This window comes from Prionailurus viverrinus, chromosome E2 (assembly GCF_022837055.1).
Source record: "Prionailurus viverrinus isolate Anna chromosome E2, UM_Priviv_1.0, whole genome shotgun sequence".
Classification (NCBI taxonomy): Eukaryota; Metazoa; Chordata; class Mammalia; order Carnivora; family Felidae; genus Prionailurus; species Prionailurus viverrinus.
Genome location: NC_062575.1, coordinates 12718622 through 12840517, shown reverse-complemented (window position 1 = coordinate 12840517; position 121896 = coordinate 12718622). Strand labels below are relative to the sequence as shown.

Sequence of the window (121896 nt, the reverse complement as noted above, 5' to 3'; positions counted from 1 at the left end):
ACAGTCTACAAAGAAGCTAGCCTGATCACTTCAAAAGGAAAGCCATAACATGTCACACCTCTGCTAAAAAAAAACCTCCACTGACTTTTTTTTTAAGTTAAAAAAATTTTTGTTTTTCATGTTCATTTGAGACAGAGACAGAGAGAGAGAGAGAGCATGAGCGGTGGAGGGGCAGAGAGAGAGACACAGAATCCAAAGCAGGCGCCAGGCTCTGAGCTGTCAGCACAGAGCCCAACGCAGGGCTCAAACTCACAAACTGTGAGATAATGACAAGAGCCGAAGTCAGACCCTTAACCGACTCAGTCACCCAGGCGCCCCCCCTCCATTGGCTTCTCATTTCGTTCTAAATAAGATCCAAAATTCTTCACGAGGAATTCAAAGCTCAACACAGTGTTGTTATAGATCTCTTTGATCTCATTTTCTAACACACTCCCCCTTGTTTAGTCAGCTCCAGCCACAAGGGCTTCCTTCCTGTTGCTAGAATATGCCAACCACTTCACCTATTTAGCATTCTATTCTACCATCACTCTTGTCAGCAACCCTGCTTTATTTTCTAAACAGCACCTACCATTACCTGACACATTTATTTTTTGTCTTGTCCCATGAGAATGCAAACTCCATGGGAGCAAGAAGTGTTGTCTGTTCTGTTCACTGCTTTTCCCTAACACCTAGAACAGTGCTCCTGATTGCAACAGTAATAATTTCTAGGTATGAAATTCAAAGGATTTTTCACTTCATTAGAAGAAAACAAGCAAACAAAAATCTGTTTTGGTTGCTCAGACATTCAATCTTAAAATAACCAAAATACTTCTAGAATGAAGCCAGATTCCACAGCACCCATCAGGAATTACAACTGCAGGAAATGCTGAATGACAATGTTCAAACATACAAGCCTTTCAGATGCATCAGAATCACAAGCACATGGCAAGGATCATGAGCTCAATTAAATGAATATTCTTATTAATATTCATCAGCTCATAAACAGATGTTGACCCTGAGCAGACTGTCCTGATGACTCTGCTAGCAAGAAAGGAATGACATCACTGGAGAACCTCCAGGCATATGCTCAGGCAGGTGACACACACACACACATACACACAGCCTAGGCTGTGATTGCTGAACTGCCATAGAAACCTGTCTTATGACCAACCCTCAGGGGAATTCTCCCAGCCTGACAATCACCTCTAACTCCTCTGCAGTTAACGTTCAGGGGTCTGTTTGTGATCAGTGCGATGTTACCTTCAAATGCATAATTGTGATACCTTTTCTTACATGTTTACTCATTTATTCATGAATAAAGGAAGGAAATGGAATTTCTTTAAATTCCATTTCTTGGTCCATGACAACCTAGTATGGCGGTCTCTAATATTGAACCCGCAGCTTGTCATCAGTACCTCTCCTCACCCAATCCCCTCAAACTAGTCACACTCCCTGTATGGAGCCCCCAACCTGTTACCAAACAATACTCTCAGACTGTCAATGCCCTAAACAGACTCCCCTCGCCGTCACCAACCACCAGAGACTCTTCTTCTGGCATTCACACCGCCAAAATCCCTCCCCTTGTCATCAATGAGACTTCCCTCATGAAAAGTCCTCTATAAGAGCCCTGTTCTATCGGCCAGACCCCCAAACTCCTCTTCCCGTTACGAACGGCCACCGAGACCCCACTCCTGTTACCAGCTACCGACATCAATTCCTTCCCAGTCACCAAAACCCCTCAAACACTGTCCTGTAGCCACCGTCGTCATCCCACTTCCCCCGGTAGCCCCTCGCGGAGCCATCTCCTGCCCCGCCTCCTTGAGTGTGGCCCAGCTCGCAGGCTGCCTTCCTGGCTAGGAGCGCCGGAAGCCCCGCCCCCAGCCGGTTGCTAGGCTCCGGCAGCCGGAAGTCCCGCCTGCCGTGTAGTCGCCGCTGCTGCTGCCGCTGCCGTCGTTGTTGTTGTGGTTGGTGCGCTGAGTTCCGCGGCTCCGAGAGCCGGCTGCATCCCTTCCCCGCCGCCGCCATGAAGTGGATGTTCAAGGAGGACCACTCGCTGGGTAAGGGCTCCGTCAGAGGCCGGGGGTGGGGGTCGGGGCGGCGGGTGGGCCCCCTCCCCCACTCGGGTCGCCTTGGGTTGGGCTTGGCCGGGCGGGGCGGAGGCCGCGCTCGGACTCGGGTCGCTGAGGCTCCGGTGCCCCCGGCGGCTGCCCACGGACCTTGTGCCGCCTTTTGCCCTTTTTCCGGGTGGCTCGGTACGGAGGACCGAGGCCGCCGGGACGCCGGAACAAGGGCCCCGGGCGTACGCAGGTCGCTGGGGAAGGAGGGCCGGGGGCCCGGGAACCGGCCCACGGGCGGGCGCGACCGTCAGTCCGGTGTGTGTCTCCCACAGAACACAGATGTGTGGAATCTGCGAAGATCCGAGCGAAATATCCCGACCGGGTTCCGGTGAGTGCACTCCCCGCCCCCTCACCTCGCTGTCACCCCGTCGTCTAGGACTAGTGACAGGGCCCCGGGCCATTCAACAGTTGACAAGTTGAGGTTCCAGTCCCAGTTATAGTTGCAAACAGGCCAGACTGGGTTAGGGGCCTTCCGGGGCCCAGACGTGAGGGTCTTGAATTGGTGCTGTTCAGGGCGACTCAGTGCTGAATCTCCCGATCTAGGCCAGCGAGCTGCCTGCAGCCTCTGGGCTCCCTCGCCAATTATGTAAGGAACGATGTTCTAGGACAGGGCAACAGGTCACTGCCACTTTTGGGAACAGTGATGGGGGAAGACTGTCACTTTGGTCTCCGAAGCGGTACTTTATTCGCAGGACACTCATCTTTAACTTTGAGCCTCCGTCTTTACCTGCCTTCTAGCTGCCTTTCTTCACTTTGACCCGGTCATCCTTTCCTGACCAAAAAATCTTAAAAGCGTCCGAGAACCCCTTCTTCCCTGGTTTCTCCTTAATCAGTAATAAATACGTTCCTATATATCTTCTGTGGTAGGAGATAAAGTTTCTGTAATCCTTACTGAGTTTTAAAGGACATGCATGTCTGTTACTGTAGCACTTTGAATAGCTACTTTGAGGGAGGGGTTAGGAGGGACACATTTGAAACCTAGTTCAGGGAGAGTAGGAACAGGCCAAATGAGGAGCTTGGTTCTTGGCCGGCTGGGATTGCCACTCACTCCCATTAGTCTATCCGTTCCTGTTTCCTGTGTTCCTTGGGATCATACTTCCCCTGTAGTGTGAAGGCAGACCCATTCTGAGGTCCTGCAGTAACTGGCTATAGATGAAACTCTCAGCAGATATTCTCAGGTCTACTCAGACAAAATGTGGAAAAGCTTTCAAGTAAGGGCTGTGTTTCTCTCATGCATGCTGAGATCCAGGATGATAAATATAATTGACCACAGAAAAGCACTTACTGTTTGCCTGTCACACATTTATATCAGTTCTTAACCTCCAGAGTTAAGAGTTTGTGGTTTATTAAATCAAGGGCATGTTTTCCAGTGTTCTACAGTTTCCCACCCACTCTTTCCCACATACTATTCATCAGCTCCCTGACAGGGCAAGGCTAGAGCAGTGCAGGGCCAGAGCCTCACTTTAGAAACCCAATCCTGACCTCTCTTTGTTTTCCCAGGTGATTGTGGAAAAAGTCTCAGGCTCTCAGATTGTTGACATTGACAAACGGAAGTATCTGGTTCCATCTGACATCACTGTGGCTCAGTTCATGTGGATCATCAGGAAAAGGATCCAGCTTCCTTCTGAAAAGGCAATCTTCCTGTTTGTGGATAAGACAGTCCCACAGTCCAGGTAAGAAGTGTTTACTGGCATTGGCTATCTGCTTAGCTGCTTACAGAACTCAAAACTTTGAAGGTCAGAAAACTTGTAAATGTCCTGACTGGAAATCTGGATTTTGTGCCCCGTGACATGAGGAGTTCAAGGAAAATAAGAAAGAGCTGCAGTACATGGAATGTCCTTTGGGTTAAGAAAACGGAACAAGGTTGGACTTAAAAAAATAATAATAATAAAGAAATGCAGCCTCAGACCCTCACGAATCCTTTAACACAGTTGAGGACTTACTTAGGCTTAAGCCATCAGTAGAACTGAAGCCTAAAATGAGATTTTCTTCAAATGATCCATGAAGTAAGTCCTGGCATTCTCCACTGGGAGCTTGTGGGCCCTCCTGAGGCTCAGCTTCAGTTAATCACCCTGCTGCTTGCTCTCCAGACTTATTTCAGTGCCACTGTCAGAGTCAGAGTGTGTAGTTGCCTGATCCTCAGGTATGCTAAAATGGCTGCTGTCCAGCAAAAGGCTCCGTGGTCTCTTTACAGACTTCTACCTCCCTCGTCACACCTGCTTTCACTGACAGAGTAACCGCCCCCTCGCTCCAGCTCTTGGGCTGCCTGGAAGCGTTCTTTGGGATAACTTGGGACCTGAATCAAGGCAGGGGCATTACGATTCCCTTCTTCTGTGTAGTTGACTGCCTAGCTTTAGTTGTCTATGGAAAGAAGAAAATGGACTCATTCTAAATTCCTGGTCAGTCCTTTCCCATTATTGGCTGAGTACTTCTAGACCCTGAGCCAGATGCTAGTCCCTCTCCCGAGTGTGGGTTCCCTGGCTACATGTCATCTTGGCGACCCAAACTAAGTCTCATTTGTTACCCCCCGAAAGTAGCACTTCTAAAAGCTAAGGCTTTCAGAAGCCCTGGGAACTAGCCCAGTGTGGCCAAAGTATGTTTCCTTTGAAAATCCTTGGAAGGTCCAGAAAAGGCCGAAGCCAAACTCCATTCCTCTTCCTATGAAAAGTAGAGAGGTCTGGCTACTTGTTGATCTGATTTTTGCTTTCCCAACCTCCACTGCCTCCGTTTCCTGTGTTTGGCAGAGAAGCAGGATAGGGGAGAAATGAAAGGTTCTTCAGTAAGGCCGGTGTCCTGGCTGAGAAGGTAGGCCGAGCCCTGCCTGCTGGGTGCTGCGGGTCTCCCGCAGCTATAGTTCGGGAAGCTGTGGTGTTGGCAGAGGCGGTCTTGCCACCTGGTGGGGCTCTTCCAGCCTCTCTTCCCAGGCCTCTAGGCACTGCGGTGCTGGGTGTACTTTTCATCAGGGGCGGAAGCCCTCGGCCTCTGTGGTCATACTCAGCTTCCCTTAAGGCTGTGGGGGAGGTAAATCTTTACTCACACCACCTGCAGCTTCTGTAGAGCTTTAGTGACCCTGTGTTTCCTCCTTCCTGGAGGTGGCTTCTTAGGTGGAGGAAGTAGGCGACTAAGACCTGTGGCATTGAATTTATTTTACTCGATTCTGATCCTCTGATATTTCTTGAAGGAAATGAAGTAGGCTTCTGGAGACACTGTTACTCTGAGGGCTCCATGTTAATCTAGCAATTAAAATGGCTACAGATTAGCAACTGCCCCCTCCCTCCATTATCCCTGAGATATAAATAGAATTGGAAATGAAGAGTGATTCTCAGGGCAGCAGAGGCTGCTTCATTTTCTCTCCAAGTCCCATTTGCCTTTCCAACCTGATAAGAATCTGCCCTAAAGCAGATGATGCAGCAGTGACCCAAGTCCAGATTTTAGAGAGTCACTAACCAGGCTTCCTCTGTCTAGGCCTGTAGCCCCAGTTAAAGGCTTTCTGCTTCAGGCTTAATGCAGCAGTTATTTGCTGGGGGGTTTTATTAAGAAAAATTGTTCTTCGGGGCGCCTGGGTGGCTCAGTCGGTTGAGCCTCCGGCTCTTGATTTCAGCTCTGGGTATCATCTCATGGTTCATAAGTTCAAGCCCCGCTTTGGGCTCTGCGCTGACAGGGCAGAGCCTACTTGTGATTCTCTCTCTCTCCCTCAGTCTCTGCCCCTCCCTCACTTGCACTCTCTCTCTCAAAATAAATAAATAAACTCAAAAAAAAAAATTGTTTCTAAACAAAAGAGGTATGTGACATCATTGGGCTTTATGCTGACGGTAATCACCTGATGGTAGCACACACAAAACTGTCACAGGGTCTCCCCCTGAAGCCCATGTGTGACTCAGCTTTGCCATCTCCTCCTTGAGGCACCTGAGCAGCAGCTTCTTCCTCAGCTCCTTCCAGCCTCCTTAGGAAGTGTGGGGCCTCCCTTAACCTTCTGCCGGAGCTTGCATGCTTCCAAGAGTGGCTAGAGGAATAGTCGGGAAGGGAGGAGTCCAGGCCTGCAGGAGCCCCGATCTGCGTGAGGGTCACTGGTGGAGCGAGCGAGAGGTGGAGCAGAAGCAACTTCAGTTATTCTTGCCTTCGAGTGGAACTTTGGGAGAGCGTTCTATAACACGGCTAAAAATTGTGGTTGTAAAAATGTGGTCATTGTTTAGAGTAGTTAGTATTAAATATTGATTCTAGAAATAGAGACCAAGGCAAGTCCCTGAGAGTTTTACTTGCTAAATTCTTTGAGTTCTCCATTTTTTTAAAAAGCAGGGCAGAGGGGGTAGGATCGCCACTCCTTTTTCCCATTTAGCATTGGAAAGTTAAATTCTCTGCCTATGTGCCTGCATTCAGAATCAGGCCAGAAATGGAAGGAGAATTGTGCCTTGATGCAGACAGAACTCAAAGGGTATCCGTACACGCTTCCCAGTCATGGCCTTACAGGGAAGCCCAGACCTGGCAGTGGCACCTACCTTTTGGTCTTTGTTTAGAACACAGAGTCTTCTTAATCCCTGTTTAAAATAGAAACAGTAGTATATTATTAAATAAAATATCTCTAAGATGTTATAATTTAGGAATGTTACCTTTGGAAACCTGTGTTTAAGATTGTGGTGCTTAGTTGCTTTTTGATCTTAAAGAGATACTAAGCAAAGGGAAGTTGTGAGATCCTACAATGCATTCATCCTTTATTTAGAAATGTACTTAAATTAAGCACTTTTGATCATTTCTAGGTAAATACTTACTCAAGAACAGGATTCATTCCAGAAGTAATGGGATTTATATCAGAGAAAAATCTGATAAAAGGAATAGCCAGTAGTTAATTTTTATGTTGTAGAATGTCAGGGAACCTTCATGGCTAAATTAACTTTCACTTTGAGGTGGTTGCCTTTCCAGGGTCCATAGCAGTGGCCACTGTCCTCCCACCTCACCCCATCTGCCCTCCCCTGCTGGGAAAGAGAGAAATCCAGGTCCGGTGGAAGCACGTGGGCTCCAAAGCAGATGGGTGACCAGGTGTGTGCCCATCAGTCCAGCCGGTTCATGACTCAAGCTGGATCCCACAGCCTTCATGAGCTGCCTTTGGTTGGCCCTTGCCCCTTGGGGGAGGTTCTGCAGGGATCAGGCACCCACACAGTTCTAGGTCAGCCTCCTCCAGCGCAGAGGCTCTTGAGTAGCTTAAATCTAATGTTTGCCCTCAGCAGCTCGGCTATTTCTGGATGTGGATCCTTCTGAAAGGTGCCGTTATGAAAGGCTCATTTGTCTGGATCTGTGTGACTCTGAATGGAGGGGTGGGTGACAGTACTTGAGGGTATCACCATACCTTACTTAGATTGGCTTCGTGACTTACAATCTGCCACTGGCTTTTTCCATTTCTTTCCTGGTCAGACTCAAGAGTTTGGAAGGTGGCAGTGCTTCTGGTACTCAGCGGTACCCTTCTGGGTTGGGTGCATGTATGTAATAGTTGATGCCACAGCGGTGTGCTTTAGTGTCAGGGACTGGAGGTCATCTGTGGGTGTCTTCGCCAGCCAGTGACTTAGGCAGGAGGCCTTGGAGTTACAGTGTTGCTCGTAAGTGATCAGGCCATTCAGCAGGTCTGTGCAGCTTGGCCTCACGGGCGCATGCGTGTGAGGATCCTCCGGGCATTCTGGCGGCAGCCTGCCCAGCGCTGTGTGGCTTGGGCTCTGTGACCTCTGAGAGGGAAGCGCATCTTCTCAGAGGCTTGTGGAACTTGTCCTAAACTGATGTGCCAGCCTCCTGCTGTTTTATCTCGCTGACTTCCATTTAACTCTTTTTTTTAATGGACTTAAAATTTAAACTGTTTGTGGCCTGGCTCTCTGGGGCTCCAGGCCAAATTATTCTGACTTTGTATGTGTGTCACCCGATTCCATAAGTGCTATTTTGAAATCATACCGTACAGATGTGTCAGTCTTCTTTCTTGGCGCTCAGCGATACCTCGAAACCGGGCATTCGCTCACAGGCTGCTGAATGGAGTGTTCAGCTCCCAGGTTGAGTTTCCAAGTTTCTGCCCAAGGGGTGTCCTGAGTATAAGGACCCAATGCTGCTGCCAACTAAATAAAGTTTCCACACGAGGCTGCGTGACAGAGAAAGTTTCCACGCGGGGCAGGGAGAGGAATCTTGCAGTCACCAGGCACAACAGTTGTCACGTTACAGGATCTGAAGGAGGGAGCTCTGTGTGACGCAGAGGCTGGCAGTGGCGGCCTTACCTGGGAAGCTGTTACAAACGTAGAATCTCAGGCCCCACTCCGACCTACTGAATCCAGATGGGCACTTGAACTAGAGTGCCAGTGATTTTGTATGCACGTTTGTGTGTGTGAGAGGCGCTTTTCTCAGGGAGACCTCTGCGGGAGCTACGGGATGCTGCCGTTCGGCCAGTAGAACGGATCTGTGTATGCACTTGGAGGCAGCCCAGCTCAGTGGTAAGAGTGTGTCCTAGCTGTGTGATCTGGGGTGAGTCACTTAACTTCTCTGTGGCTCACTTTTATTATTTCTAAACTTAGGCCGCCTCATAAGATTGTTGTGAGGATAAAAAGAGTTAATATAGGGGCACCTGGGTGGCTCAGTCAGCTAAGCATCTGACTTCAGCTCAGGTCACGATCTCGCAGTTCGTGGGTTTGAGCCCTGCATCAGGCTCTGTGCTGACAGCTCGGAGCCTGGAGCCTGTTTCAGATTCTGTGTCTCCCTCTCTCTCTGACCCACCCCGTTCATGCTCTATCTCTCTCTGTCTCAAAAATAAATAAAGGTTAAAAAAAAAATTAAAAAAAAAAAGAGTTAATATAAACACACTTAGAACAGTGCTTGGCACGTAACTGCTATTATAATTAGGAGTTTTATGATCACCCTCCATAGCTGCCGGGGCACTGGTTAGAGAGATTTATAAATGCAGGTTTTACTTAGATGATGATGGAATCTAAAAGCAGGAAGGAATGAGAGCCGCATGATGATGGGCCTCCGCGTTCAGTCTCAGAGCCTGCCTTAGACAGCGTGGCTCCGGTGGTCATTGTTCTTATTAGGCAGAGTCAGGGGTTGGCTGCTGGTATTTATGAGCTCCTCGAGTGTTTCTTACTCAGAAGTGGGATTTAGAGCCATCGCACTAGGGCTGCTAACTTGCTAGGAAAAGAGCACACTTAGTCTTCAGATGGAGCCAGACTTGACATTGGCATCAAGGGGTGGCCGCCTTTGAACTGCACACAGTGTCTTTGACCTCTGCCTCTAAATCCCTCTGGTACTGGTGGTGGGGAGAGGGGAGGACAGGTGCTCGTCATGGTCATCCTGGATACTAGGATGACGTGGGGCTAAGAGAGCTGTGGCAATAACTGTAGCTGTTTTCCCTGTGGCCTCATTCTAAGGAGTCTCAGAGAAAAGCAGGGTTCCTCAGGGCATTCCCAACCACCAGGGTAAGAATCTTCCTGAGAGACTGAGCTCCATGTCAAGCCTTTTGCTAGCCGCTGGCTCCTTACTCCAGTCCCAGATCACATGGCTCTTAAAGATGAGCATCTCAAACAGGCAAAGACTAGCATGTGTCTTCCTCTGGCAGAGAGATCGGTTCTCAACCTAGCTGCACCTGGAATCATGGGCATTTTAAAACATACTGATGCCTGGCTCCAACCTCCAGAGATTCTGATTTAATTGGTCTGGGGTGGGGCTTGGGCAGGGAGAGGTTTTAAAGCTCCCCGGAGATTCTGTTGGGTAGCTGAGGTTGAGACCCAACACTCTAGGGGTCCCCAGGATGGGGTTCCTGTCTCTACCCACTGTCCCTCAAGTCCTCACATGTTCCAGGTCAGTGCTGTCTAGAAATGGCATGTGCAAATTAAATTACAAACGTAATTTAAAATGTTCCAGTACATTTAAAGAGAAACAGGTGAAATTAATTTTAACAATATACTTTATTTAGTATATCTAAAATGTCATTTCAGCAAGTAATAAAAATTGAGATTTGTACATCCTTTTTTTCATATCAGGTCTTGAAATCGTGTGTTTGTTTTACACTTACAGCACATCCCAATTCAGGGAGCTTTATTTCAAGTGCTGACTGTAGCCAGCGGCTACTGTATGGGACGGCAAAAATACAGGACATTTCTATCATGGCAGAAATAGCACTAGTGGATAGGGCCATTCCAGGAAGTCTTTCTGTGGAGTCCAGGTTAGGAGGTCCTCACAGGGAGCGCTGTTTACCAGATGCTGGTGACAGGTCCTTTGTATTCATACCTATCCACCCCCGCTTGTTACTTAAGAATTCTCATCTGCCCACACAGCCAACCAGGCTAACCTTGCAATTGGGCAGGAAGAAGAGAAAAGGAAAAATTCCCCTTTATAAAAATGTGGCCTGTATCCCTGTTTATATGGAGGTCCCATGAGGCCTGCTAGGAACATAGCAGCAGGGTGGGGCTGTGATGTTTCACCAGCTTGAGGCCTTGGACCCCTCCATCTCCCGCCCCCCCTGCCTCAGTTTTACTGAATCCTGCATGTGAGCACCTATTGTGACCTGTCCAGCTAGTGACCTCTGATGTCTTCAGCTGGCTCTCAGACTGGTATCTTACTGCTGGTTCTGGTTGACCCCACGCGTGTGGTCACACTGATGTTTAGCACATGTCTGTGCCTCCTCCTCGGCTCTCATAGAACAGTCACGTGGCCAGAGCTCGCCTGGGGTTCCCTGTGTTACTAGTCTTACCCTGGAGCCGGTACAGCTCAGTTTCATGGCAGAGAACTAGATTAGGTCTCCTGTACTGCAGTCTGTTTTATGGCTTAGGGAAAACCAGTTTTCCCACCCATACATGTTTAAACAATACCTATTTCTGGAGGGTTCTTTGGAAGGTTGGGCAGAGTTTCTCTGGATTCCAGATATATTCTGAGAACTTTCTGCATTACGTGTGAGGAAAATAACTTCTCTTTGATGGCACTGATGCCGATCTCTGGGGCACAGGGTTTTTGGTGGGGGAGCGTCTACAAGAATGAACCCACTTGTACTTACGTTAGGTACAAACGATACATCTTCAAATAAGCCTGAAGGAGAAGCACGCTCCTTGTACACTTCTTCCCTTGGCCCTCCACCCACACAGGGATGGGCTGCTTAGGCTCTTTATTTTGCTTAGTTTTTTTGTCTTGCCCTCGGCATCCAGAAAGCATTCAAGTACTAACCAGAGCTGGCCTCTGAAGGAATAACTTGGTGTGAGGGTGGGTTAAATGGCCTCGCTTCAGGGCAGGAGAATGGACATTTGATTCTAGTCTTGTCTACTGATTGCCAGAGGCCTAATTTATCCTGGCTCCATTTCCCTTCTGTAAAGCTGGATTGTCGGCACACGGCAGTGCTAAGATTTCAATTACTTTTCTTGTCTACCACCAAAAGTACGGTAGAACAGCTAGTTTTTATTTTTTTTTTTTAATTTTAAATGTGTATTTATTTTTGAGAGACACGGAGAGAGACAGCGCGAGTGGGGGAGGGGAGAGAGAGAGAGAGCCTGCGCGCACGTGAGCGTGAGCGGGGGAGGGGAGAGAGAGAGGGAGACACAGAATGCGAAACAGGCTCCAGGCTCTGAGCTGTCAGCACAGACGCTTAACCTACGGAGCCACCCAGACGCCCCAGGCAGCTTGTTTTAGTAGTCACGTCCCTTATCTTCAAACCGTCCCTTATCTTCAAACCGACTTGCTCCCGGCACCTTGTGGGTAGACTCAGTGACCAAACCCAATTTTCAATGTTGTTTTCTGTTTTTCTCTCTCAAGCCTAACTATGGGACAGCTTTACGAGAAGGAGAAAGATGAAGACGGATTCTTGTATGTGGCCTACAGTGGAGAGAACACTTTTGGCTTCTGAGGGCCATTGCTGGGCTGGGTGCGCCGCTCCTGCTTGTGTATCTTGTAAATAGCCGGCCATTTTCAGTTACCAGACCTCTTCACGTAGACCTGTTAGTGCATTTGTAACTGGATTTATTTCTTAATATATTGGAAGGTTTTGTTTCCTTAGACTAGTAAATTATCATACAGAGTTTTATTTTGAGTTTTCCTTTTTGTGCACTGTCCTCATGGCTATACTCCAGGGAACTTGTTCCTCTGGGGATCCTATTTAATGAAGATATTTCCATATTAAAGTGAGGTAGGTGGGGTATTAAAGTGAAAGGGAGGGAGATGATGCATTTCTTCTGGATTATGTTTGAAGTGTTAAAGATGGTTAAGTATTAAAAGCACCCAAATTAAATCCTTAGCAATCAGAACACTTGCTTCACTAGATTTTGCCAACTGCCAATCATGTTGGATTGAGCTTATCTGTTCCTCTTTCTGAAAATATTAAGGTAAATAATTAACAATAAAACTTCCTCTTCTAAAGGCATTGCGGTGTGACCATGTCGTTTATTTACTTCTTACAGATGGGTGAGAGCCGTAGCCCTGTGTCTGCTGGGCCAGCAGGAGGCATTGTGGGGCCCATAGGAGCACAGCCTAGGACAGGAAGCAGGGGTCTGTGTCATAAGAGGGTTTTTTGTTTTTTTAATGGTTAATATATCCACATGGATATATTCAGCTTTAAAAACTATAGAAAGATAGACATTCCAATCTCAGCACTGCTGTATGCCAGACATTGAGAAGTGCTGCTCCCACTACTCTTTCTTTTCTTCTACAAAAGAAACCATATATATTTACGTATGTTGCTTTTTTTTTTCATTTAACAGTATATCCTGGTGATCTTTCCATATCAGTTGATAGGGAGCCTTTTCGTTCATTTTTATAGACAAATAGTATTGCACTGTGTGAATATACCATTATTATGTGCCTAGTCCCATTAATGGTGTTTGGGTTGTTAACAGGCTTTCACTATTTTATACAGTGTTAGGACAATAACTGTAGACCGTAATGTACTCTTTCTTTCTTTTTTTTATATTTTTATTTATTTTTGAGAGACAGAGAGCACAGGTTGGGGAGGGGCAGAGAGAGAATGAGACCCAGAATGCAAAGCAGGCTCCAGGTTGTCAGCATAGAGCCCGATGCGGGGCTCGAATTCACAAACTGTGAGATCATGACCTGAGCCGAAGTCGGACGCTTAACCGACTGACCCACCCAGGCGCCCCCGTAATGTACTCTTAAATGTACCCGCACTCTTTCTAGTGCTGCTCTCCAGGCTCTTCTTCCTAAAAGTCACGATTAGATTTCCCATGTCCATGAAATGCATGATTTCTCACAAATTAGTATAAATGTGGAGGCACAACACACATAGATCTAAGAGGAACACTTAGTTACTTTCCCAAATCTTCCTTAGATTGATTGTGTTGGAGGCTACAGCCCTACATAGATAATCAGAATAAAGCAACTAGGTATCAGCCCACGATCTGGGAACATGTAGTTAAAATAACTGCCTTAAACTTTCTACAGAGGAAATATAACTTTACCAAGTTATATAAGCAACCCGTCAAAGCTCTCTACTGATCTCAGCTCCCCAGGTGGGATCAGAAGAAACTCTTGTCATTAAGCATCATGTTGGTCTTTCTGAAACCTGACCCAATAAAATCTGCAGCCTCTTTGCTGGTAGTTTTAAACTAGAAACAGGGAGAAACTGACCTCTGAGTGGGCAAGGTAAAAAGAAGGAACAAGTTCTGTGTTAAAAGGAATCTTGTTTGCAGTGACATACACCCAACTCAAACTGGCTTAAGCTCTAAAAAGGCAATTTATTATTTCACTTATTGTACAGGGATAGTTCATTGGCTTCAGACAGAGCTCGAACCAGAGATCAAACGATAACATCAAAACTCTTTCCTCTTGGTTTTGTTTCCCTCTGTGTTGACTTCATTCTCAGGCAGATTCCTCTCATGTCATGGCAAAGTGGCCCCGTCAGCTTTGCAAGTCCACTGGGAGAGCATTTCTTCTGAGGACAATGTTAAAAGTCCCCAGGAGGATTCTGGCCTCATTTGGATTACCAAATAGCTTCTCGCCCATCCCTGCCTGAGGCAGGGACTGGTAGGAAGGAGTGGTAAAAAACCCTCTTTTTAATCATGTGAACAGGATAGGACTATGGAGCAGTGGAGGAGGGATAGCTTTTCAAAGGCATTTTGACCTGTTTCTGTTTCACAACCACAAACCCACAAATGAACAGTAGTAGAGAGAAGAAGAAAATCAAAAAGCAAGTGTCTCTAAGTCAGCTGTGTTTTGCTTTCCTTCAAAATTAAAAGTAATTTGGGGCACCTAGGTGGCTCAGTCGGTTAAGTGTCCGACTTCGGCTCAGGTCAGGATCTGGCAGTTCATGGGTTCAAGCCCCGTGTCGGGCTCTGTGCTGACAGCTCAGAGCCTGGAGCCTGCTTCGGATTCTGTGTCTCCCTCTCTCTGCCACTTCCCTGCTTGTGCTCTGTCTCTCAAAAATAAACATTAAAAAAAAGTTAAATTAAGTTACAGGGGTGCCTGGCTGGCTCCGTTGGTAGAGCACACGACTGATCTCAGGTCGTGAGTTCGAGCCTCACATTGGGCATAGAGATTACTTAAAAAAATTTTTTTTAATTAAAAAAAAGTAATTTATAACTTTTTTTTTTTTTTATTTTTTTTTTTTAAAAATTTTTTTTTTCAACGTTTATTTATTTTTGGGACAGAGAGAGACAGAGCATGAACGGGGGAGGGGCAGAGAGAGAGGGAGACACAGAATCGGAAACAGGCTCCAAGCTCTGAGCCATCAGCCCAGAGCCTGACGCGGGGCTCGAACTCACGGACCGCGAGATCGTGACCTGGCTGAAGTCAGATGCTCAACCGACTGCGCCACCCAGGCGCCCCAGTAATTTATAACTTTTATTGAACATGCGCTGGATACCAGATGATTTACATATATTATCGTGGTTAGTCTTCAAAAAGCACTTAGACAGGTAGTGTAATTCTCACAGCTACACTGCTATCAAGTGACAGAGTTAAGGAGATTTAAAACTCGAGATTTAAGAGGAAAGACAGAGTTGGCATTGTGAAATCATTTCATAATGCTTGTTTTTTTTTTTCTATTTACAGTATGCCTCAAACTGCTGGATACTGAGGCACAAACAGGAATAAAAATGTTACCCCATCTTTCAGAAACTTACAGTATGGGGATAAACCTATACATAAATCAATAATTACGAGCAATATTAGAAAGTATTCTTGGAACAGAGGAAGGAGTAGCTATTATCTATGAAACAAAGTATTGAAGAAAGCAGTCTTATATGTAATAAAAAAAATGGATTTGTCAATCTTGCCTTTAAAATGTAGCATCTGAATAAAGGTTTGAAAAGTTTTTAAAAAGTAGCATCTAGTTTCACCCAACTCTAGTCCTTAAAATACACTAGCAAGATTTTACAGATGAATTTTATCAAACTATGTAAAGAATCCTTAACCCTTTCTTAAGCTTGCAGAGATTAGAAAAAGGGGATAATCACAAATTCATTTTGAGAATTAAAATCTTAATGCCCAAAACTTTGTAAGAGAGAAAAATTAGATCTCATTTATCAACAGAAAAATCCTAAATAAATTACTAGTATATAAAATTTAGTAGTGTACTAAAAAATCATGACCAGGTAGAGCTTAGCTCAAGAATGGGTTATATAGTCCATCATTCTGTCTATGAATAAAATATTCCAAACTGGGGTGCCTGGATGGCTCAGTCAGCTAAGCATCCAACTCTTGATTTTGGCTCAAGATCATGGTCTCACGATTGGTGGGATCCAGCCCCATGTCCTCGGGCTCTTTGCTGTCAGTGCAGAGCCTGCTTGGGATTCTCTCTCTCTCTCGCCCTCTCTCTCAGCCTCACCCTCACTCGCATGCATGCTCAACTCGCTCTTTTTTTTTTAAGTTTTTAAAATGTTTATTAAAATTTTTTTTAATTTTTTTTTTTTTAATTTTTAAAGTTTATTTATTTTGAGAGAGAGAGAGAGAGACAGCAAACAGGGGAGGGGGAGAGAGAGGGAGAGACAGAATCCCAAGCAGACTCTGTGCTGCACAGAGCCTGATTCAGGGCTTGAACTCATGAAACCAGGAGATCATGACCTGAGCTGAAACCAAGAGTCAGATGCTTAACTGACTGAGCCACTCAGGTGCCCCTGTTTATTTATTTTTGAGAGAGATAAAGAGAGAGAGACAAAGCATGAGTGGGGGAGGGTCAGGGAGAGAGGGAGACACAGAATCCGAAGCAGGCTCCAGGCTCTGAGCTGTCAGCACAGTGCCAGATGTGGGGCTCGAACTCATAAACCGTGAGATCATGACCTGAGCTGAAGTCGGACGTTTAACCGACTGAGCCACCCAGGCGCCCCTCTCTCTCTTAAAATAAGAAATAAACTAGGGGTGCCTGGGTGGCGCAGTCGGTTAAGCGTCCGACTTCAGCCAGGTCACGATCTCGCGGTCCGTGAGTTCGAGCCCCGCGTCAGGCTCTGGGCTGATGGCTCAGAGCCTGGAGCCTGTTTCCGATTCTGTGTCTCCCTCTCTCTCTGCCCCTCCCCCGTTCATGCTCTGTCTCTCTCTGTCCCAAAAATAAATAAACGTTGAAAAAAAAATTAAAAAAAAAAAAAAAAAGAAATAAACTTAAAAAAAATACACCAAATTAATAACTGAAGGAGAAAAACTATATGATCATCTCATAGATGAAGAAAAAAACACCAGAAATAACTCAAAATCCATGCATAACTTTTAAAAAACCTCTTAGCAAATAGAAGGGTACTTCTTTAACTTGATAAAGGGAACCCATAAAAAATCTACAACAAATATGACTATTATTATTTTTTAAATGTTTGTTTAGTTAGAGAGTGCATGCACACACATGTTCTGGTAGGGCAGAGAGAGAGAGAAAAAGAGAGAGGGAGCAAGAGAGAATCCCAAGCAGGCTCTGCGCTGTCAGTGCAGGGCTCAAACTCATAAATGGTGAGATCATAACCGAGCTGAAATCAAGAGCCAGATGCTTAACCAACTGATCCACCTGGGTGCCCGAACAGCAAATATTTAAAGCTATGGTAAATAAAGTAATATGATAGCTACTGATACTGGGATAGACAAGTACTCTAATGGAACAGAACCCAGAAATAGATCTGTATAGAAAACATACATCAGAGGTGGTGTGACAAATCAGGAGAGAAATGAAGAACCAGTCAACAAATACAAATTGTACTGTGAAGTCGGAGGGATGAACTTTATGGCATGTGAACTTTATCTCAATATTCTCAATTAAAGCTATTAAAAAAGACTGCTGTGACTGCTCTGCTTCTCCTCAACACTGTCCTGGCATAAAAGCAATACAGTAAGAGAGGAAAAGTAAATGAGAGGCATAAAAATCAGAAAGGAAGACTAAACTGTTCTTAAATGTAGACAGTGATAATCTACACAGAAAAATCCAAGAGAATCTGTAAAACTTAGAACAAGTCAGAAAGTTCAGCATGGTTGCTGGATATCAGGTGAGTTACAAATATGGATATTGTTTCTACATACCAGCTATAAACACTTAGGGAGTATAATAGGGAAAAAGATCTCATTCTCAATAGGAGCAAAAATCTACAAGTGCAGAGGAATAAATTTAATGTCATGTGCAAGACCTTCATGGAGAAAATGACAAAACATTATTGAAGGACACGAAAGATCTAAACAAAAGGAGAGATACACTAATATACCATATTCGAGGATGAGAACACCCAATATTGTAAAGATGCATATTGCTCCAGATTAACCTATAATACAATTCCAATAAAAATCCCAACCAGTTTTTGTTTGTTTGTTTGTTTTTTGTGGAATCTGACAACTGATGCAAAATCCAACTAGAAGAGCAAAAGGCCAAGAATAACCAAGAGGTGATGAGAAAAACAAGCTGGGGAGACTTATCTTAGCAGTAGTTAAGTAATTAACACTGCACCATATGGCAATAGAGATAGACAAATAAACCAGGAAACACAACAGAAACCCAGAAACAGACCTGTGTTTAAAACATAACAGTGACGGGGGCGCCTGGGTGGCCCAGTCAGTTAAGCATCCGTCTCTGGCTCAGGCCATGATCTCATGGTTCAGGGGTTCCAGCCCAATGTCCAGCTCAGTGCTGACGGTGTGGAGCCTGCTTGGGATTCTCACTTGCTCCTCTCTGCTCCTTCCCCACTCACACTTTCTCCCTCTCTCCTAATAAAAGAAATAAACTTAAAAAAAATGTTTTATATATATATATATGTATATATATATATATATATATATATATATATATATATATGGCATGAAAATCAAAGGGAAAATGATGGATTAATTACATTCTGTAATTGGCTATATATGGAAAAAAAAAAATGGATCCTGGGGCACCTGGCTGGCTCAGTTGGAAGAGTATGCGACTCTTGATCTTGGGTTCATGAGTTTGAGCCTCATGTTGGGTGTAGATAGAGATTAAATAAGGAAATACTAAAAACAAAACAAAACAAAACAAAACAAAACAAAAAACCCATATTACACCACGCAAAAATAACAAGAGGAATTAAATATCTAAATGTGGAAAACTAAAACCCACAAGAAGTTTAGAATATCTATGGCCTTGGACTAGGGAGGGAGTTCTTAGTCAAGATAGAAAAGTACAAATGATAAAAGGAAAAGCTGATAACTTTAAGTACATTAAAATTTTTAATTAAAAAATGACTTTTGTACAAGAAAAAAAGTACTATAACAGAATAGGAGCCACAGAGTGATCACATTTGCAACAGGTATAAATTAAAAAAAAAATTTACATCCAGAATAAATAAAAAACTCTTCCAATGAATAAGATATAACAGCCCAATTAGAACAACAGGCAAAGGAGAACAACAGAAAATCCTTAACTTTACTCAAGGCCACTGTGTCTGTGGCACATTGCACCAACTCTAGAGAGTGCTTTTCACAAAGATTACAGTGTGAACAGTGCCCCCTAGAGTTGTTCAGTGCATAAGCTCTATACTAAGAGATGCAATCTTACACTGGTTGTATCTGTGGCACTGTGGAAATGCAATGGAAAGCAAACTATGGGATATCAATGCACACTCCTCAACTTGGCCAAATTATGTTGCAGCATATAAAAATGGTGGGAGGATGTGAAACATCTGGAATTCTCATAAACTGCTTCTGTGAGTGGAAGTTGGTACCATCACACTAGAAAGCAATTTCACAATATCCAGTGAAATTAAAAATGCAGATAACCCATGACTTAGCAAAGTCCACATCTAGGTATATAGCCTAGAAATATCCCCACCCATGTATAATATTCATCAACAGGACAATAGAGGGGATGATATGTGGTATATTCATATAAAGGAAACTACAACAGCAGTAAAGTGAATGCGCTACAGCTACATGTGTCAACAGAAACAGACCCCCAAAATGGTGCTGATGAAGGAAAAAAGCGAGATGCAGAAACAGTCAGCATGATATCATCTCTATCAAATTTAAAAACATGCGGAATAATCGTACGTATTACTTACAGATGCAGACGTACGTAATGGAAGCAGAAACCACACAACTGAGGGTGGCTACCTAACAGAGGGAGGGGAACAGCCTCAGGGAGGCAGGAGATAAATGTGGGGGCTCAAAAACAACTAGTCCTATTTTATTTCTCCACAAAATAAAAACACAAAGCAAATGTAGCAAGATGGTTACCACTGATTGTGTGGTGGGTGTTATTCTTTTTATGGTTATGTTTGAAGTATTTCATAGCTTTTTGTTTCTAAGTTATACCGGCAAGAACAGAGACCGGGTCCTTCTCGAGGAAGAGCACAAGGGGGACTCGATCCCTCACTTCCGCTTCCCTCCTCGGCCCAGGAGAGGCTGGCTCCTACTTCCCTGACCCTGCACTTGCTGAGGATGCCAAAAATAACCTTGTCCCCCAGGGGGGGAGGAGATTATTTCCCCCCCACCCACCCCCACCCCACCTTGAAGCTACTAACTGGATGGTCACACTCTTCTCTGTGCTTCTCCGCTTTCTCCTGAGCTCTCCATGGCCTCCAGGGCTCAGGCCAGGGTCCATGTTTCTTCTCTTTCTATCCACATTCTCTCTGGATGATTTTACCTTAACTCACATCTTCAAGGACTTCCTAGAAATAGATGGCCCCCCCATCTCTGTCTGCAGTCCATCTGTCTCTCCTGAGCCCCGAACCACTCCCTTCAAAGTGCCCACCCCTGGTCCTTATCCCGAGGTAGTACTCGGAAACTGAGCTCATCATCCTCGGCTTGCGGCTCCTCTTCCCGGGTCCCCTACCCTAATACGTGGCACCACATTCCGTCCGTCCTGTCACCCAGCAGTAACCTGGGAGCATCCTCCTTCCTTCCTCCCTCCTGCTCATCCCCTACCTGCAACCAGCCAATCAGCCCCACTGGCTGCTGTGTATTTCTCTGCTTGGTCCTCTCCGTATGGCTCCTAACACCATTACTGTCTGGGCTTCAGCATTCCTCTTTTAATGACTCCAGTAACCCCCCATCTGTGGTCTCCCCGCCACCATCCCTGCCCCTGCCATTCTAGCCTCCCTGCCGCAGAGGAGAGCGATCTTTCTAAAATGCCGCTTCCATCCCAACACCCTTTTCTCACCATCCCTGAAGTGCTGAGTCTTCAGGAGAAAACCCCAAGTCCTCTCTGACTTGCCCCAGGTGGCCCTCGAGCTCCTCATACTCCGCCAGCCCAGTCGTGCCCTGCTCTCCTCACTGGCCTTTGTATGTGGTGATTGGACCTCAGATCTTCTCGCAAACTGTCCCGCAGGCGCCACCATTTCTCTTTGCCCGCTAACCCATGATCCTACCGTCTGTCTTGCGCCCCTCCCCCAGTTGGGTGTTAGGTCTCTATCACGGCCACCCTCACACTGCGCTGTTCCACCGTCCGGGCACCTGCCCGTCTTCCCCGGCGGTCAAGGAGGAACAAGAGGACCGTCCCTATCCCTGCACCTCTGGCGCACAGCGTCATGCCTGCCATGCTGATGGTGTTCAGAAGGCACAGGGGGCTGGTCGACCTGGGGCCGAGAGCCTATGTAACGAGCACTGACGTGTCTTAATTTTGCAGCAGTGGCTGAAACACACGGTGGCCACAGGGAGGGCACGGGGAAGCTTTGGGCATCCAGGCACCAGTCCCAAAGGTGGCCTAAGGATCTCCAAGGAGAATTTGGAAGGAGGCAATATCAATTTTCTTATTCTCAGAAGGCTTCCTTGCTCTTCATTAGACCAAACAAATGTCGGAACGCTTTACAAAGTGCAATTGGCTCCCCTTTTCATCTTGATTTCCTTAGGGAGGAAAACCCCAATCCTGGTGGTTGACATCAGGGAGGCAAAGCCACAGTTAGTGGGAGGATCTACAGATACCTCTGTGATCAACAGCTTCGCTTCCTCGCCCCGTTGGCAGCTGGAGAGAGGCCGCTGCTTCCAGATGTGGAGCGGAGACGCTCTGTGCTGGCAAACATGCGTGCCTGGTGTGCAGCGAGAGGCTCCACAAACACGTGTCCAGTAGGCTCCTCCTAAGGACAGTCTCTTAGGTTCATTAGCAAAAGCTCTGGAAATCAGGACTTGCCAACTGAAGAGTCACTTGTGAGCTAAAATACCAAGGATGGCGTTTCCTGTGTGCCGGCTAGGCGGCCCTCCTCATGGCTGTGTTCTACGTGATCTGATCTTATCCCTGAGACCCTGTTGCTGGGGGCAGCGTTGCCCTCGCTTCAAAGAGTTCGACGCTGACACTCTGAGAATGTTCTGACTGATCTGAGATCACACAACCAGTACATCCAGGAGCTGCAGTTCCAAGTCTTGTCTATGGCCACAACCCATCCTTGCCCTGCTAGGTCAGAGGATACGCATCGAAGGCCTGTGTCTCTCTGTGGCTCCTAGACATAAAAGTAAACATCCAGATTCTGAACATCTGACAACAATCAGCTGGAACAAAATAATGGCGCCTCATTGGACAAGGAATACACTTCTCAGCTCACTGCACCTACTTTCTTTACAAAGTTTCCTACTCCTGGAAATATTTGGGTTTGCAACCATTGCACCATAGTTTATGCACCTTCCTTCCTTCCTCCCTTCCTCCCTTCCTTCCTTCCCAGAGTGAGCGAGCAAACAGTAGAGCGGGAGAGAGAGGGAGAGGGAGAGAGAATCCCAGGCAGGCTTCACACTGTCAGCGGAGAGCCCGACACGGGGCTCAAACTGATGTACTGTGAGATCATGACCTGAGCAAAAACCAAGAGTCTGATGCTTAACCAACTGGACCACTCAGGTGCCCCACCATCCATTTTAGAACAGAATTCCTCCAAACCGTATGGAAGCAAAAGACTGACCCATGTTGGCCCTCCTCTTTCGTGAAGGAGGCAAAGAGATGGGCTGCACGGCCTGGTCTGCCCACGTCCGCACAGGCGAGTGAACGCTGTGGTCTGGATCTGGCCACTCTATCACCCCGAAGCCTTGTTTCTCTCACTGCCAGCTGGTTTCTCAGCCTGGCAGTTATGATGGGCCAAGAACAGAGGGGGGTTCACAGTGGTACTGGATAAACCAAGAACAAAAAGTACAGCATGGAAACATCGGCTGAGGGGCGCCTGGCTGCCTCAGTTGGAGCAGGCGACGCTTGATCTCGGGGTTATGAGTTCGAGCTCCATGTTGGTCTTAAAGATTGCTTAAGGAAATAAAAAAAAATTACACACACACACACACACAAACCCCAGCCAAAAAGGGACTCAGTGGAGGTCAAAACGGTCCATAAGGAGTAGCAATAAAAAAGGAATCTGGTGAAATCTTGGCAGGGATGAGGGAATGTACATCGAGAAGAGCTCTTTTCTCTCAGATAACAGAATCGAATTCAACCAAGCCACGGGTGAACTGGATTGCGTGAGCACCATTGCCGAGCCAAGCTTGGGTTGCCCATGGTATAATTTCTCAGAGATCTCCTGAGGTTGCACAGAAAGGTCTTGTTGTTGAACTGAAGGGGGATGCTGGGAATGGGCCCTGTTCTCCTGCTCTGTTGTCAGGTTGGTTTCACCACCCAGGGGCCCACCGTACCTCTCCCCATGGAGACACTGCTGGGTTTCAATGCGCTTTTCATTCTCTTGGCTGCCTGAGCAAACAGCCATCACTGTTTCCATTGTGAGCTCTTCTCCTTTTGGAGCCAAGCCCAAGTTCAGGGAACATGTGCTTGAGACCAACATTTGGCAGCCTGGGTCCCCACTTGGAGTGACTCTGTCTTTGCCTTTTTCCTATTAAGACACTTTGCTGAATTTGGAGACTGGAAAGCAATGCTGAACGCACTTAGTTCTAAAAGCTGTTTCCTACCCCTGCTGGCTCGTTAGTAGACGAGACAAAAAACCCACACCCAAATTCAGAACCCGAGTTACTAGGTGAAGACACAGAGTTATTTCCATCCCTCTCTAGTTACTAACATGCCTGAGGCCATTTGTATCTGAAAGTGCCAATGGGCTCAGTTTCCTGGAGAAAATTTCTCTTTGCGTTATTTACCACGTTAAGAATTTCTATGAGAAGTCCTACCTCACACTTGAAAAAACTAAGCATCCTAATTGCTGGGACCCCATTTGGTACAACCGGTGACAGGTTAGAAGTCAGAGATTAAATATTTTCCCCACACCCACATAGAAGTAATGGTAGAGTTGGTACTAGAACATGATTACTTGGTAAAGTGACTCTTGATTTCAGCTCTGGTCATGATCGCACGGTTGGTGAGTACGAGCCCCACGTCAGGCTCTGCGCGGACAGTGCAGAACCTGCTTGAGATTCTCTCTCTCCCTTTTACTCTGCCCCTGCCCCTCCCCATCTCGTGTGCGCGTGCGCGCTCTCAAAATAAACTTCTAAAAAAAGATGATGAAAAAAAAAAGAACATAATTAAATATCCAGATCAAAGTTTATTCTACCATAGCAAATAACAGGACTAGGTTTTTGGTTTGGGTTTTTTTTTTTTTTACATTTTTAAGTTGACGTATAATTACACACAATAAAATGCGCAGAGGGTTTAAGTGGAGAGTTTAATACATCCTGACAAATATTGACACCCATGTAATCAACACTTCAATCCAAACAGATTATTCCCCAAATCCCAGAAAGGCCCCTTAGGCCTTTTTTCCCTCAACTCCCATCCCCCATCTCCCCCCACCAGGCAACAACCACTCTTTGATTTCTATCCCCCTTGATTACTTTTAGTGTGTTGGACACACATTTTAGTGTGTCTGCACATTTGGACCACAGGTGCTACTTGAGATTTGTTTTGGATCCATGCCTTCCAGGAAGTCAGTCTTAACCCCAGTACAGACACATTTAGGTTTGAAGGGATTCACGTTTGCGAGATGTGAAGGCCAACTATGATTCCTCAGTATGCGGTCCAAAAAGAACTTTTGGAAAATAAAGTTTTCTTCACACTCTCTGCTTTCCTGGCTCTTTCTGTATCCCGCTTCTCCTTCAGGACAGCTGTCTTTGGGAAGACCTGCTTGAGCCCTTGAAAGGGGGCACACAGGCACATCTTCCTACTTAGAAGCCACTTCCTGGTTTTGGTGACCTTCCTGCCTCACTGGGCCTCCTCTCACCAGCTCATCTGGCTTCCCCACGGGCATCACAAGAGGACGGTGGTAGTTGAAAACGTTAGCGTTGTCCTAAACCACTTAACTAGCTAGCAAGGGAACCGGGTTTTAGAAACTGGAAAACTCTGGCTAAGGCTTGCTCAGAACACTGTCTTAAAGCCAACAAGTATTGCCAAGGTCCAGGTGGAGGCGGCTTTCCACCAGCCACAGACACGGCCAGATCAGACAGGCCTGCTTCTCTTCCAGGCCGAGCTGGCAGCCAGCGTGGGTCATTTTCTCCGTAGCGGCTTCATTTCCCCAGACAGTGAGCTAATGCTTGGCATTAGCAAACTCCATAAAACAAGGCATTTCACCCCGTGCTTTAAGGCAGAAATGACTACATGGAATATACACACACACTTATTTAAATCAAGCCACATTTTTAAAAAAAAATTTTTTTTTTCAATGTATATTTATTTTTGGGACAGAGAGAGACAGAGCATGAACGGGGGAGGGGCAGAGAGAGAGGGAGACACAGAATCGGAAACAGGCTCCAGGCTCTGAGCCATCAGCCCAGAGCCCGACGCGGGGCTCGAACTCACGGACCGCGAGATAGTGACCTGGCTGAAGTCGGACGCTTAACCGACTGCGCCACCCAGGCGCCCCAAATCAAGCCACATTTTTAAAAGTCTGAAGAAAAAATAGTTAAAAATTATGCAAACATAGACACATTAGAATCCACTTGTGAACAAGAACAAAGGAATGATGCTGGAGTGTAAACTTCCCTCAAGAGCCAAATTTCAGAAGACGTTTTGTTAGACTACCCTCTGGAATTACAAGCGCAGCTGCCTAAAATCTGATGGGGGAGTCCCTCTTCCTGTACAATGCCACTTCTGAGGACTTTCTGCTGTTTCGATAGTTTAAAATACAGAAACGGTTTTCTGTTTTTACAAATGTTTATTTTTGAGAGAGAGAGAGAGAGAGAGAGCGAGTGAGCAGGGGAGGGGCAGGGAGAGGGGGACAGAGGATCTGAATTGGGCTCCGTGCTGACCATGAGATCGCGACCTGAGCCGAAGTCAGACGCTTAACCCACTGAGCCACCCAGGTGCCCCTTACATAGTTTTTTAAAAAGCCACCTCCCCACCCCTGTCCCCTGCCGCCAAAAAAAAAAAAAAAAAAAAAAAAAAAAAAGAAAGAAAGAAAGAAAGAAAGAAAGAAAGAAAAGTGAAACAAAGTTAACTGTGTACAGATTTGGAGCAGTAACCACAAAAGGAGGTGTTTCATGAAACCTGAAAACACAATCTCTAGATCAGGGTTTCTCAGCCTCAGCACTACTGATACTGTGGGCCAAATACTCCTTTGTTACGGGGTTTGTCCTGTGCACTGCAGCATGTTAGCAGCACCCAAGGCTGGCAACGCTTGGCCCATACTGTCACACATCATTTCTGGGGGAATTCAGTGCTGTGTGTGCAACTCCACGGGAGACAGTTTTTAAATGCAGGAGGAGAGGACATGCCAGGCCACAAGGAGTCACACGGAGAAGCACCAGGGTGGGTCAGGAGGCAGAAGGAGCGAGGACATGCGTGCAACAGCCGTTATTGTAAAGGGGAGGAAGGGCCGGGGCAGGGTAAGCGGACTTGGGACTGGCTAGTTGGACTCATTTCAGTGGTCTCTGAGGCACAAGGGCTGTCCCTGGTTTTCTGGAACCTGGACCTGGGGCGATCAGGGCAGGTGGAGTGTGGCCCAGAGTGGGAGAGCCCCATAAAGCACGTGGCTGGGTATGAACTCTGGAGGGCTTACTTTCTTTTCTTTTTTTAATGTTTATTTATATTTGAGACAGAGAGAGAGGCAGTGTGCAAGCAGGGGAGGGGCAGAGAGAAAGATGGAGACAGAATCCGAAGCAGGCTCCAGGCTCTGAGCTGTCAGCACAGAGCCTGACGTAGGGCTTGAACAGACAAGTTGTGAGATCATGACCTGAGCTGAAGCTGAAGCCAAACGCTTAACCAACTGTGCCACCTAGGTGCCCCGGGAGGGCTCAGTTTCAATCTTTTACTATCTCTGGGAGTTGGCTAGCCTCCGTGGGCAGTCTCTCCAGGGTGAGCAAGGCCCTGGATGTCAAAGCATCAGAAGTATATGGTTGATACAGGGAGGATAGAGTTTGCACCTGGACTGTGCCCGTGTGCCTTTTCTCTCTGCCGACGTTAATCTGTGTCCTTTCAGGGGCACCTGGGTGGCTCAGCTCATGATCTTGCAGTTTGTGAGTTTGAGCCCACAGTTTGAGGCTGTCGGGACAGAGCCTGTTCCGGATTCTCAGTCTCCTTCTCTCTCTGCCCCTCCCCCGCTTGCGTGCGCCACGTGCTCTGCTCTGTCTCAAAAACGTTCAGGGCACTTGGGTGGCTCAGTCCGTTGAGAATCTGACTTCGGCTAAGGCCATGATCTCGTGGTTCATGAGTTCAAGCCCCACATGGGCTTGGTGCTGTCAGCCTGTCAACACGGAGCCTCCTTCAGATCCTCTGTCCCCTTCTGTCTGCCCCTCCCCCACTTGCCCTCTCCTCCCCAAAAAATATTTAAAAAAAAAAGATTAAAAAAATCTGTATCCTTTCGCTGAAATAAATAATAACTACAATAGCTTTGCTGCATTCCATGAGTGTCCAGTGAACCATCAAACCTGAGGGTGGTCTCGGGGATCCCTTGCACCGCTGCTAAAACCATGAGGTGAAAGGGTGACTGGGAACTTCCTACCGGGACAGATAAGCTGAGCCCACTGAGCCCACTGCGAACTCGCTGAAAGTAAGACAACCAGATGTCCTGTTCCTCTTGATATGGTGCAACAGAAGTACGCAGAATCACCCGAGAAGCCCTAGGACTGGGGTGAGGGTGGGGCTGACTGAAAATGGGGAGTGTCCGGCTAATGGGAACCATACTGGGTCGATGAGGGTCCCCCACCTCTAACAGAGAACAAAAATGTTCTACAATTATGGGGATGGTTGTACAACTCTGTGGATATACTAAAAGCCACTAAATTGTATACTTTCAATGGGTAAATTTTATGGAATGTAAATTATACCCCAATAAAGCTGTTATTAAAAAACATTTAAATATTGAGGAGGGCACCTTTTGGGATGAGCACTGGGTGTTGTATGGAAACCAATTTGTCAATAAATTTCATAAAAAAAAAAACAACAAAAAAAAACCAAAAAAAAAACCAAAAAAAAAAAACATTTAAAGCATACAAGAATGACAGGGTGCCTGGCTGGCTCAGTCGGTGGAGTGTGTGACTCTTGATCTTGGGGTCATGAGTTCAAGCCCCATACTGGGTGTAGAGACTACTTATGAATAAAATCTTAAAAGAAAAAAAGCTATACCAAGATACTAAAGGACTTTGAGAAGAGCTTTGGATAATCCTGACACGGAGAACTTCCCTTTCCATCAATAATTTAAGGAGCAGAGAGGTTGAGAGTTAAATATTAGATGGTGGTTAAAAGAGGATGGGTAGCTAGGTCTGCTGCTGATTTGCTATACGGACTTTTGGCCTGTTAGACAGAACTCTTTCATTTGAAAGCCACAGACAACCTACTCGGATAGGCTTAACCCAAACAGCCGTATGAATTTATCTCACATACTTGAAGTCCAGGCTGGGCACTGGCTTCAGGCATCCAAACAAGGTCACGGGAGCCGATGCTTTTGTCTGTTTCCTGTTTTCTTGCCTTCATTCTCAAGCTGGCTGCCTCTGTGTGGAGGCAAAGGCAGCCACAGACAGTCCCACGAGTCTGTGGTCCTTGGAGCTTCTGATCCAAGAGGAGACAGCATCTTTCCTGCTCGCCCTGGCAGTAGTTCCAGGATTGTATGGCGCTGCCTCACAATCCGAGAGCTGGGGAGTGAGGTTTGCTTCAGCCAAGTCCCACGGATAGAGCAGGAAAGGATGACCCTCTGAGGGAAGAAACGGCACATGTCCACTATGCCAAGGGAAGCTCTAAAACTTGCAGAGGTCCGGACACCATCTCAGCCCAAGAAATACTTGCCAGATCAATGTGGGAACACACAGAGCGGAGCTGCTGCAGAGTACCTTTCAAGCGTCACATTCCAAGTTCTTACTCCATGTTTTAGAGAAGCAATAACACACGTTAGGACAGATGCCAAGGGCATCAGCGAGGTGATGTTTTAGCAGAGAGAGATACGTCAGTCAAGTATGGATAGTTCCGTGTTTCAGGATTCTGTCCATATTACCCAGAAGAGATATGTCACTCTGGTAGATGGCAGACTTATTTTTTCCTGACTCAGCCACAAGAAAAGCTAAGGCTTGTCCAGCACAAAGGAAGAAGCCGTCCAGTGTGAGCAGCTGAAAAACACTCTGCTACTAATAAGCTCTTTGCAGTTTGCCCTTCTTATTTAAACTGGTGATAATCCGGTGGGTTTCTGATCCAGGATCCAAAGGCCTGCTTTCGGAGCGCACTCCAGGCTTCCTGGTAAGTAGACGCAGCCTCCTTGTACTCGTGGTACGTCTCTAGCTTCTGCGCCCTAATGCACACACACCACCAAGCACACAGGTTCTCACTGATCAGCTCAACGTGGTGGCCAACTGAGCAATCAGCTGGACAGATGTCTAAGCAGAGACTAGGAACAGATCTAGGAACGGGAGGATTTTGGTACGCTTTCCACCAGCTACTCTCTCTCCAATGTAGGAAATTCACTAGAAAGCAACATGGATTGAAACAGGGGAGAAAAGGGGGCACCTGGGTGGCTTAGTCAGTTAAGCGTCCGACTCTTTTGCCTCAGGTCCTGATCCCATGGTTTGTGAGATCGAGCCCCATGTTGGGCTCTATACGCTGACCGCACTGACCACGTGAACGCTACTTGGGATTCTCTCTCTCTGCCCTCCCTCCCCTGCCACGCTTGCGTGTGAACTCTCTTAAAATAAATAAATAATCATTAAAAAAAACCCAGGTGAGAATAAACAATGCTAGTCTTGTCTGGTCCTCCTGGTATCAGATAACACAAGAATAACTATCTACTTTTTGGTTTAAAGAGTTCTGGGAAATGGCTTACTGCACAGTCCCGTTCCCCGTAAGACCCAGATAGGACTCATGGACGCCCCCCCTTGGCTTACCTATGACGGATCCTCAAACTCCCCTTCTCTGTCTCATAATGACTAGCTGAACTGTTTCCATCCACATACCAATCTCGACAAAATTCTTGCTTCCTTGACCAACATTAGTTATGCTTCTGTCCTTCTCCCGACCCTGAACTATGACCCACCCTCAGCCGGAGCCAGCATCACAATATGCAGGGACCTATTCTTAACGGCTCCTCCTGACAAGTGACTGATCTCAAGAAAAGATGTTTCCTGTCTACTCGCCCCATCACACCAAATGCGCATTCCATGCCCCCTGCCCTGTTCTTTCCGGCCTTGTTCACTGCTCCCCACAAAGGGCTACTCCTTCCCGCCTGCCCTGGAGGCTTACAGACCTTAGGACTGGAGTGTCTTTGCTATGGCATCAGTCCCACTGCTGCTGTTAACAGCCCCTCTCTTACTGCAATGATCCTTTTGAGTAAAGTCTCTCCTGACCTCAGTCCAGATTTGTTTTCACCGACACATAAAATGTATGGAAACCTCCTGGTCAGTTTGATTCATTTTTCCAGACAAAAAAACAAGCAGAGTGACTCCTGACCAAACTGACTGGAGGGCATCACTACCAACAGCAGTACGCATGACGGTGATAACAAGTGGTCAGCCTCTTCAAATAGCCTTTTCTAGCAACACCTTGGCTTCCCCTCTGCTGTACAATAAAGAATTTGGCCGGTCTTGTTGCCGGTTCCTGGGAGGGAACCTTCAAACCCCCAGGATTTCCCTGGGGTAGAAATGTCTTTGTTGGGGCACGTGGATGGCTCAGTTGGTTGAGCGACCGACTTCGGCTAAGGTCATGATCTCACGGTTTGTGAGTTTGAGCCCTGCGTCGGGGTCTGTGCTGACAACTCAGAGCCTGGAGCCTGCTTCGGATTCTGTGTCTCCTTCTCTCTCTGCCCCTCCCCCACTCATGCTCTGTCTCTCTTTGTCTCAGAAATAAACATTAAAAAAAAAAAGAAATGTCTTTGTTATTCATGGTGGACCCCTCTGATCACACCTGAGTTTATACTTAACGAGGTGACTCCTGGTGGGCCCTAGAGAGATCTGGATGGGGCTGGCCCTGCCAGAGAGACTAACCACAGAGTGGAGTTGGTCTGACCTCCTGATGGGAGGGGAAGATGGAGAATGAGTTCAGTCACATCATGTGGCCAATGAGTCATTCAGGTGTATGTAACACAAGCACAGGGAAGACACTGGACGCTGAAACTTGGGTCCCCTTCTGGTTGGTGACACACAGTGATGTGCTGGAAGGGTGACACATCCTGAGGACACAGACAAATTGTGTTTGGTACCCTTTCAGACTGTGCCCTGTGTGTCCCTTCTTTTAGCTGGTCCTGATCTATATTCTTTAGAATAAAAAGTAATTGTAGGTATAGTGCACTCCTGAATTTGAGTTGTTCCAGTGAATTAGTGAACTTAAGGAGGTAGCAGGAGCCCCCGAGTTTGCAGTCAGTGGTCCCAAGCGTGAGGGGCTTGGGGGCCCTGGAGCTTGCATCTGGAGTATGAAGTGAGGGCACTGACCTTGAGTAGCTAAGTGTCTGGACTACCCACCCACTGGCCCCTGGAGCGGTTTTATAGTTCTCTACATTCCTGTTTGGGAGCAATTTCAATTGTAAGCCTGCAGCAGAGGAAGAGCAGAGTGATGTTCCTAATAGACTCTATTGCCCTCTAAGCAATAGGGCCAGCCCTATATGTCTGCCCTGCCTTCCACCTGGAGGGGGGCAAAGGGGGGGCCTGGAGCAGACCAAGCCCCAATTCCCCCCCCCCAGTCTTCTGTAACCCTGCACCACTAAACCACCCCTCCTGTACACCTCAGATCTGTACCTGCAATCGGAGCCCGGGGGACAGAGGCACATGTGGGTGATAACTAAGTGCCCACTGGCCCATTGAACCACCACTCCTGCCAAAGCTTCCTGCCATTTGTAAACCAGAATTAAACCACAAGTCGTCCTAAATATGAAAAAAAAAAAAAAAAAAATGGGTCAACAGAGTCACCTGAGGGAGTCTGGCCACTTGTCCTCTGAAATACTGCTTAGCAGTTTCTGAAATGATCTAAAGAGTTCCACTTTGCTGATTTGGGATCTGTTTGGAAAGACAAGACAAAGAAGATTTTTAATGAGTGTTTGATATACACCAGGCCCCTGTCAGGGACACTGGGCTTCCCCCGGTATCTTTCTTAAATTTGAACGTGCAGGAACGCCCCTCCCCCCCGCCTCCACCTGTTCTTCACATGAAGAAAATGTAGACCTGATTGGGGCGAGGTTAAAAAAGTTAATCTCCTCTTAAGAAATGTCATCAGCCGTGAAATCATGAAGGTGACAGTCTCAAATGGGGTGACAACAGAGGTGGGATTACTAAATTCCCTCCAGGACCCCTGCCAGCCATGCTGGGCTACTTCTTCCTAAGGGCACCGGCCCTGTGGGTGATACCGCTCACGACAGTGAAGCTGGGTTTCAGGCTTGAGTGGTGCTCCCCACGTGAACCTCGGTTACAAAGTCCACTCGGACAAGCACCGGAGGCAGAGCCTCCAGACTCCCCCGTGGGCACTGTGGGCCTTCCTTTGCTTCTAACCTGAAGCTTTGTGCAGGCCACAGCTCGGGACAGTGAAGGAAGTGAGTGCGGATTCCTCACCAGCCCAACTGGGCTCTCCTGGCTCTGCCCATCCAGGCTGCCGGGATCTGGACCGTGTGCGCCTCCTTCTTTCCTCACTATACGCAGTTCACGAGCTGATGCAGAGGAGGCAGATGTGTATGCCAAGAAGCTGCTGTCTCATCTTTACACACCATACCCTTCCCCGTCCTCAAAGACTGTCCATGTGAGCTGTCCATCAGCTCGGACCCTGTGGCCATAGTAGGTATATGTGAAGTAGGGAAGTGTACATTCTGCCAGAGAGTTCCCTCACCTGGCGGGCACAGAGGCTACACTGCAGCAATCATCGCTTAGCGGGGGTCCTGAGCCCTCACACTCTCCCTGGGCTTGAACTGGGCCCGAGTGGCTGCTGGCGCTTAGGAATGTAAGGTTCCTTTAATGGTAAAAAGAAAACCCAAAGCCAAGAAACTAATGAAACTTATCTCATTAACAGATTAAAAGAGAAATGTAATGTCATTATGAGGAAAAAATGTGCAGAGAAGCACTTGTGAGAATTTAACAGCCACAGAATTATTTAAAATCTTTTAGCAAATGAGGACTAGGAAAGACAGCATTTACATTCATAAAGGGTATCATTAAAAACCTATAGCAAATTCATGTCCTTAAAATCAAGAATAAGACAAGGGCATCAAAGTGCCTGAGTGGCTCAGTCGGTTAGGCAGCCGACTCCGGCTCAGGTCATGATCTCGCGGTCCGTGAGTTTGAGCCCCGCATCGGGCTCTGTGCTGACGGCTCAGAGCCTGGAGCCTGCTTCGGATTCTGTGTTTTCCTCTCTCTCTGTCCCTCCCCCATTCGCGTTCTGTCTCTCTCTGCCTTTCAAAAATGAATAAATGTTAAAAAAAAAAAAAAAAAGACAAGGGCATTGCTTTCACAGCTTCTTGAGACCAGCTCTGAAAATGTTTCCAGCATTCTTCCCTCTGGAGGAACAAACAGCACTTTCTCTTATGAATGTTTCTGGCCTAAGTGAATGGCCTTGTGAGTGATGTTAAGGTATTATATCTATACAGACGGGGGATGCTGGGAACCACTCCTCTGCTGAACAAGAACTCCCTCCAGAGAAGAAAGGCCTTTCTCAAGACCTAATCAACAGCAGAACAGAGTGGCCATACTCGTAATTCCTCTGTCAATGAGACCTACTCAGTAATAACCACTCATGTCATTTGTGGAACATAACAATCCTCCTGGCTGCTAGCTACTTCTCTCCAAGGAGCCCTGGTTCCTTTCAGCAGCAACAATTATGTCCTTAGATATTAGGCTCTCCCTGGTAAGTCGGTTGACATTGCTGGTTGGGGCATCAGAGAGCTAGGAACATTACATATACATAAACAATTTCTTAAAGATGACACAGGTTTACGTAGGTGTTCTTAATCTAGCCCTATCTTTTAACATATTTAGGCACACTTAGGGTTGTTGTTGTTGTTTTTAATCCCTCATGCTTTTCTTTTATAATCCAATGAGCCACGTAAATGATCTCTCCAGGATGCTCTGGGGTGGAATGAGGATTTGCCACTTTAGGGAAAAGAGCAAAATGAAGCTTCTTGAAAATGAGGGTCTTTTACGTGGTGTCTGTTATCGTCACGTTGTTTGGAAAAGAACACAAAGACTTAAGTATTTTCTTCTCGTATTGTGTTAGCATATTAAATGTCTCTAACATCCGTCTGCTTTCCTATGCCCCGCGGTGGTAAAGAAGGTGGTCCTAGGATGCCAGGGCTTGGGAATGAGCAGTGAGAGAACCTGCTCTCTCCCCAGCAGCTGTAACTCTTTAGAATAAAAGAAATGCTGACTCTTCTGCACATAACATGAAGCTTCACTGGGCAACTGAAGGGGAAACCAACCTTAACAAGGTGTTTGCTGCGAGCCTGCACCACATTCGCTTTCACTTCTCACCACGTTCCTGGGTGACACATACTCTTAGTTACCCTTGCTTTGCTGTTGGGGAAACGGAGGCTCAGAGAAGTAAAGTAATTTGCCCAAGGTGTCACACACTGGAGAGAAAGGGAACTAGGAATTAAACATCAGTCCCTTGGACTGCAAAGCTCCTGCTCTTTCTCCCATACACTTCTTCCCTGCAAGGAGTCTGCCTCCTAAATGGAGAGACACCTACAACGCGTCAGGGACCTCAGATCATCTACTCCAACATCCTCATCTTACAGATATGGACACATGGAAGCCCGGAATGCAACTGGACTCGTTCAAAGTCATGTGGGTAACTGGAGCCAGAGTGAGCTTGGGAACATGAGGTACTCCTCATCAACAGAAAGCACTGACATATCGGGATAAGCCAGAGAATATAGCACTACAGGAGTTTGAAGAGAGGTTCCAGGAGGCAGCGAACCTGGACCTTCTGGACCTACAGCAACCAGAAGGCAGTGGTGGTTGAGCTGAACTTTCAAGGTAAAAGAGGGTGCAGACTCCTAGTGAAGAAGAGCATTTAGACTTGAGGAAGCACAAACAGGAGCCACCGTCAGGTGGGTCGGGCCAGGGGGAGCTGCTGCGGGCCTGTCGCTGCCTTAGAGCAGAGCTGGAACTCTGCAGGAAACATGGTCCCTGTGAAGGCAGGACCTGCTCTGCTCACACACCCTGGTCTGTGGCTGAGAGCTGGTCCCTTGGGAGATGCAAACAGTGGCCTGAAGCTAGGAGGTCCTCGGGGGAAAAACTGGTCCCCAAACCTCCACCCCTAACAAGTTTGTTAATATCACTCAATTCAACAGCCTGGGCTAATAGGAAAGGGTCTGGGTCTGCAGACTGGGACATCTGGACCCTGCTGAGTGGCTGCAGAGAACAAAACCTTCTTTTTTAAGGTCTAAAACTATATAAGTTATTTTTGTCTGTGTTGAGACTGGCAAATAAGCATATTAAAAAGAAGAAACAAATCCACCTGTGAACTTTAATTATAAATTTTTTTTTTAAGGACATAGTAAAGAAATGGAAAAGCAACTCAAGAGTGAAAAGAACTACAGCTGACCCTTGAATAACATGGGTTTGAACTGTGCGGGGTCCAGTGACACAAGGATTTTTTCAATAAATACAGTATTATACATGTCTTTTCCTTATGACTTTTGTAATAACATTTTTCTGGTTTGCTTTATGGTAAGAATACAGTATGTAATACATACAACATATGAAATACATGCTAATCAAGTGTTCATGTTATCAGTAAGGCTTCTAATCAACAGCAAGCTATTGGCGGTTAAGGTTTTGACCAATCAAAAGGTATAAATGGATTTTCAACTGTAAGGGGGGTCAGAACCCATAACCCCCCCAGGGTTATAGTTCAAGGGTTAACTATACCTGTAAAAGGTAGAAATCCTACAACAGTCACTCAGTGGCAGCTCAGTCCATCTGAGATGTAAATGCCTTTGGTGGAGAGGCCATTTCCCTACAGCCCGTCCCACCCACAGGCTACTGAAGACTACCAGTGGCTCACTGGGAGGGAAAAGTAGAGTAGGATCTGCTGAGCATTTAGAAGAAGAAAAACCAGTATGGCAGATGCATGACCCTTGAAACACACAGGGAGTCTCATGCTAGCTGACTACATGTTGTACATTTCAGTCGAAGCCAATATGAAGACAAAAAGTCCTGCTTTCATGGTTGCCTTTCTGCCAGGCCAATCATTCTGGAGCTTCATAAATGATTCTTGGCCTTCAAGCTTGACCTATGAAACCAGAATCCCTAGTGGTAAAGCCCAAGAAAGTGTTCTTTTCAACATTTTCCAGGGGAAAGAACAGTCTTTCCAAAAAAAAAAAAAAAAAAATGGTGGCAGGACAACTGGATACCCCCATGCAAAAGAATGAGGTTGGACCCCTACCTCACACCTTACAGAAAAATTAACTCGAAGGGGATCAAAGTCATCAACCTAAGAGCTGAAACTATAAAACTATGAGAAGAAAACAAAGCAAATCTTTGTGATATTGAATCAGGCAATGGTTTCTCACCTGTGATGCTAAAAGCACAAACCACCCACAAAAAAAGAGATTGAACAGACTTCATCAAAATTTAAAACTTCCACGTTTTAAAGGACACCTTCAAAAAGTGAAAAGACAACCCGCAGAATTGACAAAAAATACGTTCAAATACATCTGTGATAAAGGACTAGTACCCGGAATATATCAAGAAACCTTAAAACTCAACAATAAAAGATAAATAAAACCAAGTTAAAAAATGGGCAAAGGATCAGAATAGGTATTTTTCCAAAGAAGATATACAAAGAGCTAATAAGTATATGATAAGATGCTCAACATCAAAAGAAGCTCAAACAATTATTAGCGAAATGCACAGCAAATTACAATCATATAGCACTTCACACCCACAATGACTACAATAAAAAGAGACAATAATGAGTGTTGTAAAGGATGTAGGATAATTGAAACCCATACATTGTTGGTAGGAGTTTAAAATAGTGCAGCTACTATGGAAAACAGTTAGGCAGTTCCGCAAAAAAAGCAAAAACAAAAAAACCTCCGAGGTTATCATATGACCCAGCAATTCCATTCCAAGGTATACCCAAGAGAATTGAAAACATACGTCCACCTAAAAGATTCTATAAATGTTCGCAGCAGCATTATTTCCACAGCCCCAAAGTGAAATAACCCAAATATCCATTAACAGAAGAGTGGAGAAACAAAAAGTGGTCAGATCCAGACAATGGAATGTAGGAATGAAGGACTGATACATGTTACAACATGGATGAGCCTTGAAAACTTAGGCTAAGTAAGTTAAGTCACATACTGTATGATTTCATGTAGTGGGAAGTCCAGAACAGACAAATCCACAGACATAAAGGAGATTCATGGGGCTGGAGAAGGGCATGGGGAATGACAGCCAGTGGGTGCGGGGTTTCTTTTTGGGGAGATGAAAACGTTCTGGAACTAGATAGTGGTAACACAGGACTGCACAGCCACCATCTCCTTCTGCCCCAATATGCTGTACCTGGCCTGAAGGCACCTGATTGCCTTCCGTGTTGTTCCCTGTGGAAAGCCATTGGCAGTGACATCCAGCGGCTGCTCAGGAACCGCACTCCAGCTGATGGCTATGAAAAGACAAGATTCTGCAATTAAGACCGTTCAGTTTCCTGTGAACATCAGAGGTGTTTTAACAAAAATATTTCCCTGTGTCTGCAGACTCAGGAGAGTTGGACATGACATCAGAGTCAATGGTTGCCACTCTGATGGATGGCCTCCAGAATATGGTAATATAAAGTGGTTTGTGATTCATCACCATCATCATCATCATCATCATCATCATCAAATCTAATAACCATTAAGCATTTATCATATGCTGGACACAAGGTAATTGAATGAAATAGAATTTCTCATTTAATCCTCATAACAGCCCTAATAAAGAATGATAGACTTTTCTTCCACTCCTTAATCCCCATCACCTATTTTCCCCATCCTCCCTCATTCTACCCTCTGGTAACCATCAGTTTGTTCTCTATAGTTAAGAGTCATTCCTTGGTTTGTCTCCATTTTTTTCCCCTTTGTCATTTGTTTCTTACTTCCACATGAGTGAGATCATATGGTATTTGTCTTTCTCTGACTTATTTCACTTAGCATAATACTCTCTAGCTCCATCCATGCTGTTGCAAATGGCAAGATTTCATTTTCTTTTATGACTAATATTCATTGTGTATATACACTACCTCTTCTTTATCCATTCATCTGCCAGTGGACACCTGGGCTGTTTCCATAATTTGGCTACTGTAAACACAGGAGTGCATGTATCCCTTTGAATTAGTGCTTTTGTACTTCTTGGGTAAATACCCAGTACTATGATTACTGGATCATAGGGTAGTTTTATTTTTAATTTTTTAATCTTTTTTTTTTAAATGTTTATTTATTTTTGAGAGAGAGAGAGAGGGGCAGAGAGAGAGAGGATCCAAAGTGGGTTCTGCACTGACAGCAGAGAGCCCGATGTGGGGCTTGATTTCACCAACTGTGAGATTAAGACCCGAGCTGAAGTCGCATGCTTAACTGAATGAGCCACCCAGGTGCCCCTATTTTTAATTTTTTGAGGAACCTCCACACTGTGTTTCACAATGGCTGCACCAGTTTGCATTCCTACTAACACCAGTGCAAGGAGGTTTCATTTTCTCCACATCCTTGCCAACACCTGTTTCTTGTGTTGTTGATTTTAGCCATTCTGACAGGCCTGAGGTGGTAGCTCACTGTGGTTTTGATTAGCATTTCCCTAATGATTAATGATGTTGAGCATCTTTGCACATGTCTGTTGGCCGTCTGGATGCCCTCTTTGGAGAAATGTCTATTCATGTCTTCTGCCCATTTTTTAAAATTGGATTCTTTATGAAATGATTTTCTTACCTAAAAATGAAGAACTTGAGGCTAAGACAGGATAAGTAAGTTGCCCAGAGTCACGGAGAGCATGAACCTGACCTAGGGTGGGTGTTTCCCAAGCCCACGCTACTTTTTAAAAAAATTTTTTCAATGTTTATTCATTTTTGAGAGAGACAATACGAGCGAGCGTACAAGCTACGAGCAGAGGAAGGGCAGAGAGAGAGGGAGACACAGAATCCGAAGCAGGCTCCAGGCTACGGGCTGTCAGCACAGAGCCCAACGCAGAGCTCGAACCCACAAACCGTGAGATCATGACCTGAGCCGAAGTCGGTCACTCAACCGAGCCACCCAGGCACCCCCCAAGCCCACACTATTGACCACTGAGGTAATAAACTGCCTTCCCAGGCTGGGTGGACGCAGTGCCTCCCAGGCCACCCCACGGTCTGGGGAAAAGTCACTCCAGGGCAAGGGGAACCAGGATACCTTACCTGCGCCACAAGGAACAAGTCGGCCTGGGCTGTCAGCCCTTTTTGCCTGCACTGCGCCGCGGCTCTGTTCAAACAGTAAACCGGACTGCTGTATTGTCACTTCTTGAACTCCAAAGCCTTTGGGTAAAGCTGAGACGTTCTGACACCTAATGTGAGGGAAAATGCATTTGGCTTAGGCCCTCTGTTCGAGGAAGAGAATATGGAGGACTGTGGACAACTTCACCCCTGAGTCTCAGCGAGAGGGCATAACAGAACAGAATCTAGATCATATGAACCTCATGGCTGAAGGGAGATCCCTTCCCATCACTCTGAAGTGAAAACGATGAACTGAGTCACCACCCCTCAGTGACTTTAGTGACTCCAAACTCCACTCCTGGTACTGGCTTTGAAAGATGTGAAAACCTTAAATAGAAATATTAACTTGTGGCATCTGCTTCCTAGGGAATCCTTCATACACACCAGAAACGCAAACCATACTATAATATAAAAGTTTCATTTTTTCCTTTTGTATCTTTCACACAATCTACAGGCCAACGTGGTGCTGCTCTGGAACTGAGGAGACAGCAACTTTAAGGTCTCAGAATGGGGAAAGCACAGGAAACTCAGAAAATATCGTGCACACAGTGCCTAGAGTTGCCTTTTTAAAGTTTATATATTTGAGAGAGAGAGGGTGCACATGCACGTGAACATGAGTGGGGGGAGGGGCAGAGAGACAGAGGGAGGGAGAGAATCCCAAGCAGACTCCATGCTGTCAGTGCAGAGCCCGATGTGGGGCTTGAACTCATGAACTGTGAGATCATGACTGAGCAGAAATCAAGAGTCCGATGCCTAACCGACTGGGCCACTGAGGCACCCCTGGGTTGCTTTATTTTTTAAAAAACATCTTATTGGGGGGCACCTGGGTGGCTCAGTCAGTTGGGTGTCTTACTCTTGATTTCGGCTCAGGTCATGATCCCAGGGTCGTGGGACTGAGCCCTGCACTGGGCTCTGGGCTGAGCATGGAACCTGCTTCAGATTCTCTCCCTCTGCCCCTCTCCTGGCTCGCACATGCTCTCTGTAAAACAAAATAAAATTAAAAAAACACCCAACATCTTATTGGGATATAATTTATATACCATAAAATTCATCCACTTAAAGTGTAAAATACATTTTGTTTTTGGATATTCACAGAATTGTGCCAACGTCACCACAGTCTAAGTTTACAGTTTCATCCCTTCAGTAAGAAACCCTGCGCCTGTTAGCAGTCACTCCGCATACCCTTCTCCAGCCCTTGGCACCCACGAATCCCCTTCTAGATTTGCCCGTTTAGGACATTTCTCTACATAAAATCATACACTATGTGGCTCCTCTCACTTGGCATAAAGTTTTCAAGGCTCATCCGTGTCGCAGCTTGTATCTGGCCTTCACTCCTTTTGGGGGCTAATATTCCACCATAACAGTCCACCCCCTTTTGTTTATCCAGCTGACGCACACTTGGGCTGTTTCAGGTTTTGGCTACTATGACCTACCTTGCTATGAACATTTGTGTACAAGTTCTTATGTGGATGTATGTTTTCATTTCTCCTGGGTACGTACCCAGGAGTGGAATTAGTGGGTCACACCCTGCAGCTGCTCCCTGGACTGAGCCTCGGGGGAGCAGCACATCTGACACGACAGGCTTCCCCTCCAGCCATGGCCTCATCCTGCCCTCAGTTACCACAGCCTTAATTGGGTCTGGCTGCCCTTCTTTAGGGAGACCACACTTCAGTGATGAAGCTTTGTCTTTTATCTTTTAAAAAATTAACACTGATGTTGATCGTTTTTAAAAATTATAACAATATATATATAGGTACTGCAGGAAAATTAGAAGACAGGAGTAATTGCAAAGAAGAAAAAAACACCCATAATATCACAACTCAGAGGTAATCATTCTAATAATTTGGTATATATTCTTTGACAGTTTTTTTTTCTATGTGCACATATGCTTTAAAACCAGGGGCACCTGGGTAGCTCAGTTGGTTAAGCGTCCAACTCTTGATTTTGGCTCAGGTCATGATCTCACAGTTTGTGGGTCTGAGCCCTGAGTAGGGCTCTGTGCTGACAGTGTGGAGCCTACTTGGGATTCTCTTTCTCTCTCTGCCCCTCCCCTGCTCACACGTGCTCTCTCTTTTAAAATAAATATATAAAGACCAAAATGAACTTAATTGTATCTTTTGACTTGCTCTTTGAACATCATGAACATTTCCAAGTCAAATTTTCATCAATATTAGTTTTAACAAAAGTCTCTTGCTGGCCGTTTCCTTTTCTTTTTTAAAAATGACTACATGGGGTGCCTGGATGCCTTAGTTGGCTAAGTGTCCGACTCTTGACCTCAGCTAAGGTCTTGATCTCAGGGTTGAGTTCAAGCCCACGTTGGGGCTCCGTGTTGCGTGTGGATCTGGCTTAAAAAAAAAAAAAGACTACACACAAAGCTAAATGTTTGAGCACTTTCTTAATTATCTCCTTAGGACAAATTCCTAGCAATGGAACCACTGGAACAAAATGCATGGATTTCTTTTAAAGTTTTTATTTATTTATTTTGAAAGAGAAAACATGCATGTGTGAGTGGGGAAGGGCAGAGAGAGGGACAAAGAATCCCAAGAAGGCTCCATGCTGTCAGTGCAGAGCCCGACATGGGGTCCAATCCCAAGAACCGTGAGATCATGACCTAAGCTGAAATCAAGAGTGGGATGTTCAACTGACTGAGTCACCCAGGCGCCCCCATATGGATGCCCTTCAGGCTCTCTGGACATATTCTCAGACTGCTTCTGAGGAAGACTGTTCTACTTGAGCCCTCCCCTCCCTGCCCTCTCACCTCCCAGTCAGAGCTCTCCGCATGGCCTCCTGGCTGTACGGGCACCTCCCAATGACCACGGCTGACAGGTAGACAGGCTCTTCTAGAAGGTGCATCAGCAGTGCCCCCTGGCATCCGAGGACATTCCACCGTGCCAACTTGTCACTGCAGGACATGGAGCAGGTCCTGTCTCCCCGGCCTGGCTTCACCCGGAGCAGGCCCACCTGGTGATATGCTGCACCAGGCTTTCCTGAGTCTCCAGCTTCTCCAGGCACACATTTGGCTCCAGTTCTATAAACGTCCACCACTTTGGCACCACTGGGGGCCCTTCTGGCGACAGTGGCCAGTTCCTGTGTGGGGACATGAGAGCTGCTGACAGTTGGTGGGACTGGACCACTTTCCTGATTGTCCAAACTCTGACAGTGAGCCACACCATCGGGAATCCCAGGTTCAAGCCTCATCTTTTTGGTCACAGGACTACCCAGGTCTTCATATTTCTTTTCATCTTCAGGAGTTTCTGGGTTACCACTGGCTTCTTCTGATGGCTTATTGGCCCAACGTCTACTGACGGGACAGCAGGGCTGATCTTCAAACTCAAGCATTGGAATGATGGAGGCATCCCCACCTGCAGGAGAAGGAACCCCTTAAAAACCAGTGGTTCTCAAAGTGAGGCCCCCAGACCAGCCACATCAACATCCCTTAGGAACTTGTGAGAGCTGTAGATTCTTGGGACCCACAGTGGACCTGCTGAATTGGAAACTCTGGAGGTGGTACCCAGCAATGTGTGTTTCAACAAGTTCTCTGGGTCATTTTGATGCAGGCTCAAGTTTAAGAACCACTGTCTTTTTCATTTTTATTTTTTTAAAGAGAGAGAACAGGGGAGATGGGCAGAGGGAGACAGAGAGAGAACCTTAAGCAGGCTCCACACTCAGCCCAGAGCCTGATGAGGGGTTCGATCCCATCACCCTGGAATCATGACCTGAGCTGCAATCAAGAGTTGGAAGCTTAACCTAAGACTGAGTGACCCAGGAGCCCTATGAAGAACCATTGTCTTAAATGGAGTTTAATCCTATTTTCCAGCTGCGCTGAGATGTATTAGGAAGACTTGTCCAAACTTCCTGAGTAAGAATCCTCTGCGACTCTATCTTATCTAGACCAGAGTGAGTTAGAAACGCTGGGGTGGGAGGATCTGGAAAACTGAATACTTTAAACAAAGATCTCAAGTAATTCTCATCCCAGGAAGTTCTGAAAACACTAGTTTAGATCACGATTTGCCAACTTCCATACTACTGACATTTGGGCCAGACAATTCTTTGCTGTGGGGGCTCTCCTTTCCATTACATGTTTGGCAGCTCCTTGGTCTCCACCTACTACTAGCTACCAATAGCACCTCCCAGCCTGACCATCAAAAATGACTCCAGATGTTGCTAACTGTCCCCTGAGGAGCAAAGCCGTCCTGAGTTAAGAACCTTGGTTCACAACGAGCACAGTTTTCCCAGCACATTTTGTGGGATGTTATCCCATGAGATGGAAAACCAAAGTGGGAGGTTGATTTCATGGTTAAACACGTTTGGCAAAAATGTTTAGTTTCCCCATCTCGGAGATCTTTGTGTATGTCCTCACAGTAAAGACTTTGCAGTGAATTATATAGCTGGCATTTCCCTGCAGTCGGTTAGAGATTTCTCACCTAACTCTATGCTTAAACAGAATCAAAGAAAACCAGAGGTTAGTAAAAAGCACAGCTTCCCTGTGAAAAAGGAGCTACTTTTTCAAACACTAACCTAATGTGTGTTGCTTTTTTAAAGCATGTAAATAATACATTTGTAGTCTTTATAACCTCACAGTGGGAAAGGCAAAAGAGGTAGATGTGGGCGTGTTGCCAGAAAGGCTGGCTGGCAGGCTTCCAGAGGTCTCACAAGGTGACAGTGACTTTGGAGAACTGACTGGGGCCCACCTCCCACTCAGAAAGCTCCAGAGGCTGACTCATGCTAATCAAACTCACAAGTAAGGGCCGGAAGTAGCTAACCCAGGCACCAAATTATCAATTAGCAATGAGGAATAAATGCCAAGGGAGCCACATAGTCAAATTCTCCAGGTAGTGTTCTTTCCTCCTGCAGACAAACCATGCATGGGTGGACATCACATTTTAAAAGATTACCCATGAGCCCAGGACAGTTAGAACAGTGGTTCTAGATTTTGATTTCACAGACCAGTAAAATTTCCAGTAGATTTTAAGATCAATAGATTACTTTGTATTCCATCAAGTAAGATCTTTAAAAATCCTAATTACTATGATTAAAAATAAAAGAAAAATCTTATAACCTTCACATGGAAAGGAATTAGCTTTTTTGAAAAACTCATTATAGTCCTGATTTTTCCCATCTGGCCATGGACCAGCCTGTGGACCACGGATTTATGTGGTCTGGATAGCCATGACCTGCAGATGCTTCTCTCTCCACAATAAGGCTACGCCTGCCATTGGGATCAGCCAAGCCCTGGCTACTCAAAGTGTGGTCCGCAGGCCAACACCACTGGCATTGTGGGGACTTGGTTAAAAATGCAGAATCTCAGACTTCATCCCAGACCTAATGAATTTCAATCCACATTTTATTAAGACCTGCGGGTGGTTCATATGCATATTGTTGTTTGAGAAGCACTGAGTTAGGAAACATCCTTTGGTTCTTGGACATCCTTTGGTTCTTTGGCTTCTGCTGCTAATAACTAAGCATGGATGAGCCCTGCCTCCCTCACTCTGCATGTCGTTTTTCTGGCCTTTGACTCAACCAATTATTTTCTGATAGACTCATTCTTTCTTAAGCTATATCACATTTTTTATTTGAATTATGACCAAATCTTGGCAGCTATGCTCTTTAGAATGAGTGCCTGTATCTGATCAAAATGCATGTGTTAGTTTTAAAGTTTAATACTCAGAGAACAATAGTCTGCTCTTATTTCAAAGGATTTAGGGTAAGGAAATTTTACTGCCATCCCTGAATTGCTATCTACAAAGGGTAGAAATTATTTTCAAGACAAAAAAAGAGTGGCCACCCCTAGGCTATGCCTGGTTTTCCTGCCTAATACAACCACAGCACCTGAACATCCCCTTATAACTCATCAAAATTTAACTTAACTAATCATGACTGTCTACATTCCCTAAAAGACTCTATGAGGCTAAGCCAGGGGCTAATCTTATTCCCTGCTATACATCTAGTATATCATACTGTACTTGACAAGTAGCAGAAAATATCTGTTGCATGAATGAATGAATGAAAAGAATGAGTTTCAGCATAAATCTCTATAGAACTCAAGGCTTTGGGCTTCTAAGCCCTATTGTTGGGTTCAGACCTCAAGGAGGTTTAAGCTTCACAATCCTGTTGGGAGCTGAGAACTGGGAGCTGAGCCTTTCCTTGGTAGAGAAGTGATTAGGCACAATGTCCTGTTCAGAAAAAGGCACTGTCCACTGGCTGTAGCTACACTTAAGCCAGAAGAGCTTTTTTGGGAAATGCATCTATGGATAAGACAAAGGAAAAAGACAACGTAACATCAATCCAAAGGCTTGAATATACTTACAGGGTGTATGGCTGGAGAAAAACACAAACAAGATGCCTTGTCTGAGTTTCCACAGCCCTTTCTGAGTTCCAGGGACAAAAATGCTATTCTCCTTCAGGGAGGCCACCAAGTGGAGCTGATGCAGAAGGTACCTAATGGGGTGCAAGATGTTATCAGAATGAACAACCGATCACTGAGATACAGGGAAAGACTGGTTGGGTGATTTTCTAAGAAAGAAAGAGCTACTGCAGCCCAATGGGACTGGCACTGGAATCTGGAATTACGAGAATGATCTAGACCAGTGATTCTCAAAGTGTGGCCCTTGTACCAGCAGGATCAGCATCATCTGGAATCTGTTAGAAATGCAATCTGGACCTGCTGAGTCGGAATCTCTAGGGGTGGGCCCAGCGATCTGGGTTTTCACAAACCTAGGTAATTCTGATGCACATCGGGCATGAGAACCACTGTGTAGACCAGTGCTATTCAAAGAGTAGTTCACAGACTGACATGGTCAGTATTACTGGAGAGCTTATTAGAAATGCACATTCTGGGACCCCCAAGGCAGGCTAAATCAGATTGTTTGGGGATGTGGCTTTACCTTTGGAAACTCCTCCTGGCTATGACCTCAGCATGGCTATCATTGAGGATGTCTCCTGTGGCAAAGACAGGACACTAGTGAAGACATATAGAACATGGAGAGGCCCTGTTTCCTAGAAGCAGAACACAGTGGTTTCCCCAGCAGCCAGGATGGCCACGTAGCTCCTGGAGGACTTTGTCAGAAAGTATTGCAACGATTAAAGGCAATACAGAGTTTCCTCAACTCAATGCTACTGTACGTTTTAGGTTAAAAAATTCTTTGTTGGGGCAGTCTGTCCTGTGGATATGTAAGATGTTTAGCAGCATTCCTGGCCTCTACCAGAGGCAGGTAGCACAATATCCCCCTCCCCCTAGTTGTAACAACCGAAAATATCTCCAACCATTGCCAAATGTCCCCTGGGGGGCAAAATCTCCCCATAGCCAAGAACTACTGATTTATAGGAAAATATCTGGAGGACAGGGGTCCAAGTCTTTTGTACTCTGGTATCACACTTCCTCTTATGGTGATATAACCTCAACAAATTCAATCCATAATGGTCCTGGAACCAGGAGGCAAGGCGGGGAAAATGAGGAAAGCAAACTTGAGAAGGAATCTGCTAACTGGAAGCAGAAGGTGAAAATGCCAGATCTCTAAGGGATTTCCATATTCTTGCTGGTGCCCAAATCTCCATTTGATTGCTTTTGGAGGCTTCAGATAAAATGTGGGGTGGCTAAGTCCGGGGGACTTCTGGTTTGAGCATGAACATATTGGTCAACTTTCAATCTACTCAGAAAGTATGTTCCTGGAGGCCTTTGCTTTCACAGTTTATTTCCATTCTTTAAATGAATTCTATTGGGTGCCTCGGTGGCTCAGCCAGTTAAGCAGCTGTCTCGAGATTTTGGCTTAGGTCATGACCTCACGGTTCATGAGCCCTGCATCGGGCTCTGTGGAGCCTGCTTGGGATACTCTCTTTCTTTCTCTGCCCCTCCCCAACTCATGCATACGCTTTTTCTCTCTCTCAAAATAAACACACTTAAAAAAAATGAGTTCTGTCCTTCCATCTGGAGTGACAGTCAGCGGGAACATTAAGGTTGGCCACCTCAGCCATACGGCCCCTTTGCTGAGAAGAGGAAAGGACAACATGGACAGTGGTTTCCAGACCCCACCTGGGCTTACCGCTCTTCCTCATTTTGGACTGGCCTATGCATTTCGTCCCCGTTCCCATTGAGACAACTTCCTTTGTCACTGAGAGGAAAAGAATGAATCATTAAGTGAGGTCTCATAATGTGAATGGTCCCCCTCCTCAGGTTTCACATCTGCAGACTCCTCCAGAGCATTCTTACAGGCTGACCCAACTGGGAGCTGTGGTTGGGGTTCTGGCATGGCCAACTCCCACCACCAGAAGGACTGCGGCACCTGGTGGAGAGCAGGGGAACATTCCCACCACTGCATCTGCCCCCAGCCAGGGCACGGCCAGGAACAATTCTACCATCTTTGACAGGGAGAGGGAGCATTTGGAGGTGGAAAGGTCTCACCTTGCACCGGTTTGTTAGCGCCGCCACAGGCCTGGTCAGTGGCAGGCTGTATCTTCACCACGGCTGCTAGCAACGTCCACTCACGGTTGGGCTCAGGCTTCCCCTGCTTGGGCAGCCTGGTCTGGTAGTGCTCGTAACACAGCCGCGCAATCTCATCAGCGGTCCACATGGTCTGAGTTAGCACTGAGCCTAATCGAGAACCACAACCATCAGAAGTCAGAAAGGAGAACCAATGCGAGGTGCTACAACGTGCTTGGGTGCTTCAGGAGGCTTTCGGGGTGGCCCACCCGCATTCATGCTGAGGTTTCTGTGCCTGGAACTCTATGGGTCACATTCTGCTACTTCCCTGTCCCTTTTGCATTTTTTTTTAAGTTTCTTTATTGAGAGAGAGAGAGAGCATGTGCACCAGGGTAGGAGGGGCAGACGGAGAAGGAGAGAGAGAACCCCAGGCAGGCTCCGCACTGCCAGTGCAGAGCCCGACAGGGTGGCTTGAACACAGCAAGTGTGAGCTCATAACCTGAGCCAAAGTCAAGAGTCGAGCACTTAACCAACTGAGCCTCCCAGGCGCCCCTCCCCTTTTCATTTTTAAGGAAAGATCAAAGAAGTCCCAAATCCCATCAGCCCCAGAAGACACCCTCTTTCTTAAAGCTGTTTTTTTTGTTGTTGTTGTTGTTGGATATCTGACATGAATCTATGAATCTTAACCTACTACTCAAAATAAAAGCACATGAGAGGGAAGTATTCCCCACTACTCCAACTTTCATTTGGAAAGTAAAGTATTTCATTTGCATGTAAACTATTGCAGACCTTAGCCGGCTTCGGGCAGACTCTAATCATACAAGGTTTATCTTTCTGGGCAGATGCTCTTTTCCACCTTCTTTCTCAAACATTTTATTTTTCTTTTCTCTGCCTTCTCCCCACCTCCCAGCAGAATGACTCTACTCCCCTCTGGTAAGACTCCACTGATGCCATCAAGAAAACAACTCTTAAATTTCTCCTGTAATGTTTTATGAGACAGAGGGGAGAAGTGACAAAGCGCAGAGCTTTCTCACCAGTCAAGTGTTCTCTCTGCAGGAGTATGTGTTAGAGTGTGGACTTTCGAGTTACCCTATCTGGGTTCCAATCCTCGCTTTGCTACCAATTGTGTGATACCGGGTAGATGACTTATCCTCTGTTTATCTGTTAAAATAGGGATAACAGTAGTATTTGATCTATGGCTTATTCTGAGGATTAATATTTATAAAAACCAATTGCTGGGGCACCTGGGTGGCTCAGTTGGTTAAGCGTCACACTTTGGCTCAGGTCATGATCTTGTGGTTTGTGAGTTCGAGCCCCACGTCGGGCTCTGTGCTGACGGCTCAGAGCCTGGAGCCTGCTTTGGATTCTGTGTCTCCCTCTCTCTCTGCCTCACCCCGATTCATGCTCTGTCTGTCTCTCTCTCAATAATAAATAAATATTTAAAAAAATCTTAAAAAAGCAATTGCTACAATATTAAGCATAACTAATGTCAACTGTGATTAATATTCCAAAAAGGAACATTTCGTGTTCCTAAATGATTTGTCCTAAGCTCCTTGGGGAGCAGAGGGGCTGTAATAGCAATGTAAAGCTATGCATAAAAATCATTAAGCAGGTCAGATTTGAGAGACCACTTTGCTATAAAATATTCTTTTACTCTTGACTCCGCGCTCATTCAATGATCCCATTTAGACTCAAATGTATGAAAAGCTTCTTAGTAGAAAATGAGATCATATGGTGACGGATATAGTTAAGCATTAAAAAAAAAAAAAAGGCTTATTTGAGTTCCAATGCATGCAACTTCTGAAAATTATGAGCCCCCTGCATTGGGTCAAATTAATTAAACAAGGAGGCTACTAGATTGATGCAGCTTTAAAGCTGTGGTGGCCTGTGTTAGCAAACCATGGTCTAAGCCTGCTCACGCTTCTAGGTTACAAAAGCAAAATGCTAAAGAAAACCAATCACAAACAGCCTCCTAGGCTTTAAAATATGGCCAAACATGGGGCACCTGGGTGGCGCAGTCGGTTAAGCATCCGACTTCAGCCAGGTCACGATCTCGCGGTCCGGGAGTTCGAGCCCCGCATCAGGCTCTGATGGCTCAGAGCCTGGAGCCTGTTTCTGATTCTGTGTCTCCCTCTCTCTCTGCCCCTCCCCCATTCATGCTCTGTCTCTCTCTGTCCCAAAAATAAATAAACGTTGAAAAAAAAATTTTTTTTAATATGGCCAAACACTTTCCTTTCTTGCTGCATTTTATTACGTCTCTCTTCTGGTTCTGATCTGCAGAGTCCTCCTAACCATTTTTGGTTTGGTGCTAACTGGAACTGATTTTTGCCCCAAAAAACTCTTAAAAATTTTTAATATGCTTATTTATCTATTAAATGTGGAGGCCTGCTGCTGCAATAAAAAGCCATGGTAAATCAGACCACAGTGATTTAAAACAATCATCTGGCAGGGACTGATATAAATTGTAACTTTTAAGTCAGAGATCCAGCATGTCACGTATGTCCCAAAGCAAAAGAAAAGCAAGGGAGATCCTAGAATCCTCCAAGTGTAAGGGGTTTTTCCCCTCTCATTTCGGGGAGGTGGGAAGGGGGGGGGCGGGCATCACAAGACATCAACCTGAAATTAAACCAGAGGCACATACCACCAACTATAATAGCCAGGGAAGACAGAACTTGCCAGAAGTAACATCAACTCCTTAAGATGAAGCAGCCCAGAACTGTAGCATCATCTCATTCGCGAGGTTGTATGGATGAGCGTGCACAGCAGTTGAAATGAATGTTTTGTTAAACTTGGTCCCCTAAAATTCAAATACATTCTCCTATATCTTGAGTAACTTCATAGGAAACAATAGCTCAGTTAAACAGGCATTTCTTTGCCCACAAGATCGCACATTACAACAGGTGCAAGGAGCGTTAAGAATTCTCCTTTTCAAAGAAAAGTTAAAGCAAGTCGGCTGCCAGGGGAGAAAAGGTTTTCGCCTTAGGCCCCCCTCCTCAATACTCTCGGCCGCGGCCCCACCTCGGTCAGCTCTAGAATAGATTGGCACCCATTGTACAAGTTACGGGAGAGGCTCTGGGCCTGAGAAGCAGAGCCCCGGCGCGCGCCTGCCTCTTCGGGTGCTGTGGACGCTGCCGTGAGGTCACACACCCCGCGCCCACCCGCAGCGGACACCGGCACTTCCGGGAAGCCAGCTGCCCTTTCCACGCGGGAGACACGATCCTCACAACCGGTTCGGACAAATATGGGCTGGGGAAGTTAGACCGAGGGCAGCTCACCCAGCAGCGTTGGGGCCTCCCAGATTCGCGCGCCCGCTACCCTGCTACCTCTTCACCTCCCAGATGCTCCCCTCCCACCTCCAAGCTGCACGCCCTGGGAAGGAGGGAGAACAGCGCGGCGTAGCAGACGTGATGTCACAAAGAGGCCGGTCCTTCAGGTTCCGCCCCCAAAGGCGCGCAGTGCACGCTGGCCCTTGTAGTCCGACTGGGTTGGAGTTGGGGACTGTGGAAATGAGGTTAATAATCCAGCGTGTTGCGGCGCCCGGGTGGTTTAGTCGGTTAAGCGTCCGACTTCGGATCAGATCATGATCTCAGGGTTCCAGGGTTTGAGCCCCGCGTCGGGCTCTGTGCTGACAGCCCAGAGTCTGGAGCCTGCTTCGGATTCTGCGTCTCCCTCTCTCTCTGTTCCTTCCCTGCCCTCACTCTGTCTGTCTCTCAAAAATAAAGATTTAAGAAAACAATAATAATCCAGAATGTTGGAGCGTCGGTACCGGTGAAATGGCCTGATGAAAGCTTACTTTCTGGTTCGACTAGTAGAATGGCGTCCTATCATGGACCACTAGTCTAAATTTCTGTCTAAAATAGCGCTGTACAACAGAAATAGAATTTGAGCCAAATATTGTAAAATTTTCCAATAGCTGCATTAAAAAGTCAAAAGAAATAGGTGAAATTAATTGTAAGCACATATTTTATTTAGTATGTTCAAAGTATTATCGTTTCAGTGTGTAATCAATATTTTATTTTATTTTTTATAAATTCGCCTTTTTAAAATTTATTATTTTTTAAAATTTGCATCCAAATTAGTATATAGTGAAGCAATGATTTCAGTAGCTTCCTTAATGCCCCTTACCCATTTAGCCCATCCCCCCTCCCACAACCCCTCCAGCAACCCTCAGTTTGTTCTCCATATTTATGAGTCTCTTTTGTCCCCCTCCCTGTTTTTATATTATTTTGTTTCCCTTCCCTTATGTTCATCTATTTTGTCTCTTAAAGTCCTCATTTGAGTGAAGTCATATGATTTTTGTCTTTCTCTAATTTCACTTAGCATAATACCTTCCAGTTCCATCCACGTGGTTACAAATGGCAAGATTTCATTCTTTTTGATTGCTGAGTAATACTCCATTGTATATATACCACATCTTTATCCATTCATCCACCGATGGACATTTGGGGTCTTTCCATACTTTGGCTATTGTTGGTAGTGCTGTTATAAACATGGGGGTGCATGTGTCCTTTCGAAACAGCACACCTGTATCCCTTGGATAAATGCCTAGTAGTGCAATTGCTGGGTGCATGTAATCAATATTTTAAAAAGCTGAGGTATTTTACAGTGTTTTTTCATACTTAAGTTTAATAAATCTGGTATTTTATACTTACAATATATCTCAGTTTGAACCAGCCACATTTCAAATACTCAATAGCCACATGTAGCTAGTAGCTGCTGTATTGGGTAGTGCAGGTCTAAAATCTTCAGATTGCCAGGAATAGGTAGTATAACTTGTCTGGATAATTCAGGAACCTGTACCATCCAACAATTGTATACCTCATTTCCTAAAGATGAGAAAATTCACTTTTCTTCTTGTTACATCTCAGAAGTTACAAATTAGAGTGCAGCTTACTTGATCCTGTCCTTCTTTCTAGTTCAGAAGAAAAGGGCCACAAGACTCCTTCAAGGCTAAGGACTCTGCTCCTCTTTCCTGTCTCTGCAACATCTTTAATCCGCAACTCTCCCTCTTCTGTCTTTAAAGAAGCACTGATGGCGGGGGGTGGGGGTGGGGATCATCAATCTCAGGGATCAGTACCACCATCAATCTAGTTGTATAAATGGAAAAGTGAGTCACCCTCCTTGTCATTTTCTTTCCCATAACCCCCACAATATAATCCACTGCAAAATCCTGTTGATTTTACTCTGTCTCTTGGATCCATTAACTTCTGTCCACTTCCATGGCAACAGCCCAGGATGTCTCCCTCTTGGATTGCTATGCTAACCTCTAGACTTTCACCTTTCCTTGCCCAACTCCAATTCTCTTTCACAGAGTAGCCAGACTGAGGTTTTATTTATTTGATTTAAAATTTTTTAAATGTTTTATTTATTTTTGAGAGACAGAGAGAGAGAGGCAGAGAAAGAGGGAGACACAGACTCCAAAGCAGGCTCCAGGCTCTGAGTTGTCAGCACAGAGCCTGAGACGGGGCTTGAAGTCATGAACTGCAAGATTATGACCTGAGCCTAAGTCAAAGCTTAACCCACTGAGCCACCCAGGTGCCCCAGACATGTTTTAAAAACACAAATGTGATGTTACAGTCTTGCTTTAATACTTTAGTGGCTTTCCAGCACTCTTAAAATACAAAATCCTATAGTAGAGCTGAGACTACATAAAATGCCATCATAATAAGGCTCATACCCCTGTATGGCCTGCCTCCTACTTCATCTGGTGGCATATTTTCACAGTCTTCTGTACTCTATCTGGTGTCATTGGCCTTTTCTATGCTCTTTCTTATCTCAGGGCCCTTGCACTTGTTGCTACATCAAGGAAAGCCCTCCTTCTTTGACTAGTTAATGCTCTATCTTCTTTCAGATCTCAGATTCTCGTGTCCTCAGGGAAACCTTCCTTAACTAGGTGTGTTAGAGTTTCTCAATACCCCACAGACATCTCCTTCAAAGCATTTATCAGAGCTGCCATGAAGCTTGGGATCGTGCCTTTCTGTTCACCACAGTATGGCAGATAGCACATTGAGCCTTCAACCATGTAAGGAAGTAATGAGGACTTTATAATTATAATCCTTCTGTTTCTTCTAGCTTTCATCCTGTTTGTTATTCTTGCTGTTAAATCCCAGACAAGTTGCTACTGCTTCAGTTCATCTCTATCTCCAGTCTTCTTAAGGCCAGATAGCTGGCTTCTGCCCCCAGCCTACTAAACAGTCCTTTAAAGGTCACTCGTGACCTCATTTTTCTTGTGGCTTTTTCTAATGGTAATGTTGCCTGAAGTCCAGTACCCCATCTTGACCCTATACCCTCTCCTTTGGGGGGGAATGATTTTCATTTTAACACCATCTTGCTGGGGGATGTGCCATATGGAAGGGTTTCTTTTGAAATTACACCTGGTCATCTATCACTACGGCCAAGTGCTCCTAGAGCCTGTGTTTAAACACCAGCAAGGGTTGGAGGTGCTCAAAACTCTGAATTAATTCCTAGGGAGGTAATTCTGCATGCTAAGATCATTGTACCAGCTACAGAAGTAAAACCTTGCTCTGTGAAAGTAGACTCTTAAACTGGCTGCTTGCAGGCCTTGCTGAGATGCACAAGGCAAGTCCTTTGTGGTAGGACTCATTGGAAGGTTTCCCCCAGCTGCCTCGTGCATCAGGGGTCAGAGACTCCATTATACCAGCAGGGCCTCAGCCATGACCTTGTGTCATTCCTAACCTAGATGAAAGGAGCTGAAAGTAATGATAAAACTCCAGACTCACCATTCAGCATCGTACTTACTGTTCCCACCTGAGGCCAAATGATGTCCAAAACCTAACACTCTACCTTTCCTCTCAAACTGCACTTCGTGTTTGTCCCATTTCATAAAGGACAACTCTTCAGGCCCCAAACCTTGAAATCATCTTTGGACTCTTTTCTCCTGATCCACATCCCGTCACCAAATTCTATCGACTTGAGGAACAGGTAGAGTCGTCACTTGTAAGCATCTCTGTTACATTAAACCATTGGCACTGTCATCTCCCTTTCACTGTTGCCCTCCCTGTGCTAACTAGAACAGTATTTTGAAAGCCCTCTATGCAAAACCCTCCAATGGCATCCCACATCACTCATGATAAAACACACACTCCTCAGCATGGCTTACAGGGATCTTTCCGTACTCCTCCAGCCACACCAGACCCTTTGCCGGTCCTTGAAAATGCAGTCCTCTGGTCTGGATTGCCCTTCCCCTTAGACGTGTCTCCAGCTCTCTACTTAAATATCACCTAGAAGAGTCTTCCCTGATCACATATTTAAAATAGCACTGTCCCCATCCACCTCTTTCTAGAATAGCACCTCTGTCCCCTTACCCCCCTTTCTTCTTAGTATTTACCAGAAATACATATTTTTATTTAGTTGCCCTCAACCCCTAAAAAAAGAATGAAATTTCCACCAAAGCAGGGACTTGCCTTTTGTTCACTGCTGTGTCCTTAATCCCTTAGAAAAATGCCTGGTACTGAGCAGATATTAACATAAACTTGAATGAATAAAGTGATATAATGCTAACCATGCACTAGGCCAGCTGTCTGAGTAAAAGCTGACATTCCATGGTAAATAGTCAGGAGACAAGAGTAGAGACAAATGGTTTATTTGGGAACAAGGAGTAAAAAGGAATTCTTAATTCCTCTTCTCTCGTCTGGCGGCCCAAATGAACGGTGATCGTCAAATGGACAGCAACACACAAAAATTCCCCTGCCGTCCTTGATCTTGTGTAGAAACGCAGAGAAGACTGAGTTACACAACTTGCAATTATTATTTTCTAGACAGAAGTACCAGTTGTTGTACTTTCTGATGTATCCGTGGTGGCTCCACTCTCTTTCTTGTCTTCGGGCTTCATGGCAGGAAACAGAAGTACTTCCTACAGGAGAGAAAATCACTTTGAAGGAAGAAGCACGCTCTTTTTCACAGCCATCCACCCATTCCTTTTGCTTCTGGTTACTGTTGCCACCCAAATCCAGTGATCTGTGCTGGTATTTCAACTTAGAAGATAAAAAAGAATGAGTGAACACAGAGTTCTCTTAAAATAGGATTTCCCTATCTGCAAAAATGAGATAACGATAGTTTCTCTACCTCGTAGGGCTGACTTAAGTGAAATGACATAATGGCTGCAGAGGGCCTGGTGTGTTCCTTGGATCCTCAAGAAATGCAAACAATGAGTATTCCTTCTGCCTCAGGTAGAAAAAAACCCAAATCTCATAATGTCAGATCCTCTGGTCGTCATCCTGTAGAGTCATGTATAACTGCTCTGCCTGAAGCCCTTCCTTTGCTCTCCAGGCCCACCACGCCTTGCCCCTGAGAGCAGAGCTCCTGCAGGGCAGTGGGTGTGGCAGGAAGACCACTATGTACCTTGATGTTATTGGAATCTGTGAGAAACATGGTGACTCGGTCGATACCCATGCCCCAGCCAGCTGTGGGGGGCAGCCCGTATTCCAGGGCAGTGCAGAAGTTCTCATCTATGAACATGGCCTCATCGTCGCCAGCGGCCTTGGCCTAGAAGAGAACCAAACAATGACACTGTCTCAGGCCACGCTGTCTCTCAGTGTCTGAGCAAGCACGTTAACACGTTTAGAGGGATGACCATTCCAGGAATGCTCTGGAAACCAAGCACTTGTTGGGAACTGGTTTCCCAGTAACTTCAGGATGGACCCGTTTCTTTCAAAGACCCGGTCAAGTCTGGCGATCCCCACTTCAGAACACAAGCGCATTTCTCTGTGAAATGAAAACACCTCCACTGTCCCGGACAACTTGGTGAGTGCAAGGAGACTGATTTTCAGAGACTAAGGATTCCTAAGAGTCTTTCCCTCATCTCCTGAAACCAGCCATCACAGGCAGCCTGTGAGGGCTTGATCTTCGTTAATCTATCTGCCTCTTATCCCCAACCCACCTTAATAAATGTACCATCTAAGAAAAATTATGTTCTTTTTACGCAAACGTATTTTCAAGGCAAGTATCACACTCCTCACACAGACACTATCAGGTCTAAGCTCCTATGTGGAAATTCTAAGGCCCAAACTAGTCAAGTTCTCCATCTTGAAATATGACTTCCTCCAGTGAAGCCTGTGGCTTTATCCTTCATTTCTGTTGAAGTCTTAGGAGATGCAGACAGCACACAGACCAGAGTTAAGGCTGATATTTTCTTTTTAAAATTTTTTTTTTTCAACGTTTATTTATTTTTGGGACAGAGAGAGAGCATGAATGGGGGAAGGGAAGAGAGAGAGGGAGACACAGAATCGGAAACAGGCTCCAGGCTCTGAGCCATCAGCCCAGAGCCCGACGCGGGGCTCGAACTCACGGACCGCAAGATCGTGACCTGGCTGAAGTCGGACGCTTAACCGACTGCGCCACCCAGGCGCCCCAAGGCTGATATTTTCTAGTGAGTGGGCACATGATGAAGTAAATGCCTTTGACTCGCACTCTCCTTCCTTACCTTGGCCTGTTCTTCAAAGAGCTGCCGCTGCCGCACAGGGTCATTCAGCTCGGTGTAGGCATTGCAGATTTCCTTTTTCATGACAAATAGCTCAAAGCGCTCAGTGAGACCCTCCTTAGAGCGGTGCCTGGAGATAGGCGACCAAAGGAGAGGCTGAACATACAGGTTCTCTAATAACATCTGGTACAAACACAAGAGTTCCTGGATTCTAGTTGACTCAAACTGTTACGGATGAGACCCGAAGCCTGTATGCACTCTAGCACCAAACCATTTGGTGCAACGGTGAGGAGGGTTAGACACAAGGAAGCTTTAGTCATCCTCACAACACACGTGGGTGGTAAATGGTTACATTGAACCATACCTCCTGAATTCATGGCCTTCTGTGCCTTGTCACACCGACTCTGGGCTGCCCATTATGACTTGCTTTGGACAATGGGACATCAGCAGAGGCTTGATACGTGTTTGCACACTGGGGTTTATTCTTTTGGAACCCTTCCTCTTGGACCCCGGCCACTATGTAAGGAAGCTCAGGCTATGCTGCCTCAGACAGAGGCTAGCTACATTTAGAGGCCCTGGAGGAACAAGAACCCAGTGGAGGAGAAAGAAGGTGCCCGAGTTCCCAGTTACAGCCGCTTGGGTTACCCTACCACTTTGTAGAGCAGAAAGACTACCCAGTGAGCCCACAAAATCTTGAGAACTGTTGTTTTATGCCACTATAACTCTGAGATTGTTATGTAGCAACAGGTAACTGGGAAACCACGTTGTATCTTACCATTTAGCCAAAGGGCTCATTATCTGCGGGTGATCACAGATGAACGTAGGATTGATGCATGTTGTTTCCAGGAACTCCCCGACAAGCTTAAGGAGAAAGCAAAGCAGAGCTACAGATCCCTTCTGATGGCATTTTGATTGTTCCAGTCCTGGCAGAAGGACTCTGCTCCTACCCACTACCGGATGCTACAAGGGTTTATCATAAGTCTCTCCATGGCTGGTAAGGTTTGACTGAGATTATGTAACTACTCAGTATAGAGCTTAGAACAGCAGTTCAAAACTGGTTAATTCTCTTATTTCTCTCATTAGGGTTTTCCTGTGAGGCTGTGTAAGTTAGTTCTCCACAGTGGAGTTCACCTTCCCAGGGAGCAGGGGGCTGGTTACCACTGGATGAGGGCATGTACTCAAAGAGCACGGTCTGTCACCTTATCAAGGAGTCTGGCCGTGGTCCGAGGTGGAGGGCATTCAACAGCTCTTGCCACGCAGATATCGTCAAGGATTTTACGAGTTTCTGTAATACAAATGTACAAGTCAGGACAGAAGAATCACATTACCCCAGTAAAAAAAATGTATAAAAAGAACAGTGTGGGAAAATTCTAGCCCTGATCTCATCTAATTCAAAGCTGAAGAGAAAGGAGGGCCATTCAGTGGAAGAGTGCATCACTTTACCTTCGGTCTCAAAGAGCCTGGTTTCTGGCAGCTTCACCCCCAAGGCCTTCTCAAGTTCTTCAACCATGCTGATTCTCCGGAAGGGTGGGGTGAAGTCAATCTCATGGGCTTGGCCCTCCGGGCCATCTGGATGGTAGGTGATCTTGTAACTGCCTGTAATATGCTTCACCATCCCTGGGAAAGAAATCTACCATTTGAAAAGGACCAACAGGAAGTCCTCCTACAAGCAGCACACCAGCCCTTCAGACACATGTGAAAGACAAAAGGGAATAGGAGAGGTCACCTGAAATCATCTTCTCCGTGATTTCCATGAGATCGTGATAGTCTGCATAGGCCATGTAGAACTCGCAGGTGGTGAACTCAGGATTGTGAGTCAAATCAATTCCTTCATTCCGGAACTGACGTCCAATTTCATAAACCCGGTCGATGCCACCAACCACCAGGATCTAACAACACATGGCCAAGGTCATGGCAGCTAATCTCAATGACTCTGGAAAGTTTCAGTCTACAAAACTAATTTGGTTTTCATAGCTGAGGCATGTTTTCAGGTCTCTACCCAAATGTCGAACACCCTACTCTCTTTAGACCCTCGTAGTGGATAGTCATCATTCGTTTTGGCTGCCTAGGACCTCTGAATACTCTTCCTTTGTCAGGACAGCACCCCATCTTGTGAGTGTGAGCCTCCCCAAGAAAGAGGCCTCTCTTGGGGTTAGGATGCAGGCATGTGACTCAAGCTCCCCACCAGTCAGACATGCCCATGCAACTTCTGAATGCTACTGAAAGAAGATGTAGGTATTGCAGAATTCCTCCTGGAGAAGGGGGCCAGAGATATCTAGCTTTTAGAGGTAGTAACTGCAGAGGTCCTAATGGATAGCGCTGCGGTTCTAAGCTACGTTAGCTGTCCCAAGTAGAAAAATCTGGGCTCTCCATGGGAAGAGCCCAGATGGACCTGAGAATCATTCCTAGTCCTGTGGTCTCCAAGCCTGATTCTCTGATCCTCCTGGGACTGTGAGTTTCCTTATGTATTTGAATACATTTTTCTTGTGCCTAAACTAGTTACACCAGGTTCTGTTGTCTGCAACTAAGAACCTTGAATGACAGTCTCTGGTATTTACTTTGGTGACTTATAAATCTTTATTTCCAATTTTTGGACAGATATCAAGCTTTCTACAAAAGGCTAATATCAGACCTAATCTAAGGAGGACAATAAACCTAAAATATTATGAGAACCAAGGCAGGTTAGGAGGAGCTATACACCTAAGAAAGACAATCCCTTTGCCCTCTGACCTGCAATGCTCTACTGATCCTGTAGAGAATTTCCAGAAGTGTTAATGCTCACAGGCATGCCAAATTAGAATACTCTCCTGGCTGTTCTACTCTTTTTGTTCCTTTTATTTCTAACTACATCTATCTAGCCAATGGATTTCCAGCCTCTGTTTCTCCCAGGAACAGGGCATCTTCTTACTTATTACCTTATGGTAGAGTTCTGGAGCAATTCTCATGTATAAATTCATGTCCAGCTCATTGTGGTATGTGATGAAAGGCTTGGCCACAGCTCCCCCTGGGATGATGTTCATCATGGGAGTTTCAATCTAAAAGACAGGGAGATACACTGAGTCCTCACACAGAGGTCCGCAAACCAGAGGCCTTGGGGGTACCTCATGCTGTGCATGGATATAGTTTAGCCGGTTATATCCCTAAGTGAAATTTAAGTTTAACAGTAATGTGCAAGTGCTTGACAAAAGAAGTAGAGATGTCCTGATTTTCTAGAAGTGTCTCAATTTCCATTAATACCAAACACCATTAACACAGTACCATAAACTTCCACAAATTATAAATTATATTTTAATAAACACTGTAAGTTGAACTGTTTATGTTCTTTGAATTAGTTATAGACATGCAAAAAGGTCCAAAGTCTATTGGGGGGGGGGGTAGGAAACAGCAGGTCCATCAGAATACATGTGGTGTGACCTCATTTATGTTTAATTTTTTTTTTTTCAACGTTTATTAATTTTTTGGGACAGAGAGAGACAGAGCATGAACGGGAGAGGGGCAGAGAGAGAGGGAGACACAGAATCGGAAACAGTCTCCAGGCTCCGAGCCATCAGCCCAGAGCCCGACGCGGGGCTCGAACTCCTGGACCGCGAGATCGTGACCTGGCTGAAGTCAGACGCTTAACCGACTGCGCCACCCAGGCGCCCCTCATTTATGTTTAAAACAAAAATTAAAACGCTTCCAAAATGTTCACACACGTACCTCATGTAGTACATGCTTAGTAGTTATATATGCATAGCAACTGGTGTGGAACGTTATGTATCAAACTCAAGTTTGGGGAAGAAAGTGAGTTGGGTGATACAAAAGGGGACTTTCAGTTTTGCTTCTGTTTCTTTGAATTTGTTTTACACGTGTACTTACCTTTCTTCATACAATTAAAAGGTTTTTTTTTTTTCTTAATGCTACAAAAAAGCAAAATGAGTTGGTAACTCAATGAACATGACATCATTAGTAGGTAGACAGCCCTACACTTTGTCCATTATCTTAGAATTCAAATCCTGCCTTCCTCATCAGGGCACTAAAAAAACAAGGTGGGACAAAGACACTGGCCATCAAAGGGACTTTTCACTAAGCATGAATAGTATGGATACAGGACATGGAAAAGGGAAGAGAAGGAATAGTAAGAGGCAGGCATAACAAGGCAGCTAGCTCATCGTGACAGGTAAGAACTCTCTCACCTCCAGGAATCCTAACTCATCCAAGAAACTCCTTATATATGTGATGATCTTAGAGCGGATGATAAACTTCTGCCTCACGAAGTCATTCAGGATCAAGTCCAAGTATCTCTGACGATATCGTGTTTCCTAAAGCAAAAGCAACAGACAGAAATCATTGCCAAGTCTAATTCAACGCTATGACAGACCACAGCGAGGAGGCCACAGAGCTTACCTTGTCTTTGAGGCCAAAGTGGAGGTGAGGTAACATATGCAAACACGGTGACAGCAGTGTGATCTCATAGGGAATGATGCTCAGCTCACCCTTCTTGGTCTTCCCAGGATTCCCCTGAACTCCAATTATGTCTCCCCGACGCAGTTTGTTATTGATATGGATAAATTCTTCTTCTGATTTGTAATTCCTGAGTGAAAGAAAACCGTACTTCAGTGTATGATATTCCGAATTAAAACCAACCACTGGTTTAGCTTTTAAAACTGCCCTCTGGAATCCTCACTAAACTGCTGGTGCAAATAAAAACCCGGGAAGAATCTAGACTCTTCTGTCAACTGCTGGAGTGTTATCTTTTACCTGTAACTGCCGCACAACCTGAGGGCAGTTGTTATTCTCTAGGTGACCAAATGGCCTTTTTATTCTCTTTTCAGCCTTACCCAACCACAACCCGCTTTTAACTTTAAATGCCAATGAGAAAGGAAGATCACGTGGTCCCCAACCATGTCGCCCTGGGTCAATCCAGAAAGGCCTGCAACGTGGTATTTCTACATACCTGGAATTGGCCATGACTTGCAACTTGACCCCCTCTCCTCGAAGGTCATAGAAGATGAGCTTTCCCCCAGAAGCTCTTTTGGCGTGTATCCTACCTAGAAAAAGTACAACAAAAACACTGATAGAACGAGAAGCCATTTTGTGGTACCAGTGCCCAAAAAGTTCCCTCTGCAATGTTTACATCTAGGTACAATGTCCTATCAACATAGACGAGAACAATTCGATTTTAGCCCAAGACTTAAGCCCAGTCTTTTCCTTCATGACAAAAATCTTACTTAAACCAGTTAAAGAAGTACAGCAAGGCCTGGCTTTAAAGTTGTTTACTGGACTCCCAGAAAACGGCAGCGCTGGTGGCAGCATAGTTTTCGGCTCTACCTCAATCCTCCCATTAAAATAAAAAGCACAACTACACAGGCAAGGCCAAAAAGCGATGGACAACATTTACAACAAAATTATGTGGGAGGATACTCCCAAGAATCCCCAAACACAAGCAGTGGGGCAAACCACCAAAGATCCCCATATGGGAGAAAGCTGTAGGGGAGCCTTTGTGGGGTGTCTGCCGAGTCTGAGAACTGGAAATCTCCAAATCGGCCATAGGTAGTCACTGGAAAACGTGGCAGCTAACTGGAGGACAGCAGCTGAACCCAGGAGGGGATGTGCCCACTACCACGTGGGTGAGTAGAGGGAGTTGGGGCTGCATAAGGTCTAAAGGGGCTGAAGCCCTTCAGCATAGCCCCAGGAATATTCTTAATTTACTAACCAAGGCTCCCTTCTAGGACAAGACCCCATAAAACGGGAAAAGACCAGGAAACCACAAAGGGGTCCGACAAAAGTGAGGAAGGGGAAGAGAGCCTTGGTATCTCAGAAAGCAAGCTGCTGTAATTCTGAACACTTCACAAAAACAACAGAAAAGGTAGCTCAGTGAAGCTGGAAAAGCTATTTGAATCAAGCTTCCTTTAACATTGAGGAAAACTAGAGGCCTGGGTGGCTCAGTCAGTTAAGCGCCTGACTTTGCTCAGGTCATGATCTCACAGTCTGTGGGTTCAAGCCCCGCATCAGGCTCTGTGCTGACAGGTCAGAGCTAGAGCCTGCTTCGGATTTTGTGTCTCCCTCTCTCTGCTCCTCCCCCACTCACACTCTGTCTCTCTCTCAAAAATAAACATTAAAAAAGAAAACATTGAGGAAAACTAATTTCACATAAAAATAAGCAACATAAAAGTATTGAGATCAAATACCAGTTATTAAATAAAAAAGCACTCAGGAAGGACATGCCCAGAAAAACCAAAAATTCCATTTCATAGTAAGTTGAATGACATTAAGAAAATGCCATGAAACAAAAATACCCACATTAGAATCATCGAAACTAAGAAATGAGGTGACACATGAAAAAATCAGAAATAAAGTAAAAAACCATTTCAGGAATGAAGACTGAACTAAAAGAAAATAAGAGTGAATACAGAAATGCTTTAAGAGAAACCCAGAGGGAAGAAAGACAAAATTTAAACATCAAAGTGTAAGAAAAAGGTACAAAAGGTTTGAGAAAAAAGTGACATATTGAATATCCACCATATGAATAAAAGGAGTCTCAAAAGAAAACCAAAGAAATAATATATTCAAGGGGTGCCTGGGTGACTCAGTTGGTTGAGTATCCACATCTTGATTTCAGCTCAGGTCATGATCCCAGTGTCCTGGGAACGAGCCCCACCTTGGGCTCCAAGCTGAGTGCGGAGCCTGCTTGAGATAGTCTTTCTCTCCCTCCCCCGCTCCCCCCCTCCCTCTGCTCCTTTCTCCTGCTCCTGTGCTTGCTCTCCCTCCCAAATTAACAACAAAAAATTATATTGAAGAAAAATTTCCTAAAAAACTTGAAAACACATTTTTAAAGGGCACTCTGTACCTGAGAATGTAGACTCAGAGCAACTAACATCAAGACATATTTTAGTAGAATTACTGAACTTTAAGCTTTGGGCATTTAGGTACCGGCAGAGGTTCTCTCTGGGTAATGGGATTATGGGTAATTCACTTCCTCTCTGCTTCCTAGAATGTCCCAAATTTTCTACAATTAGTAGTTTTATTATTTTTGGGGGGCAAATAAAGACAGATTTTTTAAAGTAACCTCTAAGCCCAATGTGGGGCTTGAACCCATGATCCTGAGATCAAGAGTTTCATGCTGTATGGACTGAGCCAACCAGGTGCCCCAGGTTTTTTTTTTTTTTTAAATTAAGGAAAAGATCCTGTGCAAGATGCTAGAACTCCAAAATAACAATGTTCTAAAAATACAGTCCTGGTGCAAAACTTCTTAGGCCACAGGTGGGAATTTTTAGGAACATGGGGTTGTGGCCCCCACTGGTAAGGGGACGTCCTCATAAAGGATGATGAAGTAGCAGCGGCATCAGGTCAGGAGTTCCCCTCAGAGAATGCCCCCTCCTCTGCTGCATCACCTCGTCTGGAACACAATCTCGTGTCTCGGGGCTACTCTACTTCTTTCTGTGAATGGATATACTTGCACTGTCCCTCGTGAAGTAGGAGCCTGCGACACAGGCTACTTGAAAGCAAGACCAACCCAGAACTTTCTTTGTGCTGCTGCAGCGGCCTGTCTGCTGTGAGAGCTCAGCATACTGCCAGGGAATCCTCCTACCTGCCACCTTTAAGGTGATGTCAGTTAGGTGGTCCCCAGGCTGCAGGTGACTGTATTCTTGGATAAAATGAGTCAGCGAGATGTCTACGTGGAACTTGTGTGGATATGGGTCTTCCCCACTGATCTTCAGTTGGTGGACTGCTTGGCTGCGGATCTTGAAGTATTGCTATTAACAAACAAACAAAAAAAAGAGCCTCTGAGAAATGGAACCTGACCGATCAGACCAGTGGCCCACCTAGCAGAGTACCGTATTTTGCCCCAGAGTGGCTCCAATACAGTGAGGTCTCCTTAACTGAGCCCTCCACACCTTTGAAATCCCAAGATGGGAGTGAGATTTGCACTTAAAATATGCACAGTGGCTAAATCCATAGGTGGAAACGAAGGCCAGAATTCCAAAATGCAAGATTCAATGAAAAGGAAAATGGGAATTCTGCCTAAAATACTAAGTTTAATTTGTACAGGTGGCCTTGGTTGCCACTTTTGCGGATGCATCTGCACAGTGAGTTACTTACCTTTTCTCCTACCTTCCTACCCCTGGCTACATGTCAGACTTTTCCCCAAGACAAGACTCTGGGGCCTGGAGGATGTAAAAAAAGGAACACCTTTTCTGATGCAACCACTCAACTCTGTTGTTATAGTGAAAATAACCTTAGACATATAAAAAAAATGGGCATGGTTGTGCTCCAATACAATTTTCAAAACCAGGGAGGACAGATGAGATTAAAAGCAAGGAAAGGTGGATCCGGTCTATGGACTAAAATTTGCGAATCTCTGGCCCAGAGTAAACCCTAGTCAATCTTTACGGAGATACCTTTTCTGGATTTGTTATGAGGCGCAGCTAGTTTCAGGGAAGAATAATCAGTCACTTGGAAGTACTGATTCTCCCAACCACCTACTGGGAGTTGATTAGAGAAATGCTCATTGCCTGTGCCTTTAACCAGAGGTAGTAGCAGCTCCCTCCCACCGCCCCTTCCCTCAACCCATCTGCAGCAACCCAGGGTTCACAGCTTGTTTTCAGTTCCTGTTTCTCTTCTTAGTCACTGGTCCCAAGGAATTTGCCTTAAGCTTCATCAGAAGCTTCCTCCTGACCAGCCAGAGTGGTGGTCCAGGGGACTCACATTTGGGTCCAGACTCTCCTCCTCGGCACCCACACCATTGTCAGTGGTGTGGTTGGTGGCGGCAGTGGTGGCCTGGCTTAGTTGTTTTTCACTGAGCTCCTTCTGCTTGGCTTCCTTCTCTGCAATTTTCTTCTCAGCTTTCAGGCGTCTCTTTAGCTCACTGTTGGCAAGATGCAAATGTTCAATGTGACAGATACCTGAAGAGTCCTCTACTATGTTCTGCCCCATAACCACGGATCAAAAATATGAACAGCCTGGGGGGAAATGCTCTTGCCTGGTGCTACACCTCCACTTCTAGTCTCTTAGTCAACTCTATACGTGAATGAAACAAAGGAAAAAGTAAGCTTAGAATAAAGATGTGAAAGATCTTCCTCACCCTCTGCTTTCCAACATGAGATCCCAAACTAAAATCAGGATACCCCAGGACAAAGGAAAACCGAAGAGGCAACATGGTCTGGCTCAGTCTGCCACCCTTCCCTACACCTCTCCAAGGAGTGGGTTAGTCTGGGGTAGGTTAGGGTAACGGAGAGGTGGCTCTTCTGAGTTCAAGGAGATGCACCATTGACAATCCCTCACTCAGCATTGGTCAGTGTATTAACAGTGACTCTCAGTGTTGATCTCCCCATCTACTGTAGCCGGACCTAAGACAACGAATGGGGCAGAGCAGTGTACAAACCAGCATAGAGTAGGGGGTAATATAACATCCTTGGAGTCAGACTGCCTGGGACCTAATCCTGACATACCTGCCTAGCAATTACATGACCTTGGGCACATGACCTCCCATTTGTAAAATGTAAATAACAGAGGACACTCCCCTCCCCAAATGTGAAGACTGTAATAATGTATGCAAAGATAGGACCTGCCCATCGCATTTAGTTAACATGCAAATGAGAGCCATTCTAGGTATCCTTTACTGTCTTAAACCCTTTATTCTCTGCACCCAGGAAAGAAATCTTAGATTTGGATACACTGCTGGTCCAATCTCGCACTATCTACACTCTGATCTGAAATCTTGCTATCTGAACCCAGAAACCAAACAGATTTGTGTAGAGGATATCCTCAGTATTCAAACAGAATTGGTCATTCTTTCAAACCACCAATGTTAGCTGAATATTATATAATAACCATAGCAAATTATACCAAGTCATGCTTGTATATTATCTGCCTTTATGGCACACTCTTAATTTTCAGTATGAATTTAGAGTGACTCAATCGAAAAAATAAATTGGTGATGTGAAATACTAATTTTTAAGAAAACGGACTCTGAGGGCTTCAAAGTAGGCATCTCTGGATGTAATCTGTCTTGTAACAGTTTTAAATACAATCATTCCAGAACTGTGTGCTAGGCTTACTGTGCTGTAATTCAGTCAGTAGGCATCAGAGCCTATTTGGTTCTTCCTGGCATTAACATAAAAGACAAAAAAAAACATTCCATTCAACTAGGAATGGAAATTAATCCTAAGGAAAATCAAATTAATCCTAAGGGACATTCAAAAAGATCCTAGAGATGGAACAAAGACTAGAAACCGAATTAATCTCGGGAGCAAACCAAGTTCAGAAAGACAGGAAAGGGAACGTTTGTTCTCGGCACTGTTGTAGAATAAGATCCACAACTCATCTCAAGAATTTAGAGTGAGAATCTGAATTTATTAAAGAGAAAAGGAGAAACCACTATTGGTTTTGGCAGTAGAGCTCTTTGTTTCCTTAGCAACAAGTGCAAAGAGTCAGAGGCTTAACAAATAAGGACCCAAGTAAGGAAGGATTTTTGCTCCCAGAGCAACAACGAAGGTAAGGGCACCAACCTTCTTTTATCAGAAAGTGGCTTGTCCTTGTGAAGCGCTGTGAAAGGAGCAAGTTGATACAGTCGCAGCTCCCTCTGCCCCCACTGTGCCCGGGAGGTTTGGCGCAGGGACCCCCTAACAAGCCTTACAGCAGCTTGCGTCAACATGGCAGAACACCCCGGAACTAATGATTACCACCACCTAACAGGAAACAGAGATGTGGTGTCAGATGGGACAAAACAGTACATATACACCCAACCAGCAGTCCTACTCTTATGGGTAGGGGAGGTTGCACGACCTTTTAGTGTTCCACTCAAGACCCTCTTAACTGAGGACAACCCTGTAACTCACTGTGCTGCAACGGTAACTGACAACATTCTGTCCTTGCTATGGTAAAAAGGTGCATATCTGGGTTAAAACTCAGGAGTAAGGCAACCCATAGTTTAAAGGTAGAAATGATCACAACAACCTAGAAAATAGGAGACAGGACCTGAGGCGGTGTTTCCAAAGCCCCTGACATGTGGCTTCTCTCTCGGAGATTAAAAAACCCTGGTGACAAAGATGGCAATGGGAAGCACGTGAAATGTCACTATCAATTGCAAACTCTAGATGAAGCTAAAAGCAAGCCACACAAAAGCACCTCTGAGTCAAAGATAAGACTTAATTGAGCTCTAGGAACAAGGAGGAAAGGAGAATTTCAGGAAGGATCCTGGACTACAGTAATCTGACCTTTCATTTGGGAAGGAGTCACCTGGCAGGCAGCCCATCTCTTTTTAAACTTGAAGAAGATAACTGGCATAAAATGGTACTCATGAAGAGGCAGACCAAGGAAGTCCCAAGAACAATTAAGATACAGAAGGAAATGTTAATTGTTAAAAAAAAATTCTTTCAGCCCATGGTCACTAGAGTTATATACGTTAACAGCAGATTTTCTTAGACAATGTGGGGAGGTAAGGTGCAGGCAGTGTAAAGAGCATGGGCTGTGGAGTTCTGGACTGGGTTTTAGATCTCTGCTCCAGAGCCTCGATCAGTGACAGACCACACTTTAGGAGTGCACACTTCAACGTATTCAGTCGCCCAGAGCCTCAGTTTATTAATTTGAAAAACAGACAATAATATTTTCTTCGCAAGGTTATTATTGAGATTAGACAGAAAGTTTGTATGGTTCTAGCATTATGTCTGACATATAGAAGCTGCTTTAAAAAGTAGTAGGGTGGGGGCACCTGGGTGGCTCAGTCTGTTGAGCAAGCTGGGGGTGGGGGTGGGGAGAACCAGTGACAAAGAGAGCCAGAGAATCCCAAGCAGGCTCCGTGCTGTGCTGTCAGTACAGAGCCCGAACTCAGGAAATGTGAAATCATGACCTGAGCCGAAATCAAGAGTTGGACACTCAACCAACGGAGCCACCCAGGTGCCCACCTCTTATGGTTTCCTTAAGAGATGTCTTTTCCCTAACTTAATTCTAAGTATAAAGCACACAACATACATAACATACAAAACGTGTGTTAATCCACTCTTAAGGTTATTGATAAGGCTTCCAGCCAACAGTTGGCTGTTAAATTTTGGGGGAGTCAAAGTTACACTCAAACTTTCCACTGTATGGTGGGTCAGTGCCCCAACCTCTGAGTTGCTCAAGGGTCAACTATATTTATGTAACAGATCAAAGTCGAATCAATTTTCCCAAAGGCAGAAGTCTGAGACCAGGTTCCAAACATTTATAGAGATGTGTATCCTACCTTCAGAAGGGTGCCATCAAACCATTAAATTTAATGTTTCCTTTCTCATTTTTCTTGAATATTTGAAGCATAAATCCAGAGACACAAAAAGAAAATTAATTTTTACTGGTTAAGGGCCTATTCCATCAGGATTCAGAAAAGAAAGGAGCCCAAATGCGGTAAGGCAGCCATTATTTGTAATGAATTAACTTTTCTCCTGCCTCTGGAATAGTCTAGTTATGCCCCTCCTTGGGAGTACTGAAAAAAACAAATCATTGCTGGTGTTCTGTGCTTCAACTTAAGAACCCTGTTTGAGAGGGTATACATCCAGGAATATAAAACATAGCCAGTTAAAGGGCGGCTAGTCTTGATACATTCATATTTATCTTCACACACCAAGGATTTGAGAGTGGGTAACTAAGATCTACCCAGCAGTGCTTGAAAGTGCCACCTAGTAGACTGGTGGACTCATATTCTATTACTGGACATCGGTCATTCACTCAATACTCACAGATCCTTTAAATAATCCACATATTTAGGTGCACAATACAGTTTTAGAAATGATCCATTTAATACTTAAGATTCAGAAAAGCCGAGGTGAGGCCAAGGAAAATTTCAAGGTCTTTCCGAAAAGCTCGGGTATTTAACTTCCTTCCAATGGTAGCGAGGCGTGGCTCGGCAATAAAAGAAAGCATTTTTTTTTTTTTCCCAGAAGAAGGTAAAGGAAGGAGTAAATTTCGTTTTTCTGTAGTCAATTCTCATTTTTCTGTATACCCTAACTCCAGGAATGCGACGACGGGACTCCGCCAGAGCCGGGCCCCGGAGCAACCTGGGGAATGTAGTTTCGCGGTTTAGCGGCTACGTCCGGCGTGTCCAGACCCACGAGAACCGGCAGGAAGGCCACAGGCACAGCCGCCTCGGCCGGAGCCTCGAGGCGCATCCTAGCCCGGACTGTCCGGGCGCAAAGACCTTAAAGACTCACGGCGACACTTACTTTTTGCTCAGTTTTGGCTCGCTGCCGTCCACTTTCACCTCAGCCCCCTGCACCGCAGCCATCTTTCCCGAGGGCCCGACCTAAAAGGGACGAGGGTCGCACAGCAATTTCCAGGTCACGGCCGGAATCTCCGCCTCTTCCGAGAGGAGGGGGCGGGCGCTCTTCGCGCGCTGCTACTGCGCAGGCGCAGGGCGGGGCTTCGCGGCCGACGCGTCTAGAACCGTCTTTCGTTCGGGTTCGCTCTGTGCGTCAGAGGCTTGTTTGGGGGAGCGCTGTTGTGGTGCCTGGTGTCAGCTATGGCGGAGGCGATGGATTTGGGCAAAGACCCCAACGGGCCCACCCATTCCTCGACTCTGTTCGTGAGGGAAGATGGCAGTTCCATGTCCTTCTACGTGCGTCCTAGCCCGGCGAAGCGTCGGCTGTCGACGCTCATCCTGCACGGCGGCGGCACCCTGTGCCGGGTGCAGGAGTCTGGGGCCGTCCTGCTGGCCCAGCCCGGGGAGGCGGCGGCCGAGGCCTCGGGCGACTTCATTTCCACGCAGTACATCCTGGACTGCGTGGAGCGCAACGAGAGGCTCGACCTGGAGGCCTACCGCCTGGGCTCGACGGCCGGCCAGGCCCCCGAGACGAAGCCCGCGGCCCCGGCCAAGGGGGGCGCCGCCGCCGCCGCCGCCGCGGCCGCTGCGCAGCCCGAGCCGCAGCCGCCCACGGGGCGCATCGTCTTCACGGACGCGGACGACGTGGCCATCTTGACGTACGTGAAGGAAAATGCCCGCTCGCCCAGCTCCGTCACCGGCACCGCCTTGTGGAAGGCGATGGAGAAAAGCTCGCTCACCCAGCACTCGTGGCAGTCCATGAAGGACCGCTACCTCAAGCATCTGCGGGGCCAGGAGCATAAGTACCTGCTGGGGGACGCCCCAGTGAGCCCCTCCTCCCAGAAACTCAAGCGGAAAGCTGAGCAGGACCCCGAGGCCGCCGATAGTGGGGGTGAGGTCTCTGCCGCGAACGCGGGAGCTCTGCTGCACCTGTGCGGGTGGGGGCGGGGCTCCTCCGCCCTTCGGTCCGGTGTCCATGTTGGCGTCTCCGGTAGCGTCGCCCGGCCCTCCCCCTCCCCTTTAGACATCCGGGTAAAATTGCACCATTTTCTACTCGCACTTCGATTTACTTTTTTCCGGTAGCTGACGTGGTTTGATGCTCAAATGGTACAAACAGGCTAGGTAGACATTCCACCTGATTCTAGCCACCAGCTACCCACTTTTCTTCCCCGGAGGCAATGTGTTGTTAACCGTATCTTTTCCAGAGGCTGGTTTCCAAAAATACTTCTCTCTGTTCAGGTAGAGTCAGTGTAAGCTTTTTCAAAGGTATGCCAGACCAGTTTATTTTCATGTTTTGGCGTTTATGCGTATTCACAGAAGGTTCTCGTCAGTTGGAATGATCTTCCTGGTCTCGCTCAGGTGAAGTGCGTTTTTAATGTAGTTGAACTGAACGTTGGGATTCAGGTGCGGTTAGGGCGTCAGTGCAAAACTGTTAAGATGCTTCACTTTTCATGTAACCGGTATTGACAGGTTCAACTGACCTTTTTGTTTAAAGAAGCATGTCCCCCACCCCCCCTTATGTGGCGATTCCATATAACATTTCGAGATGGGGAGGTAAATCTGTTTCTCCTGTTCAGCATGCTTAGTAGGAATTTTGTTTTTGGTAAAAGTGACATTTCAGATTCATTCATTCAACAGATATTTGAGTGCCAGACACTGTTATCCTGCTGGGATATAACAATAAATAAAAGTCCCTGCGGTCATGGAGCTTAACATACTAGCTGGGCAGTGGTAAGTGCTATAGAGAAAAATAAAATCAGGGTAAGGGCTGGGGAGGAGGTTGTTTTCTATAGGGTGATAAGGCAAGTCACTATAAAAGCTTGTATTTGAGCAGAGACCAAAGGAAAGAGCAAGCCAGGTGGTTATCAGTGGGTGTTTCAGGCAGAGGGAATATTGAGTGCAAAGGCCTGGAGGTGGGAATATGGCTGGTGTGTTCTTGGAGCAACAGACCAGTGTGGCTAAAATGGACTAAAGCAAGGGGGAGAATTCTAGGAGAGAGGACAAGATTATGTGTATGGGTGAAGTAGATCGTATGGGGCTTTGCTTTGAAATCCAGTAGGGTTGGGACCATGGGCAGGCCATTTGGAACCTTGGAGAAAATTAAGCTGGATTCACCCTACTGTAATTTAATTTTGATGATCAGAGTTTAATTGTAAAAATTAAAATTCTAAAATCACTAAGAAGATAAGGATGAGGGGCACCTGGCTGGTTCAGCCAGTAGTGCATATGACTCTTGATGTCAGGATTGTAGGTATAGGTTCAAGCCCTACCGTTGGGTGTAGGTATTATTTAAACAAACAATATGGATGAGTATACTTTTTTATTTTTTAATTCTGCTATTTATTGATCTTTTTTAAAAATTGAGGTACATTTGGCCTACAGTGTCAGTTTCAACTATACAGCCTAGTAATTCTACGTTTTTATATGTTGCAAACTGATCATCACAGTAAGTCTGGTTTTTGTCTGTCGCCATACAAGTTAATACGGTATTACTGATTGTATTCCCTCTACTGCATGTTAAAGCCCCCTGCCTTATTTACTTTGTACCTGGAAGTTTGTACCTCTTGATCCCCTTCATCCATTTTGCTGCCCTGTCCCCCATGCCAACCCTCTTCCCTCCCTGTTCTCTTTTTCTGTGAGTTTGGGTTTTGTTTTGTGTGGTTGGTTTTTTTAGATTCCACTTATCAGCGTGGTATTTGTCTTTCTCTGACTTCTTTCACTAGCATAATGTCCTCTAGGGCCATCCATGTTTGTTGCAAGGGGCAAGATTTTGTTGTTTTTTGTCTTGTTTTGGTGGCAGAGTAGTATTCCAGTGTATATGCACATCACATCTTTATCTATTGGTGGACGCTTTGGTTGTTGCCATATCTAGGTTCTTGTAAATAATACAGTGAAACTGCAGTGAACGTAGAGTTGCATGTAGTTTTTCACATCGGTGTTTTCATTTCCTTCAGATTGATACTCCAAAGTGGTATTGCTAGATCATATGGTAGTTCTATTTTTAATTTTTTGAGGAACTTCCATACTATTTTCTATAGTGGCTATGCCAATTTACATTCCCACGAACAGTGCACAAGGGTTCCTTTTCTCCACATCTTTCCTAATACTTGTTATTTCTTGTCTTTTTCATAAGTCATTTTGACAGGTGTGAGGTGATACTTCATTGTGGTTTTCATTTGTATTTCACTGATGATTAGTGATGTTGAGCATCTTTTCATGGGCCTGTTGGACAGTTGTATGTCTTTGGGAATACATCTATTCAGATTGCTTATTTTTAAATTGGAATGTTTGGGGTTTTTTGTTATGAGTTCTTTATTCTGGCTATTAACCTCTTTTTGGATTATTGGATGTATGACTTGCAAATACTTGTTTCTATTCAGTAGGTTGCCTTGAGTATATTTTTTAATATGTGCATGGTGATAGTCCTGAAACCAAGAAGATTTAAAAAAAAAAGTTGTATATATGTGATTAGTTGAAGTTAAAAACTTCTCATCATAAAAGTCAGCAAACCAGAAAAATACTCCTAATACATTGGAACAGAGTTAGTTTCCTTAATGTCCAAAGATCTTGCAGAAGTTAGTAAAAGAAAATCTAGGAGAACAATGAACAAAAGAAATGGAACAAGAAGTTTCTAGAAAAGGAAATAAATGGCAATAAACAAATGCAGAATATTGTTATTAAATAAAAGTAAATTAGACCCTGAACAGAGGCATGATATAAGCCATGGACTTCTGACCCATGGAAAATGAAATAACAAACGTGCATGGTGATGTTTTTCAGGAAAGTGAACGAGGAAATGTTGTATTTTGTCTATCAGATTGACAAAAATTAACAAAATGGGTAATGTCTACAGATACTGGGTAAAATAGACATTACATAAAATTTGTCCTTTTAACCATTTTTAAGTGGTCAGTTTGGTGGCCTTAAGTATATTCACATTGTTATGGCACCATTACCACCATCCGTCTCCAGAACTTTTTCTTCTCCTAAAACTGGAAAACTACCTATTAAACACTCACTCCGCTTTGCTCCCTCCCCCTGGCAATCACCATTTTACTTTTTGTCTTTAAGAATTTGGTCTTTCTAGCTACCTCATGTAAGTGGAGTCATATATTTGTCCTTTTGTGATTGGCTCATTTCACTTAGGACAGTGTTTTCAGGGTTCATCCATGTTGTAGCATGTGTCAGAATGTCCTTCCTTCATAAGGTTGAATGATACTCCACTGCATTGTGTATACTACGTTTTGTTTATGTGGTCACTCATTGATGGACACTGAGGTTGTTTCTGTATCTTGGCTGTTAGGAATAATGCCGCTATGAATATGGGTGTACTAATACCTGCTTGAAACCCTGGTTCCATTTGTCTTGAGTATACAGAAGTGGAATTGCTGGATTATGTGGTAGTTCCATGATTAGTATTTTGAGGAACCACCATGGTATTTTCTGGTTATGTGTTTTAGTCCCTATATAGTTTGTGTAACCACCACCTAAATCAGGATACAGAATAGTTCCATTACAGAAAACTTCTTTCTGCTGCCCCATAGCAGTCAGTTTTTGTTAAGTGGAAAAGAGAGCACAGTTAAATGCTAAGAGAACAAAGTAAAACAGAAAGAGGAGGATGCTGAGCTTTAGGACGGCCTCCTTTCTGTTAGATGGTATGTGGTAGATTGTGATGTACCTTCCACATCTGTCTTCAGCTGGGAGAGCTGCTTCACCCAAAGTCTTGACATCTTAGGTTGGCTAGCATTTAGGGACTGATCTGTGCGGAGTTCTGCCATGGCTCCCACATCCCAACACAGTCAATTCTGAAGGGACTTCCTAGTTCAGACTTCCCTATGGTTTCAGCTGAGGCTTTGTTGGAACTCTTTGACAGCTCAGCTTCCCTCTCTGCCCACTCATGCTTTCTTCTCAACAGTGGTTTTCCCTGGGTCACTCCCTACTAAACACCATGTGTTAATCTCCATCTCACAATCTGCTTCCCAGAGAATCCAGTTTATGGCAGTTTTGTTAATTTGCATTATGGATAAATACAAAGCAAAAAATGAATTATGCTTGAAGAGTATTTTTATTTTCCATATTACATTCTAAGGAATATGTCACCATTTGGATAGTTCAGCTCTTCAGAAGCAAGAGTAGACATTTCCGAACATGTGTATTTTATGTTTTTCTTATCTTGATCAAAAACTGATGTCTTCTAATAGAAAAAAAGGACAGGCTCACTTTTGGCTCAGAGTTCGCAGAGCACTGTATTTTTGGTTTCTGTAAAAGATGCTAATTGTAATCTGGTGCTGTTCTTTTCTTTCATAGAACCACAGAATAAGAGAACTCCAGACTTACCTGAAGAAGAATATGTAAAGGAAGAGATCAAGGAGAATGAAGAAGCAGTCAAAAAGATGCTTGTAGAAGCCACCCGGGAGTTTGAGGAGATTGTGGTACGTAGACTAGATTTAACTCTTATTTTCTCTCCTTCTATTCTTCTTCTTTAAAATTGGTTATTGCGTTGTTTTTGTACACCTAAGGCCCTGAAAGGTAAGGTTCGGAGTGGGAGAATGGAAAGTGGGACTGATCTTGGTTTCAGGCATGCAGTTTTGAGGGAGGGGCGTGTGGGTGGCTCATGCTGTTAAGCATCTGACTCTTGATTCTGGCTCAGGTCATGATTCACTTGTGATATCGAGCCCCCTGGTCAGGCTCTGCGCTGGGCGTGGAGTCTGCTTGGGATTCTCTCTTTCCACCTCCCTCTGCCTTTCTCCTGCACGTGTGTGCATGTGTGCTCTCTGTCTCTTAGAAAAAAGGGGGAGAGGGAGAAAAATTGGGGAGAATTATTAAAAAATTTTTCTTTAGTGTTTGTTTATTTTTGAGACAGAAAGAGAGAGACAGAGTGTGAGTGGGGGAGAGGTAGAGAGAGAGGGAGACACAGAATCCCAGGGAGGTTCTAGGCTCTGAGCTGTCAGCACAGAGCCCTATATGGGGCTCGAACTCATGAACTGTGAGATCATGACCCAAGCCTAAGTCAGATGCTTAACCACCTCAGCCACCCAGGTGCCCCTGATGAGAATTATTTTGAAACAGTAGACAGCATCTTATTTTGGATACTTTGATCACAGTGTAAGGTTTTCAAAGTTAAGACTGTAGATTTATCTTTTGAAAATATTTTTGTGCTTCTCAGGAAAATGAATGCAATTTTTGAAGGAGTTTAATTTTTTTTTTTAAAAGCAAGTTTAGCTTTTTGTGTATTTAGAGTGGTTTTGGGATTTTTTAACGCTTCCTTATTTGGTCTAGCTTCTGATACTCTGTTGGAGTCCCATATTTGATCATAGTTAGAGGGAAAGGCAGGAACTATAAAGTAGTGAGGAGTAATTTAAAAGAAAGACTCAATTATATGTGCATATTTTTTCCACGAAAAAGGATCTTTTAAATTAATTTTTCTTATTGTAAAGGGAAGTGATCAGGCCTCATTGTTAGGAAAATAAAGATCTAATTGGTGAATGAAGGAATGCACAAGAATTGGCAGAATTTAGTGATTGTTGCCTTTTGAAGTCTGAGTTTTGTTTTATATTTGGTCAATTTTCCATAAACTTTGAAATGCAAGCATGGTCTACGTAGGTTTCTTCTCACATAACGTGCTTTGTAATGTGCCTAAATGTAGTATAGTACGGAGACCCTAGTCTGCTCATACATCTGTGTGTTTTGAGTAGTTAAGTGAAGGCATTGGTATGTACTGGGGATGTAAGTGATGAGAGCAAAAGAGATACAGTTCCTGTCCTTAGGGAGCTTACAATCTGACACTGAAGCCAAAGTTTTGGTTTTTTTTCTTTATTTTTTATTGTATTTATTTATTTTTTTTACGTTTATTTTGAGAGAGAGAGAAGGGGACAGAGGATATGAAGTGGCCTCAGCAGAGAGCCCAGTGTGGGGCTCAATCTCAGGAACTGCGAGCTATGACTTAAGCCAAATCTGATGCTTAACTGACTGAGCCACCCAGGCGCCTGTTTTGTTTTGTTTTTTAAATGTTTTTATTTTTGAGAAAGAATGAGAGAGCGTGAGTGGGTGAGGGGCAGAGAGAGAAGGGGGTGTACAGAGGATTCAGAGTGGGCTCTGTGCTGACAACTTTGGCATTGACAGCAGCTAGCTGGATGTGGGGCTTGAACCCACAAACCGTGAGATCATGACCTGATCCGAAGTTGGACACTCAACCATCTGAGCCACTCAGATGCCCCTGAAGTCAAACTTTAAAAAATGATCTAATGAACATGTGTGTACATGTGGACATGTATGCACATACACGTATTTTTCATTATTTACTGTAGCTTCTCATGTTCTGTTGGAATACCATAGTTGTATGTATACATGTATATGCACATAATGTACACATAAGCACACTTATATCCCCCACTTACATAGACACTCCCCTCCCCTTAACCCATCATGTACGTAAATTTACATACACACATGCTTAACTGACTGAGCCACCCAGGCACCCTATACACATGCAACATGAGTAAGTATAAGAAGGAGCATAGCATATTGGAAGAACTGAAGGAAGTCCAATGTGATTGGGGTGAAAAGGGCAAGCGAGGTGGTGGGAGAGACTAGATATTGCAAGAGTGTTTGGGACTTGGTAATTAGGAACTGGTCGTATTCATCACTTTCTCTAGGTTGACGAGAGCCCCGATTTTGAAATACACATAACAATGTGTGATGATGATCCACCTACACCCGAGGAAGACTCTGAGACACAGCCTGATGAGGATGAGGAAGAAGAAGAAGAAGAAAAAGTTTCTCCACCAGAGGTGGGAGCTGCCATTAAGATCATCAGGCAGTTAATGGAAAAGTTTAACTTGGATCTGTCAACAGTTACACAGGCATTCCTAAAAAATAGTGGTGAGTTGGAGGCTACTTCCTCCTTTTTAGAGTCCGGTCAGAGGGCTGATGGGTATCCCATTTGGTCCCGACAGGATGACTTAGATTTGCAGAAAGATGACGAGGATGCCAGAGATGCATTGGTCAAAAAATTTGGTGCTCAGAATGTAGCTCGGCGGATTGAATTCCGAAAGAAGTAATTGGCAAGACAATGAGGAAAGAAAAAAGATGTGGCAAGAGAGGTTAAAAAAAATTTTTTGTCAACGTTGTCGTTGGAACTGACACTTGTCTTCTGACCAATGCTGCCATTGCTCTATGAGTCTTAGATTTTGTAGCCAAGCAGAGTTGTGTAGGAGGATAAAAGTAAAAGACATTTGGCATATTTAGAGTTGTCCCTGGCAGTATCAGTATGTTCATAAAGGGAAATCCACACCAGACAGAGGTTGGTCTTTGTAGTAGTAATCCTTTTCTGAACGGAACCCTTGCTATATATTGGTTTCAGGAGCTAGTGACAGAGTCAAAGGAGGAAAATAAAGAGCCTCTATCTTTTGGCAGAAACTCTTCTAGATTATGATAGATTCCAAATCAAGGATCTAGATATGTGGAAAGATTTAATTACAAGGTCTTGAACTTGGACGATCCTAAACCCTTGCATCACCTAGTGAGCTCTGATTTCTAGACTGCTTTGAAAATCCCATATTCCCTTTGCTAACTTAATACTTGGGGTCCCTGCTCCTTTGGCTGTTCTTTTCTTTCAGTCTTTGTCAGTCATACTTGTAGCACGTGTTTCTTTATCTACCACCCAGTTTTGTTTAAAACGAACACAAAACCCTAGAGAGTCTTAAGAGCAGTCTTATTCAGTTATCAATAATGTGTTTTTATTTATTAAAGACAATTTTGTGCTAAGGACTGTGTTAGATTTATATATTAGTGAATTGATTCCTCTTTGTTGTGTTACTTTTGTTGAAAATAAAAAGAACTTTGAATCTCCAAGTGTTTTCTTTGATTGTATTCATGAAACCTTTTCGATATAAAAACCATAAAGGAACTGACATTTCTTGGCTCTTAATTAGGTCAATAATGAACAAAATGGTTCCATATTAGAACTAGTAGGCCACTAGAAGGATGCTAGATTTTCTGGATGGAGCAGAGAGAAGATCTGCGTCAAGGACTGTGAGGGACGGGAGAACACCATGAGCTGCTGAAAGCCGAAGGGTGAGAAGCCAATCAGGAACCATCAGGTGTGTAACAGAAGGTGTCTCTGCCCTACCCGTATCCCTTGGGCACTTACATTCCCGCACATGCCACAAATAGGGGTCCTGCTGCAAGCACCTTCTTAAGGTTTCCCCTCTGCTTGAAGTGCTCTGGAGTTCATGCTGCTGGGAGTGGCTTTCGGCTGATGGCGGATGAGAATTAGAGGATGCATATCCAGCTTCCTTGCTGTCCAGAGAAATGACACAACTGAATATTTGAGACGCACCCCTTGAGTTAGATAATGGGTTCCATACCATCTTTTAAAGGTCCCCAGCAGAAACCAGCATGGTTGCCCAGAGTGGTAGTTGTTTATGAATGCACTCTGCATAGGCTTCCTTCTGTGGTTTCACATCTGCACTTTCCTAATAAAATGCATCGTGAAATCCTCAGTTAAACACGAATTCTTAGAGTCTGCTTCTGGAGGAACCCATTCTAAATCAAAATGTTTCACTTTGCCCTTCTCTTGAGTATGTTGAAAGGATAAAACTATTCCCAGGAGTACCTAGTTCACTCCAGGAGTAACTTGTAAGTGGATATTGGGAAGGGTTGGGTGGTAGGCGTTTGTTTAAAATGTGTTGTCCAATCAGATTTGACTCTAGAGTGGTTGAAAATCAATACTTCATGTGTGAAACGGAGGTGTCATTTGGGATGTTTATACCTTAGTAAAGTTCGTACAGCTTTACAAGCCTAGAAATTTGTTTTGTCAAAGCATGTGCAAAAGGGTCTGATTCATTATATCTAGACTCTGAAAAGATACTTAAAGTATTCATTATAAACCAGTAACTTCCAAATATCTGTTTTTGTCATTTATCTGGTGTTTTACTTTTTAGGCTGGGAGATAACATGTGGGAAACATTATTAAGTATTTTTGGGAGCACAAATCTAAGCAAGGAAAATGAGTTGGATCTTAATGGTTAATGGCATTGAGCTATGGCTGCATCTGCTCCATAGACCAGCTGTTCAATTCCTAAAGTTAGGATACCTCTCCTTTAATCTGCCAGATTCTTATTCTTTGGGTTTTCTTTCCTTGACTTCTTGAGGCTTGTGCTCTGGGAAACATCATTTCTTACTCATTTTAGCTCTTGAGTTAGACGCCTTCCTCACTATTTTCCACTAACCCCACAGTTGAGCTTTTCAAATTCTCTAGGTCTTAAATAACTTGTACAACTTCATTAGTGGCAGAAACATTTCTTTCTGTCTCCTCTTTGCAAACTGCAGTAGTGGGCTCTGCTCCTGGTATTGGGTTTTCCTTTGTTCCATATCCCTTTAAGCAGGTATGGTTGCCTTTTAAAAGTTTAAGCTGACACTTGGATTGTTGAGCTTTTCTCTTGTTTTGGTCTAATGCTTTGTGTTGGATTATATGCCCCCTCTGCCTACACCTGTAAGTTGTATTTAATTGCTTGTAACAGAAAACTTCATCTAAAGGACTTGAAACAAGGGAAATAAAAAGGGGATTTATATCTTAGATGTATAGGAAGTCCTGAGGTAGTTACCTTCAGGATTCTATTTTTCTGTTCTGCTGTCCCTGGCTTGTCTTCTAGGCTGCTTCCTTCATGGTCAAAAGTTGGGTGCAATCTTTCTTGGAAGCCCCTTGATTTCTCATTGGCCAGAAATTTGACACATGCCCCTTCCTAACTCTTCCTAAATGAAATTGACTGGGTTAACTTAAATCAATCAAAGTCTATTTTTCTTGGATTGCAGTTTGTGTAACCTTCCCTGAGAATGTGACATAAAAGGGAAGGTGAATACCCAAATAAGAGTTTGCTAAAAACTTGTACAAATTCTAGTCACCTTCTCCAGGAATAAGAAGATCCATCCAGGAGTGGAATGTTAATCACTGTTCTCATCAAACCTGGACCTAATCTTGTGAGTTGGTTCAAACAATGCAAATTGATAAAATTCAAAGATGTTTTTATAGCACTAAGGTAAATCCACATACACCTTCAAACACCAAAATCTACTTTGAGATGTATTATCATTTCAGAAGAAGAGAGAAGACCGAAATTTTTATCCCAGTTTCAGATTAACGTGTTAGACTAAGTGGTTGTATGGTGTTGCTACTGTATTTTCATTGTGATTTTTTTTTTTTGTAATGTTTTAAGTAGTCAAAGGAAAAACAATATAAATGAAGAATACTCAGTATTGTGGATTTAACGTAATTCATTTAATCGTTCTCTTATTGGTAGATAGTGGGATAGTTTCTGGTTCCCAGTTGAAACCCTCAGAGCTTTGGGGAAAAGCTCACTTTTATGAATTCACATTATCAGGAAATATACTGCCCTTTCATTTTCTGTATGACAAACTAATTTCAAGCTGGCATTCCCATCTTGCTAGGAAGCAAAGGAGTGCTAATGTGTCAGCACGTAGATATGTTATTGCTTGGGTATGGTTATAGTTCATGCAAATTCCAGATTGGTAGACATCGTGATTAGAGAGGAAGTCATGTTTATCAGTGAAATGCTTTTGTTCAGAAGGATTCAGCAGACCTGTCTACTGGCCTATGGTGCTTCCAGAGGCTGTATGCAGCTTAGAAACTATCCTTTCTTTATTCAATGAAGTGAATATAGAAGATAACCACTGCCCACAAAACAGTTAAAAACTGCCTTTTGTGTTTCCAAGTGGTTTCTCCTTCCTCTTGCATTAATCTTGTCCCAAACAGGATGACTTCATTATCCACTGTCCTTTAAATTGCACTGATTTGCATCAAAAGAAGAGAGGTCTGGACCAGGTTCTGAGAATGACTTCTTTTTCTGGAATCTCAGGCCTTGGTAAGCTTTGTAGCATATGGAACACAGCCTGAAAAGCATCTTCACTGAAGCACAGTTCGGGTCCTGGAGGGTCCTCTTTTTGTGGGCCAGGACTCGGAAAAGGTACCTGTTCCTGAAAATCTGTGGATAACAGTTGACATAAAGGCTTGAGGTTTCTGCATATTGCTGGTGAGTTGGCCAAGGGAATGAGATGGTTGTCCAGTTGACTGTGCTGCAGATGAGTGTCTCAGTGTGTCCCTCCTCGAGGATCCCACTTTGCAATCAGAGTCTTGGCAGATTTCATCCCACCATTGCAGAATATATGTCTACCTGCCCCAGATCCTGCAGTTGGTGGTTTTGGTGCTCAGGATGAGGCTGAGAGTAGTCCTTCAACTGTAGTACTCCTGTGTGCTTCTATTCTTTGTGATTCTGGCACTTTTCTTGCTTTGGCGGCCAGAAAGGAGCCTGAGTATCTGAGACTCGCAGAGTTGATGGTATTGGCCGGTAATTCCGAGGAGAGTAGAGAATTCTCTCTGCATAGTCTTTATGGGCTGTACCATCATGATGCTTGGTCCTTGGTTCACACAAGAGACAGAGGATTCCTGGGATGGGAGAGGTGCAGGTAGAAATGTTTGGTTCCTACAGAAAAAATGGGAGGAAGCAAAATGATGAGACCTGCCTGGGAAAGTGGGCAGATCAATTTGGTGGTGCTGAGCTGTCAGACCTGGTCTTGCATTTGGGCTGTCAGCCAAGGAATTCATGGACTCACTTCTCTGCCTTGGGTATAGAGATCTTTAATTCTGAAACCACATCTATGTGAAGAAAAAGACAGTGTCATAAGACAAGTGATTCTGGCTCGGTTTCTCATACTATGTAAAGCAAAGGGGCTATTAATACAGGCCCCATTATCAGGATGGGGTGTGTGTGGGTGTGTTTCATGTGAAATAGAACTATTGCATATATGTGTCATTAATTACTCTGATTCCTGTGTATAGTGTGTATGTATATATGTGTACATATGAATGTGTGTACATACAAACACAAAAATTGAGGTCCTAACACACTTAGCAATCAACTATAGATGGATTGAAACTGGTTGAAAAGGCATATGCTTTAGATTCTTCCCTTTAATTTCGACATTGGATCAGCAAATAAGTTTTCTTGACCAGGTTGACATTTATCTCTTTGCCAACATGTGTATAAGAATCCCAATCTTATATACGTGGTTATAAATAAATCTGATCAAGGATTAAATAACACACTGTACTGATAAAGCTATGAATGTGTTTCCTAGTCATGAGCATTTAACATACACTAAATCACTGTCCTCATAACTTTAGAAGGTACCCAGTGAGAGTGATTTTTTTCTTTCAACTGGAGGACATTGGACTAAGTCTGTAGATTTTTGAAGCTGTCACAAGTTGGTGGAGGGGTAGGTAGGGTATTTGGTTGAGGCCAGGAATGCTTAAAAATACTGATGAGGCGCAGGACAACTTCATAAGGAAGGAATTATCTGGACCAAAATGACCAAGCAGTGTCAAGCTGTAGAAAACCTGACAGGGTATTCCCAAAATAGATAGTATTAAGTTTCGTATTTCCCCCCATTTTTGCTGCTGGAGATTCTAAATGGTTATCACACTGACAGAATTCTTCATTTTGCAGGAATCTGACTTGCACTTATAACAAGGATATAACATCACTTACAGGTAGAACATATTTGGTGCCATAGACAGAACTTACTTGAATTCTTGATTCCTGAATGTCTGTTATTTTAGCCAGTTTTTTCCTGGTTGTAATATCAGGGAATTGGTTCCTCTCAAAAGCTTGAAGTAGGATATGTGATTGAGGTCTTGTGATGGATGTCCAGTCTTCTCTGGCTGCTTTTGGTAAGTATTCTAAAAGAGAACATGGAACAGAAGGTGTCTTTTAGGACAGTTCTCATATTTGAACTGAGAACTTGAACCTAGGAAGATAATGCTGACACTCCCCCTGAATCCCTGAGGTTGACAGAACAGGATGCCACCCTGCTTAGAGCAGCAAGACAAAAGGCCCAGAACCTTGCGTGCTAAGAACCTGCCTGTCGCACCCAGCTGTGGGGCCATGCTTTTATTTCTGACGCTAGGGTGCCCAGAACAAGCTGTAAATGCCTCCTAAGATAATGATTTTTTTGTCGAGAATATGGGCACAACATGCAGAGCCGTTTTCACTTTCTCTGGGATCCACTGGAGAAACGCGTTTGGACCAGTGGATTCTTACCTTGAGACCAAGGCAGCTGATTTTGTTCCTGGGTTTCATCTTAAGGAGCATCCAAATTCCAATTGTCTTTGTTTGGATCTGAGGTTTTTAAGTCAAATCTAAGTGGGAGAAGAAGATGTTGAAGTCATGTAACTCAATCTGTGTTGTTCCAAGTATCAAGGCAAGGCAATTAAATGAAATTGATTTGATCAACTGCCATTGGGATAATATCCATAAAAAAAGTGATGTATTATCCTAGGAGTTATTATGAGCATACAATTCAAGACAGCATTTCTTTTATGGTCATCCTCATGGTATCCCAAGTAAAATTCCCTGATTGAAGAGACACTGTTCTATCAAAGGAGATCGATACTTCTTTTTCTCCCTTTCCCTCCTCCCATCTCTCTCTCATAACATGTCTTCTATGTGTGGATGTCTTTTCTTGGGCCCTATCATCTCTTCATAAGAAGTACCATTTTATTTTATGTAGTAAACACAGAAGAAATAGCATTTTATTAGATATAATACATACGGAATTGATTGTGAAAAGAATTTCTTTAGATGGGGAGTAAGTTAGCCATGGTCCAAGAGCTGTACTAACATTCATCCACATTCCCTCTTATCCCATAGTCAGCAATAAGTAAGGAGACTTCTAGGACCCAGTACACCTTGCTGTGAAACTCTTGTCACTAATATAACCATTTGAACTCTGTTTCCTCATTATTGGAGTCAGATTTGCAGTGTACTTTCTAATTAGTTGTTTTGTTTTGATAATTTGCAATAGGAATTAGGGTATTAATGACAACCAATATTTAACAAATCACTCTCTTATCCAGGCATTGTGCTAAAAGGTTATCTGTTTTCTAAATGAGAATATTTGCAGGTAAGCCTTAAGCACATCACCAGATAGTCCCATAGTATGTACTTTTATCACTGGGAATTGAATAAGCTATCTCTTCACACCCAGAACTAATGCATGAAGAAGAGTAAAACATTTCTCTCCAGCATCCCCTCAGACTGAGGACCTTGTAGCCAATGGCTTATTGGAGGCTCTGTGCAGACACAAAACTAGGAACTCATAATTTTCTTCTAAAAGCACACTTTTATTGATCTTCATTGTTTTAAATGCTGTTTGGTATAATTGTTTACAGCTATCGAAGAAATCCAACTTAGTTTAATTTTTACATCAGTACCATTCAAAATAATACAATATGGGATTTTCATATACTTAAAATTTTTTTAATTAAATTATTTTTAAGTTTGTTTATTTTGAGAAAGAGCGAGCACAAGCTGGGGAGAGGCAGAGAGAAGGAGGGAGAATCCCAAGCACAGAGCTTGATGTGGGGTTCAAACTCACAGACATTGAGATCATGACTTGAGCTGAGATCAAGAGTCAGATGCTTTATCAACTGCGCCACACAGGCACCCTGTTCGTTTTTTAGTTTTGAGAAACAGTATGAGCAGGGGAGGGGTAGAGCAAGAGGGAGACACAGATTCAAAGCAGGCTCCAGGCTCTGAGCTGTCAGCACAGAGGCCAACGTGGGGCTCGAACTCATGAACCTTGAAATCATGACCTGAGCCAAAGTCAGATGCCCAACCGTCTGACCCAGACCCCTACTTCATATGTGTGTGTGAAAATCACATTTCAGGTGTTTAAAAAAACCTAGCCTGAAAATTGGGAATTTATGTGAGTTCTTGCCCCACAGTTTCCTCATAATTACGTATTAATCATCATTCTGCAGGATATATCAGAACATTTTTTTTAAGATTTTTGTTTTTTAATTTTTTTAAAGATTTATTTTTGAGAGAGAAAGCACGAGTGGAGGAGGAGCAGAGAGAGGGAGAGAGAGAGAATCCCAAGCAGGCTCTGTGCTGTCAATGCAGAGCCTGACATGGAGTTCGATCCCACAAGCCGTGAGATCATGACCTTTCTCACGTTGGACACTTAACCAACTGAGCCACCCAGCTGCCCCAAAGATATTTTATTTTATTTTATTTTATTTTATTTTATTTTATTTTGTTTTTTTAAAGATTTTTTATTTTTATTTATTTTTTCAATATATGAAATTTATTGTCAAATTGATTTCCATACAACACCCAGTGCTCATCCCAACAGGTGACCTCTGCAATACCCCTCACCCGCCCTCCCCTCCCTCCCACCCCCCATCAACCCTCAGTTCGTTCTCAGTTTTTAAGAGTCTCTTATGCTTTGGCTCTCTCCCACTCTAACCTCTTTTTTTTTTTTTTTTCTTTCCCCTCCCCCATGGGTTTCTGTTAAGTTTCTCAGGATCCACATAAGAGTGAAACCATATGGTATCTGTCTTTCTCTGTATGGCTTATTTCACTTAGCATCACACTGTCCAGTTCCATCCACGTTGCTACAAAGAGCCATATTTCATTCTTTCTCATTGCCACGTAGTAGTCCATTGTGTATATAAACCACAACTTCTTTATCCATTCATCAGTTGATGGACATTTAGGCTCTTTCCATAATTTGGCTATTGTTGAGAGTGCTGCTATAAACATTGAGGTACAAGTGCCCCTATGCATCAGCACTCCTGTATCCCTTGGGTAAATTCCTAGAAGTGCTATTACTGGGTCATAGGGTAGGTCTATTTTTAATTTTCTGAGGAACCTCCACACTGTTTTCCAGAGCGGCTGCACCAATTTGCATTCCCACCAACAGTGCAAGAGGGTTCCCGTTTCTCCACATCCTCTCCAGCATCTATAGTCTTCTGATTTGTTCATTTTGGCCACTCTGACTGGCGTGAGGTGATATCTGAGTGTGGTTTTGATTTGTATTTCCCTGATAAGGAGCGACGTTGAGCATCTTTTCATGTGCCTGTTGGCCATCCGGATGTCTTCTTTAGAGAGAAGTGTCTATTCATGTTTTCTGCCCATTTCTTCACTGGGTTATTTGTTTTTCGGGTGTGGAGTTTGGTGAGCTCTTTATAGATTTTGGATACTAGCCCTTTGTCTGATATGTCATTTGCAAATATCTTTTCCCATTCCGTTGGTTGCCTTTTAGTTTTGTTGATTGTTTCCTTTGCTGTGCAGAAGCTTTTTATCTTTATAAGGTCCCAGTAATCATTTTTGCTTTTAATTCCCTTGCCTTTGGGGATGTGTCGAGTAAGAGATTGCTACGGCTGAGGTCAGAGAGGTCTTTTCCTGCTTTCTCCTCTAGGGTTTTGATGGTTTCCTGTCTCACATTCAGGTCCTTTATCCATTTTGAGTTTATTTTTGTGAATGGTGTGAGAAAGTGGTCTAGTTTCATCCTTCTGCATGTTGCTGTCCAGTTATGCCAACACCGTTTGTTAAAGAGACTGTCTTTTTTCCATTGGATATTCTTTCCTGCTTTGTCAAAGATGAGTTGGCCATACGTTTGTGGGTCTAGTTCTGGGGTTTCTATTCTATTCCATTGGTCTATGTGTTTTTTTGTGTCAGTACCATGCTGTCTTGATGATTACAGCTTTGTAGTAGAGGCTGAATTCTGGGATTGTGATGCCTCCTTCTTTGGTCTTCTTCTTCAAAATTACTTTGGCTATTCGGGGCCTTTTGTGGTTCCATATGAATTTTAGGATTGCTTGTTCTAGCTTCGAGAAGAATGCTGGTGCAATTTTGATTGGGATTGCATTGAATGTTTTGGGTAGTATTGACATTTTGACAATATTTATTCTTCCAACCCATGAGCATGGAATGTTTTAATCACTATCCCAGTGTAGGGCTTGAACTCACAACCCTGAAATCAAGGGTTCTAGTGACTGAGCCAGCCAGGTGCCCCAGTATGTATCAATACTTAATGATACCATATTATTATAGTGTCCTAATTTCCTAAATTGCCTAAATCTCAAAAATTGATGTATCTCCCATTGGGAGATCCTGAACCAGTATATTCTCCTCCTGTCAGTGAATATACCCAGTCGGTATTTCCACAATTGGTAAAAGATACACAGTTCTTGCTTTTAGTATACAACAATAAAAATCTTCTGAGTAACATACCTGACATCAAAGAATTACCTGAGAGTCTTGATCCCAGCATTTCTCTTTACCTGGAATCTGACAGATCATGAAACAGAAACCTAATGCTTATGTGAATTTTACACTCTGGAATGCCAATTTCCTTGCCCCATTGTTTCCTGGTAGCTTTATCAGCGTAAGGGTTTTGTTCAAACGATGCTTGGAGGATATCCTTTTTTATTTTCATTAAAAATTTTTAAAAAATGTTTTATTATCTATTGTTGACAGAGAGACAGGGTGCAAGCGGGGGTTGGGAGGGCAGGGGCAGAGAGAGAGAGACACAGAATCTGAAACAGGCTCCAGGCTCTGAGTTGTCAGCACAGAGCCCGATGTGAGGCTCAAACTCATGAACTGTGAGATCATGACCTGAGCAGAAGTTGGAGGCTTAACCAACTGAGCCACCCAGGCCCCCCTTGGAGGATATCCTTTTGACTCTGGTTGTAAACAGTCCTGCCTTTCCAGGTTTCTTTTTGTAGTCTGCCTGGTCAAGAGAAAATGGGAAGAGGAGTATGAAGGATATGTTTATGGATTAAAAACTCTGTGTGAACATATGTCATATGTTTTTCTAGGATGAAAGCCTGTAGGTTCATCAATGATTCTATATATCTTAAAATTCTTTTTTTTAAAGGTTGATTCATTTTGAGAGAGAGAGTTGTGGTGGGCGTGGGGGGTTGGGGAGAGAATCCCAAGCAGGTGCCACACTATCAGTGTGGCACCCAACTCAGGGCTCAAACTCACAAACCATGAGATCATGACCTGAGCCGAAATCAAGAGTCAGATGCTTAACCAGCTGAGCTGCCCGAGCACTGCAAGTGTCTGACTCTTGATTTCGACTCAGGTTATGATTTCACAGTTAGATTGAGTCCTAGTTCTTGATAATGAGACTCACACTGGGCTCTGTGCTGTCAGTGAGGAGCTTGCTTGGGATTCTCTATCTCCCTGGCTGCCCCCTCCCTCATGCTTTCTCTCTCTCTCTCTTAGAAAAAAAAAAAAAAAAAAAAGCAAAAAGAGACCCAGGTGCCCCATACATTTTAAAGGTAGGTGTTCCATGTATATGCGTTTCTCCATTTACAATGTCAACTTTGAAACTTTTGACAACCTACTTGTGGGACTCCTGGCTGTTACTTTAAATGGAAAATTCCAATCTCCAATTTTAAAGCACCCATCAATCCTCTAACAACTTATCAATGCAAAACAGCTCCTGTTCCAACCATCTGTCCCTCTAATTATGATTGTGATTTAACTTTTATAAACTCTGGGAAATAAAGCACATGGCATTACTGAAGAAGAGAGCAAAATGCAGATGAAAATTTGCCACTCGCAGTGCTGTTCAAACCCATCTTGGGAAGAGGTACCTGGACTCCGTGGAGGTCACTGGGCAACTGAGCAGCTCTGGAAGAGAACAGGCTTATCAACACCAAGGGTGGCCCACCCATTTCTTATATACCTTTCTATCTAATCCCTTCATTATTGTTCAACACTTGTAGAAAGAAACTTGAAGTAATCAGATTAAGAGGAAGTACAGATTCTACCAGGCAGTTTTAAAACTTTAAAGATACCCTAATATCTTTCCAAATATGTCTTAGAGTCTGTGCTCTCTAGTGTACATACACTATGCAATTTATATATATATATGAAATACATATATGCATTTATATATTTAAAACATGTTCTCCATGTTGTACTGCTTTTTAATTTTGGCTTGATATTATTTATAATTTTGGAAAGATCTACCTACATTTTATATATTTTTTATTTATTGAAAATAATTTTTAATTGTTTATTTTTTAGAGAGAGAGACAGCTCATGAGCTGGGGAGGGGCAGAGAGAGGGGGAGACAGAATCCGAAGCAGGCTCCAGGCTCTGAGCTGTCAGCACAGAGCCCAGTGCGAGGCCTGAACTCAGTAACCGTAAGATTGTGACCTGAGCTGAATTTGGATGTGTAACTGACTGAGTCACCCAGGCACCCTTTTTTCTTTTCCTTTTCCTTTTCTTTTTTTTTTTTTTTTTTAAGTTTATTTATTTATTGTGAGAGAGAGAAAGTACAAGTTCGGGAGAGGCAGAGAGAAAGGGAGAGAGAGAATCCCAAGCAGGCTCCACACTGTGATGCGGAGCCTGATGTGGGGCTTGAACTCATGAACTGGTTAAGTTAGATGCTTAACTGACTGAGCCACCTAGGCACCCCTATATTTTTCGTCTTTTTTTTTAATGTTTATTTTTGAGGAAGAGAGACAGTGCAAGCGAGGGAGGGGCAGAGAGAGAGACACACACACACAGCATCCAAAGCCGGCTCCAGGCTCTGAGCTGTCAGTACAGAGCCCGACGTGGGGCTCGAACTCAAAAACCATAAGATCATGACCTGAGCTGAAGTTAGATGCTTAACTGATTGAGCCACCCAGGTGCCCCTATACATTTTTTAAGTTTATTTTTCTTGAGATAGAGAGGGAAAGAATCCCAAGCAGGCCCTGTGCTGTCACCATGAACCATGAGATCATGGCCTGAGCTGAAACCAAGAGTCAGATGCTTAAATGACTGAGCCACCCAGCCACCCCCCAGAAATCTCATTCTTGCCTATCCAAAGGCCACAGTTGTATAAGCCAATTCTTTATAACAAATGTCTTTATTTGTACATATGTATATATACATGTGCACACACGTATGTATAATTTCACTAGTTTCCTGTGAGTTCAGAATGCTACTGATCCTCTTTCTCTGGTTGAGACCAAATGATACAGAAGTTAGTACTTCAGGTCCCCTGACCAGGCAAAGAATCAACACCATGTGAGGTGTGTTGCTGAGGTCAAAGGAAATTTGAATTGGCAATGGAAGAAAATAGCTACTATCTTGGACCATTTGCAGAAGTGAGGACATACTAGTTACGAGAATTTTGCTATGAATTTGTACATATATCAAAATATTTTTTTGTATTCTTCTCCCAGTTATTCCCTAATGATCCATTATAAGGTGCTTTAATAATAGTTAACTTTATAATTATTTTAAGTAGGCTCCACGCCCAACATGGGGCCTGAACTCAGGACCCTGAGATCAAGAGTGGCGAGCTCTACCGGCTGAGCTAGTCAGGCGTCCCAATAATAGTTAACTTTACATCATCATATTTAAGGAGCATCAAAAAAGAAGGATGCACATCACCCAAGGGTGTTGCATCTTTTTTTGGAGAAAGGATTAGCATGTTTCTATTGTAATCAGGATAGTTGTGCCGTATTAGGCAGAAATCGCACTTTGTTGTAATTTTTTAAATTTGGAAATCATTTATGGTTCTAGGAGAGGTGTATGGTTTATAGCTAGGCAAGGTGTAGCCTGAGATGGTGACTTTTAAGTGTCAGCTAAGCTACAGAACTTAGTTTTTCACTCATCTAGGTGTTTCTGTATTCATATTTTGTAGATGTGTTTGAAGTCCACAATCACTTGACTTTAAGGGAGATTTTCCTATATAATCTGGCTGAACCTAAGTCATTTAACTGAAGGGCCAAAAGGTCAGAGTGGAGGCTTCCCTTCAAAGACATTCTTCCTGGGCCACCTGGGTGACTCAGTCGGTTAAGCATCCTACTTCGGCTCGGGTCATGATGTCGCAGTTTGTGAGTTTGAGCCCTGCATCAGGCTCTGTGCTGACAGCTCAGATCCTGGAGCCTGCTTTGGATTCTGTGTCTCCCTCTCTCTGCTCCTCCCCTGCTCATGCTCTCTCTCCCTCTCTCTCTCAGAAATAAAGAAACTTTAAAAGAAAACAAAAACAAAAACATTCTTCCTGTTGATAGATGCTTGGCCCATGCTCAAGAGTTCAGCCCATACTATGAGTTTTGGAATTGCTTAGTGAGTCTCTACAGTCACATAAACCAATTCCTTGCAATTAATCACTATATGTACTGATTCTGTATCTCTGGTTGAATAGTTGAACTCTGCCTAATACAATCACCAAATTGTTTATTTTTTTAAATGTTTAAGAGAGACAGAGCTCGAGTGGGGGGGTGCAAAGAGAGAGGGAGAGAATCCCAAGCAAGCTTCATACTCATCATGGAGCCTGACGTGGGCCTCGATCTCACAGTTCATGAGCCAAAATCAAGAGTAGGATGCTTAACCGGCTAAGAGGCACCCCACAAATTGTTTCTTTTTTAAATGATGACATTTAACAAGAAAAAAAGTGTATATGTGGATTTGTCATGGAGACAAGCCACGGGTGATGGAAAACTTGATTGAATCCTAGAAAGATCGCTACTCATGTTATGCCTCTGGAAAGTTTTTGGTAAAACTATATTACCTGTGGGGGCACTTGGGTGGCTCAGTGGTTAAGAGTCCGACTTGAGCTCAGGTCATGATCTCATGGCTCGTGAATTCGAACCCCCCCCCATGGGGCTCTGTGCTGACAGCTTGGAGCCTGGAGCCTGCTACAGATTCTGTGTCTCCCTCTCTCTCTGCTCCTCCTCTGCTTGTGCTCTCTCTCTCTCAAAAATAAATAAACATTGAAAAAATATAAAAATCTTTATAAAAAGAAAAAATTTACATTAGCTGTGAAAGCTTAGCAAAAAATGGGCGAAACCCTCTTGTGCTTTGAATTATGGGTAACAAAATATCTCTGTCATGTTTCATATGCTTTTGGCCATTATTGCCTGGGAACATCTAGAAAGAAATGAGCTCAGAAAGAAATGTGTTAATAAAGGTACATTCTGTTACTGGTGAAAAAATGAATGTCTTGTTCAGCGGGAAGAAGGGTAGGAGATAGAAAAGATGCGTGAACTTCAAGGTAAGGTGTACAGGTAGATTTCTACTCATTTCAATGAATAAATAAGAACTTGGAGATACACTTTGTAACAAAAATTTTATGCATAGTTAAGAAACGCAAAAATCAAACCTGGGTCGTGATTTAAAATTTGGTTTATGGCAATGATCACATTAAGAATTCTACCAACAAATCATTCCTCAAGTATTCTTGTAAATTGCCACAGAAGAAAATGAAGCATGCTTTTGTCACAGACAACTGATAAGCTCAAGATATTTTAGCTGAGAGACAGAAAAATTAGGCATAATGAATTGGGGGATGGACTAATTCCACCTGGAAATAAATGGAATCAGGTTAATTGGTTTGTATTTGTGTGTGTTTTCCTTTGTGTTTTTCTTTACTGCAGTCTCTAGGGTCCCTACAAATGAGGCCAAGCAAGATAAGGGACATTTAAGGATCTGGTGTGGGGACTTCAGCCAGGAAGCAGAAATTGATCTAATGCTCAGTTAAAAGTCTACCCCAAACATCTTCCCAGCTGAATCTTGTTACTGCTCTGTTCCATTGGGTGCAGTCTTCTTTATATAAAGAGGGTGTTTGCTACATGTGTCTGTTCCCTAGTCCAACTGGCTCATAGCATGGGCTTTTGTTCTTTGATGCCTTTTTTTTTTTTTTTAAGTTTATTTGTTTATTTTGAGAGATAGAGAATCCCAAGCAGGCTCTGCACCATCAGCATGGAGCTGGCGCGGGGCCTGAACCGATGATCAGTGTTGTCGTGACCTGAGTTGGACCCTTAACTGACTGAACCACCCAGGTGCCCCTGTTCTTCGATATCTTTTTTTTTAAATTTTTAAAATTTTATTTATTTATTTATTTATTTATTTTTTTTGAGACAGAGACAGAGCATGAATGGGGGAGGGTCAGAGAGGGAGACACACAATCTGAAGCAGGCTCCAGGCTCTGAGCTGTCAGCACAGAGCTCAACATGGGGCTGTGACTCACGGACTGTGAGATCATGACCTGAGCCGAAGTCAGACGCTTAACCAACTGAGCCACCCAGGCGCCCCTGTTCTTTGATATCTTGATGAAGGAGTTATATTGGGATCTTCTAGTTGCTTTGAGTGTCAGTGGAGGTTTTGGCTTGGAAAATACTTCATATTGTGTCTGGTGGAGAAAGGTAAGATAATTTTGTATACTTTAGGGATGGAAGCTAATCTTGACGAACTAAATGAACCACCATATATTGAAGAAGAAGGGCCACTTATTTCACATACACCCTCATGGCACCAGCCCAGTCAGGTCATATCTTCCGAGGGGACTATACTTCACAAATTGATTTTAGTCTTTGCCCTGTGATTTCTTTCAGCCAGTGAGATATGAGCGGCCTAATGAAGCAGTCTATACCATCTCTGAGCAGAATCTCCCATCGTTTTGGGCCATTCCTCTTTTCTCACTACTATGAGCCTGTCCTAGATAATGATGATCCCATTAACCTGAATCCCAGAAGGATGAGAGATAGACTTTTGTTGAGGTAAGCCACTAGTGTTTTGAGGTCATTTATTACCATGACATAATTGAGACTAAAGTGGATATACAGATTTCGTTGTTGTATCTTAAGCTCTGTGATCAGGGTTAAGTGTTCCTTTTTATTTACGTATTTTAATCTTTTAATGTTTATTTTTTGAGAAAGCGAGCGAGAGCAAGCCAGGGAGGGGCAGAGAGAAAGGAGAGAGAAATCCCAAGCAGCCTCTGCACTCTCAGCGCAGAGCCTGACACAGGGCCCAAGCTCACCACTGTGAGATCATGACCTGAGCCAAAACCAAGAGCAGGATGCTTAACTGACTGAGCCACCCAGATGCCCAAGTCTTCATTTTTAAATAATTATCTGAATATTCCCAGAAACCCATTTGTTATAGTGCCTGCCCCCTTCTTTCAACTGCAGGAAGTTTTCATGAAATTTAGAAGGGCATGAGATCCATTTTCTAAACAAAAAGTCCCAACAGACTTGTTCTTATCTCAGGTGTAAAACCTAAGAGTGCTAGTAGGACAGGATCCATTCTGTTGAAGATCATGTGAAGTTATGTGCACAGGTGGTCACGTGACACACAGAAACTAAGGAATGTCCCTGTTAAGTAAGACTCAGAATGTTGCCTACATGAAATGAGTGTTTCCTTCATCCTGGGAAAGAGGTTTATTTGTGCTGTAGGAAGGAAGGACACAAAGGGGTAAAACAAAGACCTCCTGGATTTAGTTATCCAGTTACCCTATCTGTTTATTCAAAAGTGGAGACAGGGGGCACGTGGGTGGCTCAGTTGGTTAAGTGTCCAACTTTGGCTCAAGTCATGATCTCGTGGTTCGTGAGTTCGAGCCCTGCTTTGGGCTCTGTGCTGACAGCTCAGAGCCTGAAGCCTGTTTTGGATTCTGTGTCTCCCTCTCCCTCTGCCCATCCCCTGCTCACACACACTCTCTCTCTGTGTCAAAAATAAATAAGTATTAAAACAAAAAAGAAAAAAAATGGATAGAAAGCCACAGTTTCAGGGCCGATATCAGGGGGACTTTGATTCGGAGAGTTGACTGAGATAGCAGAGACTTGGGCTTTGTCAGAGAGGGGTGAGGTACGCCTACCCTGGTAGCAGATGGGACAAGGGGATATCAAGACAAGCTTTTCTCCTGACTGCGTGAGTGTGTGAGAAACAAAGGCTGTCTTTCCTAGGGTTGTACATGTAATCACAGAGGTTGTGTATTGCACTTTTCTAGAACCACAACCTCTTCCACTGGAGGCACTGGTTTACATTTAAGTCAAATCACCAAGCCCCACCAGGGTGAACTAATGGCACACTGTCTGACACCTCACATTTCTATTTCTTATGTGCACATAATTATTATTTTTTAAATATAATTTGTCAAGTTACCTAACATACAGGGTATACAGTGTGCTCTTGGCTTCAGGAGTAGATTCCTATGATTCATCACTTGCATACGACACCGGGTGCTCATCCCAACAAGTGCCTTCCTCAATGCCCATCACCCATTTTTGCCTCTCCCCTCCCCCACCCCCCATGAACCCTCAGTTCTCTGTATTTAAGAGTCTCTTATGATTTGCTTCCCTCTCTGTTTGAAACTACTTTTCCCCCATCCCTTCCCCCATGGTCTTCTGTTAAGTTTCTCAGATTCCACACATGAGTGAAAACATATATGCATGTAATTCTTAGGTCATTGATATTCACAAGCACACCATGCAATTGTTACTTGACTACAGATTTGTTGTAGCACCCTGTTTCATTTAACTTCTCTGATGCTCATTTTACTCCCTCATCTGCTCTCATTTCACATCAGCTGTAGCCTGGAGGGTCTCAGCCCTGAGTGGCGTGCCAGGTAAGAAGGAAGATCCACTTGTATGGATACCGTGGTCAAAGAAAACTTAGGTGGATAGGGGGAATGGAATCCAACCCTGCTCCCCTAATGAGGGTGACAAGGAGCCTGCATGGCCCAGACTCCACAGGAGGGGGAGGGGAGAGGAAGGGCACCTTCCTAGCATTTTCCTGATAGCCTTACTCCAGTCTGCAGTGGCTGAAGGGATTGTTCTGACCCTTTCCAGGGGCCACGTCAAACCCTGCTCCTGGTCCTGCTTGTTCCTTGCTGATCCCCCCCATCCCCCAGTCCTCCATGGTTTGGCTGCTGTTGCCTTTGCACAAGGACCTTATAGGATTTCCACTTATGCCCAGTGATTTTGGGGTGAGTTCATGGAAAAAGATTTTTTCTCTGGATTTTGTGCTGCCTTGAAACGGGGTCATTCTATGATTGGTATTTTAATAAATCATCTGTAAGGAGGGAAGCTTGAACAAGGCTGGTGCCATAATTGTGAAGGAGCAGCAGTCACTCACTGATGTTGGTCAGGAGAGAGAGCAGTGGCATTTTGTGGCCTAGACAATGTTGCGATTTATCTGTGTTTAGACAGAATCATAAAGTGATCTTGTTTGTGTCTTGATCCATCATGGCCACAGAGTGGATGTGTCTGATGTTCATAGTCTGTAAAAACATTTATGTTCTGCAGAAGGACACCAAGATATAACTGAAGGTACCAGGCCCAGTCCTGGCTATCAGGTGTGGCTTTACTCTTTCTCATACATTGCTTGGAGAGGTGGGGCAGGAGGTGAGCTGGAGAAATGCAGCCCAGCTGCTGGATCCATTGTGGTGTCTGCTCTCAAATAGGGGTCCGGGCTAGACAGAAGGAAAAGAAAAGCATTGTCAGAAAATAATGGAGCCATGAGGAGTCCGACTGGGGGAGGGGGAGAGCTTGGGCTGGTGGCAGTCTAGACCTCCTGCCAAGGGAAGGGCCAATACTCAGGCAGCCAGGGTGCCCTAGGGCGTTCCCTTGAGGACAACCTCCTTTCCATTCTCTCCAGATGTCTGACCCCTGTCTACCCTCCCCTCTCTCCAACTTACTTCCATCTATTGCCACCCCCTGCCATCCTCACATCAGCCATATCAGTCCCAGAAAATGCTTAAAGGACAGTCCCACAGGGCTTAGGGCTTCCCTCACTGCCAGATGCCATCTTGGAGAGGGTGAGGAAGTAGAAGAGGTGGTACAATGACCCCCATTTGAGCACCACGGTGCCTGTCCTACAGCACATCTAGAATGTTCCAAAGAGCTAATGGAACTGATACAAAACAGAAATTTCTATTATGGAAAGCATTTTGCATAAAACATTCACAGCACTGAAAAAGTACTTCAATTCAGAAAAAAAAAAATTTTAGCTGTTCCTCCGAAAATGTTTAAGCCATTCATGACTTAAGAGAATAAAATGGCGCTCTGTACAGTGGATCCAATATGTACATGTGGGCGTGTGTATGTGTGCACACATAGTCCTTGGATAAATGTTGGGTGCCAAGTTGACTACTGAGTCATTCTCACTGGGCACATTGAACCGACTCTCTTGGAGACAAATTTCCTCATGGGTTTAAAGTGCATCTTTATAAAAGAAGTCTTACCCATTTGGGGGGAATCTGAGGACTTTTTTTCTTCCTCCAAGAGGGCACACCTTTCTTTTTCCCAGATTGTATTCTCAAACTCTTTACTTAAGAAGAATGACGAGGAAAGATGTTGGCAATTACTGAATGTTAGCGTATGAGATGTCCTTTAACTGGTGAATGGATAAGTAAAATGTGGTGTATTTTATAATGCAATATTATTCAGACATGTAAGTTAATGAAATACACGCTATTAACATGGGTGAACCTTGCAAACATTATGCCGAGTCAAAGAAGCCAGACATGGAAGGCCACTATTGTTTGATTCCATTCATATCGAAATGTCTAGAATAGACAAATCCATAGACACAGAAAGTAGATTAGTAGTTTCTACTAACTATTAAGGGAGGAGGGAGAATGTCACTGAGTGCTGACTGATAGGGGGTTTCTCTTTAAAGATGATGAAGATTTTCTAAAATTAGCTAATGTTGATAGTTGCATAACTCTTCCAATATACTAACAACCAGCAGATTGCATACCGTAAAAGGATATGAGTTTTTCTGGTGAATGAATTATGTCTCAATAAAACTGTTATAAAAAAGAGAATTAGAGTTGCGGCAAGATGGCGGCTTAGGAGGACGCTGGGCTCACCGCACGTCCTGCTGATCACTTAGATTCCATCTACACCTGCCTAAATAACCCAGAAAACCGCCAGAGGATTAGCAGAACAGAGTCGCCGGAGCCAAACGCAGACGAGAGGCCCACGGAAGAGGGTAGGAAGGGCGGCGAGGCGGTGCGCGCTCCACGGACTGGCGGGAGGGAGCCGGGGCGGAGGGGCGGCTCGCCGGCCAAGCAGAGCCCCCGAGTCGGGCTTGCAAAAGCGGAGGGGCCGGGCGGACTGTGTTCCGACAGCAAGCGCGACTTAGCGTCTGGGAGGTCAGAAATTAACAGCTCTGCTCGGAAAGCGGGAAGGCTGGAGGACAAAGGGAGGGAGAGCTGCTGAGCCCCCTGACAACAGAGCTCAGTTTGGTGGGGAACAAAGGCGCTCGCCAGCGCCATTTCCCCCGCCCATCCCCCAGCCGAAATCCCAAAGGGAACCGGTTCCTGCCAGGGAACTTGCTCGCTCCGCGCAAACACCCAACTCTGCGCTTCGGCGGAGCCAAACCTCCGGCAGCGGATCTGACTCCCTCCGGCTGCCACAGGGCCCCTCCTGAAGTGGATCACCTAAGGAGAAGCGATCTAAGCCTGCCCCTCCTGCCCCCGAGCACCTTGCCTACCCACCCCAGCTAATACGCCAGATCCCCAGCATCACAAGCCTGGCAGGGTGCAAGTAGCCCAGACGAGCCACACCACCCCACAGTGAATCCCGCCCCTAGGAGAGGGGAAGAGAAGGCACACACCAGTCTGACTGTGGCCCCAGCGGTGGGCTGGGGGCAGACATCAGGTCTGACTGCGGCCCCGCCCACCAACTCCAGGTATACACCACAGCACAGGGGAAGTGCCCTGCAGGTCCTCACCACGCCAGGGACTATCCAAAATGACCAAGCGGAAGAACTCCCCTCAGAAGAATCTCCAGGAAATAACAACAGCTAATGAGCTGATCAAAAAGGATTTAAATAATATAACAGAAAGTGAATTTAGAATAATAGTCATAAAATTAATCGCTGGGCTTGAAAACAGTATACAGGACAGCAGAGAATCTCTTGCTACAGAGATCAAGGGACTAAGGAACAGTCACGAGGAGCTGAAAAACGCTTTAAACGAAATGCATAACAAAATGGAAACCACCACAGCTCGGCTTGAAGAGGCAGAGGAGAGAATAGGTGAACTAGAAGATAAAGTTATGGAAAAAGAGGAAGCTGAGAAAAAGAGAGATAAAAAAATCCAGGAGTATGAGGGGAAAATTAGAGAATTAAGTGATACACTAAAAAGAAATAATATACGCATAATTGGTATCCCAGAGGAGGAAGAGAGAGGGAAAGATGCTGAAGGGGTACTTGAAGAAATCATAGCTGAGAACTTCCCTGAACTGGGGAAGGAAAAAGGCATTGAAATCCAAGAGGCACAGAGAACTCCCTTCAGACGTAACTTGAATCGATCTTCTGCACGACATATCATAGTGAAACTGGCAAAATACAAGGATAAAGAGAAAATTCTGAAAGCAGCAAGGGGTAAACGTGCCCTCACATATAAAGGGAGACCTATAAGACTCGTGACTGATCTCTCTTTTGAAACTTGGCAGGCCAGAAAGAATTGGCAAGAGATTTTCAGGGCGCTAGACAGAAAAAATATGCAGCCGAGAATCCTTTATCCAGCAAGTCTGTCATTTAGAATAGAAGGAGAGATAAAGGTCTTCCCAAACAAACAAAAACTGAAGGAATTTGTCACCACTAAACCAGCCCTACAAGAGATCCTAAGGGGGACCCTGTGAGACAAAGTCCCAGAGACATCACTATAAGCATAAAACATACAGACATCACAATGACTCTAAATCCGTATCTTTCTATAATAACACTGAATGTAAATGGATTAAATGCGCCAACCAAAAGACATAGGGTATCAGAATGGATAAAAAAACAAGACCCATCTATTTGCTGTCTACAAGAGACTCATTTTAGACCTGAGGACACCTTTAGATTGAGAGTGAGGGGATGGAGAACTATTTATCATGCGACTGGAAGCCAAAAGAAAGCTGGAGTAGCCATACTTATATCAGACAAACTAGACTTTAAATTAAAGGCTGTAACAAGAGATGAAGAAGGACATTATATAATAGTTACAGGGTCTATCCATCAGGAAGAGCTAACAATTATCAATGTCTATGCACCGAATACCGGAGCCCCCAAATATATAAAACAATTACTCATAAACATAAGCAACCTTATTGATAAGAATGTGGTAATTGCAGGGGACTTTAATACACCACTTACAGAAATGGATAGATCAACTAGACACACGGTCAATAAAGAAACAAGGGCCCTGAATGAGACATTGGATGAGATGGACTTGACAGATATATTTAGAACTCTGCATCCCAAAGCAACAGAATATACTTTCTTCTCGAGTGCACATGGAACATTCTCCAAGATAGATCATATACTGGGTCACAAAACAGCCCTTCATAAGTTTACAAGAATTGAAATTATACCATGCTTACTTTCAGACCACAATGCCATGAAGCTTGAAATCAACCACAGGAAAAAGTCTGGAAAACCTCCAAAAGCATGGAGGTTAAAGAACACCCTACTAACGAATGAGTGGGTCAACCAGGCAATTAGAGAAGAAATTAAAAAATATATGGAAACAAACGAAAATGAAAATACAACAATCCAAACGCTTTGGGACGCAGCAAAGGCAGTCCTGAGAGGAAAATACATTGCAATCCAGGCCTATCTCAAGAAACAAGAAAAATCCCAAATACAAAATCTAACAGCACACCTAAAGGAACTAGAAGCAGAACAGCAAAGGCAGCCTAAGCCCAGCAGAAGAAGAGAAATAATAAAGATCAGAGCAGAAATAAACAATATAGAAACTAAAAAAACTGTAGAGCAGATCAACGAAACCAAGAGTTGGTTTTTTGAAAAAATAAACAAAATTGACAAACCTCTAGCCAGGCTTCTCAAAAAGAAAAGGGAGATGACCCAAATAGATAAAATCATGAATGAAAATGGAACTATTACAACCAATCCCTCAGAGATACAAACAATTATCAGGGAATACTATGAAAACTTATATGCCAACAAATTGGACAACCTGGAAGAAATGGACGAATTCCTGAACACCCACACGCTTCCAAAACTCAATCAGGAGGAAATAGAAAGCTTGAACAGACCCATAACCAGCGAAGAAATTGAATCGGTTATCAAAAATCTCCCAACAAATAAGAGTCCAGGACCAGATGGCTTCCCAGGGGAGTTCTACCAGACGTTTAAAGCAGAGATAATACCTATCCTTCTCAAGCTATTCCAAGAAATAGAAAGGGAAGGAAAACTTCCAGACTCATTCTATGAAGCCAGTATTACTTTGATTCCTAAACCAGACAGAGACCCAGTAAAAAAAGAGAACTACAGGCCAATATCCCTGATGAATATGGATGCAAAAATTCTCAATAAGATACTAGCAAATCGAATTCAACGGCATATAAAAAGAATTATTCACCATGATCAAGTGGGATTCATTCCTGGGATGCAGGGCTGGTTCAACATTCGCAAATCAATCAACGTGATACATCACATTAACAAAAAAAGAGAGAAGAACCATATGATCCTGTCAATCGATGCAGAAAAGGCCTTCGACAAAATCCAGCACCCTTTCTTAATAAAAACCCTTGAGAAAGTCGGGATAGAAGGAACATACTTAAAGATCATAAAAGCCATTTATGAAAAGCCCACAGCTAACATCATCCTCAACGGGGAAAAACTGAAAGCTTTTTCCCTGAGATCAGGAACACGACAAGGATGCCCACTCTCACCGCTGCTGTTTAACATAGTGCTGGAAGTTCTAGCATCAGCAATCAGACAACAAAAGGAAATCAAAGGCATCAAAATTGGCAAAGATGAAGTCAAGCTTTCGCTTTTTGCAGATGACATGATATTATACATGGAAAATCCGATAGACTCCACCAAAAGTCTGCTAGAACTGATACAGGAATTCAGCAAAGTTGCAGGCTACAAAATCAATGTACAGAAATCAGTTGCATTCTTATACACTAACAATGAAGCAACAGAAAGACAAATAAAGAAACTGATCCCATTCACAATTGCACCAAGAAGCATAAAATACCTAGGAATAAATCTAACCAAAGATGTAAAGGATCTGTATGCTGAAAACTATAGAAAGCTTCTGAAGGAAATTGAAGAAGATTTAAAGAAATGGAAAGACATTCCCTGCTCATGGATTGGAAAAATAAATATTGTCAAAATGTCAATACTACCCAAAGCTATCTACACATTCAATGCAATCCCAATCAAAATTGCACCAGCATTCTTCTCGAAACTAGAACAAGCAATCCTAAAATTCATATGGAACCACAAAAGGCCCCGAATAGCCAAAGGAATTTTGAAGAAGAAGACCAAAGCAGGAGGCATCACAATCCCAGACTTTAGCCTCTACTACAAAGCTGTCATCATCAAGACAGCATGGTATTGGCACCAAAACAGACACATAGACCAATGGAATAGAATAGAAACCCCAGAACTAGACCCACAAACGTATGGCCAACTCATCTTTGACAAAGCAGGAAAGAACATCCAATGGAAAAAAGACAGCCTCTTTAACAAATGGTGCTGGGAGAACTGGACAGCAACATGCAGAAGATTGAAACTAGACCACTTTCTCACACCATTCACAAAAATAAACTCAAAATGGATAAAGGACCTAAATGTGAGACAGGAAACCATCAAAACCTTAGAGGAGAAAGCAGGAAAAGACCTCTCTGACCTCAGCCGTAGCAATCTCTTACTCGACACATCCCCAAAGGCAAGGGAATTAAAAGCAAAAGTGAATTACTGGGACCTTATGAAGATAAAAAGCTTCTGCACAGCAAAGGAAACAACCAACAAAACTAAAAGGCAACCAACGGAATGGGAAAAGATATTTGCAAATGACATATCGGACAAAGGGCTAGTATCCAAAATCTATAAAGAGCTCACCAAACTCCACACCCGAAAAACAAATAACCCAGTGAAGAAATGGGCAGAAAAAATGAATAGACACTTCTCTAAAGAAGACATCCGGATGGCCAACAGACACATGAAAAGATGTTCAGCGTCGCTCCTTATCAGGGAAATACAAATCAAAACCACACTCAGGTATCACCTCACGCCAGTCAGAGTGGCCAAAATGAACAAATCAGGAGACTATAGATGCTGGAGAGGATGTGGAGAAACGGGAACCCTCTTGCACTGTTGGTGGAAATGCAAATTGGTGCAGCCGCTCTGGAAAGCAGTGTGGAGGTTCCTCAGAAAATTAAAAATAGACCTACCCTATGACCCAGCAATAGCACTGCTAGGAATTTATCCAAGGGATACAGGAGCACTGATGCATAGGGCCACTTGTACCCCAATGTTCATAGCAGCACTCTCAACAATAGCCAAATTATGGAAAGAGCCTAAATGTCCATCAACTGATGAATGGATAAAGAAATTGTGGTTTATATACACAATGGAATATTACATGGCAATGAGAAAAAATGAAATATGGCCTTTTGTAGCAACGTGGATGGAACTGGAGAGTGTGATGCTAAGTGAAATAAGCCATACAGAGAAAGACAGATACCACATGGTCTCACTCTTATGTGGATCCTGAGAAACTTAACAGGAACCCATGGGGGAGGGGAAGGAAAAAAAAAAAAAAAAAGAGGTTAGAAAGGGAGAGAGCCAAAGCATAAGAGACTGTTAAAAACTGAGAACAAACTGAGGGTTGATGGGGGGTGGGAGGGAGGAGAGGGTGGGTGATGGGTATTGAGGAGGGCACCTTTTGGGATGAGCACTGGGTGTTGTATGGAAACCAATTTGTCAATAAATTTCAGAAAAAAAAAAAAAAAAAAAAAAAAGAGAATTAACTTATAAAAAGACAGTGTAATGGAAAGGGTCATGAAATGTTTACCACCTGAGTAAGTGAATGTGCAGAGGAAACTTCAAAAACAATTCACATTGAAAAATTGCTTCAAATGAACATGTAAATGAAAGTCACACACTATTGTGAAACTTAAGGTCTGTGCTATTAATGCTTGTCAACATATTGTATTGATAGACCACACGTTTTAGATTAAAATTGTCTGATTCACTGTAATTGAATAATTATGTAACATATCTTTGACCAGAAAAAAGGTATTTTAAAGTATGCATTTAATTGTGTGGATGAACTTCAACAAATTTTCAAATGAAGAAATTAACAAATATTGGAAATTTCAAAAGCATGGCATGAATAATAAGATCTGATTATGTTGAAAATGAAAGAACATTAAAAAGTAGCGCAAAAGCATCCATTCATCTCCAATGATTCACTTTCTTTCTTCAGTCAAACAGAGAAAATAACATCAGTATAAGGAATGTTACTTTATTTGCCAAGAGATATTGCATATGACTCTGTATAAGTATTAATGATAAACTTAGAAAAGTATTGCCCTAAAAAATTGTGAAAACATAATATTTTATCAATCACTAATATTGGTAATAATTATATTCAAAATTAAGTTTCTAGTAATATTTGAATACTTAATAACATAATTATTATATTGATAAAATATAGTTATTCTATTAATAATTATTTCATAACATTTCATAACAGTATCAATAATGAGCCCAGATGATATAAAATTGTTAACAAAGTTGGAATTTATAATACGTTTACTATTAGAACACTCAATTATAATTGATGTTTAGTATTTTTGTTAATTATCCTATGACTTAAATTGTAGTTATTAATGTATCATTAAAGTTACCCTTTTATTTTAGATGCTTTCACATCATTCTGGTATTCTAAGATATTCATGCCATTTTTCTCTTGGCTCCCAGACTTGATAAAATTCATTGTTATCACTGAATCCTGCTGTTGTAAAATCTGAGGCTCCTTGCTGTCTGGGTGCTACAAGAAGAAATCAAAGTAAGTTTTAGTATCAGTCATATTTTATTTCCAGTATTCAATTTAAGAAGTTCAAAATAGGGGCACCCTGGGTGGCTCAGTTGGTTAAGCGTCCGACTTTGGCTTAGATCATGATCTCATGGTTCATGGATTTGAGCCCCAACCACTGACCATGTGGAGCCTACTTGGGATTCTCTCTCCCTCTCTCTCTACCCCTCCCTGACTCACTCTTTCTCTCTCTCTCAAAATAATGAACTTAAAGAAAAAGTTCAAAATAAAAAGTGAAATTCCCAAGAATGTAAATTTTATTAAATACGATGGAAATGGGTACATACAAAGTGTATTTCTTCTCATTCAATCCTAGGGTCCTTTTCAGAACTATTTCACATGCATATAGTCATAAGGAACCAGTGGTAGTTCTCTGTGAATACATTGGTTAAGCTGTCACCGCTGGGATCCTAATGACATGGAAGACAGTGTGAGACCCTGGGAACCTGACAAAGTAGCCAGAAATTTCATAATGTATTCAGATCTTAAGATTTCCTTAACACCAATTTTATGTCATAGCACATCTTCTTACCTCTAATCTTGGACTCATCATAGCACATACTTCATTTTTTATTGCTAATTATCTAGTGTAGCCCTTTCTTCATATTCCTCGTAACACATACTATACATGAATATGAATAAATATACATTAACTTCTATTTATAGAATAAATTATTTATAATATACTCATGTACTTATTATATGTTCTGATAATATTCTTCTGTTATTTTTATATTCTGTTATTTTGTCTAAGAAAAAGACCTGTTGATGGAGCGCCTGGGTGCCTCGGTCGGTTAAGTGTCTCTTAGTTTCGGCTCAAATCATGATCTCATGGTTGTGAGTTTGAGCCCCATATCAGGTTCTGTGGTGCATTGTGGAGCCTGCTTGGGATTCTCTGTCTCTTCCTCTCTCTCTGCTCCTCCCCATCACTCTCTCTCTCTCTCTCTCTCTCTCAAAATTAATGAACTTAAAAAAAAGACTAGTTGCCTTTCTGAAACCTGCAATGTCCCAAATAGTCTATCAATTCTGTAAATTAGGTATGCTAACTGAAGAAATATAAATGAATAGTCTAACCAAATAATCAGACCTCAATTCTAGAATCTTTCTTCTGTTCTAATTTTGTTTTCCTTAATTATCTCTCAGTCCACTGAGGAAATACAAAGTGTTATTAAAGAAAATGCTCCTATCGGCTGAAACTCAGATTCCATTATTTTGTTTTAAGGCGCCTTGGTTAATGCAATTATTTAACAGAAAAAAAAGTTTTTTGTTTTTTAGCAAAATTATGTTTTTTAGGAAATTATGCTTTCAATTTATTATGGGATGTATATTCATTTGCTACATGCCTTTCCTTCCCAGATCCAATTCTAAAACATCCTTAGGTTGGATCCAGCATTATAATCAAAATTCGTAAACAAAATTCATAACATCAAGAGGAATAAAAACTCAAGTTCTAAAGATATAGATAATTGGAAACAAGATACCAAAGAGATTGGTGGACTTGGTGCCCAGTATGGTGTGCTGACAAACAGATCTTTGCTGAGAGGCGATTTGCCTGGACCCATGTTGGGCTTGCCTTGGACATCATTAGATCCCTCAGGTACATTTGATATCGAAGAACACTTCGAGTAAATCAATACTCAGTGATGTATCCAGGGGCCGCGTCTCATCTTGGGTCATGCTGGTGGTCAGAGCCTTAGGCCCAGCCTACGTGGACAGTCTGTTTAGGTTCAGGATGTATTGGGAAACCTCCAGGCAGAGGCGGTTCTAGAGCATTAACTGATGAAGCCCCAATATACTTGCTTTAGTTGGGGACAAATCTGCCAATCTCCAAAGTATTCATAATTCAATATGATCAAAGAAAACCCAAAGTCATATGATCAAGAAAAATGTCATGTAGCTAAAAGCTCACACTGCTTATTTGGCTGTGGAAGGAGGGTGCTTTCTCTGGGCTACTATTTCTCTCCAAATGACCACTGGGTAATTTGTCTTCAGAAGCTAACTAAGTAACAGCCACTTTGGAAATTTTTTAATAATAGTCTCATTCATCTGTGGCCAAGGGCAGAGATGTGCATCCTTTATGCCCATCCCATTCCCCAGACTGGGAAGTCGTCTGTATTTTGTTAAGTTGAGTAACAGAATACATTTACTCCTGGACCACCCACCTCATTAAGATCAGCCATTCTTGAGGACCTCAGGGTCATCAGGCCAGTGACTTGCTGTAGCCCAGCTCATGTGTAGATGGTTATTTCTGCCTGTGACTTGCTATGACCTCTGCACCAGCAATACTCCAAGGGTCGAAGGGCAGCTGCATACCCACAGCCTTGTGTAAGTGTCCTAGCAGCCCTGCGGTAGTGAGAGGAAAATGATCCCGGAAGAAGTAGGGCTTCCCAAGGTCCAGTTGTGGTGGGCTGGTCCTCAACAGGGGCCAGTGCCTCTTGGGTCATGTGCTCTTGTTCTGTCCTGGTGGAAGACAGAGCTCTAAACTATTTGTGCATGTCACCTCCACCTGTCACCAGGTTGGCCAGGCCGGGGCTGAGGATGAAGGTGACAATCTGGGAGCAGGGGAGGGTCGACAGCTCTGCTGAGGTCCCTTCCATTCCCAAGATAGGCCTTGAGATGGGGAGGGAGAAGGACATTAGAACAGAGAAGGGAATTAGGGGTCCTGAAAAGTGTTTTCACCATCATACTTTGGCCTTGGGCTAGCCCTGGTAGAAGAACACTGGGTTGAAGTGTTAGCCTTAGGAGGGTGAAGCACCCTGTGGCCACTGGTTAAATCCGAGTACAGATTCCCTCTTAGGCACCCCAGGGACTCCACTTTACCAAATTCTCAGTCACTGAAGTGTGCACCCTGAGAGACCGGTTCTGAGCAATGATAGTCAAGGCCAGTGGGGTCAGCAGGATGGAGTAGGATGCTATAAGGAGAAAAAATGTGAAATTGGATGGCCTCTGAAGGAAAGCTCCCTGTCTGTGTTGGTAAATCTTCGTGTAGAGTTGGATTTTGAGGCTGGAGGCTGAAGGCATCTGAATCCACAGGCAGGTCTCCTCAGAGCTGTTAATACAGTTAAATCCATGATGGATACTGAAGGAAGTGATGCTGGGCCTACGGAAGTTTCACAGACCACTTTCTTTCAAAAATTACTTATCAGTTAGCTATATCAGTCTTTATAAGTAGCATCAACTCAAGATAAACTCTCGTTATGGGATCTTAAGAAACAGCCATCTCTGAAATACTGTCCTTACACAGCCTAGGACAAAGAAACAAGGCACTCACCAAATTTACTTCCAAACGAAATCCATTTATGAAGCACTATCTTCAAAATAGTAATTCTTCTGAGCTTCAATTTTGAGCAAATATACAATTACTTAGCAACAGTAGTGAAAATAATTACAAGAAAGTCCAAACTGACATCAGAAGAGGGAAAAGGTATTCCTGTTGTCATTCTATAGTAATGACAAAAATGTAACTCATATTTTGTGTAATGAACATTTATTAAAAATTACCCTAAAATTATAATCTTGTTAGTTCTCCATTTGAGATATTGTACAATCACTTAAATCAAGAAAACAAAGAGAAAGAAATCGAAATTATTTCAGAAGAAGGACAAAATTCTTGCTGTGTTTCTGATTATTTCAGTGGAGTTGTTAACAAGAACAAAGAAACTGTCATTACAACACCTCCAAATAGAACAACCTGGAAACACTGAATTTCGAGAGTCACACTGAAAAAACCCTACAGTTCTAGAATATTATCTAAGGTCGCCAGTGGCCTGGAGTGAGCCAGAGACCTTGTCACACTCTGAACTTGAAGACAGACTCAGAGTCAAGTGCCAGTGATACCAGATGGTGACACGAATTAGTGACTTTGCCCTGCTGTCCTCAGGGCAGCTGGGGAGGGAATCACTCACTGAGATGTATGTTATTATTTCAGAGAAGCCCCGAAATGTTTCTTCTAATACTACCTAAGATACCTCCTTGTGTTTATTTTGATAGTGAGCTCTAAAATCTTTTGTCGGTGTGTAAGCAGTGTCCCCTTGGTGCCTAACTGGGATCCCACATGGTAGTGACTTCTTAAGCATTTCTTTCCCACTCTCACAGAGCTTGAAAAGCTCCCTCTAGCTGTGGTTTCCTTCACTCCAGGGGCAGTTCTTGTTGTCTGGCACTCAGAGTTTTCTGCTGAACCCCTCTCTGCTACCATGTCCCCATCAATGGTTGACTCTGTCCTTGAAAGCTGTCCCATGTGCTTCCAGCCTGCATGCACCTGGCTCCAGCCCATGCTTACTCACAGTCGCCGTGTTTCCTTCTTCTGAGTGAACGATGCTTACCATTTTCCTCCAGGAAACATCCTCATACTGCCAACACTTTGAACCCATCTACAAGGCAAGCACAGTTTAAACACAGGCAGACAGTTTTTCAGAGAGGGGAAGTGAATGGGATTTGGGGGTAAAAGTCCCAGATTCAATACCAGGTGTGTCCTCAGCTTCGTTTGTGATGCTAAAAGGAACAGCTTAGTGGAGGGTTTACATGTGCCATGGGCTTTACGTAAATTCCTCTCCGGTAATCTGCACAACAACCCTCATCCGCACTCGAGCTGGGATGGTTGAGGGCACGTAGACTTGAATCACCTGTCCAGAGTACCTGGCTAGCAAGGTGCAGAGGTGAGGCTCACTCCAGGAAGCCTGGCTTCAGAGCTTGAGCTGTCAACCAACTGAATGTTGTGTGATTTGGAGCTTGTTTGAGTTTGAGCCTCAGTTTCCTCACCTCTACATGCCATCCCCTTCCTCAAGGAGAGCCAGAGTGAGGTTCAATGAGATCAATAAAAACCTGGTGTGGAGACAATATGGCACTCTGTGCTTTGGGAGTTGTGTGCCCACAACATTCATTCCTACATCCAGGGAAGACTTGATCAGTGCATGCGCTTTCCCGCCTCCTCATTTGGAGCTGTCTAGGCCAGTGAAATGATCTGGGTCCCTGAGATCCAGTGGCTTTTCCTTTAACACAACAGCACCCGTGCTCTCTGCTGCTCAACTTTGGTTTAGGAGTTCCATCCTTACCATGTCTCTTTCCTTGGCAACTTCTTCCAACTTTCCCACAACCCTGGTTCACAACCATTCCCACAACCACATTAATGTGGAGTATATGACTCACCGTCAAGGGTCAACCTCAAAGGGGCTGGCCCATCACCCATGCGAGAGGGTGGAGCAGTCTGTAAGATAAAGCTGAGGTTCCTTAGGGAATGTGTGGGCAGCGGGGAACAACAGGGTCCTAGGTAAGGCTTGAAAGAGGCACCACAGGTGTGTGGGTTCTTCCCTGAACTGCCAGAACTGTATGAGGTCTCAGGTCCTGCCTGACTGGATTCATCCATTCATTTCTTGCTCGATTCCCCAGATCTTTAATGAGTGCCTATTATGTGCTGGACAAGAGAGGGCTCAGTGAGAATAAGTTTCACCTTTACTGTTCAGAGGGAAATGCAGACACTACATGGGCAACAAACACGAAAATAAAATTATTTCAGAGAGGATGGGTTCTATGAGGCCGTGAATAGGGAGAAGGGATCAAGAGGGACACAGTGAGCGCAGTCAGTAGGGTGTGGTGGTCAGGAAAGTCACTTTAGAAGTCAGGAGCAGAGCTGGTATTAAATGAAGAAGGCAACACCCACCTGTCTGGGGAAAGGTATTCCTGGCAGAGGAAATAGCCAGTGTGAAGCTCTGAAAAACAAACAAACAAACAAACAAACAAACAAACAAACCTGACCTTGACATATTAACAGAACATTAAGAATCCCTTCCTGATGGAAGGCAGAGTTCTAAACTGTCCATCGACATCAGTTCAGTTGTCACTGGGTGGCAGGTGGTCACAGGATTGGTAGTCTGGAAGGGACAAGGGTTGACAGACTGGCCTTTTGAGGTCCTTTCTAACCCCAAGTCCAGACTTGTGATGGAGACAGGAAGTGAAGGGCACAGAACAGAGCCGGGGATCAAGGCCCTGAAAATGTCTCTGTTAGAGTAATTTTCTTCTGGGGGCTGGCCTGGCTGAAGAGGACTGGGTTTGTCCTGTGAATTCAGAAGGGGCCCACCTGGGGCACCTTTCAGAGTTAAGATTAGGATTGAGTCTTAAGGATCATCCCAGGTACTTTAGCTTGCAGAAGGTAAAAAGCTTGTGGCCTTAGGGTTAAATATGAGTTCAGTGCTTCTCTTACACATTCTGATGACTCCCATTTCTTCTGTACCAAACTGAACTGAAACGTGTTCTTTGAAAGGCTGGTTCTGGTAGGTGTCAGTCAGGGTCTTGGTGGTAGAGGGTGAGTGGAGAGCACTGACTCATAAGTGTGGGAAACTGGGTTGCTCCTGGAGCAAAGCTCCCTCTCTGGGCTGCTAATCGAGGCCAAAGCTCCATTCTGAGGATGAAGGATGAAGGTGGCAGAATTCATAGGGCAGGTCTCTTTGGAGCCATCATTACAGTTACACATGATGAATGCCGAAGGGGTGCTTGGCCATATAAAATGTTTCACAGCCTTACCTTTTCTTAAGTCAAACATTGATTTTGTTAAACATACTAGTGTTATAACTAGAGTAACTCGGCTCTTGTCTCAACTAAAATAAACTTTGTGTTTCACATCTCCCGGTTGTGAGTCCACTCATATAAAATTGCCACTTAGTGTCTGTGTTATGGGGCCTTGTTAAATATAGCCAACCAAAATACCGTTCTTACTTATATACTAGCAATGAAAGCAGAAGAGGAAAAAAATACCAGTCATTTTAAGAAAAAAGAAAATTCTGTGTTTCTGATTATTTTAGTGGACTTTATTAATAGCTACAAAATACTGTCATTACACCTACAAATAGAACAACATGGAGACACTGGATTTCGAGAGTCACACTGAAAAAACCTATAGTTCTAGAACATTATCTGAGAACTACAGCCCTATCCGGTTTGCATGTGGAGCAGTGAGTGGTCTGTGTAAAAGGCCTGCAGGTCACCAGTGGCCAGGAGTGAGGCAGAGACCTTGCCATACTCTGAACTGGAAGACAGGCTCAGACTCAAATGCTGGTGATACCAGATGGTGACACAAATTAGATCGAGTGGTCAGAGCAGGGCAGAGGGAATATTCCCTGGGTTTCAGCTGCTCCTGTTGCCAAGAAGCACTCACGAGTGTATTTCTGATGTTACTTTATGGACCCTCTCACATTTGTTCCTATAGTTATCTCCAAAATGTTTTTGTCACTTCCAGAAAGAATCCCCCAACCCCTGCCCCCGGTTCTAATTAGGACTACATTTGCCAATTGCATTCCCACTGTTTCTTACCCACTCACAGTGAGCCTGGAATGACCAGCCCTGAATTCCCTTGATCTTTCCCAGCTCCGGGGACTATTCCTGCAATCTGCACTCAAGGCCGAGCCCCTTTCCCATGTGTACCCTCTGGTGTTTGGCTCGGTCCCTGGAAGAGTGTGCTCAGATGTGTCCTCCCTGCAGACACCTGCCCAAGCATATGCATGTTCACAATCTCCGGGGGCACCTCTTCCTAAGTGACCATTTCCCTCCACGAGAGGTTCTCACACTGCATTTTGGTGCAGTGTGACAGCCAGTAAAACTTAGAGGCAAAACGGCTTTCCAGAGAATGGAAAATGAATGCGATTTGGGGACGGATGTCCCAGATGCAATGCCAGTTATGTCATTAACTTAGACTTGTGATTGTAAAAATAGCAACTTATTTGACCATGGGCTAAGTGTTTTCCATAAACTCATGTCATTTAACCTGTACAACTCTGTCAGAGGTGAGGAGTTTGAGGGAGCAGGTCTAGGTGACGTGCCCAAAGATACCCAACTGGGAGGGTACAAAGGGGAGCCTGGTCCCTGGGCTTCAGAGCACAAGCTGACAACCACCCCTTAATGTTTTATAACTTGAAGCTTGTTTGAACTTCCATCTCCCCATCTCTACATGTAACCCTTGCACTAGAGGGGAGCCCTATGTAGGTTTTAAGCAGGATGAAGTGGAGAATAGCACGAAGTTCCTATGAAAGTCTGTGCTTTCTTGAGTTCTGTGCTTTGCAAATATTTGCCATGACTTCTAGGGAAGAGCTGAGTGTTGAGTGCTTGCAAGTTCCTCCTTGCTAGGGACTATCCAAACCAGTGGAAAATCTGGGCCTTGAAGTCCAGTGGGTTTTCTTTTACCATAAAAGCACCTGAGCTCCTTCCTGCTCAACACTCAGTACAGGAGGCAGTGACCACCCCACTGTGTCTCTTTCAGTAACATTGCTTCCTCTTTCCCTACAACCTTGAGTTTCCTCTACCTTCTACATGAACTGCATTACTGTGGAGCCTTTGGCCTGAAACCCACACATGAGACAGGAGCTGTTTCTAGGATAAAGCCTGCATTCTTCAGGGAACATTCAGCCAGTGGGAACAGCTGAGTCCAGGTTTGGCTCCAAGGAGGCACCATGCGTATGTGGGAGACCCACCATTACCGTCTGGGCAGGTCTGAGGCTGCATGGCTGTCTTCCCACTGGAGTCACTTGTTCATTTCTTGCTCAATTTCTGCAACCCTTGAGTGCCTTTCATGCTCCAGACAGGAGAGAGGGCTCAGCAGGAATAAGATAATCTCTGTTCTACTTGTCCTTGTAGGGCGGAGGGTGATGCAGAAAATACATGCGAATAAACATGGAAATAAGATGATTTCAGAAAGGATGAGCACTATGAGGCCATACGTGGGGTGAAGTGATAGAGAGGAATGGATGAACACAGCCACTAGTCTGTGGGGGTCAGGAAAGGGCGCCCTTCAAGAAGACAGGACCAGAGTGGGTGTCGAAATGAAGGAGGCAGCACCCCCCCCCCACCTGGGGAAAGGTGTTCCTGGTGAAAGAAATGACACGAGTGGGCTTGAGATGCTGGTTGGACAGAAGGATGGTCAGTGGCTGTGTAGGAGGGGCGTGGGCCTGCACATGTCTGGACCAGGACACGCATCACCTCACGGGTCACTGGAGCATGGATTTGAATCTCAGTGTGATTTAGAGGCATTGGTGGGCTTTTAGCATCATGGCCTCATGGTCTCATTTAGGGTCTTAAGCTGTTTCCATTTGCTGTACAGTTGTAAAGTGGAGACGGTTCAGGGAAGGAGGGAGTAGGGGTTGACTGCTGGCCTCTGAGGTCCTTTCCATCCCTAAATCCATGCTTGTGATGGGGCAGGGTGGTACAGGACACAGGACTGGGAAGAGAGTCGGGGTCCTGGAAAGGCATTGTCGCCTTCATAATTTTGCATGGGTCGGGTCCTAGGTGAAGAGTTGCTGGGCTTGACCTTTGAACCCAGTCAGGGCTCCCCTGGGGCGCCTTTCAGAGTCAAGGTTAATGTTGCCTCTCAGTACCCTCAGGAGTGCAGGTTGAGCAGGGTGGAAGCAAGTGGCCTCAGGGTTAAATCTGATTCACATTCACATCAGGAACAAAATAATCCACAATTCTCAATGTTGTAATTCTGTCAGGTATCCTATTGAGATGTTGTGTAATCACTTTATACAATGGCAATAAAACCAGAAGAGAAGCATCAAAATTATTTTAAGAGAAAGGCAAAATGAAATACTGGTTTCCTGGATTATTTTAGAAGACTTCCTAAAAACAACAAAAACTGTAATTATGCTGTTTGCAAATAGAATAAAATGAAGCAATTAACTTAGTGTCACATTGAAATAATCTACAACTATAGAACATTATCTACGAAGTATGAACCCCATGTGGGTTTCATTTTAGACATTACATAATCACTTAATAGCAATAAAACTTAAATAGTATTAGAAAATGATTTTAGTGGAGAGAATAAGAACATTTTGCTGTGGTTCTGGTTCTGTAATTGTAGGATCAATGGAAAATGGGGTCAACTGGGTGGTGATTCACTTCTGTTTTCAGGTGGTGTGGACAGCCTTTGGTGCAGAGACATTTCCTGTGGCTGATGGAGGATGGGGAGAAAGTGTGGGGCCAGTGAAGCCACTTGGAGAAGATTCCTAGGCTATTTTTTTTTTTCTGAATTTCTGGCATGGGGGAAGACTGGAGAGTCCTATTCCCCCTGAGCTATCCGCTTAAGGTTTTCTAAAACATCTGAAGTCTGACAAGGGACAAAGGGGAAACCCAGAGTCTAGGTCAATGGAATTCTGATCCTATGATTTGTTGAATCAAAAGAAAAGTCCCAAGCTGCTGTGTACACCTGGAGTGCCAGGATACCCTGGCTGTCTCGAGATCTTGAGAAAGATCTGCTCTGTTGAGATGGAGTTGATCTGCCGGAAGGATCTTTCCCTTGGGCTTCTTATCCTTGGAGGGACCCTGGTTCCTCAACCCACCACAGCTTAGTGCTGCTCCTTCCTTGGGGATCTGGACATCCCGAGGATGCCCTGGTGGTCTCTGCTCTCTGCCACCTGTTCTGTTTGCAGCATCAGGGACGTAAGGATATTTTTGGAAATCTTACATTCTTCCTCAGTGTTTTTTTTTCTTCCTCCCTCAGGTATGCACTTTCTTTTCTTAACCTATGGAGGTGACTCTCAGCCAACAGAGCCCCCAACTCATTGTCACGGGCTCTTTTAAAAATAGGATTCAGTAATAACACGCGATTCTTTCAAATTTGTCTGAAAGAATTTTGGCGTGTATATTGTAGGTGTCCAGCTCTTCACATTAATGGCTGGTCTCGCCATTGGCTTTTTGAAGGATTCTCCTACATCCCTGAGGGGTACATCCTCTCTAAATCAGGTATTTGGAGAAAATGATTTTTATGCTGATACACTTCAGAGAGGACGGGAAGTTTCCCCTGGAGCTGAGGTATCTCTGTTTCCAACTGTGTTTTTGTTTGTTTGTTTGTTTCTGATTGCAGTGAAGCCTTCCTGGTTTAGAGACATTTCTTTTTTTAAAAAAAATTTTTTTTTCCTTCAGCGTTTTTTATTTATTTTTGGGACAGAGAGAGACAGAGCATGAACGGGGGAGGGGCAGAGAGAGAGGGAGACACAGAATCGGAAACAGGCTCCAGGCTCTGAGCCATCAGCCCAGAGCCCGACGCGGCGCACGAACTCACGGACTGCGAGATCGCAACCTGGCTGAAGTCGGACGCTTAACCAACTGCGCCACCCAGGCGCCCCGGTTTAGAGACATTTCTGGTGATCTTTCAAGGCACCGATTAGGTCATATTCTTCAGTGTAGTTAGCATGCAACTGGTTTCTTTTTTCTTCAAGAGTTTTTAAGTGAGTGTGTAAGCTCAAACCACATTGATCATTGTCTTCGCTTTGGTTCATCTTCCACGTGGCCTCTGTTTTCTCGTGAATTTGTTTCATCTGATTCCAAGCTCCCCCCAGCCATGAAGCCCCTTGTTGGAGAAGATTCCTAGGCTATTTTTTTTCTGAATTTCTGGCATGGGGGAAGACTGGAGAGTCTTCTTCCCCCTGAGCTATCCGCTTAAGGTTTTCTAAAACATCTGAAGTCTGACAGCAGCAGCCCTGCCCCCATCTTCTGCAATGTTTACCTGGAAGCTTGATCTGACTTCCTTGATCAGGCTTCCTTGAAGTTGAGGATTTTTGTCCAGAGCATCTCTAAGAGCTCCCTGATTTTTTTTTCTTCATTTTCTGATGGATTTTGCAGAGGTTAACAACGACAGTGACTTGATTTTGGTTCTCTGATATTGCTTGTAAAGACTGGGTTTTTCTGGTAATGTCAGCCATTTGTTTGACTTGTTTCAGATCTTGAGATTTCTCCTCGTTGGGTAGTTTTGGAACGTCTCCTCTACAGGTCTTTATTCATGGTCTCCAACTTTCTTATTGCTGGTACTGTGTCTCCCCAAAGGGTTCTGGTGAACCCTTCTGACTCAGGCCCTTGAAACACATTTTCACTTAGTCATAGCTTCTCAAAATGTATTGTCTTTCCTCCGGAGGGGCAGAGTCTCCAGTGTCCACTTTGTCCCTCTAGGAAGTCAGATATATATTTTAAGTCAGATCTTGATAACGGTGAATCTGACCATGACTATCACAACTGCCACTGCACGTAGTAATGAGTGGGGAGCTGGGTCTGGCCTAAGGCCCCCTAGAAGTTCTGCAGGACCAGCAGCACACAGATCATCATGAATACTGGCACACCCACCGTGGCCCAGAGGCCACTGTGAAGTCATGTCACATCCAGAATATCATTTTTATCACCATGATGAGAACCCTCATGTGCAGTAACACTTTGTCCTTCATGTCCTCTGCTTCTGACTTTGTCAGACCCTGTCCTTCCTGGGGAAGAAGACTTCAGGCTGAGTCAGGAATAAGGGAAGTGGGAGCACAGCCAAGGGCCCGGACTGAGGCAGATGACAAAGTCAAGCTCTCTTGGCATCGTCTGGTGCCACTGCCTCCACACTCATCATCTCCACATCGGAGTGAACTTTGTCTTTACCTGGGACATGGTTTTGTGTGTGGCCAGGCTGGTCACAACACTCAAATTAGGTACCTGATCTGGTTGCTTGCCAGAATGGAGCTGGTTCCAGGCAGGGCATATGGAAATCCATGTGACATTAAATCTCTTGCACCCAGGGGCCTGCCAAGGGTGGGTGACCCTGTGCCAAGGATGTGATGCTTAGATGGCACCGATGACACACAGTGAGTGTGAGTGCTATGGACACTTGCTTGACCCACACCTGCAAAGGAAGCAAACAGAAGCCCTGGCCGAGTGGGCATGGAGGCAGGTGATGGAAGTGTGGATTCTACCGTCTGCTCCCCTGGAGGATGCTAGTGACAGGGGTGAGGTTGCCCCAGTGCAGTCTGTGAATGAAGGGGCAGGGGTGGGGATTTCAGGTTCTTGGCCTGGTGGGCACATTCCTGTCAGCTGCTGCCTTCATCCCTCACTAGGCATCGGACTTCAGACAATGCATACAGTGTTTTACTGGAGACCTTTTTCTAGGAGTGCAAAATACCTATGAAAGAAGTGAAATTTATTAAGAAGCTTAAAAAAATGTTTTTAATGTTTATTTTTGAGAGAGACACAGAGTGCGAGTGGGGGAGGGGCAGAAAGAAAGGGAGACACAGAATCTGAAGCAGGCTCCAGGCTCCGAGATGTCAGCACAGAGCCTGCTGCAGGGCTTGAACTCATGAACCATGAGATCATGACCTGAACCAAAGTCAGACGGTCAACCAACTGAGCCACCCAGGCGCCCCTGAAGTGAAATTTATTAAATTAAAACAATTTTGTTCTCTTTGTGTTGTATTTAATTTTTTCATCCCTAGGATCACTAAGATTTTCTCTTAGTTTTCTCCTAGAATGTTTATAGATTTAGCTCCTGAAATTGGCCTATGATACAGCCTAAGTTAGTTTTTGTATATGGTGTGAGGTAAGGGTAAATGTTCATACATATGTTTTATTGTTTCAGTACAATTTGTTGAAAGATCCTTTCCCCATCAAATGGCCTTGGTGCTTTGGTAGAAAAATCACTGTATATGTATAAGTCTGTTTCTGTATTCCTCACTCTGTTCCATTGATTTGTTTGTCTATCTTTACAGCAGTTGTTGCACTGTTTGAGTCACCATGGCTTTATATTAACTCTTGAAATCAGGTAGTTTAAGTCATCTACTCTTGTTCTTCTTTTTCAGAACTGTTTGGAAAATTTTCATCATCTCTCAGCCTTGGTTCTGTTGACATTTTGTAAAGGATCATTCTTCATGGGAGCTGTCCTATACAGTTATGAGATGTTTAGCTGTATCCCTGTTCTCTGTCCCACTCAATGCCAGTAGCATCCTTCCCCAACATGACAATCAAAAATGTATCCAGGGTACCAGCATCACAGGAGTGTACCTTGTTTTTGCACCTGCCCCCCCCCCCCCCCCCCCGCCGGTTTGGCATTCATCCACAGACAAAAGTGGATGAGCTTTGTGGGAGCTGTTGGATCCAGCACCACATGCCAAGGGGCCCAGGAGGAGTCTCACCCACCTGTCCATTGGCGAATAGGCACATAGATCTAGGTCTTGGCTGTGGACCCTGCATTGGTCCGTGAACCCACTCCAGTCCCTCTTGGCTGCCAGTCTAGGAGACCCTGGAAAACACTGATGAGAGAACTTTGTAGAAGTTTGAGTTTCCAGAGGAGAATTTCCATCACACTGTTGGGGTACAAATAAAAGTTTGGACACATTGGAGTGGATAGAAGGAATAGCTTGACCTTCCTCACACCTTCCCCAAGGCTGCACAGCTTAGGGCCAAGAGAGATCTCATCCTCCCTCTGATTTCTCCTATGGGGAAAGGGAGAACCTACGAGTGAGTACCCGCTTTCCTGGTTGTGTGGGACGCTGCCAAAGGGAGTCATTTCTCTCTTGCTCCATCCAGAGGACTAAATCATGAACTTCAGGACTAGGGGATTGGGGATGGGGGTCGGGAAGAGGCTGGGAGCGGCAGATAGGACTCTTAGAGGGCATTAAAGGCACGTGATCCTACTAACTGCATCGCAGATTCCATCGAGAAGTCTGCCCCTTGGCTGCTGGGAATGTCTCACCTGTGGATCCCCGCAGCTGGCCCAGGGGTACCCCCAGAGCTCTGAAAACCTTGCCCACATACACTGTACAGTGCAATTTTAGGTTTACAGAAAAAATTGAGCACGAAGTACAAAGCGTTCTTATAAACACAATTTCTCTTATAATTAACGTCTTGCATTAGTGCGACACAGTTACAGTTGATAAGCAAATATTGACACATTATCAATAATGACTCTCCTCTCCCCCTGCCGCCGCCCTCCTTGCACTGTGGTCTGGGATCTCTTTCAGGGCGGCAATCAATCTGAGGACAACTGAGGGGCTGACCTTGTTTGTTATCTGTTTCACAGAACTAGTGTCCTTTATTGCCTGTTATCCATTATCTTGCAAACAATTGTGTGGTATATTTTATCCGTTTTTTCCCCCCTGGTGGAAGGGCAAATTCATCCTATGTTATTCCACTATGGCCAGAAGCTAAGGTCTTAATATATTATCTTTGAAACCGTGAAAATCGGATTGACTTACTGTGTTATGAAGTCTACCACTAGGTGGCAATGTTGTACAACTGAGACGCTTTTCAGAAAATGCCCAGTGCCAGAATTTCAAGATTCTTTTAAGAGATCTATGAAATTATATATTTGGTATTAGTTTGGGTACACAAGTCCGTTTTGTTGAGATCTGCTTTATTCCTGTATCTCTTCTCGTGGCATTTTTACTTCAGTGTAAAATTTATAAAGATATTTTGCCTACAAGCACTCGTCATAGATTGTAGTGATTTATGACATTCTCCTCACCAGAACCAAGTAGTGGAAATATTACAGTTGTTAAGGATACTTTGCCACCTCTAAATGGATTTAGATATTTACGAAGGCGTTGATTAACATTCATTCTTGTTTGGTGTAGAAGACCTGCAGAGAATAGGATGTGTTGCCTGCCTCACAGGGCTCCTGTCCTTATGGGTGAGACACAGATGTGGATCCCCAATGGCTAAGATGGCATGCTTCACAGAGCAGGTGACCCTCCATCAGGGTGCAAAAGATGTGTGGAAATTTGCCACTTGAGAAGGGGGAAATAACAGTCGTCCCCAGCTGTGGAAATATCATGTAGAAGTAGATACTCAAAGTACTATAACCAGATCAGGGAAGACTGAATGAGTCCATGCGGTTGGCAGGAATAAAAGAGTGGTAGGAATTAAGGATAAGAAAGGGGGTTGGGACTCTACCTTGTAGCCAGTGGAGATTAAATGATAGTTTTCAATTAAGGGATTGATATGATTAAGATGGTGTTTTAGACTAGAGTCTCTAAACTATTTTGACTGAACAGCCTTTCTAATAAAATGTTGTGTTAGAAACATCCTCTGTATGTACATACATGTATATATATAAATTATACGTATGTGGTACTATGCAGATATATTATGTAGATTACAAAATATGCACACAACTATGAAGGTCGTGGTAATAATGAAATAGCCTTTGGCAGTTTTGAATTTCTTGCAGGTTATAAGTCAGGTCTGATGAGATCACTTATTTCTGTCATGATGGAGCTAATTTAAGTAGAACTGAAGACATTTGAGTCTTGATGTTTTCTTGATCACATCAAGAAGCTCAAATATGGCAGTGAACTCCGACTCTTTCTTCAAGCCTGGCATCCTGCACATGCTGTACGACCATTT

At 44.2% G+C, this 121896-nt stretch overlaps 4 protein-coding genes across 16 annotated transcripts; 2 read left to right on the top strand and 2 right to left on the bottom strand.

Annotated features, from left to right (window-relative positions):
- Positions 1–1877: 1877 nt before the first annotated feature.
- Positions 1878–12459, top strand: GABARAPL2 (GABA type A receptor associated protein like 2). The gene is made up of 4 exons (XM_047834839.1): positions 1878–2036; positions 2369–2424; positions 3597–3769; positions 11856–12459. Exons 1-4 carry the CDS (start codon positions 2003–2005, stop codon positions 11944–11946), a joined length of 354 nt encoding a protein of 117 aa, XP_047690795.1. The 5' UTR covers positions 1878–2002; the 3' UTR covers positions 11947–12459.
- Positions 12460–18762: 6303 nt separating this feature from the next.
- On the bottom strand, positions 18763–51188 carry ADAT1 (adenosine deaminase tRNA specific 1). Of its 12 annotated transcripts, none has more exons than XM_047834825.1 (11): positions 50893–51188; positions 50259–50414; positions 47600–47788; positions 47241–47309; positions 46086–46140; positions 45509–45639; positions 41960–42563; positions 39127–39272; positions 37275–37374; positions 31692–31778; positions 27810–29089 (listed from the first exon to the last, which is right to left on the bottom strand). In XM_047834825.1, the coding sequence occupies exons 3-11, from the start codon at positions 47766–47768 to the stop codon at positions 28957–28959; spliced, it is 1494 nt and encodes a 497-aa protein (XP_047690781.1). In that variant the 5' UTR covers positions 47769–47788; positions 50259–50414; positions 50893–51188; the 3' UTR covers positions 27810–28956. The 12 variants fall into 12 exon arrangements, 10 of the variants coding, with proteins under 10 accessions (XP_047690783.1, XP_047690786.1, XP_047690781.1 ...); XR_007147265.1 differs by adding an exon at positions 30774–30958 and having other exon boundaries at positions 29011–29089; positions 50259–51188; XM_047834827.1 differs by lacking the exon at positions 27810–29089 and adding an exon at positions 18763–21904 and having other exon boundaries at positions 50259–51188.
- A 4016-nt stretch (positions 51189–55204) lies between these two features.
- Positions 55205–70384, bottom strand: KARS1 (lysyl-tRNA synthetase 1). 2 transcript variants are annotated; one of them, XM_047836070.1, is made up of 15 exons: positions 70232–70366; positions 67547–67726; positions 65745–65904; positions 64627–64792; positions 61993–62086; positions 61443–61629; positions 61232–61357; positions 59972–60091; positions 58783–58945; positions 58500–58673; positions 58256–58341; positions 57832–57917; positions 57060–57186; positions 55979–56122; positions 55205–55490 (listed from the first exon to the last, which is right to left on the bottom strand). In XM_047836070.1, exons 2-15 carry the CDS (start codon positions 67690–67692, stop codon positions 55392–55394), a joined length of 1878 nt encoding a protein of 625 aa, XP_047692026.1. In that variant the 5' UTR covers positions 67693–67726; positions 70232–70366; the 3' UTR covers positions 55205–55391. The 2 variants fall into 2 exon arrangements, with proteins under 2 accessions (XP_047692026.1, XP_047692027.1); XM_047836071.1 differs by lacking the exon at positions 67547–67726 and having other exon boundaries at positions 70232–70384.
- A 22-nt stretch (positions 70385–70406) lies between these two features.
- TERF2IP (TERF2 interacting protein) lies at positions 70407–79179 on the top strand. Its single transcript, XM_047836072.1, has 3 exons — positions 70407–71218; positions 75634–75758; positions 77982–79179. Exons 1-3 carry the CDS (start codon positions 70528–70530, stop codon positions 78384–78386), a joined length of 1221 nt encoding a protein of 406 aa, XP_047692028.1. The 5' UTR covers positions 70407–70527; the 3' UTR covers positions 78387–79179.
- The last annotated feature ends 42717 nt before the right edge of the window (positions 79180–121896 follow it).

What these genes read in the sequence shown, in the direction of transcription:
- TERF2IP (XM_047836072.1), top strand. Translation starts at nt 70,528, where the DNA reads ATGGCGGAGGCGATGGATTTGGGCAAAGACCCCAACGGGCCCACCCAT. An exon ending in CGAGGCCGCCGATAGTGGGG is followed by an intron (nt 71,219 to 75,633) that starts GTGAGGTCTCTG and finishes TTTCTTTCATAG; the next exon opens with AACCACAGAATAAGAGAACT. An exon ending in GGGAGTTTGAGGAGATTGTG is followed by an intron (nt 75,759 to 77,981) that starts GTACGTAGACTA and finishes CACTTTCTCTAG; the next exon opens with GTTGACGAGAGCCCCGATTT.
- KARS1 (XM_047836070.1), bottom strand. Translation starts at nt 67,692, where the DNA reads ATGTTGACGCAAGCTGCTGTAAGGCTTGTTAGGGGGTCCCTGCGCCAA. An exon ending in CCACTTTCTGATAAAAGAAG is followed by an intron (nt 65,905 to 67,546) that starts GTTGGTGCCCTT and finishes TCTTGCCAACAG; the next exon opens with TGAGCTAAAGAGACGCCTGA. An exon ending in ACTTTGGCCTCAAAGACAAG is followed by an intron (nt 61,358 to 61,442) that starts GTAAGCTCTGTG and finishes CTTTTGCTTTAG; the next exon opens with GAAACACGATATCGTCAGAG.
- GABARAPL2 (XM_047834839.1), top strand. Translation starts at nt 2,003, where the DNA reads ATGAAGTGGATGTTCAAGGAGGACCACTCGCTGG. An exon ending in AATATCCCGACCGGGTTCCG is followed by an intron (nt 2,425 to 3,596) that starts GTGAGTGCACTC and finishes TTGTTTTCCCAG; the next exon opens with GTGATTGTGGAAAAAGTCTC. An exon ending in AAGACAGTCCCACAGTCCAG is followed by an intron (nt 3,770 to 11,855) that starts GTAAGAAGTGTT and finishes TTCTCTCTCAAG; the next exon opens with CCTAACTATGGGACAGCTTT.
- ADAT1 (XM_047834825.1), bottom strand. Translation starts at nt 47,768, where the DNA reads ATGTGGACCGCTGATGAGATTGCGCGGCTGTGTTACGAGCACTACCAG. An exon ending in CGCTAACAAACCGGTGCAAG is followed by an intron (nt 47,310 to 47,599) that starts GTGAGACCTTTC and finishes TTTTCCTCTCAG; the next exon opens with TGACAAAGGAAGTTGTCTCA. An exon ending in ATCAGGTGCCTTCAGGCCAG is followed by an intron (nt 31,779 to 37,274) that starts GTACAGCATATT and finishes CTTTCCAAACAG; the next exon opens with ATCCCAAATCAGCAAAGTGG.